The 139,790-nt window shown below is 45.6% G+C and overlaps 6 protein-coding genes and 1 long non-coding RNA gene across 13 annotated transcripts; 4 read left to right on the forward strand and 3 right to left on the reverse strand.

Moving 5' to 3' along the window:
- Positions 1-21,250: 21,250 nt before the first annotated feature.
- Positions 21,251-21,574, reverse strand: LOC115599561. The gene is made up of 3 exons (XR_003988495.1): positions 21,510-21,574; positions 21,366-21,421; positions 21,251-21,294 (listed from the first exon to the last, which is right to left on the reverse strand). It is a non-coding gene; the product is annotated as an uncharacterized LOC115599561 (long non-coding RNA).
- A 4,618-nt stretch (positions 21,575-26,192) lies between these two features.
- Positions 26,193-34,028, forward strand: POLB (DNA polymerase beta). Of its 2 annotated transcripts, XM_030463991.1 has the most exons (15): positions 26,193-26,316; positions 26,396-26,453; positions 26,544-26,610; positions 26,957-27,031; positions 27,504-27,562; positions 28,602-28,651; positions 29,071-29,122; positions 29,408-29,462; positions 29,551-29,623; positions 30,101-30,171; positions 30,471-30,557; positions 31,685-31,749; positions 32,279-32,418; positions 33,012-33,118; positions 33,917-34,028. In XM_030463991.1, exons 1-14 carry the CDS (start codon positions 26,256-26,258, stop codon positions 33,104-33,106), a joined length of 1,008 nt encoding a protein of 335 aa, XP_030319851.1. In that variant the 5' UTR covers positions 26,193-26,255; the 3' UTR covers positions 33,107-33,118; positions 33,917-34,028. The 2 variants fall into 2 exon arrangements, with proteins under 2 accessions (XP_030319851.1, XP_030319852.1); XM_030463992.1 differs by lacking the exon at positions 33,917-34,028 and having other exon boundaries at positions 32,962-33,047.
- Positions 34,029-34,805: 777 nt separating this feature from the next.
- On the forward strand, positions 34,806-46,297 carry VDAC3 (voltage dependent anion channel 3). Of its 4 annotated transcripts, none has more exons than XM_030463993.1 (10): positions 34,806-34,909; positions 36,419-36,490; positions 37,545-37,594; positions 38,711-38,713; positions 40,612-40,764; positions 41,900-41,952; positions 43,259-43,486; positions 44,378-44,528; positions 45,503-45,560; positions 45,801-46,297. In XM_030463993.1, exons 1-10 carry the CDS (start codon positions 34,864-34,866, stop codon positions 45,890-45,892), a joined length of 906 nt encoding a protein of 301 aa, XP_030319853.1. In that variant the 5' UTR covers positions 34,806-34,863; the 3' UTR covers positions 45,893-46,297. The 4 variants fall into 4 exon arrangements, with proteins under 4 accessions (XP_030319853.1, XP_030319855.1, XP_030319856.1 ...); XM_030463996.1 differs by lacking the exon at positions 34,806-34,909 and adding an exon at positions 35,425-35,448; XM_030463995.1 differs by lacking the exon at positions 38,711-38,713.
- IKBKB (inhibitor of nuclear factor kappa B kinase subunit beta) lies at positions 46,145-57,886 on the reverse strand. Its single transcript, XM_030463988.1, has 21 exons — positions 57,735-57,886; positions 57,563-57,657; positions 56,750-56,867; positions 55,912-55,981; positions 55,048-55,136; positions 54,488-54,577; positions 54,002-54,126; positions 53,589-53,696; positions 53,182-53,311; positions 52,510-52,704; positions 52,199-52,313; positions 51,737-51,860; positions 51,320-51,471; positions 51,146-51,207; positions 49,985-50,094; positions 49,734-49,783; positions 49,123-49,222; positions 48,770-48,917; positions 48,477-48,604; positions 47,683-47,773; positions 46,145-47,119 (listed from the first exon to the last, which is right to left on the reverse strand). The coding sequence occupies exons 1-21, from the start codon at positions 57,837-57,839 to the stop codon at positions 47,057-47,059; spliced, it is 2,268 nt and encodes a 755-aa protein (XP_030319848.1). The 5' UTR covers positions 57,840-57,886; the 3' UTR covers positions 46,145-47,056.
- Positions 57,887-59,503: 1,617 nt separating this feature from the next.
- PLAT (plasminogen activator, tissue type) lies at positions 59,504-77,497 on the forward strand. Of its 2 annotated transcripts, XM_030463989.1 has the most exons (14): positions 59,504-59,877; positions 64,543-64,643; positions 65,587-65,626; positions 66,038-66,169; positions 66,597-66,710; positions 67,063-67,237; positions 67,755-67,846; positions 68,101-68,275; positions 68,719-68,804; positions 69,212-69,407; positions 69,895-70,031; positions 70,121-70,261; positions 72,003-72,151; positions 72,848-77,497. In XM_030463989.1, exons 2-14 carry the CDS (start codon positions 64,581-64,583, stop codon positions 73,004-73,006), a joined length of 1,659 nt encoding a protein of 552 aa, XP_030319849.1. In that variant the 5' UTR covers positions 59,504-59,877; positions 64,543-64,580; the 3' UTR covers positions 73,007-77,497. The 2 variants fall into 2 exon arrangements, with proteins under 2 accessions (XP_030319849.1, XP_030319850.1); XM_030463990.1 differs by lacking the exon at positions 65,587-65,626 and having other exon boundaries at positions 72,848-74,672.
- On the reverse strand, positions 74,670-82,243 carry AP3M2 (adaptor related protein complex 3 subunit mu 2). Its single transcript, XM_008501419.2, has 8 exons — positions 81,883-82,243; positions 79,995-80,166; positions 79,350-79,487; positions 78,762-78,847; positions 78,161-78,294; positions 77,271-77,478; positions 76,731-76,875; positions 74,670-76,316 (listed from the first exon to the last, which is right to left on the reverse strand). Exons 1-8 carry the CDS (start codon positions 82,153-82,155, stop codon positions 76,216-76,218), a joined length of 1,257 nt encoding a protein of 418 aa, XP_008499641.2. The 5' UTR covers positions 82,156-82,243; the 3' UTR covers positions 74,670-76,215.
- Positions 82,244-86,552: 4,309 nt separating this feature from the next.
- On the forward strand, positions 86,553-119,361 carry KAT6A (lysine acetyltransferase 6A). 2 transcript variants are annotated; one of them, XM_030463918.1, is made up of 18 exons: positions 86,553-86,638; positions 88,364-88,413; positions 88,524-89,294; positions 101,336-101,444; positions 101,918-102,033; positions 102,287-102,368; positions 103,101-103,236; positions 104,912-105,222; positions 106,371-106,489; positions 106,851-106,966; positions 107,502-107,643; positions 108,089-108,250; positions 109,133-109,226; positions 109,995-110,226; positions 110,772-110,982; positions 111,501-112,190; positions 112,667-112,982; positions 114,240-119,361. In XM_030463918.1, the coding sequence occupies exons 3-18, from the start codon at positions 88,692-88,694 to the stop codon at positions 116,822-116,824; spliced, it is 6,024 nt and encodes a 2,007-aa protein (XP_030319778.1). In that variant the 5' UTR covers positions 86,553-86,638; positions 88,364-88,413; positions 88,524-88,691; the 3' UTR covers positions 116,825-119,361. The 2 variants fall into 2 exon arrangements, with proteins under 2 accessions (XP_030319778.1, XP_030319779.1); XM_030463919.1 differs by lacking the exon at positions 86,553-86,638 and adding an exon at positions 87,318-87,475.
- The last annotated feature ends 20,429 nt before the right edge of the window (positions 119,362-139,790 follow it).

A 139,790-nucleotide genomic window follows, 5' to 3' on the forward strand; every position in this document is an offset into this window, starting at 1 on the left:
CCCACCAGCCTTACCTCAACGTAGAAAGTCATGGCTAAGGTGTTCTGCCAGTGCTCCCTAGAGCCAAAACTCCTCCTGACGTGCTGGAACAGGGAGCAGCGCTGCTCAGCTGAGCTCTTCCTCATCTCTCTGGGCAGGGAAAGAAAAGCAGCGCTGGCGGTGAGCAGGGCAGGCAAAGCCTTGCTGCCATTCAGCTCTCTGCCCCCGGGCATGGGGCTGCCGAGGCTGAAAAGGGCTCTCACCTGGCCAGCAAACTGACTCCTCTCTGGAGGGCCTGACTTCCAAGGAGCAGGTCCCAGCCGCCCTCCTGCTGCATCGTCTGGACGAGCTCTTCACATCCAGCAGCGCACAGCAGAGATTTCACGGCCCTCACTGCCACCTGCTTCTCGTCTCCCCGAATCTGTGGATCCTTGACAAGCTGGCTGGTCAGGGCCATGAGGAGCCTGGGGAAGAGTGCTCCCAGGCTTTCCTGACAGTGGGGCCACTGCCTGAGCCTGCACAGGACCTGGGATGCCTGCCGAAAAGACACAGGGACAGCTCTCAGTGCACGGACGCTGCCTCTGCTTGCCTGGGGAGCCAGGAACAGCCCTGAACCTAAGCAAGACCTGCTCTGCTCACTCACAGCTGAGATATTGACGCCTGCTATGGTGCCCTCCATCACACCCAGCAGCCCCTCGAAGATCCTCTGGGTCTCTCTGTCTGGGGACAGCATCACCTCCCAGATGGCCAGGGCAGCACTGCAAGCCAGAGCGCTCCGTTAGCAGGGCTGCCTCGGCCACCCTGCTGTGCCCGGGCTCTGGAGCAGGTCCCCAGGGCTGGAGGGGCTCCTACCTGTCACACTCTGGACTCATCCTCAGCAGAGTCCTGACCGTATCCTCGGGGCTCCTCTCAGCCAGCAGCCAGAGCAGTGACTCCAGGCTGTGCCGGGCTCTCACCCTGGGCACACACTGCAGGGTGCTGTGGATGCACCTCAAGATCGCTTCTGCCTGGAGGGGACACGGGTGAGGATGGTAAGACAAGAGGCCAGGGTCTTAAGCTCTGCCAGGACAGGTTCAATATTCGGAAGAGAAGAAATTCTTCCCAGAGAGGGTGCTCAGGCATTAGAATGGGCTGCCCAGGGAGGGGGTGCATTCTCCGTCCCTGGAGGTTTTGAAGAAGAGGCTGAATGTGGCCCTGAGTGCAATGACCTGGGAACCACGGGGGGAGTGGATCAAGGGCTGGAATTGATGATCTCTTTCCAGCCCAGGTGATTCTGTGATTCTCTGATTCTATGGTGCTGCCCCTGCAGTGCAACCATCTCCTCAGCCACCACTACAACTGCTGCCCTGCCCATCCCATCCCTCTCTGCTGCCTTGCCCTGGCTTCAGGTGCCCAAGAGACTGGGATCTGGGAGGGAGGGAGCAGGGAAAAGCACCAGGAAGGTGTGATGGGCAGGACAGTGCAGCCCCAGGACACTTACATCCACCAGCCAGAAGCCAGGGTCGCCCATGGCCATGTCCAGCAGCCTGCAGGCCACCTGGCTGCTCTGGGTGCTGGAATCTCTCAGGGCTGCTATAGCTGTGAGGACCAGGCCTGTCCTCTCTTCAGCCCAGGAGTAAATTCCAAACTCCTATGGGGAGAAGGGAAAGGAGGGAGGGAAGAGATGTCAGTGCCCTGCTTGTGCTGCTCAGCTGGGCCGTGCCAGCAGCCCCGGCAAGAGGTGCCCGGCGGTGCTGGCAGCAGTGCCCGCAGGAAAGCTGCAGCAGGGGCATTTTGGGAAGGGTCCCAGCAAGGAGGGAGCTCCTTACCCTGGCAAGGCCACTGGTGTCCATCTCATCTGCTGCTGACACCCAGTCTGGGGAGGAGTGGAGGAAAGATGGAACTCTTGGTCCTGGCCCACAGCCTCCCCAGCGCTGTCGATGCAGCATGTCGAAGAGGTGCTGAAGAGCCTCTGCTGCCGTGGAGCTGGAGGCGCAGCAGAGGATGAGACGTCCCACCATCTCGCCTAGGCACTGGAAAAGCAGGGATCAGAGGGCTGTGGAGGTGTCTGCCCCAGCCCCTCACGCTGCCAGCTCCTCTGCCCCGTGCAGGGTTCCCTCTCAGCAGCCCCCGGCCCAGGGGAGCAGAGCAGCAGGACGGGGGAGGCCCAGCTGTCCCCAGCAGGAACAAACAGCCTCCCCTGCAGCCCCGCTCTCCCCTCTGCCTCTCCCTGCTCTCCAGCCCTCAGCTGGCATGAGGACTGGGACTCGGGAGAGCCACAGAGTGAGTCTCCAGGAGAGCGGGAAGGGCTGAGTGAGGGGGGCACCGGAGCTTGTCTGGCCCTGGGGGCTCCTTACCCTGGCAGAGGAAGGGCTGACGCCTGACTCCACTGCCCTGGCAATCAGCACCAGAGCCTCCTGACCTTCCTCTGCTCTGGGGGAGGCTGTGAAGAACATCTGGCCCTGCAAGAAGAAAAGCCAATGCTCTGCCCTGGGCTCTGCTGGCTCTGCCAGGGCTGACAGCTCTGCTCAGCACCTGGCAGGGCTCGGATCCTTTGCCAAGGCTTCCTGGGAAGGGATCCTTGAGCGTGGGGGCAGCTGGAGCAGGCACAGGGCAGGTGCCAGTCTCTGTGGGTACCTCTGCTGAGTCCTCCAGAGCATTCACAAGGATCTGTCCCTCCCCCTCCTCAGCTGGACGCAGATCCTCACAGCTCCTGGAACCAGAGTCGGAATCTAACAAAGCAAGGGAGGAGGGTGAGCTGAAGGTGCTGGCAGGACAGGCTGAAGGGTCCCCTACCTGGCACCCAGCCTTGTGCCAGCTCCCGAGGACAGAGCCAGCCCTGGGCGGGGGGACCCAAAGAGGGGACTGGCAGGGATCAGGCCGGGGATGTGCCCAGCAACCACTGCCATGCAGGAGGAGAGCAAAGCAGCCAAAGGCCCCTCACTCACTCACTCACTCACCTGTCTCCGGCAGCTGGACCTCGCACACCTCTGATGGGGCAGGGGGGTGGCCTTCCTCCTCTTCCTCTCCCCTCCAGGCCAGCTGGGGCCGGCTCGGGGGTCTCTGCTGAGTGGGGGAAAAGGAGAGGCCATGGGGGGTGGGCATGGGGGGGGCAGTGCTGCCAGCCCCAAGGCTGCACTGCATGGGGGGAGAGCCCGTGGGGCCAAGGGGACTGAGTGGGGAGAGGGAGGGGGCTGGGATGGGCCCTGCACGGGGCAGGGAATCTCCCGGGCATGGAGGCTGCTGGGCAGCCTGGGGAGATTCACAGCCCTCAGGGGCTGGGCAGAGGCTCCCTCTGGACAAACTATCAAGGACTGTTGAGTCCTCTCCTGTTTGCCCCGAGGGCATCCACCCAGCCCCAGTCCCCGGCTCATCTCTCTCCCGGGGACCAGGCACCGTCTCCAACTCTCCTTGGTCCTCTTGGGATCCACGGAGGCTTCTCCCGAACGCTGAGAACGCAGACATCGCTCAGGGCTCCTGTCAGCTCTGTGCTCTCCTCTACGCTCTCCGCTGTCCTTCTGGACACTGAGCCGGGGCCTCCTCGGCGCTCAGAAGGGACCCCGGGAACCGCGGTGTCACAGGTGAGGTCACAAAGGGTCCCTTTGTCACCTGGCAGGCAGGCCGGGTGTGTCCAGGCAGGCGTTGGCACCTGGAATCATGGAATCACAGTGGCTGGGAAGGACCTTCAAGATGATGGAGTCCAAGTGTCAGCCCTGCAGCCCCTGAACCTCCGCAGCATCTCCCCCAGCACCACAGCTGCCCCTCTGTTGAACACCTCCAGGGATGGAGGCTCCACCACCTCCCTGGCCAGACTCTTCCAATGCTTCACCACTCTTTCTGGGAAGAAATTTTTCTGCTCTAGTTTCTAGAAACCTGGTGTCGTGGAAGGTGTCCCTCCCTGTCCATGCAGGGCTGTTGGAACTGGATGATCTTCAAGGTCCCTTCCACCCCAACCCATTCTATGATTTTATACCATGGTTTTCAAACCCATGCATCAGGAAACATCTCCAAGTGCCTCATGCTTACGAGGCAACAGAGCTGGATACTTGTTTTTCTCAAAAACTGTTTCTAGAGAAAAACTTCAGCTTTGTATTTGGAGAGGAAAACATCAACCCCAGATTCAAAGCAGGAGCTGACTTCACTCTCACTCCTCTCCAGCTGCCACCCCCTTTGGCAAAGTTACTGTCTACTGAGTTGGAGGATGGGGGGAGACCTGCTCTGCCACAAATGTTCCACTGCTTTTGCTGACCCAAGGGACAGGTCCTTCTGAAACCAGCTCCTGCGCGACAAGAGAAAGGATTCTCCTCACTGACAGTCTCTGTACATCACTGGAGACTTCCAAGAGAAGCCCTTGCCAGGTTTCAAGGCTTCTACAAATGCATTGCAGTGATTTGAACATATTTGACAGTCTGATCATTTGATGAGGAATAACTCCTTATTCCTGAAAGTATGATGCTTTCTAAAGAACATGCAGCTCTGGCTCTTGTTTAGTAGGTGTATAAATGTGTTTGGAGAGATGCCCCCAGATACAAGAGTTAAACGGAGAGTTGATGTAGAAACCCAATTACAAAGCAATGTTCATATCCATTTAATTTCTTGCTGACTGATAAGAAATAGGTGGAAGTTTTCATTTTTGCTTTTCACACCACAGCTCCACCAGGTTGCACTTGAAGTGATGGAGCTTTTCTCTACAATCAGGGGGGCACTGTGCTGGCTCTGCTGCACATGCTTAAGTCTGATTAATCCTTCAGCATCACTTGAACTTGGGAAAATAAAAAAGGAGTCTTCTGGTAAAAGAGAAGACGAGAATAACTTCCACATCAGTTGCTGTTACATTTGAAGGTGGCATAGCCTGACATCCCTCTGCCATCCTTTCTTTCAGGAAACATGCTTTTGGAAGCATTTAGGGTGAAGCTGAAAAGGAAACAACTATAAAATATCATAGTGCTTCCAGAAACACTCCAGGAAAAAGGAATACGGGAATATCAGGCTTGTCAGATCCTTTCTGACAGGGGAGATGTTTCAGCCATCGGTTTAGATCTGCTGATTTGCAAAACTTGCCTTAGGTCTATAGAGAAGCGATACGAAAACCAATATATCAAAGTCACTGCTTAGCTCTTGTAACATCATCCCACGTCAAAGAAAAATCTTGAAATTTGTCATAGAATCATAGAATCCTAGAATGGGCTGAGCTGGAAGGGACCTCAGAGATCACCAAGTCCAACCCTTGATCCACTCCCCCCGTGGTTCCCAGCCCATGGCACTCAGTGCCACATCCAGGCTCTTTGGAAAGATCTCCAGACACGGAGAATCCACTCCTTCCCTGGGCAGCCCATTCCAATGCCTGATCACCCTCTCCAGAAAGAAATTCTTTCTCAGCTCCAACCTAAACCTCCCCTGGCACAACTTGAGACCCTGCCCTCTTGTCTTGCTGAGAGTTGCCTGGGAAAAGAGCCCAACCCCCCCCTGGCTCCAACCTCCTTTCAGGGAGTTGCAGAGAGTGATGAGGTCTCCCCTGAGCCTCCTCTTCTCCAGCCTCAACACCCCCAGCTCCCTCAGCCCTTCCTCACAGCAATTCTGCTGGATCCCTTCACAGCCTCCTTGCTCTTCTCTGGACCTGCTCCAGCACCTCAAGCTCCTTCCTGAACTTCCTGAGGGGCCCAGAACTGGACACAGGACTCAAGCTGTGGCCTCCCCAGAGCTGAGCACAGGGGCAGAATCCCTTCCCTGGACCTGCTGGCCACGCTGTTCCTGAGCCAGCCCAGGATGCCATTGGCCTTCTTGGCCACCTGGGCACACTGCTGGCTCCTCTTCAGCTTCTTGTCAATCCAGACTCCCAGGTCCCTCTCTGTTTGGCTGCTCTCCAGCCACTCTGTGCTCAGCCTGGAGCTCCCCATGGGGTTGTTGTGGCCAAAGTGCAGGGCCTGTCCCTTGGCCTTGTTGAACCTCATCCCATTGGAATCATCCCAACTCTCCAGTCTGTCCAGGTCCCTCTGCAGAGCCCTCCTGCCTTCCAGCTGATCCATAACCATAGACTTGTGGGGATCCAAGCAGTTCAGGAGATCACTGACTCTTTCCTTTTGGATTACAGGGGGGCTCTTCAGATTCTTGTCTCTTTCTACAAGCTCCAGAAGCCAGCTGTCCTCAGGACAACCTGTCTTGCTGTTGAAACCCGAGGCAAAGAAGGTGTTAAATACCTCGGCCTTTTCTTCCTCTTTGATAACTCTATTCCCGACCATGTCCAGTAGAGAATGGGGGTTTTCCCTGCCCCTCCTTTGATGTATCTGTATTGATGTATCTGTAGAAGGACTTCTTGTTATCCTTCACAGAGCTTCAGTTCAAGTTGTGCCTTTGTCTCTCTAGTTTTCTTTCTACACAACCTAACTCTATTCCTAAATTCTTCCTGAGTAGTTAGCCCTTTTTTCCATAATCAGTAGGCTCTCTCCTTTACCCTCATTTCTTTCAAAATCTCCCTGTTCAGCCAGACCAGTCGTCTTCCCCGCCGGCTCACCTTTCGGCACACCGGGACAGCTGCTCGTGCTGTTGCCCATGCTGCGTGCACTGGTGTAGATGCACTTCAGCTGGGCTGCTGATTTGGCTCTTACCTTGGCCTGTCCACCCTTGGGCTCCTTTCTGTAGTGAGACAGGACCAGGTGCCCTGAGTTATTGATGAGTGGGTGTGGGTTCACCTGTGTCTGGCCTCCCTCCTGAGCATGTGCAGGAGCAGGGGGCCAATAAGAGAGCAGCTGACACCCATGGAGAGAGCTCTCACTCTTCAGTGAGGATGGAGAAGTCCACAGCTTGAGGAGCTCCAGGAGCAGGCAAGAAGGGGTAGATCCCGGAGCCCCAGGAACAGCCCTAGGACATCGTCCAGGAATGGGCTAAACCCCAAGGCCTCAGGATCAGCCCTAGGAGCAAGAAGGGCTCCTCCCGCTACACCTTTCTGCAGAGCCCGGTTTCAACCCCATCCCCCTGCAAACCTAGTTTAAAGCCCTCCTTATCAGCCTCGCCAACTTATGGGCTAGAGTCCTTTTGCCCTTGCTGGATAGATGAAGCCCATCTGGTCTGAAGAGATTGGGTATGATGGAATTTGGCCCGTGGTCAAAAAACCCAAAGTTCCGCCGGTGGCACCAATCCCTTAGCCACCTGTTGGTTAAGATTAGTTTTCCTACTCCTCTCCTCGTTCATCTCTGCTACTGCAGGAATGGAGGTGAACACCACCTGTGCTCCTGTCCCATCAACTCATCGACCCAGCGTCTTGAAGTCCTTTTTAATTGTCTTGCTCCTTCTTCCATTAATGTCATCACTGCCAGCCTGGACTACCAGCAGTGGATAATAATCAGAGCGCTGAATTAGCTGGGGAAGTCTCCTGCTGAAATCCCTCACCCGGGCCCCAGGAAGGCAGCAGAGCTCCCTGTGGGATGGGTCCGGTCGACATACAGGGCCCTCAGTTCCCCTCAGAAGGGAGTCACCAGCTCCAACTCCCCTTCTTTTTTCCTTTGTAGCTGTAGTTGTAACCCATCTGGTAGATGGGGGGCAAACAGGAGACCTTCCAGACAGTGTCCTCTGCCTGATTCTCTGAGTCCAGGGCCTCATGTCTGTTCTTGAAGGGCACCCGGGGGGTGGTGGGGTTGGGAGGGGATTCTTTTGCCTCTCCGGTGAGGGACCTGTTTCCATTCCCTCCCATCCACCTGGTTTGCTCCAACTGCCTGATGGCAGGAGGGGCAGAGCTTCACCGTCTGGGCTTCTTTTAGGTTAGAAAGGGTGTGACTCCAGGAGTTAATAGGGGGGCAGAAACACAGGAAGAATAGGTTTTTAAACAAATGAATCACATCAAGGAAAAGGACTCTTAAGGAAAGAAAGAGAAGGTTTAATGCTTTTTTCAGCCCCTGCAGAAAGTCCCAGCTGGCTGCTGCCGTCACTGTTGGCTTGGAGGAGCTTGCAGCACTGGGTCAGGATGCCCGTGAAACTGAGCCGTGCTGCTGCCACCAGCAAGGGTTCCACATGGCAGGACTGTCCCAGTGTCCCACGCTGAGTGAGGACGCTGACAAGTTCCAGGGAAACATTCCCCATCTTCCTCTCCTCCTGGCAGCTGCCAAACAAAGCCCTGAAAGCAAGAAAGCAGCGCTGGGGTGAACTGGAGCTTTTGAAACCCTGAGCCCTTCTCCCCTCTGCCTCCTTGCACCCCCCAGCACCAGCGTGGGCACTGGCAGCAGCCGTGGGAAGGAAAACTTCTCCCCGGGCTCCTGCTGCAAGCCAGCAGCACGCCGGAGGTGGCTGCTTGGGGACAGCGGGACGCAGAGAGGAGTGGCAGAGGGGGTGACCCAACGTGGGTGCTGCTCTGGGGGGACAGCCCAAAGAAGGGGACACCTGGTTGTCACCTGGGGCCAGGCTGTACAGAGGGATGGGATGAGCTGACCTGCAGGGGTGATGGTGTCTGCTCAGCAGGCTCGGGGGGCTGCCTGTGGGAAGGAGGCCATGGCACCGGGCTGCTGCTTCCACCTTGGTTCACACGCTGCCATCTGCCCCAGGAGACCTTCCGCCCCCCTCAGGCTCTTTGGGTCAGGGGGGGTCTCAATGACATCTTCCATCTTCAGCACTGGCACCTTCAGTCCCACGCTGCTGCTGTCCCCTGCCCTGGTGACACTGGGGAGGTTTAACCTGAGGAGTCACCCGAGGGGAGTCCTGGGTGTGGAGAGGAGGGCTTGGAGGGCACTGGTTTGGGTTGGAAGGCACTGCTTTGGACCGGGACAGTCCAGTAGGGCCTGGGGAGGCACATGGGGGTCTGGGGGACAGCAGCTGCATTGGTAAAGGTGCCGCTGGGAAGATGGCAGGAGGAGATTGTCCCCGAGACATCAGAGGCAGCAGCACAGAGCCCGGAGACTCTGTCCTGATCTTTGCCGCTGCTGCAGAGTTTCCAGTGTCTTTAAGGTCTGAAATGCCAGGGACTGAACTGAGGGCTCAAGGTCGTTTTGCAGGCACTGGAGGGCTGGGAGAGAAAGAAAGAGAGCAGTGGTAAAGCCTCCCTGTCAGCACAGCCCCTCCCGTGCCAGCCCCATCCATTTCTTTCCCTGGCCAGGAGGAGCAGGTGGGAGCAAGGGAGCAGCTGGAAGCTGCTGCTCAGGAATGCCAGCAGCCTGGCTTGGGCTGGAAGGGACCTTAAGGATCCTCCAGTCCTAACCCCCAGCCTGTCCCAGAGTGTCCCCCCAAGAGCTTCCCCCTCCCCTGAGGCTTTTCCCTCGAATGGGCCAGGCATGGCAGCCCCCTGCCCAGGCTCTGTCCCCTGCCCCATCCAGCCCCATCCAGCCCAGCTCTGACCCCACTCACCATACAAGATTCCCAGCACACTGTTCTGATGCCTCCTCAGGCGCCGTGCAGCAGCCCCTGTGCACAGAGCTCCCGTCAGACCTCCCCCTGCCCAGCACTGCACAGCCCCCTGCCCGGGGCAGCCAGAAGAGGGTCCCCGGGGGCTGTTGCTCACCAAGGAACCTGATGGCTGCCAATCTCACAGCAGTCGGAGCATCCCGGAGCCGGATCTTGCTGAAACTCACGTACTCACAGACCCAGCTCCTCTCCTGCTCCAGCTGGGGAGAGCCCAAGGTCAGGGGGATGGCACAGACCATTCCCTGTGTGCCAGAGCAGTCCCTCTGCCCATCCCCAACCCCTTCCCCTCCAGACCATTCCTTTCTGCCAGCCAGGAGCCCTGGGGGCTGAGGTGCAGCCAGAGCGTGGGCCGGGGGCTCCTGCAGCACCCAGGGACTGCGGGGAACTCGAGGGGTCTGCAGAAGAACCCCTGGGGAGGCTGCGTGCCTGAGGGAGGGGAATGGGGGAATTGGAAAGGGCAAAGGGAAGAAGGGAAAGGGCAAAGGGAAGAAGGGAAAGGAGAAAGGGAAACATGGAAATGGGAAAGGGAAAAATGAAAAGGGGAAAGGGAAGAATGGAAAGGGCAAAGGGAAACATTGAGAGGGGAAGGGGAAAATTGCTGAGGAGGAAGGGAAGTATGGAAAGGGCAAAGGGAAAAATGGAAAGGAAAAAGGGAAGGGCAAGGGGCACTGAGCTCCAGGATGTGTGTTCTGCTCTGGAGTAGGGCCAACCAGGAACAGCTGCACACCCACACCCTGGGCACAAGGGGCATCCCAAGGCCCTGGCTCCTGGGGCTTGTCCTCACCAGGGTCTCTCCAATCCTCCACGTCTCCTGGTTCTTGACCACTCGCTTCAGCTTCCTCCAGCCCAGGAACTTCGCAGAGGCGAGGAGGGCTTTGCCAGAGGCCTGCAAAGCAGCAGAGGGTGGGAGCTGGCACCACAGCTGGGAGAAGGAGACCTCTCACCCCCCTCCTGTGGGAAGGCTGCAAAGGGTCCCCAGCTTCTCTGGGAAGAGGCAGCTGGGGACAGAGCCTGAAGGGGGGGTGTTCAGTGCCCGAGGCAGGGACACGGGGCAGCCACCAGCTCAGGTATCACGCTCTGCCAGCCAGCAGCAGAGAGATGGGCAAGAGCTGCTGAGCTGCTGCCAGGGCTGGGGCAGAGGGAAGGGCAAAGCTCTGAAGGCTCAGCTCTGGAGTCTGTACCTCAGCCACGCTCTCGTCACTCATTCGAAGGAAGGGAGAGATCAGGGTCCTCCGCACCATCTCCTCCACCTTTTTCTTGTATCTCCTCACTATCACCCCCAACAGCTCTCCAAAGAGGATCATGGAGAGCTCTCTCACCTGGCTGGACTCCTGGCAGGGAGGGAGGCAGAAAGGAAGGAAGAGACCCAAGTCAGGGTGACGGCAGCAGCAGCCTCTCCCTACCCATGGTTCCTGTTGTTCTGAGTGGGGAGATGCTGCGGGGTGGTGGGGCTGTGGGCAGCGGAGGCCTCATCCTGCCAAGGAGAGGCTGTGCTGGGCTGCAGAGCCCAGCAGCCCTCCCAGCAGAGCCCAGGGCCGTGAGGAGGGCAGCAGCCCTGCCCAAGTGCTGCCTGCGGGGCTGGGCTGGAGGGCAGCTGTCCTTGCCCCGGGCCCCTCTGCGGGGTCAGGTCCCACAGCAGACTTACATCATCAAAGAGGGGTGGGAGACTTTCTGCTGCCATCACAGCTATGTGGCTGGCTTCCTTCTGCTCCAGCTGCCTGCCCAGCAGGGCTCTGAATAAGAGCAGGGCCTCCACCTTGACCTCACTGTCAGCCTGTGGCATCCTCAGCAGGGTGATAAGCTCCATCAGGGCCTCGCTCTGCATTTCTGCTGCCTGTGTGAAGAGAGAATTGATTTCTGAGCCGGGGAGGGCAGGGAGGGCTCTGTGGCCCCTGCTCAGCCACCTCCTTCCTCTCAGCCAGGCCCCAGCCACCGCGTTACCCCCATGCCCCAGCCCCAGGCTGCCAAGGCGGCTCCACCTCGCTCCTCACCATCTGCGGATCTCTTGACAGGGCTGCCAAGCCCCTGAGTGCCAGCAACTGCATCGTGTGGTTGTAAGAGTACACGTGCTGGAGGAGGAAGTGCAGGTCACTCAAAGACTTTTCAAGGTCCTGGCAGCCCAGCAGCTGAAAGAATGACAGTGGTGAGAGACGGGCAGAGCTGCAGGACCCTGCAGGACCGCCTCGGCCCATCTGTCCCCAGCAGGAACAAACAGCCTCCCCTGCAGCCCCGCTCTCCCCTCTGCCTCTCCCTGCTCTCCAGCCCTCAGCTGGCATGAGGACTGCGACTCGGGAGAGCCACAGAGTGAGTCTCCAGGAGAGCGGGAAGGGCTGAGTGAGGGGGGCACTGGAGCTTGTCTGGCCCTGGGGGCTCCTTACCCTGGTAGAGGAAGGGCTGACGCCTGACTCCACTGCCCTGGCAATCAGCACCAGAGCCTCCTGACCTTCCTCTGCTCTGGGGGAGGCTGTGAAGAACATCCGGCCCTGCAAGAAGAAAAGCCAATGCTCTGCCCTGGGCTCTGCTGGCTCTGCCAGGGCTGACAGCTCTGCTCAGCACCTGGCAGGGCTCGGATCCTTTGCCAAGGCTCCCTTCCTGGGAAGGGATCCTTGAGCGTGGGGGCAGCTGGAGCAGGCACAGGGCAGGTGCCAGTCTCTGTGGGTACCTCTGCTGAGCCCTCCAGAGCATTCACAAGGATCTGTCCCTCCCCCTCCTCAGCTGGACGCAGATCCTCACAGCTCCTGGAACCAGAGTCGGAATCTAACAAAGCAAGGGAGGAGGGTGAGCTGAAGGTGCTGGCAGGACAGGCTGAAGGGTCCCCTACCTGGCACCCAGCCTCGTGCCAGCTCCTGAGGATAGAGCCAGCCCTGGGTGGGGGGACCCAAAGAGGGGACTGGCAGGAATTGGGCCGGGGATGTGCCCAGCAACCACTGCCATGCAGGAGGAGAGCAAAGCAGCCAAAGGCCACTCACTCACTCACTCACTCACCTGTCTCCGGCAGCTGGACCTCGCACACCTCTGATGGGGCAGGGGGATGGCCTTCCTCCTCTTCCTCTCCCCTCCAGGCCAGCTGGGGCCGGCTCGGGGGTCTCTGCAGAGTGGGGGAAGAGGAGAGGCCATGGGGGGTGGGCATGGGGGGGGCAGTGCTGCCAGCCCCAAGGCTGCACTGCATGGGGGGAGAGCCCGTGGGGCCAAGGGGACTGCGTGGGGAGAGGGAGGGGGCTGGGATGGGCCCTGCACGGGGCAGGGAATCTCCCGGGCATGGAGACTGATGGGCAGCCTGGGGAGATTCACAGCCCTCAGGGGCTGGGCAGAGGCTCCCTCTGGACAAACTAGCAAGGACTGTTGAGTCCTCTCCTGTTTGCCCCGAGGGCATCCACCCAGCCCCAGTCCCCGGCTCATCTCTCTCCCGGGGACCAGGCACCGTCTCCAACTCTCCTTGGTCCTCTTGGGATCCACGGAGGCTTCTCCCGAACGCTGAGAACGCAGACATCGCTCAGGGCTCCTGTCAGCTCTGTGCTCTCCTCTACGCTCTCCGCTGTCCTTCTGGACACTGAGCCGGGGCCTCCTCGGCGCTCAGAAGGGACCCCGGGACCCGCGGTGTCACAGCTGAGGTCACAAAGGGTCCCTTTGTCACCTGGCAGGCAGGCTGGGTGTGTCCAGGCAGGCGTTGGCACCTGGAATCATGGAATCACAGTGGCTGGGAAGGACCTTCAAGATGATGGAGTCCAAGTGTCAGCCCTGCACCCCCTGAACCACCGCAGCATCTCCCCCAGCACCACAGCTGCCCCTCTGTTGAACACCTCCAGGGATGGAGGCTCCACCACCTCCCTGGGCAGACTCCTCCAGTGCTTCACCACTCTTTCTGGGAAGAAATTTTTCTGCTCTAGTTTCTAGAAACCTGGTGTCGTGGAAGGTGTCCCTCCCTGTCCATGCAGGGCTGTTGGAACTGGATGATCTTCAAGGTCCCTTCCACCCCAACCCATTCTATGATTTTACACCATGGTTTTCAAATCCATGCATCAGGAAACATCTCCAAGTGCCTCATGCTTACGAGGCAACAGAGCTGGATACTTGTTTTTCTCAAAAACTGTTTCTAGAGAAAAACTTCAGCTTTGTATTTGGAGAGGAAAACATCAACCCCAGATTCAAACCAGGAGCTGACTTCACTGTCAACCTGGCAAACAAGTTCGAAAAGTGCCCACTGAAAACTTTTGCTGACTCTAACCCTCACATGGAACCCTACCCAGCATAGAGCCCTGTTGAGGAACAGTGGGAGTGTGGCTGCTGAGGGGTCGTGTACTTGAGGTTTTTTGTAAAATGCAAAGTTGTAGCCCAATTGTTGGTGGTGCTTTGGGTATGGTTCCATGTGAGGATTAGGGTCAGGAAACGTTTTTAGTGGTCACTCTTTGCCTGTTTTTTTGGCAGGGTTGCTTGTTCAGAGTTTTGGTAACCCTATGTGGCAACAGTGGAGAGTGGCCACCGAGGGGTCGTATTCTGGAGGTCTGTGGTAAAACGCAAACCGTAGCCTGATTTTTAGTGGTGCTGTAGGTAGAGGTAAATATCAGGGTTAGGGCCAGCAAAAGTTTTCAGTGGTCACTCTTTGCATTTGTTTGCCAGTCCTGATTGTTCGGACTTTCAGGACCCCATTCAGCAATAGGGGAAAATGGCCGCTTCGGGCTGGGAGATTCAAGGCTGGTGGTCAAACGGAAACCCGTAGGCGGATTGTTGGTGGTGCTGTGGGTAGGGTTCCATGTGAGGGTTAAGGCCAGCCCAAGTTTTCAGTGGTCACTCTTTGCATTTGTTTGCCAGTCCCGTTCGTTCGGAGTTTTGGAAGCCCTGCTGAGCAACAGTGGAGCGTGGCCTCCAAGGGGTGATATATTTGAGGTTTTTGGTGAAATAGAAACTCATAGCTCAGTAGTTGGTGGTGCTGTGGGTAGGGTTAAATGGGACAGTTAAGGCCAGCAAAAATTTTCATTTGTCGCTCTTTACATCTTTTTTGCCAATCCCGTTTGTGTAGGGTTCTGGGAGCCCCATTGAGCAACAGTGGGAGAGTTGCTGCTGAGGGTGGTGTATTCGAGGTGACTACTCAATGTTAGAGCCAGCAAAACTTTTCAGTGGTCACTCCTGGCAATTGATGTTCATGTCTGGTCTTGTGGAATTTTGTATGTGGATTCTGTAACAATGGTAAAGCAGAAGAGGTGTTGACTTTTGAGGTTTTAGGTTCTCTGTATCTTCATCTATCAATAGTTTCCTCTTCCCATTTCAGTGTGTTTGGTTTTCACGAAAGTGAAAATGAAAAGGTCAGATCTCTATTTTTTAAATGCAGTTTGTGCTATGGCTTGTCCATCATTTATCAGAACCAAGGCCTGGCTTAATTAAAACAAAAGCAATAATCCTGAGGTTTCCAGTGTCTGTGATCTCTCTATAGCACTTTTTATTCTTCCTCCTTTTGGATATGGGATTATAAATGTAGAGAACTTAGTGTCACGGTTTAACACTGACCCGGCAATTAAACCGAATAACAGACGCTCTCTATTAATCTCTCTCTCCCCTCAATGAAGAAAGGAGAGAGAATAAGGGAGAGAGACTTATGAGTTGGAAACTAAACTACACAACTTTAATGAAACAGTAATGGTAAATAGGGAAAAAATTACTAAATCTATACAAATATACAGGAAAATGGAAACCACATTCCTCCCCCCTTTCCCCCAATAACTCTCACATCACCACAGAGGCTGCAGGGCAGCCCTGGGAAAGTCCAGGCTGGACTCCTGGAGTCGGCAGCAGTCGGGAACCTGAGGCAGGGACACACAGATATGGGCTGGCACGGATTAGGACCACAGGCAGACGAACGGACAGGATCCTTCCAGGATGCCGAGTGAAGGAAGGGAAGCAGGAAAAGATCCGGAAAAGATCTGGCTCGGCCCTCGTGATGCCTCAAATTTATACTGAGTGTGACGTATATGGGATGGAATACTCTGTTTGGTCAGTTCTGGCATCTATCTTGTCTGATCCTCCCTAAAGGAGGGCTCTGGTGGGACCTCTGTATCCTCCTGGACGGTAAAATGTTTTCATGCAGAGCTGAGCAGTGTCCTTGGCTCTGCACACCAGTCTCTAGCAGTAACTATAAACATCAAGTGTTATCAATCCTAGAAACAGACACACTGTCTGAGAAACTTACTGTTAATTTTAGCAAGTGCAACTACTTACAAGAGATTTAGCTAAAAGCAAAAGTACAGAAACAGAAAACCACCTTTATCCTGGCCCAAACCAGGACACTTAGTTATTAGACTGAAGTGTTATTTTGAATAATGTTTTAAGACCATCACTTTGAAGTCATGTATTCCACTTGAAGATAGAAGAAAATTTTTTAGTGATACTGCTCTGACAGAGGTCTGAGCTGTGCTTTCCTGTGAACTTGTCCAGGAATTGAGAAATGAGAATGGATTGGATCATATCAGAATGTTACAAGAGCAATAAAAGAGAGGTTAAGAGAAGGAGCAGGAAGTTGAGAGCTTGCTTGAAATTTGTCCTGCAAAAACCTGCAAGAGGTTTGCAGTTCTTTTTCTGGAGAGAACACTAGCAGCTAAACAACTAAATTTTGTATGCATATTCTGCTTAATCATCTTAACCTCCATCAGAGTAGTTGCTTCTTTTTATGTGTATTTTAATGATTGGATCAATGATTGGATCTGATTGAATGATTGGATCCATGATTGGTATGGTTGTGTTTGTGAGGAAACACTCAGTACAATCAGGGCCTTAATGATGACTGATATTAGCTCTGCTCCATACAACTGCTCCATACCAACGACTTCTTCCTGTAATTTTTAATTGTGAAGAGAAATGTATCTAATAAATTAGCCTTTTTTGTACAAAATAGATGAAGCATCCTCACCAGACTCAAGTCCTACTGTTGGACAGCAAGTTTTGTTGTTTGATGTTTGGGGTTTTCTTTAAGTCCCCTCTAAATGACATAACAGCAGCCATGGACACCTGAATGGGGAATCATAGAATTGGCTGGGTTGGAAGGGACCTCAGAGCTCATCAAGTCCAACCCTTGATCCACTCCCCCCGTGGTTCCCAGCCCATGGCACTGAGTGCCACATCCAGGCTCTTTGGAAAGATCTCCAGACACGGAGAATCCACTCCTTCCCTGGGCAGCCCATTCCAATGCCTGATCACCCTCTCCAGAAAGAAATTCTTTCTCATCTCCAACCTAAACCTCCCCTGGCACAACTTGAGACCCTGCCCTCTTGTCTTGCTGAGAGTTGCCTGGGAAAAGAGCCCAACCCCCCCCTGGCTCCAACCTCCTTTCAGGGAGTTGCAGAGAGTGATGAGGTCTCCCCTGAGCCTTCTCTTCTCCAGGCTGAACACCCCCAGCTCCCTCAGCCTCTCCTCATAGGGTCTGTGCTCGAGTCCCTTCACCAGCCCAGTTGCCTCCTTTGGACCTGCTCCAGGACCTCGATGTCCTTCCTGAACTGGGGGGCCCAGAACTGGACACAGGACTCGAGGTGTGGAGTGGAATAAAACGTTGGAGTTGGCATTATGGAGAATTTTCTTGTGTCTTATATTTTTGGGTTTGATGTGTGCTATGCTACAGCCCCAGATTTTCTCCACAATCATGATTTTGTGCTTGAAAAATCCCCCTTGGAGGAGCTTCAATGAGTAGTTGTAACTTTTGTATTGGATTCTCTAGCAAGGATAACATTCTGCAGACAATGTGCTAAGATACTGAGGCAATCTTGGTGTGGTTAATTAGTGAGAGAATGCTTTGGCTGAGAGTTGTGGTGATTATTTTCTGTTCTCTCAGTGATGGTCATGATGAGTTCCACTGAGAAATGCGAGTGAGGATCTGAAAATGCAAAGAGCAACAGATGAGGGAATTGTGAGAGTTGGAGGCTCTGGGGTGGGTGAAGAAGGAACATGGAATGTTACAGTGCGATTGGTAATGTCATACGTGGGCTCTGGGGGTAATGCCCTGGGAATGAACAGCTCATGACATGAGTGGTCCACATCAATGTAAGAGCTCATCTGGAAGGAGATTAGGATGGGTCAAAGAGCAGCCACATCCCCCAAAACATGAGTTGGAACAAGTGTAACACAAGAGGGTCTGCACGAGATGAGATGTGGCAATGGCTGGTTAATAATCTTAGATGGTTAAATCCTAAACAGTGGTTGAGAAGATGGAATTTGAGGATTCGGGAAGTGGGAGGTTTAATGTGAAGCCGAAAAAGGCCAAGCCAAACTGTTTAGAGACAGAGTTTGAGTCTTTAAACAGCAAAGGTTTTTATTTTCGGATCCGGGGAACCCCCAGCTAGCGCTGGACAAAGAGTTCCGAGGGTTAAGGGAAAGGGTTAGGATATTTATACAGTAAAAGGGTAGGTTACATCATCCTTACATACATATTCATAACAGGTGGAGTCTGGGCGGAGTTGTCTTTTTGGGGATGTGTTCGGGGGTCTTTGGGGGTCTTCAGATGAAGTAATGAAGTCTTCCTCAGGGTTGAACTTTTTACCTTTCTTGCTCTTGATGACTTCATCCCCTTGTTATAGAGGATAATTGGACCCTTGCAATAAAACTTCCCCTTATCTGCTAGTTCTGGCAGCCTCATCCTGCCTTTCGTGCCGGTGTTTGCACTCCCCCAGTGCCCAGCTGTCTCAGTGGTGCCAGAATTTACACTTCTAATTATATCCAAGACAGAAGTTAATCCCGTTAGGGTCTTCACATGTCTCATCTGCTTTTGGTCACTTCTTTCTTAGTTTATCCCTGAATTCTACTGGTTATGAACACAAATTCATTAACATATATTACAAGTTCTAATTCTACATAAAGTAAATTCACACAAACAGTTTGGCCTGATCCACTCTCTTCTTCAAATGATTATGGAAGGGATATTAATGTTGGTAATAAAAATGGTGTTATGTCCTGGTACCAGGTGCCTCTGGTGGGGAATCTTGGAATATTGTGTACGTGCAGGTTTAGAAACAAAATGTAAAATGTTGACAATACTGTAAAAAAAAAAAAACCAACATGTAGAATGTAAGCAATTGTGTGTGAGCCCATGCTTCCACAAAAAATGGACAATTATGACAATACTGTGAAAAGAAAATCTAGAGAAGGTAAGGAACTGTGTGTGTTTGTCCATGCTTCCACGAAAAATGGACAACTTTTAATCTATTGTAAAAATGTAACTTGCAGAATGTGATTGTGTGTTTGTCCATGTTCTGACATAATGGGTTCCATTTTGTATCTATTGTAAAAACAAACCATGGAAGCAGTTGTATGTTTGTCCATGCTTCCACAAAAAATGGGTAATCTTAAATCTATTGTCAAATAGAAACCTGAGGAGTGTAAGCAATTGTGTGTTTGTAGTGTTTATAAAAATGGACAATTTTGAGTCTATTGTAAAAAATAGACCATGTAGAATGTAAGCAATTCAATGATATTTTAAAGCAATAAAGGCTTCATGAGCCAAGTAACTTATAAAAAATGGACTCTGATTCTTATTTGCACGGAAATAGAGGGAAGAGGGAAAAAGGGAGAGGGGTGGGAAGAGGGGGAGCAGAAGGCAGAGATGAAGGGGGGAGGAAATTCCCCCCTTCCCAAATTCTGTGTACTGACCATGGGAATTCAAGGAAACACCTCAGGCTTTCTCCAGGACATTTAGGGGAGCACTTAGACCCCCTCCTAAGATCTGAATTCCTTGTGATTCACTGAACAGGGGCCCCAGGACCTCCAGGAGCTCAGGGCATCCAGGGCATCCGTGGCATCGCTGGCACCCCTGGGTCACAGGGGGACAGAGGGTTTCCAGGTCTCCCTGGGATGCCAGGACAAAAGGTAAGTGGTGTGCATTGAGGGGACATCATCTGGGAGTTGCCTTCAAGGTGAGGTGAGGACCACTGTGGTCCTTCTGGGATTGCCTACACCAGGTTGTCCATGGTGGTCCAGACCCTGGGTCAGTGAAGAGAAGCAGGAAAAAAGCTTGGTTGCCAAAGGAGGAGTGACAACATTTCTTAGAGCAGTTGCTAGAAGTGGGGGGACACTGGGACAAAAGATTTGGTAGAGGGAGATGTCCTTCAGCCTAAGAAATAATAAATAAAAAAAATTATATAAATATATAAAAATATAATTAATATATATAATTATATAGTATATATATGTAATATATATAATATATAATATATAAATAATATATATTATATAATTAATATATGTAATATAAATAAATATATATATGTATTTATATATGAATATATAAACAAAGAAGTTAGTTTATATTTACTGATGTATTAAATGGTATGAGAACAAGTGCAGAAACAAACAACAAAACTGAAGTACAATAGCAAAGTCAAAGCAAAACACAGCAACTCACCTCATTGTTACTACACACACACACCAACAGTGAGTAAAAAGCTGTGTCACCCATTGCCCTAATGATTCGACTTTGTCTGGATCTGTGGTGTCTGGGGAGCCCTGGTTGGTCTGAGAACCTGGAGAACCCTTCCCAGCAGCTGGGAAATCCTACATGCTGCATCCTCCTGTAGGTGAGGACCCCAGAAAGGGTTCAGCTTTTCGTGTATCCTGTTGCTGCTAATCCGAAGGACTTGTGCTTTTTTTAACATGGAAATGTCTGGGTTTATGCCCCCTAATGACTGAAACCAGGGCCTGGCTGGGGCCCAAGTCACAGATCATGGGGCTGCCTCAACTATTTGCCCTAGACATCTTACTGGTGGTTACCTAAAATATCTGCCTGGACAATTCAGCATTTTGGCTGCTTTTGCATTCTCTCATGGTTTCAAAAAGATGTCTCAGGATGGGGAGGGTAAGCTGCTGCTTTCACAAGCCTTTTTCCTCCTATCTCCCAGTAGATCTCCCAGTAAACCAAATGTGCTGTCTCAGGATGAGTTAATAGACTCAAGTTTTTTCCAAACCTCATTCAAGATTTATTTTTGGCTGCAAAATCAGGGTTTACTTCTTGATTACTCATGGGGGGCAGTGGCTAGCTGCTAGTGGAAGGGAGCCACACCATAGACTCCTACTTTGGCTCTATCTTGAATATATTTGACCCATTGCATGATAGGAATTATGGCAGGCAGAGCTGCTTTATGTCCTATTGTGAGTTCTTCTAGCTCTAGCACAGTCCCAAAACATGCAAATAACTCTCAAAGTGGAGTTGTTTTCTGCTTCTGGTAACTTTCTCCCCTGGGGTCCAAGTTCTGTGTAACCCGTTTACAGATATGTTTGAGACCTCTTCTCCTTATTTGTGAGGATTGTAATCCAAAACCTTTTGTAAAGCCTCTTCTGTTAATTCCAAATCAGCCTGCTGTTCACTTCTGCAAACTCAGACTTCTCCCTTGTTACCTTACATAACCGGGACTAGATTGGTCCCACGGGTCAGATGAGATTCTCCAAAAACCAAACAGTGCGATAGGTGCCAAGAACTGAACACCCCAATACACACTGAAAACAAGCTGATAAAAAAACCACTCACTGGCAGTCGGGCATATTTTTAGCAAAAAACTACAAATGAGTCCCAGAAGTGTGCCATTTTGTTACCTGAAGTTTGCCATCTTTTTAACCTTTCTGAGGGATGGTGTTTTTGGATCTATGTCCAGCAAAACACCACTCAGTCTGACAGGCATGTTCCTCTTCATCACCTGCAATCAGAAAAAAAGGAAAATCAGAAACAGTGTCAGCAATAAGGTGCACTTCAGCCATCAACAACCACTTATACTATACCCACCACCTCAAAAGAGCCCCACACTGTTCCACTCACCTCCATGATACCAGAGCTGAATGCTGTGGCCACCCCTGCTTTGGGCATCTAAAAGACCAAGAGAAAGAGTTACTGTTCTGCTGATCAGTAGGCACCAGCTCCATGAACCCACTCTCTACCACCCCAGCTCACCTTCAGTGCTCATCCGGTTCCAAAGGTGGCACACACAACACCTGAAAAATAAGGGAAACATTTAACAGAGTTGATGTTAATATGTGGCTGACCCAGCCCACAGACATCTCACCTTCTCCAACTGTTCCTCAAGACATGGCTTTGTCACTCCAGCACTGTGTGTGACACCTGCAAAAGTCAAAGCAAAAGGCACACGCTGAGTTATTGCCCCCAACAACAACCAGGCCACTGTGATGTCCATCTCCTGCTCCTTTACCTCAGCCTCTCACCCATCTGCCTGCCATCTTTTTGGGGTGCCAAAATGAGGTTAGGAGGGCACCTGAAAAAAAAACCAAACAACAAGGGATGCTCATGACCAACCAATAATACAACACCTGAGAAGTAACTGCCCCTCCAGCCCACCAGCCTTCGCTCACCTTGTCACAGCCACCTCCAGCACCCGTATCCCGCTTTGCTCACTGCTTCCACCTTCAAAATGACAAGAAACCATAATGTGGTCAGGGAGGCACCTTCCTACCAACACCTCACCCTGACCAACCTTCAGATTGCAGCCTCCTCCTCCTCTGTTTCTTCCTAGTCATTGACACGTGGGATCTGAAAAACAGGATTACCCAAGTCACCAGAATGCTGCTCGGGCCCAAGTCGGTCACTTTACGGCGCTTCCCATGGCCCCCGAACCTACACAGCAGGCAGGGCAGCTCCAAGCCAAACACACCCACAGACTGACCCAAGACACAGCCACGTGAGTCACAAGACTTGGCCTCAAGATAAAACTCGCAGCAAGAAGAGGGACTCTGGAATCCAAGACTTTTGGGCAATAAGACCAACAACGATGCCTCTGCAAAGTGAGGGAATGAAGCGACGGATGCCCGAGAAGCCGCCTTCAAGACCTGAGGATGCAAGGATGTGGGGAATGAGTCCCCCTCAGGGAAACTGGATGGACAGAGATCAGATGACAATGCAATTGAAAATGACATTGCAGAAGACAACCATCAAGAAACTTCCAAGTCAAGAGACCGATCTGCAATTCAGACTCGTCATGCGGAACAAGACGCTGCTGATCAGGAGAGACTTTCCAGGGATGATGCCCAAGATGCAGGACTTGCTCTGTGAGGACACACAGAGGACCATCAAGGCCTGAGGAAGCTCTAAGACAACAAAGACAGACAACACAAAACACACAACTCCACACAGCAAGGCTGGAGCTGCCCTGCCCAGGCTGGAATCAGACTGGAAAGTAACCTGTTCCCTTCACCCACTCAAGGGGGGCTGCTCCCAGACAGCCCTCTCTCCTACACTAACCACCCCCTGCAATTCCCAACCTTGACTCCTCTGCTCAGACCTTCCCCACCCACCCCTGGGCTCTCAACTTATCTTGCAGAGGACTGGCACTCCAAAGTCATGGTTAGCTAGGAAAAAAAACAAGAGCAGCTCGGGATAATCCTCAGCTTGCTAGGTTCCCCTTCACCACCTGCATTTAGAAAAATAAAAATAAAATTAAAAAAAAAAAATCACACCACATAACCAAAACAAGCCAAAAAACCACACACACACAAACAACACCTACCAGAATATCCAGCAACAAGTCCAACATCAGCCAGCCCCATTCTCTTCCCAGTGACCCAGCTTTGCAGAGAAGCCCTGCGAGGTCCCACTCACCCACACTTCCCAGAGTTGGATGCAGTCGGTGTTGTCATTCAGGGCAACAAAAAGGCATAAAACTATCGTTGTGCTTGAGAGAAGACACCAGGTCCATGAGCCCTGCACTACCACCTCACCTCCAGTGCTCATTCAATTCCTGAAACTCGCTAGCATCGTGCCAGGGAGGGACAGGCTCCCATCAACCACCCAAGGGGGAAGGCTTCTGGACAGCCCGCTTCCTTACAGTGACTTTAAAACCCAACCCTGCAATTCCAAACCTTGACCCCTCTACACAGACCCTCCCCAACCATTGTCCCTTTCACTTACCTTTCAAACAGCTGGGGCTCTGAAACACTGGACAGAAAAGTAACCCGCATCAGCTGATGGGAATCTTCCCAAAACCACCAAGTTCCTCCTCGTCATCTGCAATAACAAACGGCAGTGCCCCCAGAAATAGGACGTCAGCTAAATACCAACCTCTTCCACAAGCTCCTCATAATCCCTGTCTTGCCCTGCTTACCTTCTCCTGCCACACACATTATGGCCACCATCACTTCTGGCACCTGAAATACCAGGAGACACAAAACTCCTGTTCTGCTTGTGAGATCGAGCCTCCTCGTTACCATCCTGTCTCACCTTCAGCGCTCTTCTGGCTCCAAAGGTGGCACACGCAGTGCCTGCAAAAACAAAGGGAAAAACACTTAACCAAGTCGAAGTAAAATCTCTGGATGAGCCAGCCCGCAGCCATCCCACCTTCTCCGACCGCTCCTCAACGCATGGCTTTGTGTGGCACCTGCAAAAGTCAAAGAAAAAGCACATGCCAAGATACTGCCTCAAACAACAGGCAGCTCACTGTGATGTCCACCTCCCACTCCGTCCTTTACCTTGGCCCCTCGCCCATCTGCCTGCCAGCCTCGCGGGGTGCCAAAAGGAGGCTTGGAGGGCACCCAGAAAACAAAAAGCAGGGGATGCCAATGCCTTCCACAGCAATACAACACCTGAGAAATAACTGCTCCTGCAGCCCACCAACCTTCACTCTATGGAATGCTGCTCAACACATGCACAATTCCACTGAGACTCTGCCAAGGGCCCTTGACCCTACAGTGTGAGCAGGGCAGCTCCAAACCAAACTCTCAATGCTGAGGCCAACCCAATAGACAACACTGCAAACCACAAGACTTGACCTCAAGAGGAAACACTCAGGAAGATGAATGATTCCAGGATCCAAGACAGCTGGGCTTGAAGACATACATGGATACAAGAGTGACACATGGAGGCTCCATTGTGGCCCCAAGAGTGTCAAAGGATACTGCTTTTTACAAGAAGCTGTTTTCTAAGCTTAGTTGACAGGTAAATGAGAAGCCTGGATTCAAGACCTAAGGATAGAGGGAACAAGTCCCAGTCTAGGAAAATCCACAATTAGAGACACTGACGTAGTTAGGAAGAACATGTCAGAAGACAACCTTTGAGAAAACTACCATACACAAGACTGTTCCACGTTGTGAATCTGTTATGCAAGACAACACATCACTGAACGCGCTGATAAGGTGTTTCAGAGCCTAGGGATGGTGCCCAAGGTGCAAGACTCACCCTGTGAGCACAACGAGGACACCAAGGCCATAGAAAGCTCTAAGACAACAAAGACAAACAGCAGAAACTACACACAACCACACACAGAGGCTGGAGCTGCCCTGCCCATCTTTGCATGGTGTTGGAATCTAACCTGGTCCCTTCACCTGACCAAAGGGGGCTGCTCTTGTACAGCCCTCTCACCTACACTGCCTCCCAACCCCCTCCCTGCCATTCTCAACTTTCCCCCTCCCTGCCCAGCCCTTCCCCACACCTGGTTCCAGAGGGATGGGCAACTGAAGCCATGGTCAACAAGGAAAGCCACATCAGTGGGCTGGGATGTTCCTGTAGCTACAGGGTTCCTCTTCATCATGTGCCATGAAAAAATTCCAACCAACCAGTTGGTACCACCAGCAAGTCTCCTATCAGCAAACACTGACCTCTTTCAGAATGCTGAACTCCCCCAAAGAGCCCCTTGGTGTTCCACTTACCCTCATTCCAGAGTTGAACACTGCAGACAACCCCTGAACTGCCAACCCTCCCCCTCCCATGCGGGGCACTCTGAAAGCAGGAAAATGTTCATTAGGCTCCTCAGAAATCCCAGCAGAGCTGGAGACAAGGCTCAGAGCCTGAACAGATCCAGAAAAGTAAAGAAAAGGAAAGAGAAAAGGAGAATGAGAAAGTGAAAAACCAGAAGGGGTGGGAAAGAAGGGCAAGGCCATACCCCCAGGGAGAGGAATAGAAGGACAGGGCCACAGTGACAAGAAGGGGGCAGGGAACCAAGCCACAACCAGTGCTGCCAATGAGCATCTCACCAGCCACTGCCAACCTCTTCAGCACCCAGCTCCTCAGATCCCCCATGGTGTTCTGCTCATCTGCTCATTCCAGAATCAGATGCAGTGGCCCTGATTTCTTGAGCCACATAAGATACCAGCAAGACACAAAATTCCTGTTGTGTTTGTCAGAAGTCACCTGTCCCCTGACCTTCTTGGCTACCATCCCAGCTCACCCCAAAAGCCCATCCAATCCCAACAGGGCCTGCGCAGCCCCTACAAACACAACTGGAAAGTGCTGCACTGAGTTGCCACCAGTTACTTTCCCTTGGCAGCAACTTGGCCCCATCTGCACAGCCCACTCGTGGGCACGGAGCTTCCCTGCCTTAGAGCAGAGCCCTGCTCGGGGGGGTGGAACCACACATGGGAGGGGGGCACCCACCAAGGGTAAAGCTAAAAACAGGGGGTAGGGGCCAGAGGAGGCAGAGCTGCGCAGAAGGGTGCACAGCCCAGAGAAAGAGCGTGGGTCCGAGACAGGTTGGGGTGCAGCCACCAGCCCTGCACCATCACCCCGAGGAGGCGGGGACCTCCCAGTCCAGCACCGCTGCGGACCTGTCTGACTCTCGAGGGGTGAAGGGCTTAGCGCCCTGCTTTTTCACTCCATTAATCTGTCCTTAGCGCTTCTCATGGCAACAGCTTCACTGGAGTTCCACAGTTCAGGGTGGCCCGAGGTCTACACAGCTCAGCTATTTAATATGACGTTCTGCCAAACGTGCGGGGCCAGCACAGCGTACACAGGCCCCCAGGTAAAGAAGTCAGTTTATCTTCACTAATCTATTAAACGATACGATAAGAACTGACGAAACGACCAACAACACCGGGAAGCGGTACCGCAGCCCCGGTGCGGTCCTGCGCACGCACACTGACTGCTGCGGGACACGCTCTGTGACGTCACGGCCGGAAGCACCTCCTCGCGCACGGCGTCCCCCGGTTCGGCGGCGGCCGGTCCGGTACCGGCCATGAGCAAGCGGAAAGCGCCCCAGGAGAGCCCCAACCAGGGCATCACCGACTTCCTCACCGGTACGGGCGGGCGGGCGGCGGGGCGGCCGCGCTCCCTCCCTGCCCCCGCCGCTCGATCTCACCGCCGTTCTCCCCGCAGAGCTGGCCAACTACGAACGCAACGTTAACCGGGCCATCCACAAGTACAACGCCTACAGGTACCGCCTCTCCCCCACCCCTGCCGCTGACCCGACCCGACCCGGGGCCGTGCCGGACGGGCTGGCGTTCTGACAGGCGCTGTTCCGCAGGAAAGCGGCCTCGGTCATCGCTCGCTACCCGAGCAAGATCCAGAGCGGGGCTGAAGCCAAGAAGCTGGTAGGTGGCTGGTGCTGGCCCGGCGGCTGCAGCGGTCTCTGTTGTGTTGCGGGGGTTTCCCCTTTGCTCCCTTACTGCCGAGCTGCATGCGGTGAATTTCAGCAAGAAGAATTCGAGCCAGTTCCAAAGCTGGTGCTTTTGGGGGCACCTTTAATGTAGCCCTTGAATTGCTGTTTCTGCTGCTTGTATTGTGCTCTCTGATGTTGCCTTATGGTTAGGTATTTTATCACGGGCTCTGTGGCTTAGTCCTGCTTTCTTCACTCAGTTCTGGGGAGCTTTCGTTTCTCTGTAGGTACAAGGGCTTTAAGTGATCTTGAATTTAACTTGTCTTCCCCACAACATTTAGGATGGAGTAGGTGCTAAAATAGCTGAGAAGATAGATGAGTTTTTGTCTACTGGAAAACTACGCAAATTGGAAAAGGTAGGTTTCTTTCCTTTGTGCTATATTTCTCAATAAATGCTTTTCTTTACATCTTGTGAAGTAGCTTGCTTGCTTTGTGCAATTTGTTGCCCCTGGAGAGAGCAATGTCAAGCTTAAGAATGGTGGACGTGGAGTCTATGGTGAGTAGAAAGCACAGAATGAGAAGCTAAACCAGGGCCATGAAACTGGAAATATTTTATGTTCTGTAATCAGAGTGTGAGTGTCTTTTGTGAGAAGTGGAATTCTGACTGGGGAGGCTCCAGAGTTCTGTGGTTTAACTGTGTTCTTTGTGGGTAGTTAAGGCAGTTTTCAGGCTTGGTACATTATTGTGATGCACAGGACAACCCTTGGTGCTGTTTGGCACTGATGGATTGTGAGTCTCCAAAGCAGAGTCTCACTAAGCTATTATCTTCTCAAGATTTGATTATTGCAAAATGGAGTAAAGAAGGGTTTGGTTTTTGGTGTTTTTCAGATTCGACAAGATGATACAAGTGCATCTATCAATTTCCTCACACGAGTTACTGGCATTGGGTAAAGATTTTTTGTTTCCTTTGCTTGTTTTTTCCTACTTCTGTTTATTTGATGGAGTTATGAACAGATTTTGTGTGGTTGCAAATAATGAACAGAATGAGTTTGAGCTGATGTTGTAGTGCCCACTCAGACATTATAGTTGTGATGACACAGTTGGATGAGAAGAAAGAATACACAGTTGTCAATTAAAAAAAAAAAAAGTAAATATAGTGGGATTTAAGAATGTTCTTGAGAAACTGGAATGAGATGCAGAAGGAGAAGCTTGGATGCTGTCCTGTCTCAGGACAGTGAGAGTTGCCTGTCCTGATCTGGAATCCAGCAAGAGGTACAGGGAAGAACAAGAAAGGAAGTAAAATCAAGATCTGGCAGTTCTGTTGTAACATAAGAGTTTTATTGTGGACATGGATTCATGATTTTTCAGGGTGGTAGAGCTGTAGTCACGGGATTCCAGAGTAGTTGGAGAGCAGTTCCCCAGGGAAGAACTGTGCTTCCAGGCTGCTGGTTCTCAGTGGTTTTGGATATTGGGCTGGTATCTGGGTACAGCAATATTCGAATGCCTTTCCTACAGCTGAAGTATTCTTTCTCCACAGAGTCACACAGATTAATCTAATGACAAACTGTTAAAGGGGAAAAAGGTTCAGTCACTAGTTTGAGTGTTGTGCTTAAGGCAAACTCCAGGCACCCTGGAGCTAGGACTGTTTTGCAAACTAATGCATCAAGGTGGTTCAGAGACTCATTGTGGTTAAAGTTGTTCTTAACATGCATCCATCGTTGTCTAAAGAAATGTTGCCTGTTGGATGAGATTTGTTTATTTTTTACAATTATACATTACTGCATCAGTGCTAAAAAATTCACAGACTAAGCCTGGGGTAGCCACCTACTGACTGAAATGCCTGTGCTGGTAAGAGGAAAGCTGTAAGAAGCTACTTAAGTCTTGGCCTCGAAGAACCTAGGCAGTTACATATTGAGTTCTAATGTCCTGTTCAGTGTTGTAAGATCCCTGCTGTTCCTGATGGTAAATTGCCTTCTCTCTTTGCAGTCCTGCTGCTGCTCGGAAATTTGTCGAGGAAGGAATTAAGACCTTGGAAGGTAAGTGTAACTTTCTGTCCTCAGTTCACCCTCCAATAATGTCTTTTTTTCTGTCAACCTGCCTGTTCCCAAGTAGTTCTGTGCCAGCAGGCATGCTCTAGGTTCTGGGGAAGGTGTGTAAGTTACTGGATAGGCTGGAGGCATTACAGACATATCCAAAGGAAAGTATTTGGAGATTACTTTGTAAATAATGAGTCTTTTGGCTTAGAGGTGAATGCTCTTTTGCAGTCTTTGTCAGGAACACTCTATGTACTCGTTCTGGTGGTTGAGGAGCCAATTTAAATCTCTTACTTTGTGTCTGAGGTCGCCGTTTTCTTGTTGCTTGTTCTTTGTGTGCATCATCTTTTGCATTGATGGAAAATTCCTTTAAGATTTTTAGTCCTCAAGTAACTTTTTAAAATTTTTCTTTATTCTTACAGATCTAAGAAAAAATGAGCACAAGCTGACCCATCACCAACGGATTGGGCTGAAGTAAGTTTTCTTGGGTGCAAGTGCTTGGCTTTTCTAATGACTTCTTCAGGTTCCAGCATGTTTTGTAAGGTTACCCAGACCAACTAAGGTTCTGTTCTCTTTCTCCCCAGTCAAGCAATTGTGAGTTTTTACTACTGCTTGGCAATTTGTTTGGTGAGAATGGGGAGTTTTTTGTGCTGTGACAGTAGTATAAGTTGTATTCTTTGTTCTAATACACATTTAACTAACAAAATTAAGATGCTACCCTTGCTACTCTTTTAGTTTCTTCTATTTTTATACATGCAGATACTTTGAAGATTTTGAGAAAAGAATCCCAAGGGAAGAAATGCTGCAAATGCAGGTAAGAATGACTTTAATGAGGATTTGAGGCACGGATGGCCAGTGAATGACTGACACCTCTAAACAACACTTTTATTTTTTTTACGTAGGAAATTGTGCTGAAAGAGATAAAGAAGCTGGACCCAAACTATATTGCTACAGTCTGTGGCAGTTTTAGACGAGGTTGGTACTCTGATCTTATGTCTATTTCAGCCTAGTAAGAAAAACTCATTACTATATATGTTTTCCTTTCATTACTATATATGTTCTTCTAGAGAAGCAGTCTAAGCTGGAACCTTGCTTATTCCTGTTAGTGTTTTCTTGGCTGCTTAGTTCAGTGATGAAACATCCACATAAATTCTTGATTCTTCACCCTGCCCCCATCAAAGAGTAGCATATTGTAACATGTGAATTGCTTGCTTTAGTTTTATGTTAAAGATATTTGCACTTCATCATAGAACACAGCAAGAAATTCATGGGTGTTTTCTGAAGTTTTTGAAGAACAAGGTTCTCTTAGTTAGTTTTTTCACAAATATCTTGAATAGTGACTGGCTATTTTCTACCACTAAAAACATTTCTAGGAAGAGGTTAGATGAATGTTCATCAACATTAGCATATTTTGCCATGTGTAGAGACATGTTTTCTTTGGTTCTTTCCCAGGTGCAGAGTCAAGTGGTGATATGGATGTTCTCCTAACCCACCCAAGTTTCACATCTGAATCACCCAAGCAGGTGTGTTTCTGTGCTGCTGTGGGTCAGTACTGTGCATTACTTCTACGAGAGTTTAAATTGAGAAAATATGTAGTCTCAGACTTGTGATGCAACTTACTGCATATTTCATTTACTATAGTAGTAAACTCTTATCTTGGACCACCCTGTTTATTTTGAGGAGTGATAACAGTTTCTCAGGTCTGTGTATTAAGTCATGTTTTTCTTGCAGAACTACTCAGTATGTTTACTCCTATCCTTTTTTTCTGTTATTTTGTTATTTTTTGAAATAATCTTTTCTTCTGTGTTGTCTCTATTGCTAGCCAAAACTTCTGCGTCAAGTTGTTGAACAACTGGAAAAAGTCCACTTTGTCACAGATATGCTGTCCAAAGGTGACACCAAATTCATGGTAAGGTTTTAATTCCTCCCTTTTCCACCCGTAAACACCTTATGCAGTTAACTGCTAGTGGATCTCTCAGGGCAAGGTTTCTGTATTTGAATATATACAGGTATTTATGTCATTCTGAGCTCCACTGACATAATCTTCATCATAAAGTGCCAAAATGTGTCTCTGTTTTGTTTGATGTTTCCCCAGACTGTCAGCACAACCTCACTTCAGGTGCACTAGTGACCACTTCTGTAACTGTCCTCAAGGTTTTGGAAATACTGTATTTGATCTTGGGCCTTATGTCTGCCTTGTTCTGTCTGATATGTAAAGTACTTCTGTCTCATTTGTTGTTTTTTAGTTTTCTTGCAGACCAGATTTAATGGATAAGCTGCTAGACTCAAGATACAGTAGAGATTATGTGTGATGAACAAGTACTGTAATGAATTACAGGAATAGTCATTTTTTTAGGTCCCTTGCTTAGGGCAAAACATTTTTTCCCTTAAAGGTGTGGATTGGGAGTTACTTTGTTTCACTGAGTTTTCTTTATAGGCCTCTGATCTCACAGCCTGGTTATAAGTTAATTGTAACAGACAGGTGTAGAACAATACAGAGTGCAAATGAGGGCTAATTAGTTTCTGTTGATCACTCCTACTGGTTTTATGGAATTCCTTATGGAATTCCTTTGGAAGCTCAGAGGAGTGGTCCTGCAGGGCGTTCACCCAAAGGTCCATGACTTACAAATCTCTATACAAGAACCAAGGTACTGTTATACTCAGCTAGGCATAAGTACTTAAATATTTAATACTAGGGTTAAAGATACTTGCTTTCTCAAGATGGAAGTTGTCCTGAAAAGCCTGATAAGAATTAACGCAAAGGAATAGGAAATGAGAAGTCCTGTGATCCTTCCTACTGTAGCAGAAACTCAAGAAGCAGTTATATGCTACTTTGAATGTGGTTCTCTTAGCAGTAAAAAATAGTGGTTCACAGTACTGTGGCATGCAGCTGTTGTAGTTAAATACTTAATCAGGCCAATGAGAATTTAACTTTGTAATGACTGAGGTTTGTTTTGAGGTTGCTCAGGGGTGGGTAGGTGAAGACTGATCTCAAATCTGTTTATTTTCATTTTTGATTTCTTGCATTTCTTACAGGGTGTGTGTCAGCTACCAAACAAAGAAGATGGGACAGCCTATCCACACAGGAGGATCGATATCCGGTACACAACCCCAAACCCCTGCATGAACTGTCTGCTACATAGGAGGCATTTGCATCAAATTCTGCATTCAGATCTCTACTTCCATGCTCAGAACATGCATTAACTAGGTTTCTAATTCTTCTGCAGTATAGAAGCCACTGTACAGGGCCAGTACGTGCAGCAGGTTATAAGCAAGAATGTTGTATTTTGAATCATGGCTTTGTGTATGATTTCAGAATTACAGCCTACTTTATCACAGTGCTTTGGCATTAGTTCTTGACATGAGTGTAAGCACTGTAACAGCATGGACACTGAACATCAGTAACTCCTGGGTTGGAGTAGAGGAGCTTAACCTTTTTTTTATATTCAGTTAATTTCATTTTGCATCTGACTTGTGGGAAAATCAAATACACAGAGTTCCAGGTTGTGTGCACGTAGATACGAAGTAAACTGGGAACAGTGTCTGAATGGCTGAATTCCAAATGGTTTGGAACTTTTTTGTTACATATTTATTCTAATTATGTACTTTTTCTTCCACTTTTTTTTCTAGGCTTATCCCCAAAGATCAGTATTACTGTGGTGTACTCTATTTCACAGGAAGTGATATATTCAATAAGAACATGAGAGCTCATGCCCTGGAAATGGGCTTCACAATCAATGAGTATACAATCCGTCCCTTGGGTGTCACTGGTCAGTGGCCTTTGCACACAGAATTCTTTCTAGTTACATGCTTTGTGTGACTGATGTCTCTTACAGCCCCAACCAGGACAGTGTCTTACATTGCTTTTTCAGTGTACTTCTGATAAATACTGTAGTTCATGAAATTTGTCAGTGTCCTTTCTGGTTCTGGACACCTCTGTAACAGAAGAGGCACAGTAGGAGCACCACTGGGGCACAAAGTTACCTCTTTGGAACACCCAATCTGCTTACATGAAGATTATTTATTTTCAGTGTCGTGCAGATAGGTGGTTTCTCAGTATTTTAACAAGAAATGCTCTTCAGTTTCATTTTGGAGTGGGGCTGACTGCATAAAGATATGCATGAGTATATTTAACTGCATAACCATGTGGACCTAAAGTTAATCCATTACCTTATTTTCTCTGACACTAATGAGAACCAGTATCTAAACACTGTAGAAAAAGTTGGGAGGGTGGGGGAGAGGTGGTGTTTGAGGTTTTTTGAGTCTGTTTATGGCAGTTTTGTCTTAAACTTGCAATGCATTTGGCATTTCAGGATTGCACAGGCCTTCCACCTTTCAAACAGCATCTGTAATTTACTTGTAGGAGTTGCTGGCGAGCCACTGCCAGTGGAATGTGAAGAAGATATCTTTGATTATATCCAGTGGAAATACCGAGAGCCAAAGGATCGGAGCGAGTAACTGCTTGTCTAGGTTTGTACCCTAGAGAGATGTTTCCATCTGAACATACAGAGTCCATACTCTTTGGATGTTGTGACAAAAACTGCACACTGCTGATGTTTAAAGCAAGTCCGTGGCACTGACACAGAATGTGCAGTGAAGATTAAATCTCTCTCTCTGATAAAAACTGTTTAACTCTATGGGCTGTGATACTTTGGTGTAGGAGTCAAGACCCCTTAAAGAATGCATATTTCATAAAGGCAAAATGTTCCATCTTACTTCTGACTCGTGTTCTTTCTGCCTTTATTGGGCAGAGTTTGCATCTGTTTTGCCAGGCTGCTTAACCTGACTTGAATCCTACAGCAAAGATGGATGTAACACTGTTTCTTCTTTAGATCTGGCTTAAGCCTACAGAACAACTACATTTTTACTTGCTCTTATATAATTAGTGCTGGTCAGTCTTTGTAATGATGATTAAAGATTGATAATCTTGCTTATCCCCTTATTTTCCTCTATTTTTCCTATTGTGGATTTAATTATTTTCAGGGAATGTTCACCAACCCAATGCATGCAGTGCTATGTAACACGAGTAGAAATTAACTTGTGATACTTCATAGTAAAAATATACAGAGCTGGTGTATTCTGTGTTTTCTTCAAAAATTGGTGTGAATAAACAAAGTGAGAATTCTGCCATGAATGTGTAACCCTGTGCATTTTTTTTAGCTGTAATTTTAAGAGCATCAAAAAAACAGGAACATGAGCTTACAGTGCTTTCAGATGGTTCCTACATAGCACACAGCATGACATTGATGCATTCTCCATCCTCAACAGGTACACTGCTCAGAAGACTACTTCTTCTTGGGACTTGAAGCACAGTTTGCTGGCCTTGCATTCTCTCTTGGTAATTCTCAATAAATTCTTCTAGATGGAAGAAAAATAGCTTGTTCAGAGTGTGTGCTTGTCTTTCTTGAACTACATTAGTATATGATGTGTTCTTATTTTTCCTCCTGTCCTCCAGCCCTGGTTAGCTGGCTGGCCCCTCTTCTGGGCTGCTCTGAGTTACTTCATTCTCTTTTCCTCCTCCTGCAGAGCTGGACTGCAAGAGGCCTGGTAGTGTGGAAAGCAGCAGCTACAAACCTTGTGCTCACCATAGGGAATCTGTGTAACTGGGCACGCACAATAGTAATATTTGCACATACATTACTTTATGTGTAATGTACGCAGGCTGGCAGTTGGGGTTTGTCACCGATGGTGGCTTCACTGTTCTGTCAGTGTTTGCTTTGGTCCCGGCTGTCACTTCTCGGTGTGCCTGTCTCATTCCCCTGCCTCAGGGCTACAGGTCTGAGCAGTTCGGGGCAGTCCTGGGAGCGAGCTGCTGCCTGCGGTAGATGAGGGGCTCGGGAGGAGCGGCAGCAGCCGCTGGAGGCTGTGCCAGGCCGGGTGCTGGGGAGCTGCCCTGCCTGGGCCCGGGGCGGTCCGGATCAGGTCCGGCCATTGGCATCTTTCTGCCCGCGGAAGGGTCACAGCTGTCCGCTCCGAGGCTCTCTCCGGGGTTGCCTCCGGACGCTTCGCCGCCCTTTCTCGCCGAAGCGGCGCTGGCTGATGGCGCTGAGGGTCCCTCCTGCAGGCGGGAGCCTCATCCCCCCCGCAGCCTCCACCCAAGGCCGATGAGGTGGGGGCCGGACCCGGCACCGCCCCAGGCCGCGCGGAGCCCGCCCGCCCCTGCGGGAGGTGTCAGCAACGGCAGCCGGGACGCGGCGCATGCGTGGGGTCGGCGCATGCGGGCTCGGGGACACCGAGACCTCTCCCCAGGCAGCGCGGCCGGTAGGTAGCGGCGGGGCCCGGAGCGCGCGGCTGGGGCCACGGGCGGGGCCTGCCGGCGTCCTCCGTCCCTCGGCGCAGCTGAGGCGGGCGTCTCTCGAGTCACCTTGCCGCAGGGGACCGGGCCAGAGAGGCCCCGCGGGCTGCCGGGGCGATGGCCCCGTGGCGCGGGCCGGCTCCCGCTCTTCCTCAGGCGGCCGGGGTCCTGCCAGCGCTCCGGTTTCTCGGCCTGGAGGCACGAACTTGCGGGGTCGGCAGCGACCGAGGGTTCCCACGGTGTCGCCGTTCCGCAGGGGCGGTGCCGGTGGCGGTGCTGGTGCCGGTGCGGGTCAGCGATCCGCGATCCGTTACCCGTTGCGTAATTGACATCAGAGAGGAGGCGGCGCTGCTCGTGAGGGCGCCCGCGTGCCCTTGGCCAGGCCCCGCCGCTGCCCCGCTCCCTGCCCGAGGGGCTCCCTGAGGGGCTCCCTGAGGGGCTGCCACGGCCGCGCTGTCCGCACCCACGGCCCCTCGGGGCATTTCGTAGCGGTTTTCTTTCTTGTGTAGGTTTTGGGGGTCTTTTTTTGCTGATGTTTTTCCTTCCCTGTAGTCAGTCCGTAGGCCGGGGTGGGTGTTGCCGTGTCTGCTCTCGTCACGAGCGGTCCCAGCTCAGTGTTTGCCTCTTCGCAGTCTCTGTAGAGACCTTGGCTCACTGTCAGCTGTACCTGAAAACGGCGCCGTTACCATCGGTTGTCCCCGGCCTTTCGTTCCTTGATACGTTTTGTCCTGTGTTGTCCTAATTTCTCTATTCTGTGAGAGAAAATCAAAGCACAAAAATCAAGGAGGGTGTGTTTAATGCAAGGTGCTTAAGATGGGTACTCTGGCTTAGTTCCAGATGTTTCTTTTCCCACCCTACATTGTTTTGTTAGCCATTATCATTGCATCTGGTTGATGGAGACCAAATTTAGTATTAATAGCTGTGGAACTGACTCCTCTGAAGAGTTTTGTCTTGCGAGTAGAGCTGCTTATTATTGGCAAAGAATTCTGTATTTCAGGATGAGCTAAGCTTAGTTTTATTTTTTTTTTCTGAGAAGTCAAAAGTACACCTGGAAGCCAGACATCATCTTCCCTTTAGGATTGGTGCACGTTGCTGTTCCATTGGGTTCTCAGGGTTGCTCTCAGAAAGGGTCCTGTCATGAGAGCAGTGTTTGCTTGTTATGGAACAGTGGTGAGGCTCCCATGAGCTCTTTCTGCAATGTAAGAATGTGAGGCATACATAGGGAGTTGAATGTAATCCTGTTCCTGGGGTTTAGTGATTCCAGGCAATGGATTTGCTTTTATAACTTACTCGAATTGAAGTTTGTTTCTGACAAAGCAAGGGTGATGCCAGGGTGACTTTCTTGGTTGTTCTTCAAAGGTCTTGCAGTTCTATATTGGTGAAGTATGCAGAGGGTACTAGTCACAGACATTTAAAAATGCTTTGGACACGGTTGAGATTTTGTGCTGCTGAATACAACTTCCAATATGTTTCAGATCCAATGGCTGTCCCACCATCGTACAGTGACTTGGGAAAGTCTGCCAGGGATGTATTCAACAAGGGATATGGTAAGTAGCATGACTGTGGTTTGATAACCTGTCATGTTTATAATTAGGCATCTTGGAAATGGCACTAAAAGCATCAGGGCCCCAGAGATCCCCTAATTGCTTGTGGCAGAAATTCAGTAGAGGCCCAGGGCATCTGAATCTGAATCTTAGGAATGTGTCATGAAAATGCTGCAGTAGTCAAAGAGTTAGCAGGGAAAGTTTGACCTCAAGAAGCACTCCAGAATAACCTCTGCAAAATGCTGCATTTTTTACCTTTCAGTATTTAGAGATGTGAAATAAAACTCAGGTAGATTGTCATAGGAGACCATACATGGCAACAAAGAGGTTCTCTAGACAGAATGATGGTAATCAGAATAGCCTTTTGTCATAGCTATAGTGGAAATTATTTCAGTCTTTACATTCCTCATTAAATAATTTAAATGTAGGAATTCTGTTACTAGTCCCTTTTCTGTGAGCAACACTAAAAGCAATGACATTTTTTAAATCTGGTTTTGTCAGTGTGTAGCAAAGATTGCATTTCTATCCCAAATACATATGCTACATTAAATTAAAAAGCACTCTGCTCTGGTCTTTGCCACCTGGAGTTGAGGCTTTGCTAAAATTCAGCTTGAGTTCCTTGCTTTAGGGTCAGTTGTTCCAGTAAGGACCAAGTATTTTCCAAAACTGATTAGGAAGAAAAGGAGGAAAACAATAGTGTCTCTTTATATGGCACTGGCTGAGGGAAGTTGAAGCATATCTTCCTTGGACAAGGGGAAGAAAAAAATTCCTGCAGAAAAGAAGAAATGGTAACTATCTGGATTGGTCCCAGAGTGCAGGTAGCTACAGAAGGAGGAGATCATTTACTGTGATTGTTATGTCTATAAATTATCAGGCCACCCACTTTGAATTGTCAAAATTCCTTCAGTTATTCCTCAGTAAGATTAACAATTGCTGAAAGATGAAAATAGGCTGCTACAGGTCAGTGTATCCTACCTGCTGTAACTTGGGTGTGTTGGTAACAAGCCCTGCTTGCATATAGCAGTGAAATAGACACTGTGTGCTCTTCCATTTTCAGGGTTTGGAATGGTCAAGTTAGAGTTGAAGACCAAGTCTTCCACTGGGGTGGTGAGTATGGGGACCTTTCAGCATCACCAGCATTGCAGTGGAAAGGCAAATTCCTGAACTGGTTGGTGGTAATAACCTGATAGGGGGTGCTGCTTCTCCCTTTCAGTTCTAATTTTAAAACCTGGTGCTGACTGAGGTGTTTCTGTAATGAGGTGTGGAACTGACAGAGCTGTACTTCTTTTCTGCAGTGTACAAGAATTTTTACACACTTTGTCATGGACATACAGCTTTTCTCTATGTTCCTGTTGCCTAAACATACGAGTTTCTTCACCCTAAATAGCTCTTTTTTCTCCTTGGAAATGCAGCTGAGTTTATCTGCTGTTGTTTTTTACAGGATTTTAAGTCCAGACAAACTTAAACTTTATACAAAAGGCTAAGGGGCAAATAGGAGCCACAGTTTAACTGACTTAATTTTCACTTGTCTCCACCATGCTTACCATGCAAGACTTAATTAAAATACTCCTCCTGCAGTACTTTTTATGCAGAATTTGTGAGCATCTTATACACACGAATTAAGCATTAGTACTTCAGGTAGCAGGAAAATACTATGATCTGCACTTTAGTGATTGAGAAGTAGAGCATCCTCATGCTTTCACAAGAAGGCTGGTGAAAGAAGGATTGGAATTCATAATTTTGCTCTTTAACCTTAAATTGTTTACCAAATAAAGTTATTCTCATACTGAGTGTCAGTACTGTGTGTGCTGCCACTCCATACAGCTCTGGTTGATAAGCCGTGCTGCTTTTTCAGCCTACTGCATCATGAATTTTGCTTTAGCTCCCTCCTTTTCTTGAATTCTTATCATGCAAAAGGTGTAAGTCATTCTTTTTGTATTGCTGTGTTCTGTCCCAGCTGATTTTTTGATGGATTATTTGTATTGTACACCAGGAACATGCAGTGGTACATGAGGAACTGTGTGGTCTCTGTACTGTGACTGCCATCAGCTCCTGACATGTCATGATATGCATAGTTTTCCTGGCCAGAAGTTTTGATTCTCAGATAATACCCTCGTGTTTATTATGCTGCCTTCTGAATGTGACAGAACATGAACAACCCTATTAAGTTCTAAAATGGCATTTTCCTTTTCCATGCAACTTTGGTGTTGGATGTTTATCCAGCTGGTAAGAATAGCAACTGTGTTGGCATGTTGGCTCTTTATTGCTTTGTCTAGTGATGTTGTTGTGCATAATATCATTCATAAACTGTTCCGCTGTTTTCAGTCATGTTATCATCCACCTCCTGAAGTTTGACTGTGTCCATAGCTCTCACTCTGCTTTATGATTCACGTATGTAAAGCCATTTGAAATCTTTGTTGAAGAATCCACAATAAGAACACTAGAAACATCAGGAGGGAAAAAAGATAGATACGGTGTTGATGCAGTTTTCTGTTGCATCAGGTTTTGTGCTTATTAGTGTTTCTAATGAGAATCCTAATGCAACAAAATGGAGCCTGGGGGATGGAGATGAGGGTTAGGAACATAGTGTGAGATCTGATTTGTACTTGGGTATTAATAATATCTCTGATTGTTGTGATACAGAAATGTTTTGGGTGTTTTTCCTGTGGACTTAGAACACAGTAGAGTGTTGGTTGTAATTGTCTTATAGATTGCAAGTGGTTTAGCCTACTAAGTGCATGGCATTCCTGAAGATGCCTCAAACTGTAACCTAGAGGGTTAATGAGAAACTGAACTTGACTGCTGGTTCAGACTGAAGTGTGTGTGACATGAAGCCAGAATGAGTTTGATTTTCAGCTACAAAAAAATGCAAGAAATGCTTCGAGGTGAGGTGGTACGATGAGACATCTCTTTTTGAGATAGTTGAAGATTGATTGCAGCAGCTGCTGACTGCATGCCTTCTGCTTCCAGAAGCAGGTCTGGTTCTGACACCTGGCAAAACCCTTTGGCTTTTGATCCTGTGACAGCGCAGGAATTTTTCCTTTGGCTTTGAGAAAAGAATTTTACAATCTTGAGAAAAAAATGAAGCATTTTTAATAAGTTACCTGCCCTAAGATCAGAAGAAATTTCTTCTGAATCTGGATGCATGTTTGAGATGTCTTTGCACTGAATTTGTGGAGGTGACATTAGAGCAGTGTGTAGCAATTATCTCTTAAAGGGTGGTCTAACACATCCTGACTTCTTGTGTCACATAGTTTTGTTAACTGGCTGTATGTGTTGTTAAACTGCTGTGCTGTTGTAGTAGAGCATTAGCTGAAGTAAGTGGAATGTTACCTGTCTGTACTTCCCTGGCACAAAAAAAACCAAAAGATATTTTTTGGACACCCTTCAAAGTTCAAAATTGTGAAAATAATGTACAGAGCATCCTGGAATCTAGAGAGATCTGAGGTGGATCTAGAACATTGGGGTTCCAAAGCAAATTGGATGTTTTGAGAAATCAGTCTGGACATAATTAATCTGAAATGGGAGAAAATCAAGTTGGATGTAGGATTGCTTTTCTTAAGATAGAATGGATTTCTAGGACTATAACATGTGCTGGTTTATGCACAGTTGGGACAGTACTGGTAAGGAGATTGTGAGGAAAAATCCAATGATATAAGCAGCTTTGTATCCCAAGTGAGTATCTTTTTGTACCTGGGTATGAATCCATGTGAAGGTACAGAGCAAGCTGTGGAATGATGGCATGGTAATTGCCACTTCAGAGTGGAAAAAAAGACAGTGGAAAAGGTAGGAGGTTGGTGGCTAAGTTAGAAAAAAAATGCAGTAAAAATTAAGGATAATCAAATCGTGATGCAGAAAAAAAGTAAGTGAAGGTGTCAGGTCTTTATGCACCAGTGCTTCTTCCAGTCTAGGCAAGTTGCAGAACACCTCTGTATCCAGTACAGAGATGCCATTTTGTGATGGAAAACTAATTATTTTTGTTGGAGATAAGAAGAGGAGGATGATTTTGAGGGTTCTGTCAAAAGGTCTGAGGGTAGGAAATGGGAGTGCTGGCATTTGACAAGTGGAAAAACTGAATGTAATTGAATAGCTGATTGCTGAAACTCATACTATGCTCTTGGCAGGAATTCACTGCAACTGGTTCTTCTAACACAGACACAGGCAAGGCTTCAGGCAGTCTAGAGACCAAATATAAGGTCAAAGACTATGGACTTACATTCACCCAGAAGTGGAACACAGACAACACCTTGGGAACTGAAGTTTCCGTGGAGGATCAGGTAAGGGGCAGCAGCAACTCTGAAAATGTTTCTGTGAGTTGTATCTCAGAGTACTGATCTGAGGAGAAAACACTGAAGAGTGAAAGTTGCACAAAACCACATGGAGTACTAAAATGAAAAAAGTTATGTACATTTGCAAAAGGCACAGGCTGAGAGCAGTATGGATTTTGGGGGTGGCTGCTGCAAGCATTCCTACAGCTGTGTGCTGCTCCAGAGGTGGTTACTGCACTTCCAGGCACATATAATTAGCCAGCTGTTTGAGTATCACTGTTTGCCTACTCCAAATAAGAGTTCTTGTTTAAAGATGCACTCTAGCTATGTAGAACTGTCACTGCTGCAGATGTGGGGGAAAAAAAAGGGGTCTTGTATTTATAAATGTTCCAATACAGAAAGGTTTAAGTTTGGCTACCTCGAGATTGAGTATATTTTGTAAGGTACTTTAAGTATGTTTTGTAAGGAAGAGAAAGATTCGTGCTTGCAGCTTGGCACTGCTTACACAAAGGGTTACTAGCATGCTGCACACCAAAAAAAGAGAATTATTTTTCAAAGTAGTAACATCATGCTTTTTACTTGATGGCAGAAGGGTAAGGTAGTGGTGTCAAAGGTAGTGACACTTACGTGGTGCCCTCTGCCATGTATGGCCAGCAATTTTTCTAATTACAGTTTTGCACTTTTCCCCTTGCTTTAAAATGGAAAATGCTGCCCAGCTCAACACAAGGCTGGGAAAGCTGAGGCAGGTGCATGGTTTGGCCTGTGAAATAGCACTGAGTCTTAAAGAATACCTGTAGATTCTGAGAGAGATTCTTGAGCCACTCCCCTATCAGTTGTTGGAACTATACCAGATTTGAAAACAAGAAGTGTTGTATTTCTCCAAGTTCCTCAATTTTCATATCAAGCTTTGAAATCTACCTGTAATAACATATGCAAAGTGTGTGCTGTTAGAGGGCCTCGTGTGGAGAAAAGGTCCAAATTTTAATCCCTCATCATAGAGGATCTTCAGATTTTGTTGTAAAATGTGGGAGATGTTACAGTTGTATCTTGCCTTCTCTTTAGACAGGAAATAGAACTACAGTAGTGGAATATGACAAATCACATGGCAGCAGTGTTCTGAGCAGATGTTTGTTTCTCTTTGCAGCTGGCTGAAGGATTGAAGGTGGCTCTTGATACTATATTTGTACCAAACACAGGGTAAATATTTCCTGTTACCTTTGTCTGAGGAGTGGTAAGATTTTGTGTGACTTTTAATTAAAGTACTTATTCTGGTCATTGTGAAAATGCTCACAACTTACTGTAGAACATTCTGCAGGCAGTGTAGAATATTTTGAAGGCAATAGATGATAGTGATCTTAAAAGGACAAGGTTTGCTAACAGTGATTCTTCAGCTTTTTAGGCATTGTCTGATTTGTTTTTGCAGTAGGTTATTATTTTGTAGCTCTCCTACAACAGCTGGGTCTTAAGTTGTACCATTTTTGTCATGGTTTTGACTGTGCTAGTGTTGACAACCCAATAGCTTAAGGACAAAAAGCAAAATGATTTTTTTTTTCCTGAGGCTTTTGGGCAGGTGTCTATGCACAACTGAGTGAGGAGGTAAAGCTGCACAGGTATTATGCTAGCACATCTTTCTCAATTATCATGCTTTTGATTTTTCATGACAACAAAGGTGGGGTGTTGATATCTAAATAATACACAAAGTTTGAGACAGCTTTATAAATAATTACTGGTATTTCCTTCTTGTTGGGGATAGCCTGTCAGAAAAATCAGAGTTTCAAATACTGCTTGAAAGTTAGGAACTAGAACCTAAGTTAAAAATGAGACCCCAGGCCTGGGTATGACTGACAAGCAGCACAGTGTTGTGCTGTGTCTTCAGTGGTAGAGAATTAAGGAAGTGATAGATTCATGCCTCAGTTAAGTTTGAATTGAGAGCACAAAGAGCACAAAGATGCATTGGAGAGCTGAAGAGGGCTCTCCAGAGGGACAGAAAAAGGCTACGTGGGTAATGTCTGGTGGATAAGTATATTAGGGGAGACTGGTATCCAGCAGTGAGGAAGGAAAGGAAAGGGAAAGCAGCAGTGGACAAAACCAACCAGGAGAGGGAGGCCAGTTGTTGGTGTGGGGGTTCAGGGATGCTCCTGGGAGAAACTGATGGTGCCATAATGCAGTTTTGCAGAACAAAACTTAAAACCTCGTGGTTTTTAGAGTGTTAAGTAGAATGCTTTTGGCTTTTTTGCTTCTTGAGCATTTTAAGGAGTTTGTGATGTATAAATATTGAGGTACAATTTATACAAGTATAAATATTGTACCTTTTAAATGTTGTGATGGTGGAGGAAAGAAATGGTACCACATAAATACACCTAATACCAAATGCACCTTATTCCATGCCCTCTTCAACAGGTATTAAGTTTTGAGTAGGCATTACAGACATTTAATTATTTAGCTTTAAGGGACATAGATCCATGAATAAAACCAGGATAAAATGGCATGTTTCTCTCTGCAGGAAAAAGAGTGGAAAGTTGAAGACCTCCTACAAAAGAGACTATGTAAATCTAGGCTGCAACATAGACATTGATCTCTCTGGACCAACCATCTATGGCTGGGCAGTGTTGGGCTATGAGGGATGGCTTGCTGGCTACCAGATGGCTTTTGATACAGCCAAGTCTAAGCTTTCACAAAATAACTTTGCCTTGGGGTATAAGGCAGGAGACTTTCAGCTGCACACAAATGTGTAAGTATTATCTGAGTCTAGAAAAACATTATCTGAGGAGCTAAACTAGATGAATAGTGACTGAGTTAGGTGAAAGGTGGGTTTATGGAAGAGGACTCAGATTTGTTTTGAAATTGTTTGTATATTTGGCATTTTCAACTTCAGTACCACTAGGGCAGGGGTGATTTTCCAACCTTTGTCTGTCTTTTGAGACATTTCAGCATAATTTGGGGTTTTGTCTGTACGAGGTTGTTGTGTAAAGGCACTTTTATAATGTTAATTTGGAATTAAAATCTGTAAACTTCTATTTTAGCACTAGATAGAACCTTCAATTAAGCTGCTGTACCTTACCTCCCTCCTCACTAGATAGAAAGCTTCTGGATCAGAAATGCCAGAGGTGGAGGAGAGGGATGTGTGTTGTGTTGTGCTCACCTGTTTCCAGCTGTCATCACAGTGTAGCTCTATTCCTGGCATTCAGATGATGTGAGAGTCTCAGCAGAGGGTGTATTTAAACAACTGCCATGCAGTGATGTTATTTTCAGTCTCATCATTCCCATAACTGACTCAAGCCTCCTTCTGGATTTGCCCCTCTATGTGTTAGCACAGGATTGCTTTCTTAAGATGAGCAGTCAGTTTATCTGGGGCTTTCTGTCAGAACCTGAAACCAAAGGTTTCACCTGTTGGAAAGTCTTGTTGCATTCTGCAAGAAAAACTTATCTTTTGGATAAAAAAAGTGAGCAGGAGTCTGCTAACTCAGCTAGGGAGTAGATGAGCATGGGGCCAGGGAAGTATTAAAGATTTTGATTCATTTTCAGAGATAATGATTTAATGATTGTGGGGAAGGGTTAATCTAGCAAGTTAATGTCTACTAAGCAAGACAAGGCTTGACACACTTGTGTCTGTTACCAACAGGAACGATGGCACCGAGTTTGGTGGGTCTATTTATCAGAAGGTTAATAATAAGGTTGAGACATCAGTCAATCTGGCATGGACTGCTGGCAGCAACAACACACGTTTTGGTATTGCTGCTAAATATCAAATGGATGAGAAGACTTCTGTTGTGGTAAGAATTCTGTTACAGGAACAAGTATTTCAATCTCCCTTAAATACTGAAGATTTGTGGTAGGAAGTAGCTGGTTTAAATAGTTACTGCCATATGGTACAGATGGCAAGCTGTGTCTTCTTTTGGAGTTTAACTTGAAATTTGACTTCACAGGTCATACTTGTGAAACAAAAAAAAATCTAAAGCACTGTTTATTCCATGGTGAAACAGTCACAGATTAGTGCTTGGAGCCCATGCAAAATGTATTTTCCAAAGGTAATGAGAGGATGCTGTTAATTCTTGTCTAACTACAGTAAAATGATGGGAGCTCAGCTGCACTTACAGCCTTCTCCCAACAGTTAACCCTGGAAAAGTCAGCTGAGGCCCTGAGATAAGAGTTTTTACCAACACTGGTGAGGTTGTGAGGAACTGAGAGATTCAGGAGACAAAACATGTCCTCCAGGATGTGACAGTGAATAAAAGTAACTGTGTTTGTGTTCTACCACTAAGAACTGAAGTTGCAAGCATTTGTTATGCTTCAAAACAAGAATTAGTTCCACCACAATTAAGACAAAATTAAATGCTATTGTAAACAGCTCAAAACCTAGTAATGCAAAAATGGCTTTGCATATTCATGTATTTATTGCTCATTTTTAAAAAAAATTAATTCTAAGCCATATGCACCCAGGGGTCTTTGAACAAGGCAGATTGGCTACTAAGGGACTGTAGTAACTAGCCCTTTCAGGGATATGAAGAGATGATGCTGGGGGCAGTGAAGGACAAGGCAGCATTTTATGCAGGTATAATGGTTCACAATGAGGGAACACTTGGAAGCTGTTAGAGCTTGAGATGGAGACTCCTGAGGAGGAAAGGAAAATATTAATGCCTCTGCTAGGAATTAGCCCACAAGCAGTTGAGTTACATGTAGAGGTCACCTTCTCAGGGCACTGGGACAATACAGAGTGTATAAATAGTGTACCTTTTTTCTCCTTTAGGCTAAAGTGAATAATGCCAGCCTGATTGGAATTGGTTACACTCATGCCCTCCGACCTGGTACGTAAGTTCAACTGGTAGCAACAACCAGCACTAGTACTACACCACAGGTTGTTTCCCTGTCATCTCTAGAACAGGATAAACTAACTAGACACCTTACATAGGCTCATAGAAGTAAAGGATCTGTCTGTACAGAAGTTCCTGTACAACCAAGACACATTTGTGAGGCTCAGGTACTTGAGGGGAGGGCACTGCACAGGGGTACCAGTGTATGAAGGGTTTTATTACTTGCTTTTCTAGGTGTAAAGCTGACCCTCTCAGGCTTGATCGATGGCAAGAATTTCAGTGCTGGAGGTCACAAAGTTGGGCTGGGATTTGAGTTGGAAGCTTAAAGCAGCTTTGAGTGAAACAGCAAGGTGGTGCTCTGGAAGATGAAGGAAACTTACCCAGTGTGTTTCGGCCTTAATATTATTCTGAAATTTCAAGAAGTGTGAACTTTATACTCTTCCAAAGAATCATTTTAACCCAACACTGAAGTCCAGAGAGTGCCAGCACATCAAAGAAAGATACTTGAAGGCATGCATGGAAGTTGTGATGTTTGTGCCACATTTCACTTCAGTTTCCTGTATTTTAAATCTGTTCCTAAAACCAGAAGGAAGTCCCACCTCTCATTATTGTATTTCATCCTGCATGTCCTGTAATTCACAGTCTTTTATAAACGATGGTCTCTGTGTGTGCTGTAGTGGAAATTTGGGTTTACATGAGAATGAAATAAATCGGTTACAGTTGGAACATGATGTGTCTTGACTCTCAGTAAGGTTCAGAAAAGCCATGTGCCAAACAGCTGTGCCTTTTTTTTTTTTTTTTTTTTTGTAACTTGAGGCATGGTTAATAGAAAATCTGGAAATGTTTTGTTAAACTATAAACTATGTGTACACTGAAGTTTTCCTCCTCTGTGGTCTCCAGGATAACATCCTTACACCTCTCGTGCTTTAGAGACGTGAACAGTGGAAGCAGCATTTTCATTAAAATGTTATTGGGGGTATCAGAAAGCAAACCAAAAGTTTACATGTTTTAAGTAATTTCGTTCCCATACAGGAAACAAGTATTAGGTAAGTACAGTTGTTACCCTTAAGAAAAAAAGTGCAAATCAGCAAAGTTAAGAAATTAAGTTCACAGTTCAAGTATATTAGGGAGGTGACATCTCCCAGTGACTGTGCAAGCTGACTGCACACGTTGTTCATTACAGAGCCTAAAAGTCAGCAAACCAACCACATCTGATGCCCAAGGGAAGATACATCAGGACAGAGAAAAAGAGCATCTGCTGTCTTAAGGCACAATTAAGAACTTTTTCCAAGCAGTATAAGAGGCATTTCCTACTGTATGTTTGTAAAAGAAACTGTCCAAGAGGTGGCTACTAAAAGCTAAGGCCATGTGTGTCAACATGAGCTGTTGGTGACAGTAGAAGGAGGCACTTGAACTTCCCTTCTCAGACACAGCAGCGTTTTACAGTTGGCTTCCTGAAGCAGCAGTCGTCAGAGGCAGACAAGGTGAGTTTACATCTGGGTTTGTTCTGGACTGTTTGTTTCTTCTGCCTGAAGCCAGCTCCAATCTAGAGCCTGAAGAAATAAACACTTAGGACTACAAAGTTCAGCACTAGCTTGTAGTTGCTGTTTCTCCAGAATAAAGGGGAAGTGATTTAAAACAGCCAAAATTTTACTGTGAACAAGTTGGTCAATGTAGTTCTGTGATGAACCATGGGACTAATGCAAAGGAAATCCCTAAGCTACTTATTTCTTCAAACATTTCACTTTTCAGTATTCTGCTTCATTAAATAAGCACCTTTGCCCACCCACGGATTGCCACCACCAGACCATCCCAGTTTTGAGTGCAATTTTGCAGTGTTTTTGTCCAAAGCCAAATGCCTTCCCCTGTTCTTTACTCTTTGGCACAACTTAAGCCCCAGCACACAGCTCCTGTTCTCAGCAAGCTGGCAGGATGTCTACCAGCAGTTCAAGTTAGGGAAGGTGTGCTTTCTATCTTGCACAACTCTTACTCTCTTCTTGTCCAAAAGAGTAATACACAGACTTCCACTGGCCATACTACTTACTGGTGCAAAGTTACACAAGCAGAAACCATAAGCTTCCCCAGGCCATTTACAGAATAATATCAAATACATTACCATGAAGCTCTGCTCCTGCTCCTTCATTGTGTCATGTATCACATTTTCCAGTTGGCTACAGAGTTGCTGTGATTCCAGCACTAGCTCCTCACTGAAAGGGACAATTGTTAATACAATTATTTTCCAAGGCAGTTCTGTGAAAGAGAATGCTGCCTCTACCTTTAAGAAGTATTCCTGGCAAGTATGCTGCAGAGCAGTGAAGAATTTTAACCTCTACCAGTCAGCTCATAAACCAGTAATTCATATTGTAACTGGACAAGTGGCATCCCCAAATTTACTGGGACAAGGGAAAGGAAGCGTTTTCCAAGGTGAGGTTGGGTTCTCGTTGTGTGGAGTCACTGTTGCTAGACAAAAAGTGTCAGAACAGCCTATAAGCTAGAAAGGAATAAGGCAACACAGACATAAACAAAGGTCTGTTATTGCAACTGATGACCGAGTTCATTTAAGCAAGCCTGAACCACCCGTGCTGGGTTAGAGCAGCATCTCCTTTATGACACAGCTCAGCTACTATCCCCTGACTCAACAGTGCTCCAAGAATTCCTGCTGGCAGTGTACTTCAAGTAAGCCCAGCCATTCCAGATAAAACAAATCCTTTACTATTCAGGCAGGGAAGTGAAGCCATACATTATTCACAAGCCCCAGGAATTTCAGCTACTACCTACAGAAGATTGCTGACAGTGGAAGCTGAACACTGTGAACTGTGAGAAAGCCTGTGTATCATTATTTCACAAAGCAGGAGCCCCAGCTCTGTAGTGCTGGCATTTGCAGCTACAGAACTCCAGACTTTGCCTCACCTTTTCATGAGAGATTCTGAAAAACTGTAGGTTCCAGAAGGGACTTGCAGCAGCAGCTGACCAGGGCTACCAAGACGTGATGTGTTCACACTCTCTGGACTACCAGTAACAGGACCACGTACTTTACTCTGAAGAAAACATAAGATTCAGACAGCCTGGAACCTGGCTTTAATACCAATTTAGAACAACAAATAAAGTAAATATAGGACATCCTAAGTTTACTATTAACTATTTCAGTAACATGTGCTACAAACTATGTTTTCAGATTAAACCAGAGATTTTATTTTACTTACACAAGCAATTTTCAGCAAGTTCCACAGTTCTTTCTGTCGTTTCTCCTGAAGCCTGACAACTGTTTCCTCATCTTCATTCATCAGAGTCATCACTTTTTCCACCCTGGGGAACAATTCCAGTGCCTTCTGCTTGCAAACTACAGTTTTACTATTTAAAAAAAAGAAAAAAAAAAAGTCAGATCACACGTAGGAAACTGCAGTAGAGGAACATTTCTGAAGTTTCTTATCTGCTGTACCACTGAGATCTCATTATCTGTACCCACTGCTTTTTAAACATTTAGAACAAAATCTCTTGCTGAAGGAGAAAATGCTTTCTCTCAACACTCAATAGAAGCTGATTCTACAAAGCTCACCTGAGTTGAGCATAAATGACTCGCACTTTTTTCTCAAAGGTCTGGATTGCCTGTAGGAGCAGTCGGACTATTTCCTGGCTATCACCACTTGTCCTCTGGTCTGGAACGAGAGTCAGTATCACACAGAAAGGTAGACTTACAGGACAGTGGTAAAACTCTTACTCACTGCCTTGTTTCCATGGGCTGCTTAATCAATCCTGAAACATTCCAAGCTCAGGGCATGCAGGTTTCAGTGGGATGAACTGAAATGGATTTCAGCCACCATCTTCAAAATTATAATTAGAAAGCACAGAGGGTAGGGTGGGTCTAATGCCCTGGGGCTGTGCAGCTGCTCAAAGGAAGAGCTATGTCTTTCATCCTTCTTATACAGAAACAACAGCTTGCTCTAAGTAGAGCTCCAGAGGAGTCTGAAGAGCTCAGAAGGTGCCAAGAAAGCAAAGCTGGTTTAAAACAGATTCCCTTGTCCAAAAACAAAAGGGTTCAGTAGAGTCCGTGTGCAAGTAAGCATATGGGCAAGGCTTAGAATGCAGAGTTTTCTCAGTGCTCATTATTGCATCTCCAAAGCAAAATCACACAAAGCAAAGCAGACCCTTAGCTAAAACATATTTTACCTCTTGGCTTCTCTCTCAGTCGCCGGTACAGCTCTCTGGCTTGTTCTTCTCTAGAAGAAAAAGAACCAGACTAACTTCTCTAGAACCTAAATTACAAACAAGTAGCTGAAGAACTCAAATCTTTTATATACCAGTCTGTCAATTCAGACCAATGACAAAGGCAAGGAGTAAAAAATTGTCTTTTAGTGTCAAAGTCCCCATAATCCAGGCTGATGAGATAGCACTTTTAAGTTCAGGGGAGTTCAACTCACAAATCCTCCAGGGTTCCTCCTTGTTTACGACCTAGTGGGCTTCTCTGCAAGTCCACAATGTCTGTCTGCAGGGCCATCATCTTCTTCACCAATTCATCCACATCATCCTCCTAAAAGCAGGGTAGAACATAAGCAATGGGACAGCCTCATACTAAAAGACACTACCACTCACACTGCCTCTTCCTTTCTCATTCACAATTCTAAACACATCAGCAAGATGCAAACAGCAGCCTTGAACAAAGACAAATGAGGATCTGAGTTCTTAAATTCAATGAAATTAGCTTGGTGCTCTGGGATAAAACATCTCCCAAGAATTTTTCAATAAAAAATTTGGTCTGAGACAAAGAGCCATCGAAGAATCAGGCTGCAGTAACTGTACTGCCAGTTCCCAGGCAATCATGCTTCTTTTTTCTTGCCTATTCCAGATCCCTTCTCCCATGCTGTGCACATCACCGTTTTCCTCCTTTTCCCTTGGAACACAAACACATCCATTCCTGGCCCCTAAATTCCTCTTTTCTCTTAAACTCATTCATGTGCAGAAGCTGCCACTTGTTGGAAAGTCTTTCAGCCTTCTGCCCCCTCCCAACAGAGGAGAAGAAAGTGCTGGAAAATAATAAGGCAGTAAGTTGTCACCTTTTGCTCCTCATCTGGGAGCAACAGCCCTGGCACTATTTACAGGGGTTATGATGTCTCGTGTCAAAAGGATGAAAAGGGCCTTACTGGGAGCAGGTGCAGAACGTGCACCACGAATGGAAAACTATTGCTTTTTCAAGATTCAAGACTGATGCTTAAGAGTCTTATGTTCACTCATCTAGCTGTCCACTTTGCAGTTCAGTTTAACCTATGCTCCATATCCTCTTCAGCTATCCTGGTTCCAGAACTGTGTTAGCAGGGCATCTGAGTGAAGCCACTGCAAAATCTCCTGTTGCATTCCCCAAGATTTCCCTTTTTCCTGTAAGCTTTACAAACACAGTGAGCTTCATGAAGTACTGGCAATGAATTAAAATGGTGCTGCCCAAGCCAAGGCAATGAGACATCTGGAATCAGCCCTGATACAAATAGTTTCTATTTATGGAAGGACAATGAATTAAAAAAAAAAAAACAAGCCAGGAGAACAAGCCTCTTTTTCTTGAGGATAAGCAGTTAGATTTAGGAACATACCCGGCCACAAAGTTCCACAGCTTGCTCCATCTCTTTCCAGGCAAACAGCAGCTTCTCAGAAGCTACAGGAATGAAGAAAGAGTGATTGTTTTTCTCAGGTTCATACAGGAAAAGGTAGATACTTTATGGGGACAAGGGACACAGAAAGATCCGTTTGCCTGATGCTATACTCACTAATTCCAAATTCAATCTGTTCTTTATACTTCTCCAGATCGATTTGGATGCTTGTTTTGAAGAAGTCCAGCTTTGCTTTCAGCTGCTGGGAAAGGGAGGCCATAGAATTCTTCATTTTTGAGAGAGTGCTATTGTAACGCAACAGATTCATCCTGCATGGACAAGAAGAAGGTCTTGTTATCCTCCCAAACTAAAAATGTAGACTACCACTTTTATCAAAAGTAGATACTTCAGAGTGTAGCAGTGAGCACACAAACAGTTACGTCAGAGGACAGAACTCTCCTCTCAGCTTTTCATTAACCACTTAATGGCTCCACTCATGGGCTTCCCCATTCTAACAGGGTCCCACTCCTGTCCTTTCCCTGTCACCAGGGAGCAAAGGCAGAGACAAGGATTCCAGAGAAACCACCACGGTACATGGCTGCTCGCTGCCCCTGCTGCAGCCGGTTGCAGTCCTCCTTCAGCATCCGGATCGTGTGCCAGATCTGACCCCACACCTTCCGCAGCTGGAAAAAGTGGAGATTCCTCTTGGGATCCTGAACTGGAAACAGAGGAGGGGGCAGAGGGGAAGGGAAATGTACACATCAGCACAAGCAGTGTTACTGTGTCACAAAACAGACCCCAAACATCACTCCTTTGACGGGCACATTACCTCTTGCAAAGCCTGTAACTGGCTAACCCCTATGCAGCTTCCCCAGTGTATCAAAATCAAACACTTCCTTTCTGCAGTTATTTTGACTATTCCAGCCCATTGTACTGCTCCTTCAGTCCCAGTATGCAAAAACTGTTTTACTCCTTGCACATGATACCGACCACAGAACTCAGGCAGCCCTCTCAGCGGGGACAGCCTCTCACATACATGCTAGAGAAAGTCCTTACGAATGCAGTCGACACTTTCCGGATGAGGACGCAAGGCAACCTGGGCCTCATAAGCAACCTTCTGGTTATCGAAGAGGAAGAGAAGGTCCGTGTCTGCAGCTGCAGTATCATTCACCTGAAGGAGACAAAAGACCCAACTAGGTTCTCTCAGAAAAAGGAAGCCTCAGTAATACCATGAACAGGGTGCCCATTCTGCAAGGGCTGTTAGGTCTGTGTGGTTATGCCAAAACACCAGGGAGTGCTGTGGTCCTCAAGTGAAAGCAATGCTGACTTCATCAGTCAACAGCAACTGAGGGAGGATCCAGACTCACCCTGCTATCAGCTAGATGTGTAGTGGCCAGCTTCTGAGAAAGCAATTCCAGTCCAGCTTCCTGCAGTAACTCCTGGTCTTGCTCTGGAATGCCTGTATCTGACTGGATCCTGGCCTTCACTGTCTGCAGAGTGTCCTCCTCTGTCACAGGGTAGGTGTGTACAGTTCCCGTCACCATGTTCAAAACATGAAGCAACTACAAGAAGAGTGGTGTGACATGAGAAGGTCTGAAGATACATTGGTCATGCTTGAGTAGGGATCCCAGGACTAAGACACTGGACACTGATGAACTGTTCAAAGCACTGGCAGAAGCCTCTTCACAGCCACTTCATAACACTGTGCCAAGGTCCTCGTCCTCCATCAAGTGGAAGAGAGGCAACATGGCAACTGAACAGCTTCAGCTACACAATTCTCTACCAGAATATGGAACCAAGCACACACAGAAGCCATTTGCTACTCCCAATAACCTCAGGGAGTATTGGTCCTCAGACAAGAGGAAAGACCTGTCACTAAGTGTCACAAGACCAATAAATGAGATTTTGTGCTGCTGCTCCTCCTCCTCCTTCTTCTCCTCCTCCTCCTTCTAAGTCTATGACTCAAGTCTCTTCTCTCACAGGCTATAGGCCACTGCTCTCTGAAAAGCTTTTCAGAACAGTAAATACACATTGCCCACCTTCAAGTTCAAAATGTCATCCAAAGCTTTGAAACACCCATTGGGTCCATACGTAGGATCTGTACCTCTCCGCCATGGGTGCCACATTAACATGAGCTGCAGCCATTTCTCCAGCCTCGCAGCCAAAATGCTGAAGGACCAAAACAAGAAGCAGATTAGAAGGGGTAGAAGTGTGTTTGCAGCCAACATAAAGGCTGGTCTCAGCAGGAGGACTGACAAACAACTTCCCCACTCCCATGATCACAAATGCAGTGATGAGAAAACTCTGACAAGGGCCACAAACATTGTTTGTGTCATGCACTCAGATTTTTCACAGGTTAACACAGTAAGGCACATAACAGAAACCCAGTTCTTCTGCAGAAGAAAAGGTTCATCCCAGTGTGGCACAACAGATTTCTAGTCCTCACCTGTTTAGATTATTTGGGTAGGGTAAACTGCTAGAAAATTTGACTTCTCCAGATAAGTCTTCTGAAACAACAATATCCAGCTCACTCTTCTGTCGCACTTTTGTATGCCTAATGAGTTCAAACAAGTACAATGATGAAATAATCATCTGCCTTTTCCAGCCTGCCTGTTATAATAGGCTCTTAAAGCTACTCCTGAAAAATATAATACAGATGCTGCTTTGCTTTCTGCTACCTGCTCTGCAGGAGGCAGTCCTTATCCCAGAGAGCGAGTACCAGGAATGCTGAGCTTGCTCCATAAGGCAAGGAACATGGGGGTATTACCCCAAGAATTAAGGGACCACACTTCTACTTCCTATAAACAGGTCAGTCATGTTGCATGCACCCTTCTTACCACCCAGCCCCAGCCCACTCACCACTGCACTGGCTGCCAGTTGGGTAGGAATGGTCGGAAGCCTGTGATGCATTCAAAGGCCAAGGTGCCAAAGCTCCAGTAATCCACTGTCACTGTGTACTTCTGCTGCTCCAGCAGCTCTGGAGCCTGAGAGAGTTTACACACATGTGAGACAAAGACATCCATCTCTTAGCTCTCTCTATCCCTTAAGAGCTCATTAACATTTGTACAACAGATTATAGACAGTACTGAATACTGCCTCTCACAAGCCTTTGAGATCCTCTCAGCATAAACAGCAGAGGTTTTTGCACTCCTGCTCCTTATTTATAACAATCATAGCTGGCAGACACTGTGAAAACCCAGTGCCAGCAAAAAACCTGTCCATTTTGCTAGCTGCAGCCCCCCCAAATGCACCCCCACATCCTTACCCCAGCCCAAAGCCTAGCAACAGTTAACTCCATCCCACTGCAAAGTGGTAACTGCTCTGCCAGACAAATTCCTTCCTTACCAAGTACTGCAGAGTCCCAACAAAGGATGTGCATAGGCTACCCTGATCCAGCTCCTTAGCATAACCAAGGTCAATGATTTTGTGTATTAACTGAAACACACAACACAGAATAAGAACACTAGAGAGAAGTCCTGTAAAAAGCACACCATACAGGAGAGAAATAAAAGGTTTGTCTCTTCTCAGGTATGAAGAAAAGGTGCCAGCCGGGATGGAAACAGAAATGGAAGGCTCCTGCAGATTCCTAAAACCACAAAGCATGCAAGGTTGTCACTGGCTCAGTACATAGGCTTGATTCTAAGATGAGTGCCAACCCTGATTTTTTCAGTTCAGTCTGATTCTTTCCTTAATAGCTGAAAGTCAAAATGTCAGGTGTTACCATGTCCAATACAATATTTCACCTTAGCTGCATGCAGAGTACTTTTCACCTGACAGACAGAACTGATCTAACCATTAATCCAGGGTTAAGCACTCTTGCAAATGACCACTGTAACTGCATGAAGCATGGATGTGCTCCTCTTACACTTACTTGTCTATGAAGGCAGAAACACCATCCTGCTTACCCTTTGCTCTCCTTGCTGCAGCACAATGTTCTCTGGTTTCAAGTCTCTGTGGATGATCCTGTTCTCATGAAGGTACCTGAGAGCAGAAGCTAGGACATAGAAAAAAATCACTTGTAGGAGTGAAAGTAACAGTACCTACAATGAGCTGAGTAAGGATTCATTTCTACCCAGTGTAGGCATGGCTTCTGGGTCAAAACTTGTACAATCAAACATACAATCAAACACCAAGTGCAAGAGGAAAAAGCAGTGTCAAACACTTCTGGACACAGAATTTACTCTCTGGATCTTCCCTCATGCCTTTCTTGTCAACTAGAATAACATGGCCAAGCTTCCAGTCAGCAAGGACCTCCCCAGATTCCAAGATCTTTGGCAGATGATCAAGAGGGGTCCTGTCATAACGTCTGCCAGCTCCATCCCCAAAGTCTCTTGACAGTGCTTGGCAATCTCTACACTGGAACTGTCTGGAATTCCAAGCAGTGAATGCCCAGATGGTAATAGAAACCCCCTGATCACACACTCTGACATCCTAATGATCAGCAGTCAAACAAAGGCTGGAGACTGATGTGCAACATAAACCACAGTCACTTGCCAAGTGTTCAAGCTATCCAGAAACTTCCAGGAAAACCTGACTGGCATTTTTACTGGGCAAGAAAACCTATTTCTACATTTTCTAAATCTTCTGTGATTTTTAAGAACAAAAGCCAAAGACCAGCTCTCCCACAGGGACAGTTGGCAGACCAACACAGGAAATACTCTTCAAAGGTCAGTGTAAGATGCATCATTAAGGTCCCTTCTGGATATCATTAGAGTGGATTCAGCACTGAAAGGGCTTCCATAGTTCAGACAACTGAAGGTACCACTTACCAATATCAGATAACAAGATGAGAATAGATTCTTCCCGCAAGCCACAGCAGTTCTCCAGCTGATTCAGGTACTGCAAGGAAAAAAAAAAAAGAATATAGTCTTTCCATCCTGTATCTTGAATAAGGCTCACAGTCCCACAGATTCTCACAGATGCAAGAGGTTCCAGTACCAACAATTAAATTCTCTAGAGGCACAAAACTCTATGGGATTGTGACCTTCAGTAGCAGCAGTTACCACTTCAGATTTTGGTGTAACTGCATGGGAGGAGAAAGAAGTGGGTGTAAGACGTCAGTGTCATCCCCATTCACTTCCTTCTACTTGCTCCATCCTTCACTGCCATTTCCTCTATGTCTGGCAATATCAGCTGAAACCTTGGCTCTAAGCTCTGATTTTTATCTGTGGGCAGATTTAGCAAAGGTTAGAAAAATAGTAAAATTAGAACTACCTAGATTGATTACAATTATTATTTTTTCCTATGACATAGGAGCTAATCACTTTCAGGAAGGGTACAGCCCAAAGATGTACTCTGCCCTATGATGTTCTTGCCATACTCACATCCTGTTGCACATCCCTCACACATGTCCTCATCCTCTATGTGCCAACTCCTCACAGTGTCACTTGCAGCCAAACAAATACAGAAAGCTTCAGAAAGGACTTAGTTCTTCAAAAGCTGAACATGTTATCAAGGACCAACCCACCCAAATCTGTTGGTGCCATGACAAGAGCTAAGGCTGCATCAGGATGTGAAAACAGAGTTTTACAGGGGAACATCAACTGAAAAGAGAGGATCACTTGAGAACTTGATCCAGTCCTTGGTTACCATTCCCATGGACCTCACCTTGCGGAGGTCTCCGCCCTGGCAATACTCCATGGCCAGCAACGGCAAGTCATTTGGTGCCAGCTTCTGCATCCCTTCAGGAACATCCCGGGCAGCCACCACATTGGGATGGTTCAGCCTGAGAAGTAAAAATGAGGCAAGGACACACAATGAGCAGAACCAGGGTTAACACCTGACAGGTGATGGTTCTGCACCAGCTGTAATTTCACATACTCATGGTCATTATGCAGAGTCCTACAAGGTCATTAATCCTTTTAGAATCTGAACTAATGAATCCTAAAGGTCTGCAATTCATCTGTCCTTCATGGACCTGGACTCATTCCCACTCCTTGCATTTCATGAGCAGTCAACACACACCCTCAGCACACATGAGCAGATCAGCAGAGGACCTACAGAACCCTGCCTTATGTATGGCGCAGTCGGCTGCCACCCTCCAGAGAAGACCCAGACCACAATCACCCTGTTTTATCCCACAAAATCAACCCAGCGTCCCGTAGGACAGCCCAGCACGGGCATTAACGCAGGCAGAAGAGCGGCTACAGAGAAGAACTGCTGCAGGGGAAGAAGCGCCAAAGTCCAAGACCTGAAACCCTGAGGAAACACAACGCCAGCTTCCCTCTGCAGTTTCCTACCACGCACGGACCGCAGCTCGGGGACCCTCCGGTCCCTCTCCTCCCGCCGTTTACCTCAGAGCTGCCCTCAGGCGTGCAGCCACCCCCGCACCCCGGGGGGCGCTGGCGTCACCGCAGCCGGTACCGAGGGCGTGCGGGCCCCGGGCCGCGCCTGGCCCGGCCGGCAGTGCGTCCGCCTCACCTCTTCATGATCTGTATCTCCAGCGCCCAGCGGTCGCGGTTGCGGGGGCTCAGCTCCTGCCGGCACTGCTTGATGGCCACCTGCTCGCCGGTCTCCTGCGGACACAGCACGGGCCGGGATGAGCAGGAGCGCCGGCCGGGCCAGGCCGGGCCGAGGGGCGACTGCCGCCTACCTTGTTGTGCCAGCGAATGACGTTGCCGAAGCCACCGGTGCCCAGGCGCTCCTTCATCTCCCAGGGGCCGCAGGTCTGCGCCTGCAGGGCCGGCGGCCGGCTCATGGCGGGGCCGCAGCGCTCCGGCTCCGCAGGCCCGGGGCCGCCTCCGCCTCCGCCACGTTTCCGGCTCCGGCGCCCGCCGCCGCCCGCCCTTAAAGGAGCCGCACGGAAGGGAATCACGGCCCGGCCTCTGCCGGCGCTCGGGTGAGGAGCAGGGTGCGGTCACCAGGGCTGCTGCCATCGTCCCGGGATCTCGGGGCAGAAGGAGAGGGCTGGTGGGCTACAACCTCGCAACTCCTGTCTCCTTCCCACAGCTTCTTTAAGCTGAACGCTTTAAGCTGAAATATGCAATTTACTGCAGCTCCCCAAGTCACTATCCAAGCCAAAACTGTTCTATGCACTATATCGGATTTGGATACTGCTTCCTGCTGAGCTGGCTAACGTTAAGCGCTTTAATGCCACTGCAACGATGGACAACAGCACGGGCACCCTGCACAGGACACCGGGCACAGAGCTGGCCCGTTCGGTGGCCGTGGGGCTGCTGTGGGATGTCACGAAGACACAATAACGTCAAACTGTCCTGACAAAACTCTACCCTGAGACAGGATGAGTTTAGAGGTATGCCAGCATATGGTGCTTGAGAGAGGAGACACTGCTGACTTACCTGAAGTATTTTAAGCACTACAAATAGCACCCACACCACACTCCAGGCAGCTATGGTTATCCCTATGCTGTGAAAAGTCAGGAAATAGGAACTTCTGAAATCTTTCCCCTTTGTTTTAATCTTTAATCTACAAGTCCAGTAGCAAATAGCTTATCATCTTTTAAAAAATACATCTATATTTAAAAAAATTCACTCAGAAGTGTCCGACCATCTTTTTCTGAACAACTGGGAGACCTGTATGGAAACAGTCAAACACAGCTGCCATTAAATCAGATTTATGGCATTAATGTTATCACCAGCTTTGTGACTCAGAAAAATACATGTGATAATCCTGACGTAGTTTTTCTTACAACGAAGAGCTAAACATCCACAGTAACCAATGCTGCATCTTTGCCAATATGCCAATAACACTTGCCATGATTCCCAACTGAGGACTCTGCAGCTACTCCCAGAAGGTGGAGGTCCCTCACACACCATTTCTTGTGTTTGTGCTTACAAGCCATGAACCTGATTTCTAGTGAATCGGTTCCTAAAAGACAGGACACATCCATTCCTGTAACACTTGCATCACTTTATAAATTGCATCATTTATAAGCTACCCCTGAGGTCTCCTCTAAAACTGCTCATCTAGATTTGTCTGCCACATTTTGATAGCTTAATATCTCACAACCACACCCTGGTGAGTAGATCTTGATTTTCTTGGATGGAAAATATCAGCGAACATTTACGTCTCTGGTCCTCAACATGTTATTCTTTGTTTCTATCTGTGGATCCTTTCAGGTTTTGCTTGTTGTTCCCACTTAACCTGAGAGCTCCTCTGGCCACATCTACATGTTCATAACATGCTTTGCTCCACATACAAGTCACAGTCTCTCTGCCAGAGATTCTCAGTAGATGCCATTCAGAGCACAGAACACTCTGCTCTTGCTTGAAACAGGAGTTTCTCAGGACTAGGACTACATCTACACATCGCAGCCCTCTGGCCATGTCAGAAATAATAAATATGTCAGGAAAATGTCAGAAATAATACCTCTGTCCATTCACTCACATTCCTGGAAGCATGATGTGACAGCTCATCACGAGGCAGTGACTATTTTCACTGTCGCTGAAGCTTAAGGTGTTCAGTGGGGAAAAGTCCTTGTGAAGACTGAACCTGCTGTCTGACTGGAGGAAGGAAAGACAAAACATTCTGTAAAGCTCCAGCATTCCCCACTCGCTTCTCAAGCGTTCCCCTGACCCGCAGCAGCCCCGGCTCTCCCCGCTCCTGGCCGGGGGAACGCACGCCCCGTGCCCTCCGGAGTCCCCACCCCTCGGGTGCAGTTTTAAGCAGGACAGGAGCTGGTCAGGGAGAGAGCAGCGGCAGAGCCGCAGAGAGCACAACACCAGAGTGGTCTGGAAAAGAGATCATCACCAAATAACAGAAGAGAAAAGGAAAAGGTAGGGACTGCTCTGCACCTGTTTCAAAAAGTGCATTTCCTGTTTTCATCATCAATGGCATTGTCATTAAATACTATTAATTATTGTTGTTATTTAATAAATCCCACTGAATCACCATGGTAGTTAACTTAACTGAGCTATTGCCTTTCAGCTTTGGAAGAGATTCATAACGCTGGGTAAAGCTGCTGCCTTTCAGCTGTTTCAAGAAAGCTTCAGCTTTTCCAAAGAGGGCTGAGAGCCTCGGGCTCTGAGCAGCTGGCGGGGAGGAGTCTCCTGCACAAAGAGCATTAATTAGCAAAAGAACTTAAAGAGGAAGGTTACAGACGAGTATCTTAATGGTGAGAAGAGACTCAAGAGAGTCTGTGACAGGGTTACTTGCCGTTTTCCCGGGGGTAGATGGGACTCCCAGCCTGGATAATGGAGGGACAAAGGGGAGGAGGGCGGGTCTGCAGTTCTCCCTAAACACGCTTCTTCTCAAATGCGGGCAAAACCGCAGGAAATAATGAGAATGATTGCCAAAACAAAGACAGAGCTTGAAATGTCCATTTCCTCTCTTTGCCTTCGAAGACTACAGAATCTTCCTTCTCTGTTTTGCTTTATTTTTTTCCCCAAAAGCAGATGTCTGTCCCCAGTTACATTTTAAACATAAACAGTCTGATACTCAGCTGTTCGGTTTAGAAAAGGGATACAGAAGCACTTTCTCCAGAAAGCAGGAAAAGGCAGCAGTCTCAGTCTTTTGTTTAAACTTGATCAAGGTAACTTCATCAGCAAGAAAGCTGTTAGTGCTAACTGATTCAGAATTACAGTATTCTGGACTGGACATACTAGGTCATTGGGAGGTATATGAGGGAGAGGGGGAACTACTTTTTATTTAAATTAATGACTTTTTTTTTTTTTTTTCAACCTTGGTAAGATAAATCCCCCTTTTTAATGTCATATTGCATATCAGTAAGATAATAGTCACACCCTTACTGCTTTGAAGGGCTGATATTAATAATAAATTACTGTGGGATTTAAAGTGCTCCTGCTGATGATGCTTCAGCAAGGAGGGATACATTTAGGGTAGATCTTTATGTCCTTTGTACCTGGAAATGCAGAATCAGAATGTCACAACAGCACATCTGGGCCTCCAGCTTATTGGTAGAGTGTTTTTAACTAGATGGGAGCAGAAGGCAGAAATCATTTGGAAGAACCCTCCTGGAAAGCACATTGGTTGCAGGCTTCTCCTCAGAATCTTGTAAACATGGTACTTTTCAAATAGCTGTGTGGTTTCAGTTTGATAGGGTTTACAGGGCTTATCATTTGGAACATTCCGATTGACTGGCCTAAATTGCAGCTTTCCTGAAATTGAAAATAAACAGCTGGAACATCTGTTACCAGTTTTCCACCCATAGTAGGACAGCGGCCACCAATGGATGGACACAAATCCCCCCATGGAGGGGGGAAAGGAGGCAGGAAGAGCTGCAGCATTTTAAGGTAAGGCAGCCTGAAGAGGGGCAACAGAAATAAGGGGAAGAAAAGACAATGCAATACTGGCAGGACAAGCATGTGCTGTGCAAGACTGGATCTGCTTGCATGGCTGACTGTATGGGATGAACTGGGTTCAACCATGCAGTGCCTCTTGTACAGGGACTCCTCCTTTCAGGTTGGTCTCCAAAGCAGTTATGCATATTTTTTTTTCTTTCTCAATTTGAAAGATATTTCCCCATCTCCCCTGAAAACTACCTATAGTTTTCTGCTGGTTTCTGGCAGCTAGAGCTTCATTTGAGATATTAATTTGTCCAACTTTGTGACACAATCATTCTACATAAGAAAAAAAATAAAAATTTACCACTCTTGCCCTTTGGGGGCATCTGAGCAGATACTTGAGAAATGAGGTCTCAGCAATTCTTTATGGTGCTTCCTAGGGAGAAATTCTAACAAAGCAGTTCAGCTCAGCTAAGTAGTTTTACTGAATGAATCTTTCCTTTACAAGGTCAGCTCATAGAATGTAGTTTCTTAAAGCTGTCAGTAGGAACTTCAAGCCTTGACAAATATGAACGATAACAAAAAAACCCAAAACCCCAAAACACCCAAACAACAACACCCAAACACAAATAATCTAACTTCTTTAGTCTTGAATCCTAATATATGACTCATTCATCTGTCATACTTGAATTTCACTAGCTATTCCCCAGCTGTTTTCTCTGGATTTATATAAACAGAGCCTGAGCTCCTAATTTCTGGAAGTAGTAGTTTTCTCAAATAATTGAGTTAGCTTTCTCCTTGCTCAGGGATCATATAATATAGATTATAAAAAGCTAATTGTGTGAGAGACAACACCTGAGAATTATTTCAAAGATTTGGAACTGCAGAACAATCCTAAAGATTGGAAATGAAATCATATCTTCTTGCCTGCTACTCTACCTCAATCCTAGCTCTTGGTTTGTATAGGAGGCCTTACATTTTTAAGGGAAGACAGAAAATGGTCCTCTGGTGCTGTACTTGTTCCAAGCAGGGGGTCCCATCTACGTGAGACACTGATGTGATTCATCATCTCAGCCAAGACTGACTGCTATAGCAGCTTTCATTAGCATAGAGGATCAAGCTAAATCCATTCACACTGATTACTTATGTCTCCAGTTGCAAAAAAGAGCTTTTATTACTGTACGTGGGTGTAGCTGTTATGTTCAGAGAGAGAATCATGGGTTCAAGTCAGGATATATGTGATAAAGTTATTTGTCTAATTGTAAGGGTTCAGATGAACATAATAATGACAACTCCAGTCCTTAAAAGCTATTACCCACTTGTGAAAATCAATAGTACCTTCCCAGTTAGCATTGGACCTTGCTATTTAATGCCATGTTCCCCAAAATTCACATAGGCACTAAGTTTCTAAACTTCTGACACTATAAACATTTCTATTCATCTTATTTGCCATGAAAAACAGCCTCCCCCCCCCCAGCAGTGTCCTGTTGGGGTACCAATAAATCCTTATTTTAAGTTCTCAAGTTCAGCAGTGTTTCTAAATAGAAAACTTTGCTGGGTACCAAACTCATGCTGCTAAAATTTACTCAAGTTTTTCTACATAGAAACATTTGCCTGGTCTTTTAGAGTTACTACAAGGTCACCAAGAGAAACAAACGGGGAAAATACATCTTGGGGATTTTTTCCTGCAGGGATGGGAGCCCACACAAAAGCACACTGCTTTTATAGGCAACAGATCATCTCAGAGAGCCCTTCACTGCCTTTGTCTGCCACATCCAGTGTCTTTTTCTGCTATGAGGGTGACATTAGAAATGGCATTTAAATACAGTAAGGGAAAAACAAAAGAAAACAAAACATGTTGCTTAATTTCAGAAGTAGAATTCTGTACATGTGAAAGAATATACCATGTCATGAGTGAGCCCTGTGCTCACTCTCTGAAGCACTCTCCCTGTGCTTTTCTCTCTGAAAAAATTCTCTGCACAGCTTCCCTAAACTCCTCAGTGCTTACACAAGGCTCTTGGCTTAGGTGAAAGAAATTGTTTTTCCTCTTTTGTCAGGAGACAAACTGGGGGAGGGGAAGCCAGGGCACAAGATGGTGCATATCTCATTGCAGTCAATAGCTAAGAAATCTAAATTCATGCTTTTGCCAAGAAATCTGCCTGCTCAAGGCCAGACAGGAATAAATTTTGCTACAGTAGGAAGAAATACAGATGGATCACAGCACTCAAATGTCCTTCCCATAGCTATCTGTGGCCAGGTCAAAGCAGCAATTTCAGTAGGTAGGAAATTAACCTGTGATGAGTAAAGACAGAAGAAGATTTTCAAAGCAAGTTAGATGAATGGCAGCAGAAATCCAGACTGATCCTTAACCCCAGCCACACCATGCCAGTTGGCAGTCTCCCAGAGGAGATTGTTAGAGGTTCTCTCACACGACTACAGCTATGGGAGAAAGACCAGCAAATCAGTCTGGAGGAAGCAGAAACTCTTCACGTGGGATGGAAGAGGGCTATGGGCTTTTTCTGAAGCATGAAGAGATTAGAGGGAATAAAATGAAGCTGAGACTGCATAGCAGTGACACGTGAAAAGAAATGCTGCAACAAATCAATGAGAACACAAGACCAAAAGCCTGGCAGCCAGCTCTCCTATAATCTCCCTTCCTAGCAAAAGCACATGACAATATTAGAAACTAAAAGCTCAGCCTGGGAGGAGCTATAGAAATATTGAAAATAAAAGACATAGCAGTGCTGTCCCCACCTATCATCAACTAAAGTCTCCTTGCCAACACATCCTCTACACATGAGAGAAACCTGAAGCAGCAGCCTGTGCAGAAAACACAAATCTTAATCCACTGTTATCACAGACTGACTCTTCAGCAGACTTTTGTTCCTCTGCATGAGATCTCTTTGATAGGCCTCAATGACCTGAATCTCATTTAGCATTTTCCAAGCAGCATTACACTCTTCACATCTCATTAATAATGCACATGGTACCACTGACTCCCAGCAACCTTGGGAAAAAGCTCTTGGAATTTACTTATGTCAGTGTTATATCTCAGGAAATACTCTCTGAGTTTCCCTCTGACCTGAAGGGTGTGCTTTAGGATGTTTGGTTTCTGGGTTTATCAGGTAAAAGCACCTCTGGGTTGAGTCTGGCAGACTGTCTTTGTTCAACATCTTATTTTTTCTTTTGTCATTATAGATAACTTGAGATTTGGAGGTGACGGAAAAGCAGTGGGAATGGAAGGCAAATTTGCATGTTTCCTCCTGGTGCTGGGAGGAATCGTGACTGCTCAGTGCCAGGTGAGAAGCTAATGCATCAAATCACTCTCTTGCCACCACCCTGCATTTTCAGCAGCACTTCCTTACCACCAACTCCAGCTACATGCATCAGATGGTAGGACAATCAGGTTATATTACTAGAATCTGAGGAAGAAAAACTATACAAAGTAGTCTACCTCTAAGCTGGGATTTCCAGTAATGTGTTATCCTGGCTGATTTTATTTCAGTAAGGAAGTCTTCTCCAATTCTTCTTAGTGTAGCTGTTCACTGTCACCTCTCACTATTGAAAGTTCCACTGCGATCACCCTTTCATTTTCTGTTATCATCACCTTCATCTCACTTAAACTGGAGGTTGATGGTTCCCATGTTCCCTCACTTTAAGCCTCAGTTTGCCCAGTTTTAAGTAAATCCTACACAATTCTAATATGTTTAGCCTTTCTCAAAGAACTGCCACCTCAGCCTTCCTCTTCCTTTTTATGTGGTTCTTTCTCTTGTGGCCTAGTCCAAGAAGCTTTCTGAATTGGTTTCTTCCTTCATACTTTAACCAAAACCTGAAAGAGACAAATCTATCAGAGATAATCAAGCTACAAAGGCTTACAGGAAAACTACACATCAGTGTCTTTAACTTCCTTCAAATAGCAGAAAACTTGCAAGCTTTAATTAGTGTTTCCTGTTCCCCAAAAGCACATGAGCACTTCACACACGATATGAATACAGCACATCCCAAATCCACATCTCTCAGGTAACAAATAATCCCCTGGTAATCTATGGTGAATAAATGATTTACAATTCTCAGTTCCCTTGCTGAGGTACTAGAGGCACTTTCACTGTACTGTCTGACAAGGAGGGCAGACAGATGCCCAGAGCTCCCCTGGTTTACAAGACCTCATGACCTTTGGAGTCGCTTGTTCTCAGTTTTCTGAAGACATCAGTTTCTCACAGAATTAACCTTCTTTGCTTGCAGGGCTTACACCTGCGTTTCAAACGGGGAGCCAGATCTAGAGGTAAGCCAGGCAAACTGCAACCAAATTACCCAAGGCTTTATGAACACAGGAGGGGAAAGCAGGTGACACTGAGGGAACGGAGCCTGAAACCTGTTTGTCGTGGTTATTCAATTGAGAGATTCAGAAGGCAAAATACCAGACCATTAATACCATCCATAACTGAGAAAATGGTTTTCCCCTCCCTCTGCTCTCCTTCAAAGAAAAAGAGGCCAGATACATCCAGCAACAATACATCCAGTGAGAGAGGTGGGGTAGTTGTGTTCTGAGAAGGGAAAAGGGCAGCCCATTAGACAGATGCTCCCATCACGGATGCTTCTTCTTTCTTCCTGGAAGAAGAAAGAAAGGAGTTCTGCTCAGCCAGGTCTTTCCCACCTGAATCTCTAAAAGAGGATTTCCTTTCTCCAATTACAGCCATTTGCACAGACAATTCATCTGGAGAAATTTACCAGCACAGGGGGACCTGGCTGAGGCTCTCAGGGAGCAGAATAGAATACTGTAGGTGCGACAGTGGTCGGAGCCGCTGCCACGCTGTGCCTATCAGAGGTGAGTATGAAGAGGAAAAAGAGAAAGAAAATGATGGGGAATGAGAGACTTTCCATCTAATAATCCTCAAGAACTCCACTGCAAAGGAAGGAGTTATGACACAGAAAATTTGTCTTGAATTAAGTTGGATAGAAATGAAGATACTAAAATACACCAACTCACTCAGGACTAAGTGGAAGTGGACAAGGTTCTGAAGAAGGTTACTAATGGTGTAATGTGGACAGAATGGAGCAAAAGAGGGTGTAAGAACTACACTCAAAGACTGTAAGCACATAACAATAACAGGTAGACAGGGAAAAAACAGAATGGACTAAGGAAGACTGTCCTTAGTCTAAGGAGACTTAGGAGAGAAAAGATGGGTATACACTGCCAGCTTCTTACTTCTGCAACATCTAACAGTATTTTCTGGTTTTTGCTTCTTCCACAGCCTGCACGAGAAATAAATGCTACAACGGGGGCCAGTGTTCACAGGCATATTATTCCCCACAGCTCTTCATCTGCCAGTGCCACCCACGGTTCTCTGGGAAGCAATGTGAAATAGGCATGTATACCACATCTACTGCTCTGAACAATGTCACTGGGTTCACTCTGCAGTGCACTGTGAGGTACCCAGAAGATGCTGAGGCATACTTCACTTGGTTAGGCTGCCTCTTTTTATTCTAAAGCTAACTCAAAACTTTTAAGAAGGACACATGGGCTGTTCTCAGTGTTTCTTAATAAATAACTCTAAATTTTGGAGCTGAAGACCTCCATGTATACTTGCAGTCTGCCTGGCAAGGTATTTTCACTGACTTACTAGACTAGCCTGGGAGCAAGTTTAAAGAGAACATAGACTATGGAAGCAGAGTTTAGGATGGTGTCCTTACAGTAACAGTTTGTTCCCTTTTTTTCAGATACTGAAGTCAAGTGCTACAAAGGTTCTGGAGTAACATACAGGGGTATGTGGAGCATGACAGAGAGTGGAACTGAGTGTTTAAATTGGAATAGCAATGGCTTGATGGACCGGATGTACAGTGGCCGAAGAGAAGATGCTGCTGAGCTGGGACTGGGCAATCACAACTACTGCAGGTGAGGGGCTGATGGTGCAGGGGGCAGAGCCATGAAAATCAGCCCATTCTAAGAGCCTTTAACAAAGGTACAGCTCTTTGCAACAGAGAACACTGCACAGGTGCAAATATCAGCTGTCCATGTCAACTTCTGTACACTGAAACTCAGCACTACCTATACTGGATGCTTGTGACAGACTAAAACATGCATACATCTCTAAACACATATGCTTTCCCTTGGCCTAAAACTCCCTCTGTAAGCCAGTTTCCTGCATCTCCAGATCCTTCTTAAGACTCTAAAAATATAGGGCTTTCTTGCACATGAGCAGAGCTGCACAGGCTGTCCACTGCTGCCAGCAACTGGCTGCCTCTTCCTCACCTCCATGTACTCCACAAGTTTAAAATTAAAGTAGGAATCCAAACAACTTCTGATGGTTCAGTCCATGTCTTCACTGCAGAACAGGCTAAAGTTACCAAACTAGATGGCAGACGTGGCATTAATGACTTTGTAATGATGCACAATATCATAACTCTTTCAGAAACCCAGATGAGGATTCCAGACCTTGGTGCTATATCTATAAAGGGGGAAAGTACACCTGGGAACACTGCAGTGTGCCCTCCTGTTCAAAAGGTACGTGCAGGGAACAGGGAATGGACTTCAGAGCTTCCATGATTCACTCCATATGTAAGGACTGCTTGTGGACTTGAGCTATTTTTGTAGCCTGAAGAGAATCTCATATTAAATCATGTTTAAATTTTTAATATTTATGACTTGGAGAGACTGAGATAAGCATAGCTAATGTATAGATGCCATGACAGAAATCATACCTAGAAACAGCTGATGGGTTCACATCCATTGGCTAACATGCATCTTTCTTATTAAAGTTGGGAACATCAACTGCAAATCTGGAAGAGGCACAGATTACCGAGGCAGCCACAGTGTTACCAGTTCTGGAGCTACCTGCTTGAGGTGGAATTCTCAAATCCTTGTCAACAAGTTTTATACTGCTTGGAGAAGAGATGCTTACCAGCTGGGCCTTGGCAGTCACAATTTCTGCAGGTATGTAGTCAATTACAGAATTTTAAAAATCACACCAGACATCCTTGTGGTGCACTCCTGTCATTCATGAGGGCTATGAAAGCACAGGAAATACATCACTGCTGGTAATGAAGCTCACTGAGAATAGCAATTTTATTCCACCTGACCTATCTATGCTTCTCTGACATAAGACACCAGAAATGAAAATTCAGTGTGCCCCTAAGAATCATAGAATCATAGAATTGGCTGGGTTGGAAGGGACCTCAGAGATCATCGAGTCCAACCCTTGATCCACCGTTGTGGTTGCTAGACCATGGCACTGAGTGCCACATCCAGTCTGTATCTCTGTATCTCTAGAAAAACCAAAAAAAGTATATTCAGATCACAGTCAGCCACATTTATGTGTCTCCAAACTCCCTATAGATCTGATAATACAAACAACTCCTCTCCTTCCTGTACTGCAGGAACCCAGACAATGACAGCAAGCCCTGGTGCCATGTACTGAAAGAAAATCGGCTGACATGGGAGTACTGCAATGTGCCCACTTGCTGTAAGGATCCTAGCACTCCTGATCCTTCTCTTTCTTTAAGGCATTACTGTTTTGCATGCCATTTCTATTAAACTCAAGCCTCTTATGTAAAATAAGATCTGGAAAAGAAAGGAAACAAAAATAGATAAAGCTTTTTGGTTTAGAAAGAGGTTCTGTGGCTCCACTCTCACAGAAGTGCCTGTTTCTCTGCCAGATGAGAAGACTGCAGAAATGGAGGACAGAAAAGGCAGGGTTGCCTTACTGCATTTTTCAAATCAGAATGAAAGTTTCCTGGGAAACAGGAATGAGTCAGATACCAAACAGCTCATGCCAAAGCTGCCTCAGCATTCACTGGCAGCTAACAGGCTCTTGCCCCAGGCTCAGAGCAGGAGCACCTGAACAGATATTTCTGGGTTTGTCATCCACAGCTACCTGTGGCTTACGGCACCGCAGTGCCCGTCAGTACAGGGTTAAAGGTGGCTCCTATGCAGACATTTCAGCTCACCCCTGGCAAGCTGCCATCTTCGTGAAGTACAGGAGAACACCTGGAGAGCACTTCCTCTGTGGAGGGATTCTGATCAGTTCTTGCTGGGTTTTGTCAGCTGCTCACTGTTTTGAGGAACGGTAAGTTGAGGATTTGGTACTGGCTAGGGTGGGGGGAAAAATCTGGCAAATGTAAGCACCCAGTACAGCCCTACTGGGAGAGTAAAGGACTTGAAAAAAAGCTCTTTATCTCAGTAAGTAATTGTAAGCAAAAAAGCACAGAGTTAATTGTGCTGAGCATTACAGACAGGCATTTATTGGGCAAACTGGCAGCATGGCATTAAAGTACCACAGGGGAATATCAAGTAGCTGAGGAACAAAGTTGTCAATACAGATACAGAGCCATCTGAAACTGGAGAACAGCAAGGGGCTGGCAGAGGAGCTTTGACATAATGGCTGTAAGCAGTTAGTGAAAAAAGAAAGGTAAATGGGATCCTTGAGGTCAAACTGCCTGGGTAATGAAGTAGCAATGGTGGTAAAATAAGAAAAGCAGAAGCTCCAACAACACATCTTCAAGGGCAGGGTCTGTTCCAGTGAAGATGCTAAGAATGTAAGACTTGTTCTTCAGCTTTAGTACAGATCAGCTGAAGATTGTGCTGGGCAGGACTTCCCGGGCAACTGCTGAGGAAAATGAACAGAAGTTTCAAGTGAAGAAATACACAGTGCATCAGCAATTTGACTCAGAAAATTTCAACAACGATATTGGTAAGAACTTTTTCTGACTTTGTGACTGGAAAGGTCACAGTTGGCTCGAGTTTGTGATCATGGCACTGGGGATTTTTTTCTCTCTTCAGCTCTGTTGCAGTTGAACTCAGAAGCAGAAGATTGTGCTATTGAAACAGACACTGTCCGTGCTGCCTGCCTCCCAACACCAGAACTGCAGCTGCCTGACTGGACTGAATGTGAGATCTCTGGTTATGGCAAAAATGAAGAATGTAAGTAAAAGATGCATGTCTACACAAGAGCAGAAAATACAATGTCCAAAGTTTCAGTCCTGTGCCTCCAAAGAATTCAAGCCTTGTGCATTGCTCAGAGTGTGACCCCTGCACTATGATATAGAGCAGCACTACAAAACGTGTTAGTCAGGAGATACACAAAACAAGCTATGTTGTAAGCTGCTTTCTATTCAGTGGTGACCAGTGATAGGACAAGGGGTAATGGGTGTAAATTGGAGCACAGGAGGTTCAAGTTGAATATCCAGAAAAAATTTTTTCCTGTAAGGGTGACAGAGCCCTGGAACAGGCTGCCCAGGGGGGTCGTGGAGTCTCCTTCACTGGAGACATTCAAAACCCGCCTGGACACGTTCCTATGTGAAGTGCTCTAGGTGGCCCTGCTCTGGCAGGGGGGGTTGGACTAGATGATCTTTCGAGGTCCCTTCTAACCCCTAGGATTCTATGATTCTATGATTCTATGATTCTACTCACCTGAATTCTGTCAGCTGCATGGCCTGGTAGTCTTCCTTGAAGCTCTCCAGCAGTAGAAACACCAGAAAATAGCACAATGTATAAAGCAGGAAAGTCAGAAAATTTGTAATCAGGGCTGCCATACTCTTGTTGTACCAAATAAATTATATAGAGATTGTAATTCTGACAGAAATGCATTTCTATCAAGATTTAATACACTAATACACAATTACAGGTAGTTACACTATTCTAAATGATACATGGGCTGTGCAGTGATTAGCAAAAACAAAAATCTGAAGAAGTAGCAATCCTAGATATATATTAGAAGGCTGGCTAAATGGTTTTTCAAGTGTGCTGCAACAGGAATAAAGCCTGTCTGAAAGTATACACAGGCTGACCTATATTTAAAACAACAAAAAACCTCTGCTCTGTTTTAGTAGTACTTGAGTATCAAGTCTTTTTACTCTCTATCTTGTATATTCTTTGAGACAGAAACTGTGAAGCATCCATTATAGCAAGACCTAATAATCAACTGAACCCACAGGGGTTTTGCAGCAGACTTGGATATTTAATTGTGGCATAAAATGTTTTAAAACTGCTTTTAAAGATAATCCCAAGTATTGTTTTTGGGGTGCACAGGATAAATTTTTTGAGAGCAAAGGATGATGCAATGGTAATTCAAAACTAGACTGAAAAACAACAATCCTGCCAACTTTCAGCTTTGTGCATTTGCAATTGTGCAGAAGAACAAAACCAACACCCAAAAAAAAACAAACAAAAAAATTCCCTTCCATTCCAATGTAACACAAGTGTACTTTCTTATCCTGTTATTCAATATCATGTGCAAGAAGGCATCTGATTTTTGTAACCTCAAGTCTAATACTAAGTTTCAGGATTCTGTTTCTTTCATTCAGTCAGTGATTTTCATAGACTCTTTCTGTGACTTCGGTTTTACTGATATAAATGTGCAAAGATGACTTATCCATCCAAGAAACCCAGTAGTCCTTAATTTGGCACCTACAGAAACCTCTCTAGCACTTAAGCTCGCTAAAGAAACAATATTCTCTCTCAAAAACTGTTCCCACTGGCAAAGCAGAGCCCTGAAGAATTAAAAAAAAACCTTTGGCAAGGAAATGGTTTCGCCACCCTCTTCACCCCCAGCTACGTCTGTTTGCTCCCTAGAGAAACTTAACTACAATTCAAAACATAAAAAATTTAAAAAAATCTGTGTTCACACTTAAATAAATGTGGATATTATGACTTTTTCTTGCAGTTTCTCCATTCTATTCAGATTACCTGAAGGAAGGCCATGTCAGACTCTTTCCAGCCAGCCGGTGCACATCACAGCATCTGGACAACCGGACAGTTACAGACAACATGTTATGTGCAGGAGACACAAGACACCTTGATGATGCCTGCAAGGTAAACCCAGTTTACCTTGTTCCTCTTCTTTGACAGTCTGAGCAGACCAAAAATACTTTTTAAAGACTTCTGCATTTAGCTACATAGGACATAGGAATTCTAGTAGACTTTTGTTGAACAGAACTGATGGCTCCTCTTTCTTTTTTCTTCCCTTGCCCCTCCTAGCTGTGAAAGCAGACCACACTTAACCAAGGGAAGCAAAAACATACAGACTGAAAATCTCAAGCATAGGAAATATCACAAAACTGAGCAGGAAGCTCCACCTCAGCAGCATTTCCTAATATTTTCTCTTATGTGAGCATATAAAACACTCAGCAGGAGGTTCTGTAAGAGGAAGGGGTTGCTGCTCTACTGGAAAGTGGAGAAAAGAAATATAAAGGCTAAAAAATGATGGCAAATAAACAGCTAGAATAAGGAGGAACAGGAATGCATGCATTCAATACATATCCTTTCTGTTTAAATAGCTATTTAGTGATTTTGCTTCACAAAGCAGTTATAGACAGCAGCACTGTGAAACTTCATAGTCTGAGTAAGAGTGTGCCCCTTTTCATTCTTATCAGTGTCTCTTGATTTGTGAGCATACTGCACAGGGTATTTCTGTAGAGGGCAGCACAACACTAAAACCAGTGAAGAATAAAAAAAAAACCACAAACAAACAAAAAAGAGGATTGCTACTAACCTGCTGCTTCTCTGCAGGGGGACTCTGGAGGGCCTCTGGTCTGTATGAAGGATCAGCGAATGTATCTGATTGGAATCATCAGCTGGGGAATAGGCTGTGGCCGCAAAGACATTCCTGGTGTTTATACAAATGTGAATCGTTACCTTGACTGGATTCAGGACAACATGAAACCCTGAGAAAGAAAAATGAACTCTCCAGTGTTGTGTGCCCACAGCCCCGCAGCTTCCTGCCAGGTGCTGTAAGGATGCTGACAGGGCTTCCCCTTTGTCCAGATGCCTCTGACTTTCAGTACCAGAGGAAAACAAAGTGCAACGTGTGGGAAGAGCACACTGTTAAATTGCTCTCTTTTCCTTACTACAGGTTATCAGGAGCTAACCCTCCTTTCCCCCCACATCCCCAAGCTTTCTCCTTGCATCACATCACACGACATAACTACAAATTAAGTTCTGGCTCGGGAGAACAAAACAAGAAAGAACACCATGCATCCCATTAACAGCTATGTTTTCTAGGGTATGGTCGTGAACTGAAGGCAAAGGGGACAGATTTAATAACCTGAAGACTTCACCTCCTCTTTAATCAGCTCTGTATTTTGAACACGTTCCAGTCAGGCTTAAATTCTCTCCTAATACCACTTTACTTTGGTTATTTCAGCTGGTTTCAGCTTGACTTCAATAGAAAGAGCAAAGCTGTAGGTATGGGCTGCTTATCTGCTGCTTATTTCCATATTAATATATTACTTGTTTTTTTCAGTTTGGGACTGATTCATTAGCTGAGTCTGAGCAAATCCAGGATGACATGCTTATAAGGACATTCTGTTCTTCCACTTACTCTTTTTCTCCTGGTGACCACTTAAGTATTTTAAGTATGGAATAGGTAAAAATCTTAACAGCAGCCTTATCTGCTGCAGAATCAACACATTACATTTTATTATTATTATTATTATTATTATTATGCATTTCTATGCATTTTCTGAAATAAAAGATAAACTTTTAGCACAGCAGGGCAAAACAAAGGACAAGTGTAATGGTAGCAGTTACAGGCTCCTACTAGATTTACATCCATGAGTAAAGATCAACTAAAACATCACATGGCTGCATTTGTCCTTCACAGAAGTCAGGACAGGTATAATCAAGTCACCATCAATTAGAATCTCAGTCATCAAGCACTACTTACTTGTATTGTGACACTAAGTGGTGCCAAACATGTCCTAAGAGTTAAGCCTCTTTGAGAGATTCTCTCTTGTCCAGTTGTTTTATGAAGTAAGAGAAAGCAGCTGTGACTACTGTTTACTAAAGGAAATAATTATACTGAAGTTTTCAAGAGTTTAGCATCAAATGGGTATTGTCACATTGCATATGGCATATCTGAAGCCTTTCAAGATCTCCAGTAACATGAGTAACTTCTGCAGGGAAGGAAAAATCCTTTCAAAAACAAAGGTACAAAGCCAAAGGACTGTATCAGTACTTGAGGAAGAGGAAGGTGAAGAGGTATCTCATTGTCTTAATAATTAAAGCACAGTCCTTAGACTGCTACCCAAAACCCTACCTAGTACACAAAAATGGTTCCACTGCATTCCTGAAAACAGTTTCACTGAAGTCCCAAGAGGCATTCAGCACTCCTTTTGGGAAACACCAAGAAAAAGATACTAAGAAATTAATTGATTCTAACTTCTCAACAAAGTGACTGAGTCCTGAACTTACAGTCCCAATTGTGCATAAACATCTCCCTAAGGCACCTACTACACAGAATCCAGTTGGCATAATTTACCATCCTCCTCAAATACCAACTGTATTTCTTGCAAAACCCACACAAACCACTGAAAGGACACAGAATACATGTAAAAATTAATTTTATTGATGCCCTTGCTGAAGGTTACATTTGCACTGAACATGCTCAGCAGTAAGGCTGCCTGCTATCACATTCATCCACTGCACTGGAACTTGCAATGCCACGAGCAAGATGCCACTCAAACACTGCAGGTATCCACTGTATCAAAGCAGAATGTATGTTATCCTTCATTCAGGGTCAGCTTTTTCTGTTCACAAGATGTATGTGCAGGATTGCACAGCCACATGACAGATGCTGTAGTCACATGTACAGCAATTAGTGACAAGTTCTGCTACCACAGAGCAAACACACAGGCATCTAGTGGCCAAAGAACACATTACAGACAATATGGAACAATGCAGATGCCTCTCATTTCATATTTAGGCTGTACAGAGAGATGCAGCACAGACAGGAATGGGCAGATGCAGAAAGAGCTCCTGCAGAAGAGATGGTCCCAGTGAAAAATCCAACATAGGCTTGAATCCACCTGCACAGCAGTTGGTTGGTACAGGAACTGGAATGAGGTAGGATAGACAGAAACACTAGAAAGGTATCAAGATACAATTATCTCTAAGACCAGACATGAGTGAGCAGGAGAGCAGCAGTATCACCTTCATTTCCAATAGGCAGGCAGAGACAAAAGGAGTTTCCAACAAGTGCTGGTCTTCATTTAGCCACAGCTTCAGCTTCCACATGTTGTTTCCACAAAAATTCTCCTGCCTCTCTCTCCCCTGACTGTACAAAGAAACTAAAAGAACCCCTACCTTCAAACACTGATGAAAGATACAGGAGCAGCAGAATTATTCAGATGTCACCACCCAAGAGCTGCAAGATGACAAGTGCTACAGTCAGCCCTTCAAAGGATGCCATACCAAAGATCTGGGTGGGCCATACCAAGGATCTTCAGAGATTCAAGATATCTGATGACCAAGATGCCTTATGAAATATCTAGCAAAAGCATCCACTTCTCTTCCTCCCTCTGTGGCACCATCCCCCATCTTAGGCTTCTTAGCTGCCTGCCCATCCAAGGTAAGACAAGGTATCTTTTCACCCTTTGAGGCAGAATGGATAGATGATCCCTGTGCTACAAGGAACTATACAGCTCTCCACCCTAACACCCAGTGATGGTGCAAGGCACCTGCTGGATCACCACTCTGGAATTGAAGTTTGTGGAAATTCCAGTTTGTGTTATCTGCAAAGGGGCAGAAGCCAATGAAAACGTAAAGGAGTTAAAAAAGGCAATAAATCCCTAGAATTTCCTGTAGGGCAGCAAAACAAAGGTGATACAAGCTTCCATAGCTGACTCACCAATCCCAAGGGACCTGAACACCTTTCCCATCTGCCACGGTTCCAAATACTTCAGAATCTGCTAGGTATCAGATGGCTTCAGGTCAACCTTGCTTTTTGCTGCTCCCCAGTACTCTTAAGCACTGGCTCTTCTGCTCATGCTACTACAGGCAAGGGAGCTACCCTAAACAGATAGATGGGGTAAGAGGCTGCATCCAACAGCCAGGGACAGGAGAAACAGGGAAGTGCTCTTCCTCACTATCAGGATCCTCTAGGTTCGGACTTGGAACTTGCCAGCCTTAGTCATGTATTTTATCCCCTTGAAGGGCTTGTACTTCTCCCCATACATGTCCAAACGGTTCACCTTCAGTCCTAAAGTGAAAAAACACAGCATCAGACTGACTGCTGCCACAGAACAGCAAGGCCTTCAGGATAAATGAGCAGAAGAGCAAAGAAGAGATGCAGAAGGCATAGGGAAAGTTTTAACAAGCAATAAACACAACAGAGGAAAACTGCCAGTTGCTCAGAATAATTCTTTACAAACACATCCATACCCTAAAATTCTTAAGAGGTTTGTAAGCATGAAATGCATGGAAATGTAAACAGGCTGCTTCACAGAGCATCCAAGAGAATCCATGTAGCTGCAGAGGAAGCACGTATTTTACTTGAAGAACATGTTTGAGATAGAATGTACTTCAAAAGACCAGCAGAGCTACTTCAGCTACATGCAGAACGAGCTCTGACAGAACACAGAACATTCAGCTTCTTTAGCTGACAGTCACTTACCAGATATAGCTAGCTGCTGAATTTTAAACTGCAAGTTAATGGTGGGGTTTTCATCTGGTTTTGATGTCCCAGCTTGCAGGCTCATGGTCCCCTTCAGGCTTGGCAGCTTCTGAGGGTTTATTTTCCCCACATCCCACGACAGCAACTTCAAGAAAAGAAAAATGTGGCAGTGAAACACAAATACTACTAACACCCTCTAAAGAAGAATACTCTCCCAATGACAGATTGTAATGTTTCTTTATGTAAAAGTTCTTTGCCTTAGTATGTTGCCCTTCATACTGGACAGACACATTACAGTATTACAGAGCAGTGCACATGTAGAAACTAGAACTACAATCTGCCTGGACACTGAGCTTTTTGTTGTAGGGATTAAGACAATTTCAAGTAAGCAAGAACAGCCCAATCTCAGCCCTAGAATAGTTATGGCCTTCAGTAAAGCAATGTTCAAGGCAATGTTAATGTAAGCATGAACAGCTCAAATTCATGTGCTGAAAACGAAAGTTTTTTTTAAATGTATATAATTTCCTTTTTTCTTCTCACCTTTGTAACTGGATCGAAGATATGTGTTCCCTGAGAGGGTGTGAGGGTCATATTTAAGACGCCTTTTGGCATCTGGCTAGTGACCATCACCCCCTCTACAGTCTTCCCCATGGTCTGTTTTGGCCCCACTGTAATCTCGAAACGTCCTTGGGAGCTGCTGTCACGGAAGCTGATGTTGTGTTTAACATAGACAGGAATTGCCACAAGACTAGAATAAAGACATGAACAGAAAGTTGCTGTCAATCTTTCATCTTTGTTTTTCCTTCTGCAGTCTTTGCCTTCTACACTGAAAACACTGGAAACCAATCTCTTTAAAAGAGAAGGAAATTCTGTGCTCATTTGTTTGACCTAAGAGCAAAGTCAGAATCCTGTTTTCCAGTCTTAACAGGCTTCCTGTATCTTAGTTTTCTACCTCTCAACAGGACAGTTACATCCAGTGTAAGAGGAGACTTGAACAACCAAGCAGACAAACAGTTCCAGGCAGTGCAGCAGCTTGAACTTCATGTGTGTGTTTTGTTTGGATTTCCCACTCCTTTTCATCTACTTGAGAGAAGTCTGACAAAGGCTAACAAAACGCTTTTGCATCTGTAACCTCAATGACTACTTGAGATAAGCTGCTTCTAGAAGAGAGCCATGGACAAGAACTTGTAGTTCTAATACAAGAGACATCAGAAAACCAACAAGATTACTGAACTATCTTGTTCTAGTCTAGAAATCTTTTATAAACATAGGAAATCAACAGCATGATTACTTCACACTGCCTAATTCTTTCCTTTCTTCATTTGGGACAACATGCCACCTGATCTTTAAAAGCAATTCCTTTTTCTTTTTCCCCTCCTACCAAGGAGGATCCAAAGTTCATAATTCACAGCACTACATTCATCACCTACTTCTGAGCACTGACATGGTAGGAGAGCAAGCGAAAGTTTCCATCAGGTGGAATGAAGGAGAGGATTCTCTCTGACTCCCAGCGCTTAAAACGCACACAGGGATGAAAGCTGACATCATCCAGCAGCCGTGGGTTCTGAAATAAAGGCACAGGGCTAATGAAGGTGGCACTGCTTAAAGTAACCTCTGCTTCATGCATGCAGGACCTACCATTCAACATGAGGTGTCTACGTTAAGCTGTTTGATGCTGTTACCTCTGTGCAGTAGCAGTCCTCAATTACCTCTATCCTATTTTATAAAATCTAGTCATGCCAGATAACTACCCTGATGCATACTTATAAAAAAGACTGTTTGTTAGAATATCTGCCACTATATCTCAGATACTTAATCACAGCACACCAAGAGCACTTTTAACAAAAAATCTGAAAATAAAACCTCTAGGCTCAAAGTTGCTGAAGTTCACTATGAGTTTCCATCATCAGTTCTCTCTCTTTTTGTCTGGCATGCCCAGGTTATGATCTACTGGAATCCATCACTGTGAGACTGAAATCCCAGCAGCAGGGCTGGGAAACCCTTTTTGAAATACACATCCCTAAGCTTTACCATAAAGGAGAGTGTAAGGTCTGGCATCCCAGTCAGCTTGACACAAGCATCAATCACCCCTTGGATTTCAGCAGTAATCGTGGAACCTGCAGCAATAAAGAAAACACAGGAGGTAATATGAACCTGATTAAAAAATCCCAAAGTGGAAAAACTATCAATGGGAAGGAAGGAAATTTATTATCTTTATGCAATGCCATGGCTCATTATGTTTCAACTCAACATCTTTCTTGGTCCCAATGACTTGTAGACAAGATGCACACAAATAAGAAAAACTGGCACCAGCAGTGTCCATTCGAATGGCTCTCAACTCTAAAAAGACTGAGATGCACAAAAACTGAGGCAACAGCAGTGTGCACAATTCTCATTCACCTTCTATTTTCCCAATATAGAATTACTTGCAAGACTCCAGGAACACAGGCAAATTAAAACCTTGATAACTCTCTAAAATTTTTGACTGATAGCACTTACAAGTTGGTAATATTCAGAGTAATAACAGGAATAGAACTTCCCCCACTCAGATGAGGGAGAAATCTCTTCAGATACTATCAGGACAAGCTAGGATGTCTTAGCCAGAAGCAACTTCCATACCTGATTTGTCAATAATTGCATCTATCTCCTCAATCACATCAAAATATGCCTCATTGTTGGTATACTTGACACCAGTACGTCTCCAAGGCACCACTGAGAGCTGTCCAGTAGGGAGCTGGTCACCCACATTAGTGCTTCCTGGAAAAAACAAAGGCAATCACAACAACCAAAGTTATGACAAGACTCCAGAATAAATCCCTGGCCTCATGTGATGTAATTGTAATTAATCCCTGAGAACCTCTTTATCTCTGTGAAGGAGAGGAATTACTCTGCCAGTGCCACTGTTTGTATTCTGCTATTTGTGTCTCTCTCACACACAACTCTGTAAAATCCCACAGTGAGACTGGAGGAATTGTAACCAAAACCATAAAATCACCCCAACAAAAATCCACACCAAACCAACTCATTGCAGAGTCATGACTGCAAATGCAACCTGTTTGGGTAAAAAAAAAAAAAAAAAAAAAAGAAAAAAGTACAGATGATGATGGAACTGAGAGGAAGCCAGGACTTTCTCAGTGCTCCTGTGCTGGGGTTCAGGACAGGGTGGAGCAATGTAAGTTTTCTTCCCTCATGGTCCTAATTGATTTACAAAGGAATTATTGCCACATGACCTTCTCAGTTTATCTACTTTTTGTTTCCCTGTACCTGTGATGGTGTTGACAACTGTTCGCAGGATGGTAGGAGGTTTTATCAGTTCCTTAAGAATATTAGACTCTGTTGCCAATGGGAAGCCATTGTCCAGCATCTCCTCCAGTACCTCATAAACCACCACAACATTGTCCTTGATCATCACCTCAGAGCAGACACCAAAATAATCCTGTGAAAAGAAATAACAACTCAACAACCTCAGAAAGACAGACGTAGTGATCACTTGGTTCAGTGTCCTCCCACACAGAAATAAATCAAGGCTCTTCCTGGGGGGGAGATGAAAACAACACCAAAACTCCTTATATTAGTACAAACACCTCAAACAGACACAAACAATTCTGCTTCTGCCCTGCCAGCTGACAATCACCACATTATCATGTGCTCCTTTTCCCCTTCTACATAACAAGACTCCTTTTGATAGCCAAGAGATATTTAAATTTTGAAACTGGCTCAACCTCAACCACTCAGCAACAATATTAGTATGAAAAACTGGTTTCCCATGGCCACTCCTGACTTTCCTGCAGTGCTCCCTTTCATTACTGCAGTGTTCCACGTCCCTCTTCAGCTGCCCCACTCATTACCTACCAGGCTCCCAATGTTCTAACTGAGCAGTACCACTGTTTAAAAAATTCAGCCTCTTCTCATCAAAGCTTTTTATTTACTTCTGTTGTAACACTTGCATACATATGGGCAATAGCACAATTATTAATGTCAATTCTGCATAATTGTTTTACAGAATTTAGTTTGATGTGGAATACAGCAGAAGCACAACTTCAAGCTTCGAACTCTGCATATTCTGCCTAAGTCCAGGTTTTTTTTTTTTACAGGAAAACATTTCTGAAGTCTAACACACTGTGCTGACAGTCAAGACTGACAGTGCATTTTTGACCTGAACAGCCAACTCACTCCCTGAACTCTGCAAGGCAGCTACACTCACATTCTGACTGGTACCTGGGAGCAAAAGCTCACAACACTTGTTTGACCCAGCACCCACAGCTCCTGTATTCTGGCAGGACGCTGGTCACAAGACACTGAAAGTCCAGACTACACAGACCTGTTCTGGCAGGCAGCAGACAGACATCTTCGCTGTTTCCCTAAAGTGAAAGCACAGAGGAACGGGGCTGCTCTGAGGTAACCCCTGGGTCTCACTTCTTTAGGAAGCAAATAAATACTTCCAGTAAACACTTCCAATAAATATCACTGGATGCAGGCACATAGGAAGGTAGGTTGTCAGTACAGCCTGGAGAAGAGGAGGCTCAGGGGAGACCTCATCACTCTCTGCAACTCCCTGAAAGGAGGTTGGAGCCAGGGGGGGGTTGGGCTCTTTTCCCAGGCAACTCTCAGCAAGACAAGAGGGCAGGGTCTCAAGTTGTGCCAGGGGAGGTTTAGGTTGGAGATGAGAAAGAATTTCTTTCTGGAGAGGGTGATCAGGCATTGGAATGGGCTGCCCAGGGAAGGAGTGGATTCTCCGTGTCTGGAGATCTTTCCAAAGAGCCTGGATGTGGCACTGAGTGCCATGGGCTGGGAACCACGGGGGGAGTGGATCAAGGGTTGGACTTGATGAGCTCTGAGGTCCCTTCCAACCCAGCCACTTCTAGGATTCTATGATACTTAACTAAAGTACCTGGCTAGGAATCACACGACCTTTCAGTGAGAACAACGCCAGATTGGGCTGCAAACCAGAAACCCCAATCCTGACTGCTGAAAGGTCCTTCCTGCAAGCAGAGGCTGACGCTGAACCCACCGCCATCCTTACGCAGCACATTCCCGACCATCACTCCTCATCCCATCCAGACCCACTCCGAATCCTCTCAGGTGCAGGATGCACAAGGGACCGGGGCTCCTCCCCGCACACCGGCCGAGCTCTCAGCCGCCCCAGCCCTACCTGGAAGGTATCCACGACGCGGTGCAGGAACTCGATGACGAAGAGAGGCGGCACCTCGCTCTGGATGACGGCCACGAAGAAGATCTTGTGCCGGTAGACGCTGAGGAGGTAGTGGTGCGGCGTGGGGATCACGGGCGGCACGTTCTCCGCTTCTGAGGCCCTCTCCTGCGCCTCGAAGAAGTAGTCACAGACGGAGCGGCTGACCACGCTCTTCCAGTGCTTCTCCAGGAAGATGTCCCCCGAGGCGTTGATGAGGAACAGGCTGTGGATCATGACTGCGTCCGGCGGGGACACCGAGCAGCCCCTCCCGCAGCGCCGGCACCGCCTGACCCGGACCCGGTCCCGGTCCCGCCCCGGACTCAGCCCCGCCCCCAGCCCCGCCCCGCCCCCCGCCTGCCAAATGCTCCGCCCCCTGGCGCGCGGATTGGCAGCGGGAATTCCCACCCCCGGCTCTCCCCGGGAGACGTTCGGCAGCGAACGCGCTGATTGGTTGACCCGGTCACGGCCGTGCCCGATTGGCCGAGGAGCGGCGTGCAGGGGCTGACGCACAGGAAGGACACGCGGTGCTCAGCTCCCATTGGGGCAGCGGCGGGTTGCGGGGCGAGACCACCGGAAAGGGCGGGGCAAGCCCCGGAGCGCGCGCAGCGAGGCCCGATCCCTGCTGACCCACAGCACGCGGCCGCCCAGCAGGGGGCGCTCCCGCTCCGCGCGCGCTCCCGGTTGGTGAGGCGGCGCGTGCGTCCCCAGGACCCCCCAGAACCCCCCAGAGCCCCCATCCCGAGAGCATCCCCAGGACCCCCCATCCCGAGAGCATCCCCAGAACCCCCATCCCGAGGGCATCCCCAGGACCCCCCATCCCGAGGACATCCCCAGGACCCCCCATTCCGAGGACATCCCCAGGACCCCCCATCCCGAGAGCCTCCCCAGGACCCCCCCCATCCCGAGAGCCTCCCCATAACCCCCATCCCGAGAGCATCCCCAGGACCCCCCAGCCCGAGGGCATCCCCAGAACCCCCATCCCAAGGACCTCCCCAGGACCCTCCATCCTGAGAGCCTCCCCAGGACCCCCCAGCCCGAGATCCTCCCCAGGACCCCCCCCATCCCGAGAGCCTCCCCGGGACCCCCCCATCCCGAGATCCTCCCCAGGACCCCCCCCCATCCCGCGAGCCTCCCCAGGACCCCCCTTCCCGAGAGCATCCCCAGGACCCCCATCCCGAGAGCCTCCCCAGGACCCCCCATCCCGAGAGCCTCCCCAGGACCCTTCCCATCTCGAGAGCCTCCCCAAGACCCCCCACCCCAAGAGCCTCCCCAGGACCCCCCCAGCCCGAGAGCCTCCCTGGGACCCCCCACCCCAAGAGCCTCCCCAGGACCCCCCCCCAGCCCGAGAGCCTCCCCAAAGCTCCAGCCCCCCGATGGTCTCCCCAGGACCCCCCATCCCGAGAGCCTCCCTGGGACCCCCACCCCAAGAGCCTCCCCAGGACCCCCCCAGCCCGAGAGCATCCCCAAAGCTCCAACCCCCCAAGGGTCTCCCCAGGACCCCCCACCCCGAGGGTATCCCCTAACTTTCCAGCCTCCATCTCCGCCTCGTAGCCCCCGGACCCGCGGCTCTGCCAGCCACGCCTGGTTCTCCGTTCGTTCGAGGTTCGGGTGAGCAGCGTCCTGCGGGAATGGTGTGAGGTAACCCGGCTCCTGCGCTGAGGAGCAGCCAGTTAAATGTTTCCCACCGTATTATTTTTCTGGTTTTGCTCACTGCAGAGTGATAACACCAATGAAGACATCAGCCAGCTGCCAGGGAAATGACAACTGTCCAGCAAAACACACTTTAACTCTGAGCCAAGTGACTGCTCTGCATAATTAGAACCCGTGTCTCATCATCGAAGGCGAATCTCTGGAATCAGGAGTCAGGCAGGTGCCATTCCAAATAATTTCCCAATTTTACTTCTCTGCTGGGAACAAACATAAATACAGGAACAACAAAAAAAGCAATTTCTGACCCATTAAAAGCACACAACCTCTGTTACCTTGGAAGGCATCAGGCAGGGGTCAGTTTTATTTACTCTGACATTACCTTTAATGCTAACACACATCTTTATTTAAAGTACTGGATAATTCAGCATGCACTAGATGAGGTTTTTGTTATAACAACAAAGGAGAAATGCCATTAATTTCCCTGTTCATTATTTGTATCATACATTTTTTAAGCACTCTATAATGGTTTTACATGTCTAATTCAAATTACTGTAACGAATTACACATGTGAGAGCAAAAATGACTAATAATCTGTCATTTAATTACAGCACTAAATTTAAAATAATTGTGATTTTAATAAAAACACTTTTAACAAAGATACTGTTAAGATTATTGTATCAGCCTATGAGGCTGCTGGAAACTATTTATGGGGGACTGATATCACAGACAAAACGCAGCACATGGCTAAACTGACCCCCAACAAGGCTTTATACGTTTGGCTGAGAACTAAAACCTTTCTGATTTTAATCTGGACCCTAAAACCAAGTCATGGGATGTGTATCTTTTCAGTAAGGACATTTAATTTTTGTCTCATGAAATACAACTCAGTTTTGGCTGCATCATACATTGCTTAAAAACGACCATTTCCCTCTGACTGCTAGCACCCCTCACCAAAGTTCTTCGTGTTTTACTCAGTTCATGTCTGTGTTTTTACTAGAGTTACATCAGTTTCTTCAGGCATCAAAAACGTTGGCACCAAAACCAAAGGAACCATGGGGTAATTAATTATTTCTGCACACCAAAATAATGAGGGAAAAACACTTCTACTTTAAATTCAGTCTTTTTCAGGTCCTGCAGAGAACAATTTGCTGTTACACCACTCTTCACTAGTGCAGAAATGCTGCCTGGCTGCTCACACACTGTTTGCACAAAAATAATGTTTTGTTCTGACAGTCAGAGTGGCTCAGGACCTTATAGAAACCGGAACCTAAAAGGAGAATATGGCAGGAGATGCTGCCAACATAGAATTTAATTTTCCTGATTAATATCCTGATTAAAACTGCTGACTGAAGGGCATTACACTTCAGTTACAGCACATGTACCCCCAGAAAAACTTAATCACAGTCAAAGAGCAGTGCTACAAAATAGTGCTGCCAACCCATGCACTGTTTTTATTCTAAAATAATTTATTACTATCTGTACTTTGCCATATGCAGGAATTCTGATGATTTAACTGTTAAACCCGTGCAGTGAACATAAAAAAGAAAGTAGGAGAAAACAGGCCATTTTAAAATTTATAATAACCAACAAGAAATAAATTATTCAAGGGTGTTAATAACCTACTGCCACTTCTGAAACAGAATATTGTCTACAGACTGATGCTCAGTGTTGTAGGAACACAACTGAGTCTCACAGTTATGTACTAAACCCCCTTAGTCGTTCTTACTTCATTATCTGGAAACTTCATTTATATCTCCATTAGCTTTTATAAATATAACACTGCAGACTTTTTATTTGAGGCACTGGAAGCCACGCAGCGTGGAGCCACACGAATTCTGAAGATGCAGGAAGATGGAAGAGATTAATTTGTAGGGAGAAAGCAACTCTTTGGCAAGGCAGGGTCAGACTTCTAACAGCCTGCCTGGCAGAAATGGAACTGTACAACAGCACCTCAAACTCCACTGGCTTCAAGTAGTAATTCACTGAGAACATTTACCTTCCACACTGAAAACTGTTAAAACATCGAGTTCCTCTTGCTCAGAAGTTTTCTTTCCCCTCAAGGTAATAAAGCAATTCAGAAAAAAAATTAAAAGCTTGCTTTACCAGCTCCGTTCCCACAACAGATGTTTTTTAAGATTTATTTTAAGATTTATTTTTCTTTTCTAAAATGAGAAGCTTTACATAATAGCTGTCCTTCGAGGCAATGGTGAAAAAAGCCTTTCTTACACGTCCACACAACTGGAAAACTGAGCTAGAGCTTAGAAAAAGTAAGAGAACTGCACACAGCAACTCAGGATAGAAAACAAAAGGAGAGTCTTTCAAATACAACCCAGAAAGCAGGCTGCAGAAGTTGCTCTTTATTCCTGCCATCTTCCAGCACACGCCAGTCCCAGGTTCACAGCTCTGCAGAGCTCAGAAGTCACACAAACACCTCAGGAAGGTGCCAGGAGACAGAGCAGAGACACAGCCAGGGCACCCCCGCTCCCCAACTCCCGGGCGCAGTTACCTCAGGATCCCGCACCAACTCCTCGCCTCACTCGGAAACCCGAGCGCCAGCTCAGGCAAGCCCAGGAGCCGGGATTCCCCCTTCCTGGTTACAGCCATCTATCTATCACCGGTGCAGATCGCTGGCCCCGGCCCCCTCGCCGCTCCCGCCTGGCTCTCGGCACCCGTCCCTCAGGGGTGCGGAGCGAGGCGCCCCCGCGGCGCCCTCCTAAGCTCCGGTTTCAGTCAGGCTTCGGCGAGCGCCGACGCCCCCGGGCCCCGCACACTCCCCGCAGCACCGAAGGCCGCGCTGTCCCGGAGCCCCCGAGCCCCCGTCCCCTCCCGCCCCGCTCCTGCCCAGACCCCGCTCTGCCGCCCCCGACCCCGCGGCTCCTCCCGGCTGCGGCCGCTCCCGCCCCGCCGCGCTGTTCTCCGCGCGCGCCCCCGCCCGCCGCGGGCTGTTCCCCTCCCACGCCCCCTCCCCCCGCCGCAGAGCTCCGGACCCAAGATGGCCGCCGTGTCAGTTTCGGGCTTCGCCGCCGTCTGGCCTTTGCCTCCCGGTGCCCGCCTCTTGCAGGCCTCGGTAAGTAGCGCTGCCGGCACGAGCCCGGCTCGGGTGCCTGGCGCCGGGGAGCTCGGGGACAGGCGGCTGGGGAGCTCCGTGGCCTGGGGAAGGGGAAGGCCCGCTGGGCGCTCCAGGCTCGCGGCCTGTTCCGGCCCCGCCGCAGCTCTGCGCCAGGCCCGGACCTGGCCGCCCGCTCCCCTGGGGCCCGCCGGGCCTACACCCCGAGGAGGCGGCGGCCACGGCGCGGCGCGGATGAGGAGGGAGGTGCGGGCCGGGGGGCTGCGGGCTGAGCTCCTCTGGCTCTGGCGTGTGAGAGTGCGGCTGAGGCCGGCGCGGGCCCGGGCCCGGCCGAGCCGGTGCGAGGAGCCGGGCGGCACTGCCCGCCCCCATGGGGGTGAAGAGCGGCGTGGGGCCCGGCTGGCTCCGGGGCTGTGGCCTGCGCCCCGTTTCTCCCGATTCCGCTGGTGTGAGCGCCTCGACTGAGGCAGTGGCCCTTTCGGGCCACCGTGCGCGGGGCCTCTCTGGGACGAGGATGGGGACGAGCGGTAGCAGGTGCAGGGACCGCTTGTCACGCAGATAGCGAGCGAATGAGCGACCCGGCGGTGGGACCGTCCCGGTGCCGCCCCGGCCTGGCCTGTCGGTTACGTAACGTCCTGCGCACGGGACTCCGCTGTGGACGGAGCGCTGCGCCCTCGGCCCGGGGATCCCGCCGTGCTGGGCGCCCCAGGAGCAGGCTTTGCTGGGCAGGCGGCTCTCGGGGCAGCTTTTCCCTTTGCATCAGTTGTTCGTGGAGTAAAAGAACTCGGAGCAGTGCTGTGACCTTTGCGGGCTGAACAGCAGTTCTGAATCTTTCCAGTACGGGCTTGTATGGAGCTGTGCAATTGAGTCTGATGTCTCTATGCAAATGTGTTATCTGTGTTGATAAGTTCTTCAGTACTTACTAGAAAGCAAAGTGGAAGAGCTGTGTTGACGACAAGCTTGTGACTAAAACTTCCCTTGCAGAAAATTGCTATTTTTTAAATAAACCGTTTATAAACCCTTCTTGGTTAGTGTACTTCTGTAGTAGGACTTCAGCACAGCAGATTGTCATCACACTTAGCAAGAGTCTTTGTTAAGACAACTAAGGGCTGTGAAGTAGAGCCTCTACCCTTCCATCTGCATCTTTAATAAGCAGCGCCACAAGTATTCCTTCTTCATTGTGTGTGGTCACCTGTTACTTTGTCCTCAAGTGTTTGCAGTGTGCTTCATCTATACTGAAGATTATAACGTTGTGTTCTTCTTTTCTATGGTCTCTAAAAGTGGAACATTTAATTACAATCTCCAGCTGCGTTTCTTCACTTTTTTCCTTGATGAAACAACTGTCATAGCTTTTCTTAGCAGGAGGGAATCAGACCTATGATTACCCTCCTAGAAGAGCTCTGAAACTTTCTTGCTGTTTGCTCAAGACTCTTGGCTATTTGTACTTCTTTCTGTTGAAGTTTCAGGCAGTATCTTCCATTTCCAAAAATGAATAGAGCTGCTGCTTTTTAAAGATGTTTATTGTGGGTTTTCTTCCTCCTCTCTTCCCCCCCCAGTTTTAATTTAGGCTGTGCTCAGCAATGTTTCAGATCTGTATAGTGGATTAAAAGTCTCTTCAGTGTTTAATGAATTAATAGTGGCTGCTAGGTTTTTTTTTAATTCCTTTTTCTTTTTTCTTTTTCCCTAACTATTTTTTGAAATGTTTTTCTTCTTGTTTTCTTCCAGGCCTAATGTTACAGTTCTTCTGATTGGGAGTGTGCAGACCAGGAGCTGAGGTGAGATGTGCTTAAATCTTTAACCCTTCGTGGAAAAACTTTGTCTGAATCTGGTAGATTTACTGGAAAGAATGAGGAAATTTCATATCACTTTGCTTTCATCTTTTTAGTGTGAAAACAAATAATGCTTGAGAAAGGAGGAGTAATTCAGAACAGAAAACGTGTATGCTATGGTTAGCTGCTTCCCCTCACTCGAGAATCTGTTTTCTGGTTGTGTGGAACTTGTTCAGCATCGGGATAAAGGATAACGACTCTATGGATATACAGAATCCTTCACCATGGTAAAACTCGCCAACCCGTTGTATACAGAGTGGATTTTGGAGGCAATCAAAAAGGTAAAGAAGCAGAAACAGCGTCCTTCAGAGGAGAGGATATGCAATGCAGTCTCATCTTCTCACGGTTTGGACCGCAAAACTGTTCTGGAACAGTTAGAGTTGAGTGTTAAAGATGGAACTATCTTAAAAGTCTCCAACAAGGGTCTCAACTCCTACAAGGATCCTGATAATCCTGGGAGAATAGCACTTCCAAAGCCTCGGAACCATGGCAAGTTGGATGGTAAACCAAACGTGGACTGGAACAAACTTATCAAACGGGCAATTGAGGGCTTGGCTGAGTCCAGTGGCTCATCCCTGAAGAACATCGAGCGCTTTCTGAAAGGTCAGAAAGATGTTTCTGCATTGTTTGGGGGAAGTGCTGCCTCCATTTTTCACCAGCAATTACGATTAGCTGTTAAACGTGCTGTTGGCCATGGCAGGCTCCTTAAAGATGGACCTCTGTACCAGCTCAACACTAAAGCAACCACTAATGCTGATGGGAAGGAGAGTTTTGAGTCTCTTTCCTGTCTGCCTCCAGTGTGTCTCCTTCCTCATGAAAAGGATAAGGTAAGACTGACTTTGCATGGACATTTTCTTCTGATTGATGCAATGTAACAATATAGAATCACAGTTTAGGTCAATGATTAGTTTAACTTGCATCTTGTGAGTTAGAAATGCACTTTTAGGATTCTGCTGGGTCCAAACTTCTAAGCGTGATAAGAGGAAGTGTTAAGATTGTGACTTATACTGTGGACCTGAAAACTGCAAATGAACTGTTGTGGGGTATTTACATCTTAACACTTCTGTACAGCAGGACAGAATGTACAGTAACAGGCTTACTGTATGTATGTTAGCAAAGCATAGGAACTAAGCCTCCTCACTCTAAGGTGAGGTGGTTTTGCAGAGCATACTTGAGATTATTTCTTATTTTCACATTTTTATTCGACTGCCAGTTTGGCTTCTTATTTGAATACATATAACAGGGAAACACTGGCTGTCAACTGAAGCACTGATTGGCAGGTGCCACCTAATGCTGTCATAGAGGCTTCCTGTCCCAGAACAGCTTTGTTGTGAAATAGGAAGAAGAGGTATATAGGATATAGAGATGTAGAGTGAAATCAGAGGGTGTAGAAATCACAGAAGTGCTGTTATGAACAATCATGGACTTCTGTTCCCTTTGGTGTGCTTCCCTTCTTAAATGGAGTTCATTATACAAAGCAAATTATTCTTCTGTTGTTTTCTCATATTTTTATGGGTTTTTTTCCCCCACTTCCTTTCTTCCATCCTACATTCCTAAGGTTTTTGACCTTTTCTCTAGCCTCAGGACTTTGAGTGTGTGTTGCTCATGTTTTTTCAAGTCAGCTTTGTAATCTATTAAGGTGTGAAGACTTAAAACTACAGTAGGACTCTTCTTCCTGAAAAAAAAGTCCAGCTGCTGCATTATCACCAGTCACATTTATCTGAAGTTCTGATTTAACTATGACAGCTCCACTATGCACACTGTACTTAACTAGTTGGAGCATTGTGTTGTGGGCTGGTGGAATGGAGTTAAGTATTGCTTTGCTGAAAATGCCAGCAGCTTCCTCTGTCTTTCAAGTGTTCAGTCTACAAATGTTGTATTTCTCCAGCTATATGTGTAACGAAATCAGTACAGCTTTAAAATGGTATGAAAACTGGATGTAAACAAACCTTGCACACGAGGCAGCTGGATGGAGAGTGGTAGTAACAGTGGAAGATGTTAGCTGTGCATTTCATTATTAACACAGTGTGTTTTACAGCCTACTCAGTCTTACTGTAATGTGCCAAAACTCAGGGCCAGCTGGATATTCTTTCAGATCAAGTGTTCCCCAGGGTTTTCTTAAAATGGGATACATTAGGGTGGTTTGGGGTTTGTTTTTTTCTCCCCTGGAAAAATAAGTGTATCAGGTTCTTGTGTGTGCATAAACACAGTCAGAAGTATAGTGCATTTTCCTCTGTTAAATGTGTACCCTAGTTCTTCACCACGTGCTCAGGTCTGAGCAGCTCTAACACTGACAGTAGTTTCAGTAACATTAGAATACAGAAGAACTAGAGTAGAAATTTTGCAAGGGATTTTTTCAATAAGTTCTAATTTTATCGTTTGGTTTTTTGGTGTGCTTTAAAACAGCATCCTAGATTTCTGCTCTCCATGTACCATCTCTGTGCTCTGTAACCCATGCTGAATTTGGTACTGGTTTCTTAGGGAATTTTGAAGATGTGGTATGGAAACATCTATGTAGATTCTGCTGGCATTGACTGACTGGTAAACAAATGAAATCCAGTTCCTATTCTGCAGGGTTTTTATGACAATTTGTGGTTTGGGTTTTTTGTTTGTACTGTTTTTATGCATACCCCAGATGATAATCTTTCTGCACTTTACTGACTTATTGGGTACTTGAGAATGGGAAAGAAAAAGAAGCTGCTGGTGTGTAGAACTCAGTGCTGAAGTTTACTTGCCTCTTAGTGACAGTGATCTTCAAAAAATGAGTTGTCTTTAATTTCAGTTTCAAGTGTTGAGTGTATCTTCACTTGTGTGGGCTTTTAGGGCTTTCTTTTTGGTTTCCTGTAGTTCAGAAGCTAAAATGGGAATTGCAGATAACAGCTGTTTTTGCATTCCTTGTGACAAGATGGACTAAAAGCCAAACTTAACTTTCATCTTAGTTCTGTGATAGGTGACAGACTGCTAAGAATTGCAGTATTGACCCTTGTTGTGGAAAGGAAGAAGGGGGAGGTGGGGCAGATTTTTGCAATACCTAAAAGGGAGCTCAAAATGAGAATGTAATGAAAGAGAAGGCATTTGAGTTGCTGCCTCCTGAGTGAGCATCAGACAAGCACTGTGCCTTCAACATAGCTGGAAGTGAGGAAGTGTAGATGTCAGGCCTCCCACATTAGGTTGGCCAAAGTGGTGATAATTGTGGAGAAAAGAACGTCCAGGGCTGAGTCTGCCATCCATCAGTGCAGTCTGTAGGAATGAGTAATACTGTACAAGCCAGGTTCTAGAGTAACCCTACTGTGACAGTGCACTTCCTACATAACCTTGGTTAAATATGCATGAAATATTTCTTTAAGTATAAATGTCACTTCAGTTTCATGTGCTATTAGTATACTAGCAGACTAAAACAGGACTTGTACTTTTTAAACTATTCTTTTTTCTTCAGGAAAAATTGCTATATGTTAGTATTTGTCCAGAGGAACAGTTTTATTTCTTGAAAATTCCTGCTAGTTGTTATTCCTGGTTTTGAGGTTACACTGCATGTTCTGTTTATCCACTCACTGGATAAATGATAAATTATATATATAAAACAAATAGGAATCAGAGTTACCATTTCTGTGGTCTGTGCCTGATTTTGCAGTGTGGCTACAGTTAATAAGCACTGTTTAATAGTTAATATGTGCTATTGCTACGATGTGAGAATTACTGCACTACTAGAAGGCTACTTGCAATACAGTAATTTTTAGTCCACTTAAGAGCAAAGAACTGTCTCCTGGTACATTGTTGTGATGAACTAAGCTATAGTAAGATGAAGGTCTGATGGCTGGGAGCTCTAGGTAAGTCAGCTTGCCCTGCTTTTGTTTTCATAGAATCATAGAATTGGATGGGTTGGAAGGGACCTCAGAGATCATCGAGTCCAACCCTTGATCCACTCCCCCCGTGGTTCCCAGCCCATGGCACTCAGTGCCACATCCAGGCTCTTTGGAAAGATCTCCAGACACAGAGAATCCACTCCTTCCCTGGGCAGCCCATTCCAATGCTTGATCACTCTCTCCGTAAAGAAATTCTTTCTAATATCCAACCTAAACCTCCCCTGGCACAACTTGAGACCCTGCCCTCTTGTCTTGTTGAAAGTAGTCTGGCAAAAGAGCCCAACCCCCACCTGGCTCCAACCTCCTTTCAGGGAGTTGCAGAGAGTGATGAGGTCTCCCCTGAGCCTCCTCTTCTCCAGGCTGAACAACCCCAGCTCTCTCAGCCTCTCCTCATAGGGTCTGTGCTCGAGTCCCTTCACCAGCCCAGTTGCCTCCTTTGGACCTGCTCCAGGACCTCGATATCCTTCCTGAACTGGGGGGCCCAGAACTGGACACAGTACTGTTTTGTTGACACCTGTTACAGAACACAGGTTAGAAAGCTACAATATTGTTTATGAAATTGTTATTATTAAAAGAAAAAATAACAGGTCAACTGGAGGAGAACTTGAAATAATTGATGTTCACATTAGAATGTTTCCAGAGGGTTTGAAACTTGATCTCAGAACAGTAGTAGGACTGTTTCTTCCACAATTAAAAAAAAAAAACAACAGAGATGGCATGAATTGATCTCCATTTGCCTCTCCTTGAAACTTTTATGTCAGTTAGAACCGGATATGGCTGTAGCAACCTTTAAGTAAATATCTTAACATTGCTCTGCAGTGCAGCTGAGAGTATAAAAACAAAAATCTGAAAGTGCTTCCTGAAAAAAAGTTTAAAAAAAAATAAATGGGAAAACTGTTCTGGCTGGAAAATAAGAGGGATATTTAACACAGGTTCCCTGTACTGCTCTGTTATGTGTGTTCTTTCCTAGTTTGAAGTTGCTGTTTGTACCTGGTGGGACTTACCAGTCACTTTAACTTGTTGGGTTTTATACATGTGGCAGCATCCTTTAGGCCTTCCTTCAGGCAAGTAATAGTCCTAGATCCCAATGTGCATTCCTGCTTGTGACAGGAAGCCAAACTTCTTGTATCTTTTTAGGAAGTTCATATACATTGAAGTTTGGCTTCATGTCACATGATAGTTGTTTTGAAGGCCTTTAAGCATACAGTATCTGTTGCTGTATTGTGCCTGTTCTAGGTTAATAACTGTTAGCTCCATGTCTTAAAGCAAAGGACTATCCCATTACTGGTAGGGAAGGCATTTGTGGATTCATTTGTTTTGGGTGGAGTACATAAATGATCTGCAGCCAGAGCATTGTAATTACGTTTTCAGAGCTCACCCTGGATCTCTAAGGGCACTCTTCGAGATTTGGCTCCCAGCTGGGGGAGGATTAGGATTCACTCTCTTCCAGCTGGTTCAGTGGAATGAAAAGGCTGTAACTCAGTAAAAAAAAAAAAAAAAAAGGTCTATAAAAGGACTATAACAGATGGCCTCCAGCTTTACTCGGTGCAACTGTGGAAATTCAAGTGCTAAAAAATCATTTTCAACTTGATTCAGCTGGTTAGTGAGCAGGTGAAATAGCTCTTTGTAATAGAGCAAGTGTGAGCATGTGAGAAGTGGACTCACTGTCATGGACAGCTATGGTGGGTGCTGTGCATTTAAGGTGAAAAGGTGTGGAATGGTACCAAGAGGGACTCTCACAGTATTTGGAGTTAATGGTAACTTAAAGGCAAAATCTGTGACTGTAGGAAGACATCTGATGTAGTGATGAGTTCCTGTGTCAGTGAGGGGTTTGTAATGGCATTCCCTGGCACAGGTTCAGCAGAAGCTGAGTACAGATACAGCTGGTTGAAAAGGAGAACAGTTCAGTGTGTTGGCTAGATCCCTAGGCTTGGTCCTTTCTGTCCTGGAGTTTGTTGGAGGATATGGAATGATGCTTTTCTGAAGTTTGGTTAAATGAGCAACCTTATTTACTGCAGAGCTTTAAAGTATGGTCAGAGAGGGTGGAGGGTGGGTGATAAGAGTTCACTGCTAAATAAACAACAGCTCGATTCCAGTGTAGCTTTGCTGCACAGGAAGGGAAGAAGCAGCAGAGAGAATAAGGGCAGGTAATTCTGTCCCTGCCTTTCCCTTAGTTTCCCATCAGTTTTATCTTCAGTCATAGTGGTGGTGAGAAGAACAGTTTAATAAGTATAAATATTAAATGAAGTATTGTAATTTAGTTGAAAAATAAGCTCCATGTTCTTAAACTGAGTACAAATATGCAATCAACAGGAAATCTGGACACTACAAATTGTATCAGACAGATATTTCCAATGTGCACTAAATTCTCAATCACAGTTCCTTTTGTGTCTTCTCTTTTACCATGTTAATGTGTTGTGTTCTGTATTTAGAACAACCATGAGGTTTCTTTCTAATTGAAGTATTTCTGCTTCTTTTAGGGATGCAGCTGATGTTGAAGTCAAGTGATGTACAATATTTAAAGATTGAATATGCACATATATGCACAGAAATTACTTAGGAGCTTACAAAAACCAAAGTGTGGTGTAATTCCTACTGTTTCTAGTGAGAGGAGTTAAGATTTTAGTTTGCTTTTGATTTGAGTGGTGTGTTTTGCTTTTGCAGTTCTGGAAGTCCACGACTTCTTAAAAATACTCTAAGTATTCTTTAAAATTGAGGGATAGAATCATGTTTTGCTCCCAAGATAGCATCCTTTATTTTCTTGAAAATTATGAAGCTGGGACAAGTGTAGGAGAGAGCTTACAGAATACAGCTTTGGGTAAAGGAAACTTCAGCAACTTGAACTGCCAGGTTCCTGAATCAGTGTCAAATGAGGGGAGTTCCTTTATACTGCAAATAAAGAAATTTGAGCTTCAGTTCCCCCCTCCCCCAAAGTTTGCAGGCAGGGAGTCTTGGCATGTGATTCTGATTGTGACGTCCAAATCTTGAATTGTCTTAATCCTCTGATTAGAGGACTTGTTAGTTCTGGGAAGGTTATTTAATGATTGACTGTGTTTCCAGTTGTCATTCTGTGAAGTTCTTCTGTGCATGTCTCACAGTAAGGCAGTTTCTTCAGTGTGAAAGTCAGTCCCAAGTAGTATTTACACTGCTTTTTTCATAGGTTTGTAGGTGTCATAAACACAGCATAGAATTCAGCCTCTATTTACTGCACTAATACCTAAGCTATTAACCTTCACACTTCACCTTACTCTTGTAGCAGCTTCTCAGTGTTCTCTCCATTCTAATAGTCCTTAAACAGCAGCACTTATTTTTAATGTCTTTTGGTTTTTCTTTTTAAACAACCCTTTTATGTTTTTCTTAGGAAGTAGTATGTATTTCATGCTTGTAGTTCTTAGCTTTTCTCCCTTAACTTTGTTTTTAATGTAGCCTCATGTTTTAGGCTGTCATCCTGCCAGTAAATACGCTGCTTTCTTTCCAGTGAGGCTCAACTGAGTGAACTGGAGATAAAATACCCATTGCAACAGGCAAACAGGCATACATTACATGTGTTACTGTAGTAGTTTTTCATTTGTCCATTAAAATACGTTTAACATAGTTTTCTTGACCACAAGGTATTTTAAGGAATTTCTGTGGTTACTCACAGTTGCTTCATGTTTTAGTTCATCACACTGTTTGGAGAGGATGTTAAGAATTGTGATTGGGTAGAAAAAGATACAAAGAGAGAGATGAGTTGTTGACCAGCTTAAAAAAACCTAAGCCCACTGCTGTCACAACTTGCTATGACTGAATAGGTGTTCCCAAATTGTGTTGTTTTCCCTTTATACAGTAAAACCCACATTATTTGTAAAATTACTTTGGTAATATAAAATTAATCTTGATTTTTGAGGCATGAAACTGAAGTGATTTTCTTCCCTAGCCACTGATCCAACAAGCATGGAATCCAGGCTTTGTGGTGCCCTGCTCTCTGAAACATATTTCCTCATGTTGTAAATGATTTTCTTCACGTGGTGTAGGTCGTACTTCCCCTCTGTTTTTTCTGGTTCATCTCCTCTTCCCAGTAGCCTCAGCATCTGAGGCAGACCTTTGTAAGAGCATGGTCTGTTTGACATGAGGCTAACAGTTTGTCACTTGTTTAAAAACAGACATTCAGAAGACCGTGACACCTCATGAATTCTCAGAAGCCATCTCTCAGTGCTTCTGGATTGTAACTCCCTAGCTAAGAAACAAAGGTACTGCAGCAGGAATGGTTCTGTAAATACTGGTTGTGGTAGATTCTCCCTCTAAGGGGTTAAAATTAAGGATGACTTAAAGAAGGGAGCCAAAATAAAGTTGGTGTGAATGTGTTTTGTTTACACCTACTGGATTCCAACCACAATGCCTGCTACAAGCAGACGTGTGGTGATGGGACAAAGACAGTCCCAGCATCCTGTGAGCTTCTGATGGTATTAAAATGTCTGCAGGGAGTGCAGCATTCACTGACAGTGACCACTGGGAGAGTGTGGGCTGCAGAGCTGGCTTTGAGTTTTGGGGGAGTTTCCTACCTCACTTTTCCTACAATAAAACTACAAAGCAGGTGGATTGGCCAAAACTGAGGTTTTATATCCACCCCACCACACACGTTTTCCACAGGCATTTCTCTGTAGCTGTCTCTAGGAGGGGGTACGCTCTGTGAATCTGTAGAGCACGTTTTGTTTCCAGACATCCTTTGTAGTATAGTAACAACATGTGCTGAGAGGCTGGCAGGCTGTAAGACACTGTCAGTCCAGTTTGTTCTGGCTCCCTCCCTTGCTGAATATGGTGACATCACACAGATAGATATGCCTGCGAGAAAAACAGCAGAAGGAGTTGAATTCCTGCCAACAATTTGCAGTATGAAACTGAGCTGGCTGCTTCCAGTCTTGTTTTCACAAATCTTTCATTGTGTGCTTGTGTTTTTCACTTGCCAGGATGTTCTTTGCTGAACAAACACAGCAGCAGTGAACTCTCTCCCTACCTGACGTAACTCAGGCTTACACGGAAGCTTTGAGGCACAGTGTGATCTCCAGATTCAGAGTTATTCCAAATTAAAAAATGATGATTTGAAATCTAGTAGAGTCTTATTCTTTATTCCCCCAAACTGTAGCTGATTTGTTTTATAAATTGATAGCAGATTGCCAGAGGTGGTAAGTACAGGAAACACTGAAGCTGTGAAGGGTTGTCTTTGATCTGGTTCTTTCAAAGCTTAGGCAAGTGTTTACATATGGACACCCAAATTTGAAGGACTCTGGGGATGAACAGAGTGTGCATGATATAAGAGCTACAAGGGCCATCTTCAGCTGGTGGCTGTACAGAGGTTCTGTAAAATGATCTTTGACTAAATAAGTTGCTCATGAACTTCTTGCAGAGGATACATGAAAACAGTTTCCTTCTTCACTGAAAAGTTGCATGAATGTTCCACCTTTGCTTTCACAAACAGTAAGGCATAGCCACTCTTAGATGAGGCCATCTGTGTTCATGGAATGTATATGCTTTCTGCTCTACCTGCTCACAGAAAGTTATTTATTTTCAAGAAAAAAGTAAACCTTTGCTAGTTGAAATATAAAAATTTGAGAGGACCACAGCAAATATAATTGTTCATATCTTCTAATGTTTCACAAGGAATATGCAGCTGAAATTGAACTTTAATACCAGAATCTGAGAAAGGGAAATGATGGTTGTTTTTTACAGCCAGGTAAATCAAAGCAAAGAGAAGTGGAGATTACTGTTGTCACCATGTTGACAATGCAGAGATGCCCTTGCTGGCCAGGAAGAAAAGCTGGATTCTGAAAAGAATCACTTTGGGATAGCACTGCCCAGAGTAAGCTCTTGCTCCAAAGGAAAATAAAATTTCTTTCTTAGCAGATTATCATTTATGCTCTGGCAGGGTTTTGTCAGGCAGATTGCCATGTTGCTGACTCTGTTACAAAATACTAACTTTGTAGAGCACTTCAACAAAAAAGAGGGACTTTATTTCTTCTTAAAGTTCTGGCTTTTTTTTTTTTTCCTATTGTATCTCTGTGCTAGCCTTTGTCATGGAGAGTGAGGGTGCAAATTAAAGGATCAGGAAGTTCACACATTCTTTAGGATGTAGTGGTAAAACCTTCAGCTAAAAGGGTTGGAGAGTAGCTGGTGTTTTACTTATTTTTTAAAATACAGGACTGCAGCTCAGAAGTTTTCATGCTGACAGTGATGCATTGATTGAATAAATGCATGTTTATGAAAGATACTTCTGCGTTATTAGTATTCTAGACTTTACAGTGTGTCAAATTATAGGAGTGATTTAGCTCCTAGGATTTGAATTCCAAGAACTGTGGCTGTTTCTTACAGGAGATTTCATGCAGTTTTCCCCCCTCCAGTAAACCCCACACTGACCAGAAGCAACTAGCTGGTACCTGGAGTCCAGTCGTGAACAAAAAGGGACAATTTGTGTGTCATCAGTCCTCTCTCTGGGGTAGGAGGATGGGAGATCCCTACATAGCTGATTTTAGCCAACATAACTATGGTGACTATAGCTGGACAGACACATCCTCCCTTCCTGTAGAACTGAAGGTGTTGGTTACCCCTCCCACTTGGATATTTACCATTCTATTTGCTTGGCATATCTGTGGTTGTCTTGTTTTCTCCCTTTCTCAAAAGGAGCAGGAACTGGAATCCTTTAATTAACAAAACTTGTGAATGTGTTTCAGACTAAAACAATATGATAGGCAGGTGATTTCATACTCGTTTACACTTCAACATTGTCTAGGATTTAGGGGATGGTTAAGATAAATATTTGTTGAAATTCAACAAGGGGAAGTGTAGAGTTTTGCATTTGGGGAAGAACAACACGATGTCCCAGTATAGGTTGGGGGCTGACCTGCTGGGGAGCAGTGTAGGTGAAAGAGACCTGGGGGTCCTGGTAGACAAGAAGATGACCATGAGCCAGCAATGTGTCCTTGTGGCCAAGAAGGCCAATGGCATCCTGGGGTGCATTAGAAAGGGTGTGGTTAGTAGGTCAAGAGAGGTTCTCCTCCCCCTCTATTCTGCATTGGTGAGGCCGCACCTGGAGTATTGTGTCCAGTTCTGGGCCCCTCAGTTCAAGAAGGACAGGGAAGTGCTTGAAAGAGTCCAGCGCAGAGCTACTAAGATGATGAAGGGAGTGGAACATCTCCCTTGTGAGGAAAGGCTGAGGGAGCTGGGTCTCTTTAGTTTGGAGAAAAGGAGACTGAGGGGTGACCTCATCAATGTTTTCAAATATGTAAGGGGTGAGTGTCAGGGAGATGGAGTTAGGCTCTTCTCAGTGGTGACCAGTGATAGGACAAGGGGTAATGGGTGTAAATTGGAGCACAGGAGGTTCAAGTTGAATATCCGGAAACATTTTTTTCCTGTAAGGGTGACAGAGCCCTGGAACAGGCTGCCCAGGGGGGTCGTGGAGTCTCCTTCACTGGAGACATTCAAAACCCGCCTGGACACGTTCCTATGTGAAGTGCTCTAGGTGGCCCTGCTCTGGCAGGGGGGGTTGGACTAGATGATCTTTCGAGGTCCCTTCCAACCCCTAGGATTCTATGATTCTATGATTCTATGATTGTGTTCAGGTTGAGGAATGTTAGGCTTTCATTTCCAATTAGTCATTCCATGTTATGAGGCTTAATTTTAAAATAGCAAATTTCCTGATGTTTTTTGTTTGATTTCAACTCGTAGATGTTTTACAGAACATACCTCTGTCTGGAAATATACTGGGTCTGTACACTGAAGTAAAGATAACAGCTTGCTGCTTCCAGTTTCTGTCCCACTGTAATATAAACCAACCTGATTCCTGGGAGAAATTATTCTGCATACACCTTTAGCTTTGGTTTAGCAAGAATAAAAGTTCCTTGAAGTTATTCTGGCATATGCTTCCATAAATTAATAGTATGTCCATATATAGCTGCATAATATACTCTGAAAAAGGTATATGTGAAATCATTAACATGATACAGCTCTTTGAAGAATGTATCTTGAAACTTACCATAATGTAACATTTTTCATGTTTCCAGTGTTTTAATTGTTATTTTAGCATATTTTTAAATCAAATTTTGCTTACAACTTTGCTTTAAAAACTATAAATCACAGACTTCCTTTGGAAAATCCAGAACTGAATTACAAAAAATTTGTTAGATTATGAAATCCAGCACTTAATGTTACTGGAGGTAAAGCTGTCCTTTCCCCCTCCTTAGTTAATCAAGTGCCACTTGGAAACAGTCAGTTATTGCAGTTGTTACTTCTTTGAGGGAGCTGTTGTAGGATGTCAGTTCTTTGATGTAAAAACCTCCTGCTTGTTCCAGGCCAAGTTATCCTTGGCAAGCTGGTGTCTATTTTTTATTTCCCTGGTGTTGTGTCTCATTTTACACACCTCTTCTTCCCTACATAATCTTTAACCCCCCGAACTTTTTCAGAGAGAGCAAACCTTTTAGTCTGCACCTTTTCAGTGCATACTCATACATAACATTTCCTACAAGAGATTTTTCTATTCATTTTTCATAACCATGTTAATAGTTTATTCCGGGTAATGTATTGCAGATGATTTTGATGGTTGCACTACTGCTTTCTAGATACCTAGTGGGAATTTCTAGGACTACTGTACTCTGAGGTCATCTCTGTCCTTTTTCCAGTACTGTATCACCTTATAGCTCACTCACTGTTGACAAATTAAGGCACTAACTCTCTCTAACTTTGCATTTAATTATGTGTTCACTTATAGCCCTCTTTCCCAGCTTGTTTTTCCAAGTTTCCCCTAGCCCCAGAATTCCATTATCTTTTGTACCTGAGATTATGTCTCTTCTTTGGAGTACTAATTTCTTGTTCAGGTTACAGTTAATGCAGTATATTGTGATGAAAAAAAATAAAATCCATGAGACATGCTGTATATCACATGGTGTTTACATGGGATATAAAAGTCTGTGGTGTTTTGTGTGTTATGATTTGCTCCCTTGATACACTCAGTGCTTTTATTGTCTCTTTCCTCCAAGCCGGTTGCTGAACCAATCCCAATCTGCAGTTTCTGCCTTGGTACAAAAGAGCAAAATCGTGAGAAAAAACCTGAAGAGCTCATCTCTTGTGCTGACTGTGGCAACAGTGGTAAGTGACCATTTACAAAGCTGCTAATAATAACCCATCTACTTGAGACAGGAGAGCTTGGCACAGTGACTACTACTGACCCACACATGAGGAGTATCCATCTGTGATGTACAGTCCAGATGAATCCTGTGCTCCCAGCGTGAAGGCAGTTAAAAAGTAGTATTAATAGTTCATTTGGCTCCTGGAGATTGCTTTAAAAAGGTTGTAAAGATGACCAGTTTCATCATGCTGCTCAATTCAGTTATTAAATATCTTGGTGGTGTTTTGTATGTGAGCTTGTCACTTTCCATCTAGGGTATTGGGTTTGTGTTGTAAGTGGATAAGAATAGAATCACCTAAAAATAAGGGTATCTACATAACTGAAATTCTGCATGGGAACATGTAAATGATAAAGTAATGTCTCTGTGAGCTATCTGTGAGTACTAACAGCAGTAGAATTGTTTTACTGGTGTAATTTTCTCCTTTTTCTCTAGGTCATCCGTCCTGTTTGAAGTTCTCTCCAGAGCTGACAGTTCGGGTGAAAGCCTTGAGGTGGCAGTGTATTGAGTGCAAAACGTGCAGTTCCTGTCGAGATCAGGGCAAAAATGCTGTGAGTACAGTGGAACATGGACTGAATGAAGAGGAAATCAGTATGTGGGTGTTGTGTTAAACTGCAAAATAAAATCATTCTAGATTAAAATATTTGCAGCTTTTGTTTGAGTCTGGTAGTCTTTCTGAGAGCTGTGAAATACTGTGATACATCTGTAGATGAAAATTGTGTTCTCTGAGATGGTGACAGATTAATGCAGGTCTGGATGCTGATGCACATCTGGAGAGAGATTAACTTGATCTGTCTTCAACAGGACAATATGCTGTTTTGTGACTCCTGTGACCGTGGCTTTCACATGGAGTGCTGTGACCCCCCTCTTACCAGGATGCCAAAAGGTGAGGTATTTTGTGCTGAAAAGGATAATTTTAGATGGTGCTGGAAGAGATCAGTGGGTAGAAGATGCTTCCACATATTTTGTTCACTCTGAACTCCACTAAACTTGTTCATCACGGGATTGCTTTTTAGGTATTAGAAACTAAAGAAGGGATCCAAATTTTCCACTCTCTCCTGCTTCCTGTACCTTAATTTCTGATAGGTTTTGAAAAAAATGAGGGAATATAAGTGATCCTTGCAGACTGAAATGATCAGCTTCCATTTGAATGAATTTCTTTCTATAAAAGAGAGAGATGGGCTTTTAAGTTTTTGAAGTAATATCCATTTGGACAGTAGAGAATCCTGGAGTACAACAAAACTTCTCTTTTCCATCAGAAAGGAAGCTTTCTATGGAAGATTCATCCTTGATAGTTAGAAGAAAATTTTTGTATAGAAAATATTTGAAAGTGGTGTAGTCAAAACAGAATATGGGATAGTTAAATGTGTTGCTTTTATGTAATCCTGATAACATGCTACAGATTAAAACTTTCTGAATGATGTGGGAAATACATCTGGGGTTATGTGTGTGTGGGATTAACCAGCTTTGAGTTTAGATTGCTTGAACATACACATAATTTTTCCTATACAATATATATAATAACTGGGGCCTTTGGTACTGCTCCTGCTTTTTATGTTGGTAGCTTTGGGGTCTGTAATTCTTCCATGTGTCAGTCATGGGGACTTGTGCCTCACAGGTATGTGGATATGTCAGATATGTCGGCCACGGAAGAAAGGAAGGAAACTGCTACACAAGAAGGCTGCACAGATAAAGCGACGCTATGCTAACCCTATAGGACGCCCCAAAAACAGGTTAAAGAATCAAAATACAACGTAAGTGTCTCTAAAATGAGGAGTAAGGTGTGGGGTTCTATGGGGCAGCAGGTATTTCTGATGTGTCCAGTCTCCTCTGTGAGACAGTTTCTTCTTATTTAATAAAGAATTTCTGAAGAGTGCTGTGAAAGACTAGAAATAACCTCAGGGTTTTCTTCTTGCCTAGATTTTTGATTCTTTTTGTAATAATGTACAGTTTAGTTTTGAACTGTTCTTCATAGTCAGAGATGAATTTTGGTGTTAATGTCAAGTCTGTTTTGCTGGATGGTTGCTTCTTCCAGCATAACTGTTTTCCTTTGCCTTTCCCAAGAACCTCTTCTGGTGGTTAGAGAAACTAAATAACTGAACAACTAAATAATCTGCAATAAATCATCAGAGCTTGTTGTTTGACCTGTATTTCATCTGACTCTGCTGCCAGAAAATATCTGGTCCCTTTCTGCTTCCTTTCCACATGTTTCTGCATTTGTGGAGCACTCATTGTGTTGGGACAGATTGTGTGGCCTTGTCATTGTTGCTGTGGGGCAGCCAGTCACCAGGGAATTGGTTTTGGGTGGGCAAGAATTCTTTGGATAACCATTCAGACAGGGCAGTTTCCTTGACTTAAGATCTCTCTGCAGTGCTTGTTGTGATGCAGCATTATTGACTGTGCAGAGGACAAAACAATGAAGGAGTGTGTCACAGCAATTTACAGATCAGCCTAAAAAAGAAAAAAACCAAACAAAACACCAAAAAAACAACAACAAAAAAAATCCTATTGAACTGTTGGTTGTTTCTAACCAATAACACCAAAGGATGTTCTGGAAAAAAACCCAACCTTACAGATTTTAATACTTATAAAGACTTAATGGGAATGTCTCTCTTGTAACTCCTAATTCTTTTCAGTCTTTGTGGTACCTTTACTTAGAGGAAATTCTGATGTAATTCAGAGGAGCAAAGTGAAAGCTAGATGTTATTACTCTTTAACCTCTTTTTATTTCATTATTTATTTACAGGTTTTTTTTTTCTTTTTTCCATCATTTCACTTGCAAAATATATCCTCAGAATTATACATAAATGCCTTGTTTTCTGTGCCTTGTAGCTGCAAAGATTGGAGCTAAACCCAGTCAGCTTTCTGAAAGAGCACTCTAGGGCAATCACTCTGATAATTGTTGAATACTCAGTTATCTCAGTGGAGTTTGAAAATCTCTAGCCTGAAAGATGGCAGCTTATTGAAGACCAACCCTTGTTTTCTGCTGAGATGACTGTCAGTGGTGTATGTTCTTAGCTAACGTGCATGTCCACTAACTTAGGGCAATTTCCTATCAGTAGGAAAGCTCTGAGAAATGACAGGTGTAAATGTTTAATGACTGCATAAATTGAAACCTGTGCAGTGTATTCATTCTGGTTACTGATTTTAAAATTTAATGATGTATTAGTTCTATTGTTTGTACTCAAATTAATTGCACAAAATGTTCAGTGTGTAGAAAGTATATTATTTCTACCAAGATGTTTAGAATCCTGGCTCCTCTGGACTACAGAGGCTCTTGACTATTTCTTTATTATTAAATGCATCAGTTTACACTTAACTTCTGTGTGATTGAGAAATAAATATGGAAGGTGGTAATCCACTTTGCTACCCAAAAACCCCCACCTTACCAGATCTTCTGAACATGTATTTCCCTGTCTCAATCTTTAGATCAAAAGACTCTTTCAGCAAAGTTCGAACTGGCCCTGGTCGGGGTCGAAAGCGTAAGATTGCTCTGTCAAGCCAGTCACCATCATCAGAAGGGTACCTGGAGCAGACAGATGTCTTGGACTTATGCAGAGATGGCAGCACCACGTTGAAGTTTAACAAGAAAACCAAAGGGCTTATAGATGGCCTTACTAAGTTCTTCACTCCCTCCCCTGATGGACGGAAGGCTCGAGGAGAAGTGGTAGACTATTCTCAGCAGTACAGGATCAGGAAGAAGGGTACCAGGAAATCTAGCACTTCAGAATGGCCCACAGGTAAAGATTTTTCACCCTGCCTATGTAAGTATCCTCTGCACCTTGAAAATGATCAAAGGCTAGGATCTTCAAGTGACTGGAATTGCTAGAGGCTGGAAAATTGGAGCTGAAAGTTAATACTCAAGTGCAGTTGTCTTTGGTGCATTGAGGTGGAGTACCAGCTGGAAAAAGGAAGCAATCCTAGAGACCTTTGCCTCTTTCTATATGATGGCAAGATGTGATGAGGGATTAAATGATTACTGTACAGTAATATGTCATGTGGTAATTAAGGGCTTGCAGATAGGCCTAGGAAATGTGCTACATAATGTCACACTTGGAAGAAGTAACGTAGGGAGTGGTTAATGAAAATAAGAACAGTGAGGTAGAAGTATGAAATTGGAAACAGATCATTAAAACAGATCCATAAGTTCCTGATCTATGGCATAGGCTTGCATGCAAATGTTTTTCAATTTTCTCTGCTGTAGAGGAGCCTGCTTCATGCAGTTTGGCACCTTCCTGCTAGGGAGCATCTCTTCTTTTGAATGCAGTTCTGCTTGCTTTGTTTTGTTTTCTAGCTGAAGACATTAATCAATGAGTGGATCTTGATTTGACCTCTGTGTTCAGAGTTTTATAGTCTTGTTCAATAGTTCATAGCTTGAATTGTTCCTAAATGAGCAGTGGAAAATACTTAATAATAATATACAAGCTTTAGAATAGATACATGCATTAGCCTTGGCTACTGCTAGAAGAGCAGTAATGTATCTTAATGCTTTGGGCATGATGTGAAGTGTCTTGTGGGGTTTATGTGTGCAAGTGCCTGGTTTTGGTTGTGCCAGATATGGCCTTTAAACAGTTGTGATACTTCTTTGTGAGAAGCAGTCATAATGGTAAGCCATTTATCCAAATCTGTCTTGTTGTTACAAATGCCTTCATGATTATGTGACTGTCTTAAGTGGTGGGTTTTGTACCTGCTTAAATATGACAGTATTTCTTACATGGCCACAAATCCAGATCTGGGTCTTCGATTATGGTCCCAAATCTGAATAGAAATTCCCCTCAAAAACCTTGGCACTTTATCTGAATAGAGCCAGATGATGTTTGTTGTTGCCCTGAAAAGCAAGTACTCCTTTGTAAATGGAGGTGGAGACAATTTTCTCTCTCATTTACAGACAATCAGGATGGCTGGGATGGAAAACAGGAAAATGAGGAGCGTTTTTTTGGGAGCCAGGATGTCTTAACTGAAAAAGACATGGAGCTGTTTAGAGATATTCAGGAACAAGCACTGCAGGTAAAGTTAAGTTTCCAGTGTCTGGCAGTAAGTACCAAATCTTTAAAAGAAATTTAAACAAACCCCAAATCCCACCCCAACCCAACAGCAAACACCATCAAGAAATCAGGACTCTAGAGGAAGGAGGTGATGGGGGAATGTAGTATGACAGTGCTTACTGACTTCCTTTTTATGGGTCATATGCTTGTTTGAAGTGTTACTGGTACTGGGTTTTAGTGCCAGAAGGCAACATCTGTATCTTCCTAATTGTGAGTTTGAGTAGGGTGGTCTGTATAGATTAGAATGTTTTAATTTATTTCAGTTTAGCTTCCAAGTCTTTCACTTGGAAATTCACAAAAACTTTTTTTTCCCCCTTGCATAGAAAGTGGGGGTGATTGGGCCTCCTGATCCACAAGTCCGATGCCCTTCTGTCATTGAATTTGGCAAGTATGAAATCCAGACCTGGTACTCCTCCCCATATCCACAGGAATACTCCAGGTATGGCTGGACATTGTTCTCCTTCTGCTTCAGTGTTTGTGGGAAAGCTGTACTCCAGCAGGCATAGACATCTTAAGAAGATTCTGTCTAAATATAGGACAGAAGCAAAGTACACATAATCCAGATACTTTTCTTGGTACTTAATAGATGTCTTAAGGTCTTATTAGGCTGAGTCAAAAAGTTGATAAGCTTTCTGCCACAACCTGCATATGCTGTGAGCATTCAAACTGCCACAGTCAGGCAGAGCAACCACAGTTCTCAGCCCTTCCTCATAGGAGAAGTGTTTCAAGTATTTTAATCAATGCATGTATTCCTTCTGTGGTTATGCAGCACATAAAGTACATTTTCTTTCTTATGTATTTGTTACAGAATAAGTGACATAACTTGTAAGTATTGTAAGGTATTTTGGCCTGATTAGCACAAATGCAAGTATACTCCCATTTGTTCACATCAACTTCTCTATTTGCAGTAGTGAAGCATTTTATACAGAACTCTGGATCTTCTCTTTCTGATCTTTCTTTGTCTTTGCTTACAGGCTACCGAAGTTGTATCTTTGTGAATTCTGTCTAAAGTATATGAAAAGCAGAACTATTCTCCAACAGCATATGAAAAAATGTGGCTGGTTTCACCCTCCAGCCAATGAAATTTACAGGAAGAACAATATTTCAGTCTTTGAAGTAAGTTAGAAAATTAAGCCACTGACTTTTATCTATAAAACAGGGTCTTTAGCACCCAAGTGTGTGGCAAGTTTTTCAGAGTCATAAGGCTCTTTGTTCCTGAAGCACTCAGTTGCTAAGAGTGAAGAACAACAAGGAGGCAGAGGAGCTGACCTCGTGTATAGATTATTCTTCCATAAAACATTATGAGAATGCTCACTTTGTAAAAATGCTTCTTCATTTTAGTAAAATGAGTCTTAAGTTATCTCTGAAGCTAATGAATGTAACAGTTACTTGGCTGTGGCCTTTGTGCTGTGCAAGCTTAGGTCCTTTGGGACCTTTAGGTCCTCTGTGACAGAAAAGTGTTCTCATGTTAGACATTTAAAATGTCCAGGGATACCCAGAGGAAGCCTGTCCTTGTGTGAAAGCAAATGGAGTGACAAAACTTATCCTCTTTTTTTGTAAGGTTGATGGCAATGTCAGCACTATCTACTGCCAGAATTTGTGCTTGTTAGCCAAACTCTTCCTGGACCACAAGACTCTCTATTATGATGTGGAGCCATTTCTTTTCTATGTGCTGACACAGAATGATGTCAAGGGCTGTCACCTTGTTGGCTACTTTTCCAAGGCAAGTATTCAGACTTGAAACTGCATTTGTGGTGAGAAATGCTTCTTCAGTCTTTAAAATTGTTGTAATTTAGGCCCTTGCATTTTCTGTAATACATGATGTAATAACATTATGTAATAAGCAGATTTTGTTTATGTTACATTTAGAGACTACCAACTAATAAAACCAAGTTTTCTCAGTGTTGAATAGACTGCATCTGGTAGCTAAGAAATCCCAAAACCTCATTAAAGACTTCCTACTCCTGGTAGTGGTGGGTGGTACTGTTTGTGAGATAAGAATTGTTTCTCAGTACCTCAATCTCTTCTTTCCTTCTGTAAATACTTGCCTTTCCAAACAAGTTTGTCAATTTTGGCATCTCATTTCAAACCTTTTTTTTTTTTCTTTTTGACAGAACAGGGGGCCAAGATTTCAGATAGACATTTTCTTAGTATCTTTAACTGTAACTGTCTTACTTAATAGCTTTAATTGAAAATATTCCTGTCAGTCTTCAGAGCAGCAAGTTTGAAATTAGATTTTAGTTTAGAGGTTCACTGTAATAGTGCAGTTTTTTTCAATGAATTGAAGAGCCTTCAGAATTGAACTGCTTTGAACTTTATCAGCTATACAGCCCAGGTTCTCTACTGTATTTTATCTAAGCAGAAGGTGATAGTTATATCATTCTTTTTTATTTTCTTAACTGAAATTTTAGTATTAGAGTTTTAATATTCTCTCTTTTAAAGTCTTTCATTGGTTTATGTACGTTGCTGTTCCTAAGAAACTTTGTGACTTTCTGTCTCCATTTTTGCTGTATAAGTAACTAAGGACTTGTGCAGAACAACATCTACTACTTCCCTCTGGTCTTTTTTTCTTTTTCTTTGTAATTTGCTGCTCTTTTCCCAACAGGAAAAACACTGCCAGCAGAAGTACAATGTTTCCTGTATAATGATTCTTCCACAATACCAGCGTAAGGGCTATGGCAGGTTCCTAATTGACTTCAGTAAGGAATTTTTCTTCTTCATTTTTTTTACTCTTTGTCTTTTGATATCTTAGAGAAAGGCTTAATGGTAGAAGAGAGTACCTTTCAAACTAAAAACAAATGTCAGAAAAAAGGATTCTGAAGCTCACAAAATCATCTGAACTTAACAATTTACTGTTGGAAGGCTTTAAATTTAAAGAAAAAAATATCATTTGCCCCCTAATTCTCATGTTTCCTATGTAAGCCAACTGATGGTGGACACTAGAAGCATGTCAGTATAGTGTTTTTAGCAGAACCTTAGTTTGTGCATGTAGTATTTTCTACAGAAATCTAACCCTAAAACTGCATCTGTTGAAGCCTTCAGCTGCTTAATTAAGTGAATTAATATCTTAAGCAAAAGGTAGTCATAGTTACGTTTTAATTTAGCTTTCAGAGCAACAAAACCAGACATTTTTAGACTGAATACTCCCAACAATTCTCAGACATGGAACCCAGCACACTGTGTAGGTTTGGTAGTTTCTAGGCAGGCAACTGCTGCCATCTGGTGGCATTGCCAGTACCCGATGTCTGACGGCAATGTCATTTAGATAACCTCGTACACTGAGTCACAGGAATTTAAAAATAAAAAAGAAGCTGACCAGCTCACTCAGTGTATCCTTTGAAATTTTATAATCTATGTCTTTTTAGGCAGCATTCAGCTACTTTCTGGAAAAATGCTTTGTAGAAGTTGTGATGGAAACACAAGCTATATACACTGTATTAAAAACGGGGTTTTTTTGATGTTTTTAGGCTATTTGCTTTCAAAGCGTGAGGGTCAGGCAGGATCACCAGAGAAGCCCCTGTCAGACCTGGGGCGCCTCTCATATATGGCTTATTGGAAAAGTGTAATATTGGAGTGCCTTTATCATCAACGTGACAAGCAATTAAGCATCAAGAAATTGAGCAAGCTGACTGGAATCTGCCCTCAAGATATCACTTCCACTCTGCATCATCTACGAATGCTTGACTTCCGTAGTGATCAGTGAGTACAGGAGTCCTGTTGTATTTCCAAAGAGTTTCAGGTGTATTTGAATGAAACGTGATGGTGTTCTGAGACAAGTCACCTCTAACAAGCTTTATTTTTATTTGTGTCCAAACGCTGGCTGTTGAGGTAATCCTCGTTAGTGATGTCAGAATTGTTGAGTGACAAAGCTGGATTAGGTTTCCAGCTGTGTGTGCACCTCTGCAGCTTTGGAACTTGTGAGTAATTTGCACCTAGGAGACAAAGCAAGCTGATGCTACTCTGCAGCTGAATGCTACCCATGGAAGGATAATAGCTTGATCATTAGCAAGAAGTGGAAACCATTTAACAACATTTTCTCAAAATTTTAAGATTTTTCTCTGGTGGTCTGAAGCTACTGCAAATTGTACAATTTTAATGACCTTTCTGTCCTTTCTGAGGTTATTCATGGCAGCACTGATTGAGAGTACACAGACTATTCCTGTAATATCCTGTATCTGTTTTATATGCCAACCTTTACAGGATTCAGCCTGTTGTTGATGTGAGTATTTATTATTACTGTTTAGATTTGTGATCATTCGTCGGGAGAAACTTATCCAGGAACATATGGCAAAGCTTAGAACTAATGTCAGACCTATAGATGTTGATGCAGAATGTCTGCGTTGGACACCTGTTATAGTTTCCAACTCGGTTGTCTCTGAAGATGAAGAAGAGGAAACAGAGGATGGGGACAATGAAGAGCAACAACAGCAGAAAGAAAAGGATACAGAGCCAAGTGTAAGAGTGCATCTGTTACTTCTGTGTGGCACATAGTTTAAAATTGGTGCTTTTGCAGCAACGTAAGCAAGATTTCAAATCCCAAGCTGGGACATTTGGCATAATCGTAAAAAGCAGTGTGGTCATGATCAGTTTATGGATCATTATGGTTTCAGATTGTAAACTGAAAAATAGGAAAATCATTGAGGCACACTCTGCAGAAAGTTTAAAGACTGTCTTGGAAAAGATTAGAAGGGCAAAAGTTACTAGAATGTTTCAAGATGATGTTTGGATTGCAGCAGGCCACTGGATGGCTGCTGCTGACTGAAGTCACTTGTCAGGAAGCTAATTGAGGCTCAGTATCCCCTGGGAGGAAAGGAGTAGCAGTTAGTACTATCCGAATTTTGTAAAGGTCAATTCCTTTGTTATTCCCAGATCTCTATAAGTCATTCCTGTTTAATTTTTCTCACATCTTGCTCAGATTAAGTATGCATGCTTAAATGGGAAGTGTAAAAGCTGTTTGTTTTTATTTCAATCAGATGGTAAAATCTGTGTCATGGGAGAAGAAAGAGCAAGAGCCTTACTCACCTACAGAGAGTGAAAAAAAGCCAGACATTGTCACTCCAGCGAATTCTGCACGACCAAACAAGCACATTTTTCCCTTGGAGGGTCTTCCTGCAAACAGTCAGACATCACGAAGAGGTCGATGGAACCGCAAGGGCAAAAAACTTCGGGAGCCCTTCTGTGAGGAGCCAGTGTTGCCCATGGAGGACAAAACAGCAGTTCCTAGTGGACGATGCAGTGAATGTGAGGAGAAATCAGCAGCCTCACGAGGCCGTTGCAGTGACTGTGAGGAGAAGTCAGCGGCCTTGCAAGGAAGGTGTGATGAATGTGAGGAGAAATCTCCAGCCCCACGAGGCCGCTATGTGGAAGATGAGGAAAAATCTGCAGTTTCCCAGGGACAGTACGACAAGGGTGAAAAATCTCCAGTTCCCCGTCGGCGGTACAGTGAGGGGATGGAGAGGTGGAAAGGACAGCTGAAAAAGAACACGGAGCCACTGAAGTGTAGATTCCCAGAGGACTGTGAGAGGTTACCCCGCCGCTACAGTGACAGTGACCGGGCACTTCTGAGGTGCTTCAGTGAGAGCAGTGAAGAGGAAGAGGATGAGCCTGTCAGTCCTCGATCGAGCTCTCCACCTGTGCTCACTAAGCCAACCTTGAAACGAAAGGTGTGTGCCTTATTTCTTGTCTCTGGCTGTATCATGCAGCCAATTTTTGTCAGTCCATTGGTTCTTTCTGAAGGATTGTGCAATTCATGAGGTAGGTATTAAGCATAAAGGTAGCATCTGCTTGTCGAGAGGGTACAATCTGTTGCTATTTTGTAGTGTTTTTTGTCAATCAGACGTAAGGGGTTTTCAGTTTGCCTTTGGTTTTTTGTTCATTTTTTGGTTTTTGCTTTGACTTTCTGTTGTTTGCTATTGTTGTTTGGTTTGTTGTGGTTTTTGTGTGGGTTTTTTGAGTGTTTTTTGTGGGGGATTTTTTCGCTTTGCTGTTGGGCTTTTTTGTGTCGTGTTCTTGTTTTGGTTTGGGTTTTTTTTGTGTTTTGTTTTTGTTTGTTCTGTGTGTGTGGTTTTGTGTTTTCTCTTCCTCGGTGTTTTATTTCTATAGCACATGATAAAATACATTCTCCCACCTTCCATTTCAGAAACCAATTCTTCATCGGAAGAGGCGAGTCCGCAAGCGTAAGCACCACAACAGCAGTGTTGTCACTGAAACAATCTCAGAGACCACAGAAGTGCTGGATGAACCATTTGAGGACTCAGACTCTGAGCGACCAATGCCACGATTAGAACCTACATTTGAGATTGAAGAGGAGGAAGAGGAGGAGGAGGATGAAGAGGAGGAGAATGAACTTTTGCCAAGTGGATACTTTCGGCACTTAGCCCCACCAGACACACTCAGGCATAGATCCTCTTCTAAGAGGAAGTCCAAAGATGAGGAAGAGTCTGATGACACTAATGGTATGTTTGGTAGTATGCTGTTGGAAGTTTGATATAGATGTCAGTGAGTATCAGATTAAGTGCTTTATGAATTCCCAGAAATGCAACAATTCAGTCTCTTAAATTTGGTGTCTAATGAGGATTGGAATTGGTTCTGATTCCTGTCAGGGCTACAGTGAGAGCAGATAGTGTGGTGATTTGAGGCCAGTGTTTAATAAGGGTTAGGCATCCTGGAAGACAGATTGTGTTCTGTGGTGTAGAAAACAAATAAAGCTTGTTCCTCTGTATTCTATGAACTCTGTGAAACTTGATTAGTATTTTGTGGGGGAAGATGGAGCTCTGTAGTAGGGTGGGCTGTATTATTTTTTTTTCCCAATTCTGCTTGTACGTTTTACTGTGCATGTGACTGCTGTAGGGATCTTCCATTCAGTCTTGCTTGCACACTGATGTTTAACTAAGTGCAACTGAATGAGCACATTTATCTGTTTCTCAGTATCCTAAAAAAATTTGCACCTGAAATCTTGTCACCAAATCATATTCTTTTACGTCAAATGCACATGGTAAAAAATAAAATAAAATCATAGAATCAGTCCTTTAAGGTTAGAAAGACCTCTTGAGGTCATCCTGTCCATCCTCTCTGCTTGAGCAAGGCCACCAAGAGCCAGTTGCTCAGGACTGTATCCAGATGGCTTTTGAGTATTTCTGAGGAGGGAAACTTCACAACCTCTCTGGGCAGCCTGTTGCAGTGTCCAGTCACAGTAGAGAAGTGTTTCCTGGTATTCAGATGAAACTTCTGTGTTTCAGTTTGTACCCATTGCTTCTGGTACTGGCACTGAAAAGTTCCAACTTCTTTACATCCTCCTTAAGATATTTCTATGCATTGGTAACATCTACCACTGAGCTTTTCCATCTCTAGTCCCAGCTCTCTCAGCCTTTTCTCATCAGAGATGCTTCAGTCTCTTAGACACCTTAGTGGCCTTTTGCTGGTTTCTCTTCAGTAGCACCATGTCTGTCTTGTACTGGGAAGCCCATTATTATTACATCGTTAGGGGATTAAAACAGCTCTTCTTGGGAAGTTCATAGCATGGAATCTATAATATTTTTTGAGGTGGTATAATGGGCAGACCTTGATCCTTCTTGATACTCTTTGCAGTAAGTCTCTGAGCTAATGTTGATACATAAAGTTGATAAATAAAATAGGAATGCATGGGAAAGCTTCCGTGCATGCTCAGGTCAAACAAAAATGTTTGAACAGTATCTTTCAATTTGTGTTTTCAGGTAACCCAACTTTGAAACCATTATCTATGCTGAGAAAATGTGAAGCAAAAGATTCATCACTTGAGCCAGATACTTCTACACCCATGAAAAAGAAGAAGGGATGGCCAAAAGGGAAAAGCCGTAAACCAGTCCACTGGAAGAAAAGACCTGGTCGAAAACCAGGTTTTAAACTGAACCGGGAAAAGGTGCCACCATCATCTCAAGATGATGGAATTGACACAGAGGTAGCTGGTTCAAAACCAGGGCGTAAACCCAAAGTTTCAGACAAGGAAGAAAGTGTCGAGCAGAAAGAAGAGCAACCTCTTACTGAGGAAAGAAAAGAGGAAGATGTGAATATGGAAGCAGATGAGGTAGGAGAGGGAGAAGAGGAAGATGTCGCCAGCAGTGAAGTAAGAGCAGATTCTCCTGTGGACAGCAACAGCAGTCCAGCACCAGAGGTAAAAGAGCCTGAGATAGAAGAGGAGGTAGAGGAAAAGCCACGTGTTTTAGAAGAGCAAAGGCAGTCAGAAGAAGAACAGCAAGAACTAGACGAACCTGAGCATGACCATGAGGAAGAAGAGGTTACAGTCGTGAGAAATCAAAATGAAGATCATGATGCTGATGATGAAGATGATGGTCATCTGGATTCTGTGAAGAAAAAGGAATTGGAGGATCAGCCTGTTAGAGAAGGGGTGAAGGAGGAGCCTCAGGTGCAAGAATGTTTTTTAGAAACAAGCATACCAAGCAGTAGAGAAGATGCAAAAGAAAAAGATGAAGCAGAGGCAGACTCTGAGGAAGATCAGGCTTCCAATGAGACATCAGTGGCTTCAGAGCATGTCCCTGGGTCTGAAGATGATCATGAAGAAGAGCAAAGTAATAAAGAAGGGTTAATTGAATTAAAGGAAGAGGAGGAGATTCCTCATAGTGAACTAGATCTTGAAACTGTTCAAGCAGTCCAGTCCTTGACACAGGAGGAAAGCAATGAGCATGATGTAGCTTACCAGGACTGTGAAGAAACTCTTGCAGCATGTCAGACTTTGCAGAGTTACACCCAGACTGAGGAGGATCCTCAGATCTCAATGGTTGAAGATTGCCAGGCCTCAGAACACAACAGTCCAATATCCTCTGTTCAGTCCCATCCCAGCCAGTCTGTACGTTCTGTCAGCAGCCCAAATGTGCCTGCTCTCGAGAGCAGTTACACCCAGATAAGCCCTGAACAAGGATCCCTGTCCGCACCCTCTATGCAGAACATGGAGACCAGCCCCATGATGGATGTGCCTTCAGTATCGGACCACTCTCAGCAGGTGGTGGATAGTGGCTTCAGTGACCTTGGCAGCATTGAGAGCACTACAGAGAATTATGAAAATCCCAGCAGCTATGACTCCACTATGGGAGGCAGCATTTGTGGAAATAACTCTTCTCAGAGCAGCTGTTCGTATGGAGGACTGTCCTCTTCCAGCAGCCTCACTCAGAACAGTTGTGTTGTCACTCAGCAAATGGCAAACATTGGCAGCAGTTGCAGCATGATGCAGCAAAACAGTGTCCAGCCTGCAGCAAACTGCAGTATCAAGTCACCTCAGAGCTGTGTAGTAGAAAGGCCTCCGAGTAACCAGCAACCAACAACACAGCCACAGCAGCAGCAGCCTCAGTCGCAGCAGCCACAGCCCCCACCTCCACCCCAGCAGCAGCCTCCACTGTCGCAGTGTAGCATGAACAACAGCTTCACCCCAGCACCTATGATTATGGAGATACCTGAATCTGGAAGCACTGGTAACATAAGTATCTATGAGAGGATTCCCGGAGACTTCGGTGCCGGGAGCTATTCCCAACCATCAGCCACCTTCAGTTTAGCCAAGTTGCAGCAGCTGACAAACACCATTATGGACCCTCATGCCATGCCTTATAGCCATTCTCCTGCCGTGACCTCCTATGCAACCAGCGTCTCTCTATCCAATACAGGACTGGCTCAGCTCGCTCCCTCTCACCCTTTAGCAGGGACACCACAAGCACAAGCCACTATGACACCCCCACCAAACCTGGCATCCACCACCATGAACCTCACGTCTCCCCTGCTCCAGTGCAACATGTCAGCCACCAACATCGGGATCCCGCACACGCAGCGGCTGCAGGGCCAGATGCCGGTCAAGGGCCACATCTCCATCCGCTCCAAGTCGGCCCCGCTGCCCTCTGCCACTGCCCACCAGCAGCAGCTCTACGGCCGCAGCCCGCCCGCCGTGGCCATGCAGGCCGGGCCCCGGGCACTGGCTGTCCAGAGGGGCATGAACATGGGAGTCAACCTGATGCCAACCACCCCCTACAACGTGAACTCCATGAATATGAACACCCTGAACGCCATGAACAGCTACAGGATGACGCAGCCGATGATGAACAGCAGTTACCATAGCAACCCTGCCTACATGAACCAGACAGCACAGTATCCTATGCAGATGCAGATGGGAATGATGGGGAGCCAGGCCTATACCCAGCAGCCTATGCAGCCAAATCCTCATGGAAACATGATGTACACTGGCCCCTCCCATCACAGCTACATGAACGCTGCTGGGGTGCCCAAGCAGTCTCTCAATGGACCATACATGAGAAGATGAGCAAGATGAACTTGCATCCTAAAAACTGAAATATATATAAATAAAGGAATCTTTTATACTGACGAACCAGAGAAAATGGACCTTTTTCCAGTTAAATATTGCTGTAGAATTAGAGGGATTTTCTTTGGTTTATTTTATTTTTTAGGAAGCCTGGTCTTTATTTTTTTAATTTCTATTTTGTTTTGGTTTTGGTTTTGTTTTCTTCACAATCCTGAAACATTTTACAGCTAAAATCATTTACAGATGTTTTTTAGAGGGGAAAACATGCACAAAATCTTTTCATAATTTAAAAAGAGCCTTACTTTGCTGACAATGTGGACAGAATATGTGTACCAGTGAAACCATCTTTCTAAATTTTTTTTTTTTCAAATGTATGTCCTTCTCCCTCCCTTGTGCCCCTCTGTATGCAGTTTCTAGTGCTGCAGTCATGTAAAATGTTTGACATCTCAAAGAGTAACAACCCTTCCCTCTAAACCCCACCTGGTATTTCCTACTTCTAGCAGGAGGCACTTAATTGCGGGACTTGGAAGGGGACACAGAGGATAAATGAAGCTCTTTATTTCTGCAAGTCAGGAAAAATGTTTTTAATCTTTAATTTTCCCTGACACCGTTCACCCTTAGTAAAATTTGGAGTTACGTGTAAACAATAAACTGTTCACATTGGTGTTTTTGTAGATGAGTTAATTGAAATTGTATGTTTCATGCTGAAAATATATTGTAACTTTAAAGTGATCCCGTTCACCACCTGGACATGCATGTGCACACAGATGTGCATGCATGCACATGTTCTGTCACTCTGAACTACTGGAAGCATCTCAAGAGAACTATTTGCCTCCTTTATGCATTCACAAGGAGGACAGGGTGGTTCATGGCCCGTTAGGACAAGAGAATTGTTGTAGGCTCTTCTGTTGAACTGCTAGTCAGCTGCAGCTCTGAGATTGCAAGCTCTGCTCTAGCACGTACTTCGAAATGCTGACAGTCTTGGTTCTGAGCCCTGGGGTCAGGCTGAGCTCCAAAGCAGCTGTTTCCAGTGGTCTGCCTCTCCATTGCTGTCCTTGGGTGATCTTGGAAGATCAAGTGTACGTTCAAAGCGACTTGGTGAGAGCCCTGTGGTGTCCTTGTCACTCTTCCATTCCTGATGTGGGTCAGGAGGTTGCTGGGTGTGCCACTCTCTGGGGGAGTCGGTGGTGTTTTCCCTGATTCTCCCCCTGTGCTCGAGACCCATGTTATAGGAACAGCCACACTTTTGACCTAGTGTGGGAAAAGAAGGGAATCGGCCTGTTTTACAGGAGTGAAACAGACCAAAGACCACAGTAGGATTCAGGAGGCAGGATTTTGCTGTGTATTACTGCATAATCCAGTTCACATTATTTTTGGCTATGCTGCTGGCATGTCACCCAATACAAAAAGGGACACCCTTTAATGTAAAGTTCTTTTTTTATTGTATATGAAGTAGAAAAACAGACACATTAATAAGACTAATTTCTTTTGTGTTTAAACCAAAAGAGTCTAAAAGAAAGTTGGGGTTTCTTCAGATGCACTAAAATGGACTTTCCTCCAGTAACTGCTAACCATAAAAGGCAGAATTCAAAGGACTTCCACTTTTATTTCTGTTTAGTTTTGAGCATGTACAAGGCTGTGTAGGACCCCATTTCTCTGTATATACTATTCCAGTTCCAAATAACCCATGTAGAAAGCGCACTGTGCTGCCCTCTCCTTCCTAGATCTTCAGCTGTGTCACTGCTTCCTGGTTGCTGGGTGGGTGGGTCGGGGGGTGGGTGGGGGTCTGAGACAGGAGGAGAAGCTGTTGAGATGAGGGCCGTGAATTTAGTTTGTTTGCCGTTCTGTTTGGTTTGGTTTTGTATGTTTTTTTTTTATCAATTGGGCAGCTCCCTTTTCCACAAGCCTTTGTGACTGTAGAACTATTGTAGAGAAAAAAAAAAAAATGTTCTTTTCTATATATAAAAAGAAATTATCCAACGCAGTAATATTGGTACCTACCATTTTTTCACTTCTGTTTAAAAAAAAATGTATTTTTAGCAAGATAACTTGGGTAATCTTCTAAAAGAAATTAAAAAAAAAAAATCTCACTGTTAGTGACTTTGATGCCTTTTAAAAATAAGAGCTTTTTCATTTCATTCCATCTTTAAAATTTTTTATCTTTGTTGTAGAATATTAAAAACTATTTTAAGAAAGATAAAAATTCTCTTTAAAGAGATCTCTAGAGTGTGTGAATAGGAGCTCCAGATGCCTCTAAAAGCCGCATGTACAAATGAAGCTGAATCTATTCCTGTCTGTTTATATTTGCTTTTCCTGTTTTGTAACCTCTTTGTACTTTGTTCATGGTGACTTGTAAGCTAAGGGGAAGGGGTGCCTGGATGCCTTTGTAACTCTCCATGTCATACGCTCCTGGCTGGATGGTCTCCCTTCCTCTCCTTGTATGTAATATCACTTTTTTTTCCCCTTTCTAGCAAGTACTTTCAAAAGAACTCTGTACATTTTAACATAAAAAATAAATTATGTTGAGCCATTTTGGATGTCAGTTGTGCAGGTGGATTTTTTTTTCTTCTCTATGAGCAGTGAACCATGTCCCTGACCCTCAGTCCTGGGAGTAGGGTTCCCTGTTGGCCTTTTCGTCTGGAAGAGAAGAATTTACTTGCAAGATAAGATCTCTGTTTAATTTTCATGTGCAGTTTCTAATTAAAAAAAAATTTAAAAAATTACACAAATGCAAAGAAAAAAACAGAACTTTGAAAGCTCCAGAAATCATCACCTTTAAATTAACCTCTGCAAGGGCTGTCCAAAGCTTGGGCAAAGCCTTTTGGCTTTTTTGTTTGTTTGTTTGGGGTTTTGTTTGTTTGTTTGGGGTTTTTTGTTTGGTTTTTTGTTTGCTTTTTTTTGTTGTTTTTGTTTTTTTGGTTGTTTTCTCAGATTCTGGCTGTACAATCACTTGGGAGTTTTGACTTTTACACTTCAAAAACTGCAACGTGTCTTTGAAGCTCCACACCGCCACCCCCTCCCCCCCCTCCGGCTCCACTTGCCCTCTTATAATTAGCACTTTAATTAGAGAAAACTGGAAATCTTAACTAGCACGATTTACCCAGTGCAGAACCCGAGCGGTCCCCAGCTCCGCGCCGCTCTCCCGCACGCTCTGTCCCTCTGCGGTTCTTCGCGGGATCACAGCTCTCAAAACGCTAGATGGAAGCAAAGTTCTGGTGCTTCGCTGGGTGATTTTTGCCAGGGTTTTCTGGAGCAATAACCAGGAGCTCGGCCTCCTTTGGCAGCCCTGCCCGTCTTCCTGGCCCCTGACGCTGAGCATGCTGAGCCTGGCAGTGGAGAAGGGAGCGTGGGGAGGGGCCGAGTGGTAACAGGAACCTTGAAGGCTTTTTTCCTGCGGATCTGTCACAAATAGGTCTTCAAGTAAGAAAACTGGGTTTGTGTATTGTGGTAAATAAATGAAAAGCACCGTAAGAAGGAGGAAAATTAAATTTTATGTGTTTTTTGTAACTCCAGTCTTTGCCAAGCTGGAAGGTAAGTTTATGTAAGCTGAGGATGATGCTGCAGATTCCTTAAAGCTTGGACGTGCTTTGCTGAAGCATCTCGACTTTATGATCAAACATGTCAAGATACAGACAGAAATTAATTGTACAAGGGCGCCCTGGGTGATTTGTTCATTTATTCTCAACATTTTTTAGGTTATTGAGGCATGAAGGCAAGAGACAGGGTGACCTGTGATTAAAGTTTTCACTAATCACTGGTGACTTGCAGTGAGTCCCTCAGCAGTGTCATCTGGCTCCCTGTAGATAAGCATCCTGTGCATGTCTGTGTTACCACTGCCCTGTACTCAGTGCTGGAGTTAAGTCTGAATTAACCATTCTGTGGCAGAAAACTACTCAGTTTTCATTTTTTAAAGTAATTTGTTCAAGGAAACTCAAGGAAACTTCCACACTGTCCAGTTGCAAAGTTACAAGGCAGTGGATGCCACCTCCACGGTGCCCTATTTTTTCCATATTCAAAGGTGAGATCATCATCAGTGAGATAAGAAAATGCTAGAAAGAACAGAACCATCTTAATTAGGTTCCCAAGTCGGGGAGGGAGCTCCTTGCTGAGATCCCATCTCTGCAGTCAGAGAGGAATGCAGATAGACTCAGGCAAACCAAGTTTACAGCAGCCAAGGTGGGGCCTGCAGCATTTTTTATCTTCACAGCTTGTCAGACAGAATAATTTACCTAAAAATAGCTACCTGAAGTTCAGCTTTGAATGTAAATTCTTTTTTGCCCCTAACACAGAAGATCTCAGCAACTACACCAAATATTGATCAGCACCTAACCAGGGCAGGACTCCAGGTACATGTTTAATCTCTTGAATCACTGCAATACCCCAGGAGTTTGTTCCTGTGCTTCCTTCCTTATCAAGAGGCTCTGTTCTGAGGGACAGCTCTGTACGTAGAATTGGCACATAATGACCTTGTTCATTTTGTGTGATTATTTTCCTGAGGGTTCTCCTGTCACTATTTATTTGTTCTCTCTTGCCAAGTACTTTACCCTGTGAACTCTTTGCAATAGGGACTCTCTTTTCAACTGTTTGTCTTCGTGTCACATGGGAGAATCCCAGTCTGTGGCTGAGGTACCAGAGAGTTGTCATAGTGCAAATAATCTGTTTTCAAGGAAAAAAATGCTAAATATGGTGCTCTGTGCCAAAAAAAAAATATTTTTTTTAAAAAAAGGCTTTTGAAAGGTTACTTTTTTACTAGCATGTTGGCTTGTATACACACATGGTACCTCCTTTCAGCTAGGAGACTAAGTGTTTACTGAAATTCTGTCATCCTCTGTCATCATTTTTTGTCCAACAAGAACAAGCAGCAACGAGACAGGACAACATCCTCTGTTCCAGGTATTTCCCAAACAACATCTACAAAGAAGACAAAAATCACTCTTGGACAGAAAAATGATGTGGTGATTTAAGTAAAATTACTACCTAGTACATCCCCAGTACTGCCCTGAGTCCTTGCTGAAACAGCAGGAATGGTGAAGAAGCCTGGCTTTGTTTGGGTACAGCAGATCTCTTGGGTCCCTTTCTACCAAGGAGACATCTGCAGCACATAAAAGCTTGGTAGCAGTGATAGGACACGAGCTGCATGACTCAGAACACCAGGAGGGGAAACCTGTGCACAGGACAAGCTGTGTGCATGGCAGAGATCACTGATGTCAGGTAAGTCTTTTAAGTCAGGCTGTCAAAAATCAAGATGGACATTTCAAAACCAACCATCTCTGACTCCAAAGACCATTTAGTATGCATGCCACTGCCCCTCGTGCTGGAGAGCTAAATGTAACTGTAAATGCCAGCAGCAAGGGTTGTTCCAGGACAATAGCTCCGGACCTATAATTTGATAGGGGTGAAATAACCCCTGGTATGAGGGGAAAGGGAAAAGGGTGCCATGTAGGAAGAATTGAATTGTCACTGGACAGCAGATTTCCTGAACCGAGGCTTCCATCTGTTCTGCTTGGAGAAGCTATTCTCCAGAGCAGCAGGTTCAAGTTTCTTTGTTTTCTCTTCTGATAAAAATCTGAGGTCTGAAGTAGGCAAGATTGCAGTTGCTTTAGGAGTATCCTTGTCCTCCTTTGGTTTGTGTCAGTGAGCATGCTCTTGAGACCAAAGCAAAGCACAGAATTCGGTCTTCAGAAAGTGATCAGAACTGCCAGGACATACACAGCAAGTGCTCAGCAAGTGATGGTTGAATGACTGGGGACAAAAGAACACTGAAAACCCAGTGTCTTTGGGGGCCATTGGAGACACCCTTTGATCAGGGCTGGGATGGCTGGGTAGCTTTTCACCTTGAGGGCTCTATGTAGCCCATGTGTGTCAGATTTCCTCTGCAATCATTAAGGGTCTGAAGCCATTTTTTAAGAACTTATCTTCCAATTTCAGAAGCAAGGGCTTTTGAGAGCTGTAGGAAAAATACGTAGCTTCTGGTAAACCTAGGAAAGACAAGAAAGTCCCAGCATCTTCCCTGCCCTCTCTGACCCCATCTCCCTTTCCTGACTGCAGCTTTCTGCAGTCATTGATAAATTTGGGGCATCCACAAAGAAACAGAGAGCTGGTTTGGGGTGCAAAGTCAAACATAAAGAATCAAGGCGTTCTCAGCACATTATAGTTAATTGTGACAACTGTTTTGAATCCTGTGTTGACCTCAGGTCTTTTTTTGTGTGTGTTTGGCCTTGGCCTCACTTGGCCTGCAAAGTTCTCCTGTGGAAGGGATGCACTCAGGGTGAGTAGTACAGCTCTGCTCCTGGCAGCTCCTCTAATTTAATTTTGTAATTTTTTTTTCTTGCATGGATGTTCATAGGACGTTGCTGTACAAAGATGTGCAGCTGTATCCAGACTTCAGTGTAGTGTTTATCCATGTGGGTACAGCACACAGAACTAAAGCTGACTTTGGAAAAGCCTTGTAAAATTTTATCATTTCCTATTCTTCTTATTTTGTTAGGATTTCTCTATATTCTCAGTCATCATATTCTTCAAAAACTATGTAATATTCCAGTCTTTTTCCTGGTTTTAGCACTTGCCTTTGCCTGTGGGTGAAGCAACAAAATTGCAGGAACTTCAAAGGGAACAGAAATGAAGGAAAACTGACTCGAATGGAGACCTATAGCTTCTGTACAGTGAAGTCCACATCTCAGCTTCTTGCTAGCCTAAATAGCCTGTAAGTGATTGTCAAGCAGTTGCTGAGAAGTGGAATTAACCCCTGCTTCTCCATCTTCTGACACAAAAGGGACCTTCTCTGTCTAGAACTGGTGGGACTGTGCCAGAAAAGGCAGTGTTGGGCAGGGCTTCCAACCTGGGCAGATGATTTTCCCAGTGGTCTGCCCATGGGTTTGCACACAGGGCACAGTTTTTCTGAGGGGGAGGAATTGAGCTGATAAAGGCAATGCTGCTCAGAAGTGAACAGCAAAGCACCCCTTGCTGCAGGTCCAACATGGAGTTTGTGCCTTCAGGAAGCAGCTGCAGGTGAAATGTGTGGGGGAGTGTGGAGAAGGGGTGGCAGACTCTCCAGGAGCCTTGTCTGGGGATTCTCAGAGAGGACATGGGTGGGCAGGAGCTGCTGGCCCTGGTTTACTGCTCTGCTGCTGTGCAGACAACAAGCAGATCGAGCCTTTGGTTTCTGTCTCTCATTCACAGCCAGGATCCCTCCCCTTGCTGCTCACTCAGTGGAGAAATGCAAGGAGGAGAGGATGCTGTTAAGCTGCACTTTGCTCCAGTACCTGGCACATCCTTTGCAGTACCGTCTGTCTTCTGAGCAGAGATGCTGCCTGCCTCCTAGCCATGCAGTGGCTCCCTGCTGCTCCCCTTGAAAGGAGCTGGAATCATCACCTAGAGAGTGAGCGAGTGATGCGGCTGCTGCAAGGAGAGTGACTGAGAGGAAGAGAATCGGAGAGACTGGAATATGTGCCTGCCTCAGCAGCACTGCAGTGGTGAAGCCACTGACTGACTACCTGCAGGTTACGGTTCTTCATGCACTGCTGCAGAGAACCCAGAATTCGGGATGAAATGCATCAGCTTCCTTTTCCACTGCTTCTCCATTGTCATCATGCATTAATAGCTGAGAGCTATTTTGCTTCCTGTGGCTGACTGCTTGCATCTCTTCTTGTACTGCAGGAGAGGCAGTGAGAGAGAGAGCTCAGCACAAGCCTGGTGTCCTGTCCCACAAGTAGGGTTCTGCATGATGTGCCAGTGCAGTCAGGGGCTGCTGCAATGGTGCACAGAACCTCTGGAACAGTTGGATTTAGAATTATTAATGCTTTTTAAAGGTGTCCCAGACTACATCTAGTAACTAGCTGGAGATATCAGCTGCCCTTTGGGGCTTGCTGACTGCTTTCTATTTTCCTCTCATTACTGGTTTCACACTCATCTGGGTCGACAGCGTTGGAGCTAGAGGAGGGGACTTTCTTGGCCAGGAACTGAAGGGTGCTGTGTGGAACGTGCAGGTGAGACCTCTGGAGGGAACTGCAGTCTGACCAGCCATGGCTCAAGCAGCTAAGCAACTGAAGAAAATCAAAGATATTGAGGCTCAGGCTCTGCAGGAGCAGAAGGAGAAGGAGGAATCCAATCGCAAGCGCAGGAACCGATCTCGGGACCGAAAAAAAAAGGTCAGTGTCATTGGGGCAAGCAGCCCTATATCCAGATGCCTGTGCTGGTGGCAGTGAGTGCTGTTTGTGTTCTGGGGTGGGGGATGGGGGTAGGGGTTCAGTAGAGATGGCAGTCCCTGTACAAATCTATGTGCAATCCGTACAAGAAACAGCCTGGCAAACTGGACAACTTTTGGGGCCAGGAACGTGCTGTTTACCCTGACAGCTCAGGGAGAGGGTATAAAACAGCCTGGTGAAGGGAGAAGGGAGCCGAGGGGTTTCTCAAGGCAGCTGAAGAGACTCACTCAGCACAGTGACAGATTTTATTTCTAAGATAAAATTGTTAGCTTCCAGCTTCACGCCGTTTCCCTGAGTTGCTCTGTGTCTGCAGAGCAAAGGGGCAAGAGACACACACACTTCCCCCACACACACCTTGTTTTTATAGTGCAGGAGCTGTTTTGCTCCATGCCCTGCTTGATCTCTGCCAGGACACTGAACCAGGGTACAGCAGGATCACCAGCAGAGAACACAGTTCTGTGAAGGAGACAGTGAGCTCTGCTGCTGCTCAGGGCAGGTGGCATCTGTGAGTGGGACGCAGATCAGCTGCCCCCCAGCAAAGGCATCTTGCTGTCAGCAGGTGAATGAGGGGTCAGGAGCTTGCTGTCTGGTGTCCTTCCCCTCTCCTGACACTGACACTGATGGACACCTAGGTCCATCAGCTGTTTCAAACCACAGCTCCTCTCAGGAACGTCACTGACGGGATTTTTTTCTTGCGGTCAGCTTCCTGCAGGAGCAGGCACACTGCTAAGAGAGCTTTGCTGCCCCTTGAAGACCTCTTGAACTGAATGTTCTTCTCACAGCAGGGTATGAGGGTATATGTGCTATGCATCAACGTGGAGTGGCAGTGAAGAGAGAGGTGAAACCAAGGGTAATCAAGGATATATGTGAGAGGAGGCTGCAATACAGGGATGTCCTAGGTGGGTTTCTCCTCTGCCTTTAACTTGGGCTTGGATAGTCCCATGTGCCACCTATGAGCAAGAACCTCACAGAAGAGCTCTGCTGCATGGAGCATCTCAATAGCTGCTCTCTGAGAGTCCTGAGAATGGTCTTGCTGAGGTGCTGGGACCAGGCACTGCTAAGCAGCCCTCAGGCTTTGGTCCTGCCACACTGTGGGACCTCTGCTGGGTCAGGCTGTCTGGGCTAGGCCTGGATTCCTAGATTTCATTCATCCCTGGTTCTTGTGAAGGCTCACCCCATCAGCCTTTCAGAAAGCCATCCTCTTTCTTTTTGCCCCCTGCTTTCCAGAAGCACAGTGTACGTGTGTCTTGGTGAAGGCTGAGAGGTCTAAAGGTACCTGCAAAGTGTATGGACTTCCTCGAGTGGAAGGTACTCGAGTGGGTACCTTCTCTCCAGTTCCTTGTGGAAGCCCTGAGTTGTACGTGCTGCCAAAAGACCATGGTGGAAGTGATGGAGCTGAAGAAGCACCACTGCACACACCCTGCTGCCCTGGGATGGGACTGACCTTAAACAAGCCTTTTGTAGGGCACTCTTGGGATTGTTACAGCACGGGGAGCACTGCACAATGTCTCCTTCCAGAAATCAGCAGGGCTCTGGCATGCCAAGGGGGAGGTGATCTCCAGCCATCTCTCCCCGTGGTCAGGGCAGTGTCCTAGTTGACCCTTCCAGTCCCCAAGGGGTACCAAAGCAGGGTGTAAGAATGGGTTTTTTTCTCTTCTTACTGCCAGGCCATCTAACCAGGGAAGCCCAGGAGGGGTCTGTGCCTGCAGGGAAGCAGGAACCAGGTATGGGGCTCTGGACTGTTGCCTTCTCCAGGGATGGCTGCCTGCAGGCTTCTCCCTGCAGGGCTGCTTCTGCTCCAGGCTGATAGAGCAACTTGTCTCTCACATTGCCAGAGGGCTGTGAAGGGATTCTAGTGTGAGGAACCACTAAACTGGGAGATTTTGCTGTTGGTCAGCCCTCCGTCCTACGCCTGCTTGCAAACGTTGTGTTCCCCATGGTGTGTTGTACCAAGGTCCTTGGGGCCAAGCTGAGGGCTACAGGGATGTGTTGGAGTTTCTCATTCTGTTTTGCTGCAGCAGTTGTAGGGGTGTAGCCTATGTCAGCCTCGGTGTCTATAGAACCCTTTGAGCCTGCATGAGACTCGTGCTTTGTCTCTGCAAAAGGCCCCTCTTTTGAAGGCTCCTGACACTGGAATGGACTGGAACCACTGCTGTGTCACTGGAATCTTCTGCTCTGCCTGTGCCTGGTTGTTGTCTCTTGCTTCACGTACAGATGTTGTGTCTTTTGGGCAGAATCTGTTGATTTGCTCTGTACAGTGGAGCATATCAGTGTCTTATGACTGAGCCCACCATGTGCTGCTGCAGTGCAAGTGAGTAGAGGCATGACCTAGGAGCCAGTGCTAGCACTGGTGTGAAGCAGTGGCCATGGCCAGAAGGAAAGGACAGCCCGTGCAAGCTGACATTGTGTCTTGAGGCTCCAGAGCTTTGTATCCTTAAACATTCCCAGTCATTTCTTTGTGGTTGCATGTGTCCCATGAATTTAACTGTTGAATTCTGCAAGAACCTTGTGTCCTGTGATACCTGGAAGCAGTGAGTTCTGTTATTTCATTCTGTGCTGTCCCAAACCCTTCTCCTTGGACCATGATTGTATTTGTTTCTTTTTAGTTTTCATGGCAATTTCTTGACTTCTGTATTAAGTGCATGTCAGAGACCCTGACTGACCTTGGACCGGCCATTTCTGTGCTGCGTGCCTCTTGTTTGTCTCTCAGCACAGGGACAGTCCAGGTGTATAACCCCATCACTTCTCCAGTATCCCCTGCCCCCAAACTTTGTAAATCAGATGATGACAGATAATCTTTCATTTGACAGTCCACACCAAGGATTTAGGGAAAGGTAGCTTGTCACTTACCCCTGCTCTCTGTGCAGTCCAGCCATAGTTGTGTTTTGGGCTGTCCATTAAACAGGCAGACACATCCTGAAGAATTCTCCTCTCTGGAGGTTGCCTCAGACTGAGAAGGACCCCAGTGAGAAAGTTTTCAGAAGTCCTGTCCATTCCCACGTTTAATGCCAGTGCTGAACTGTGGGGAGCACTCTACCATGATTAGCTGCTGGCTTTTCAGGGTGCCCTGAGTGACAGAGCAGCCTGTGAGGAAAGGAGGGTGTGAAGTGAGTAACAGAAGTTCACTGCCATTAGAAAACTTGCCAAGTATCTTCTGGGTTGGCTTCTTGCTCTTCCTGTTGCAGTATCCCAGCTTCAAATCTCTGTGTGTTTTGCTCAAAGGGTGAGATCAGAGAGAAACAGAGCCCCAGTCACAGCTGCTGCTGGGCTGCATGTGGGGTCTGCTGCTTTGGCCAGCTGCGCTAACAGGCAGGAGGTGTCAGACAGCAGCAGTATCTGTGCTTTGGATGCAGCTATCGCACCTTTTTTTTTCAGTTCTGGGAGATAGTGATGGTCAAGAATGTTTCCTTTCACTGCAGGTGTGCTGTGGTCCGGCTGCCTTGAGAGGCAGAAAGCCCTCACTTGGAAGTCATGCAGAGCACTGAAAAGATACAAAAAATTCTTCTTCTACAGGATTAGTGGGAAGCAGCTCAATCATTTTGAGAATGTGGTGTCCTGACACAGCTTCTGAGGCAGGTCCATAACTTGTTATATGAACTGTTTCTGAGTCCTTTTTTATCTGTTTGTGGCTTGCTGTAGTGGTTGTTAAAGGTTATTGGAGGTAGAAAATGACCCAAATCCATTTCCATTTCTGGAAGCATTAGCAGACCACAGCAAACGGGCTGTCAGAAAGGGTTTAAAGTGTCCAACCCCCAAACAGGGGCCCAAAGTATTTGGCTCACCCTTTGTTTCAAATGTGCATCTGTAAGCAGCTTGCAGCTGTACCAAGAGCCCCCAGGATCACAGAATCACACAGAATCAGCCAGGTTGGAAGGGACCTCAGAGCTCATCAAGTCCAACCCTTGATCCACTTCCCCCGTGGTTCCCAGCCCATGGCACTCAGTGCCACATCCAGGCTCTTCTTAAAAACCTCCAGGTTTGGATGGAGAATCCACCCCCTCCCTGGGCAGTCCATTCCAATGCCTGATCACCCTCTCTGTAAGGAATTTTTTCCTAATATCCAACCTAAACCTCCCCTGGCAGAGCTTAAGACCATGCCCTCTTGTCTTACTGATAGCTACTTGGGAGAAGAGACCAACCCCTGGCTACAGCCTCCTTTCAGGGAGTTGTAGAGAAGACATGGTGCTAGTGCCTTGCAACCAAACCAGATTTGACTGAGGCTACTTAATAAAAAATAAATAATAAGAATAAGAAAGTAACAAACAACAAAAACTTTTAATGAAAATAATTTTTGCTGTTGTAGTATATATATTCTGGTACCAAATTCAGCCAAATACCTGAATGCAGGATAAACAAAATACCATTCAAGCAGGAAAAGGGACAGAAACCTTCAGCTAAGGAGTAAGAAGAAGCAGACACCTGCTGTGCTCCTCAGTAGGCAAGTTGGCTTGAGGGATTCATGGAACAGGAAGCTCAAACCTTTAAAACATATATGGCAAGAGTGCTATGCAGCAAATAAGACCAACAGCACTTCAGTAACAGCAACAATGCTAATAATGTCCAGAGACCTCCCCAGGTGCACATGTGAGAGCACGTGCAGACTGTATGCAGTGTGACTCTGGCTGCTGGATTAAACAACAATCTAACCAAAGGCTCAGAAGGAAATTCCTGTAAGTGCTATCAATGCTTAAATGATAAATTATTCGTATGAAAGACGTAATACAGTGCAGCCTTCTCAGTACACTCAGAGTAAGTTTTGCTTGGGCATCCAAAGAATATGAGGAAAAAGCTGCCTGAATTTCCTTCTTTATTTTTTTTCCTTCTTATTTTTTTCTTTGTCTTGCAAGAGTCCAAGGGTAAGACAATCTCTTGTTACGAATTTGTAGAGCATCTCTCTCAATGCAGTCTTGAATGGTAAAAGAAAATTATTCCTAATAAGAAACTGCATAAACCTCCATGTCTTTTCTGGTTGTCTGTTTCCTGGAATTACCACACAGAGCAGTTTGAGGGTTCATGGCTCTCCACAGTGCAGGCTGGCACCCTGTGCTTGGTGCAGTTTCTTCTGCATGCTGCAGCAGGAAATATTTTAGTGCTCACTGTTCCCCACTGAAACACATCCTGTCAGGAGAGACTGGGAAGGTGCTTGAGAGAAGGGAGGGACACAGCTTGTGACAGAGGTTTTCAAATAGGTGGGAGAGAGAAAAGTGTTCCTGTTTGGCAGGAGCTGTGGCAGAGAAAGCTCTTCCCCAGATACAACGAAATAATGGGGAAGTGCAAAGGGAGCACAGAAGCTGAATGACTCCCTTTGTATTCTCAAGCACAGATAAGGAGTATGGGAACATAATCAGATAATATCAGTGGTCAGAAAAAACTCCAAGCTGAGGCGTGTGAGGTAAGTTAAGAGAGGGTGTAGATCCTGGATGGGCAACTCACAAGACTCAGGCAACATGGAAGATGCTATGTATTGCATGTAAGAATTTTTTCATGCTTAGGAATCGAGACAAAGGTGGGAAGTAGAACAAATCAAGTAGAGTTTGGAACAACAGCCACAATCTCAATCAGACAGAGAAGCAATTACAGATAATTCCTTTGTAAGGCAAACACGGTCACGCAGGGTGACCACACTCGTGCTTGTTGTGTGACAAAGAAAAGATCTCACTCACCTGCTCTTCACTGATGAGCTGAATCAGGGTGGAACTTCAGTCCAAGCTCAGGATCCCTGAGATGGAAAATCCAGACACCTCTGTCAGAATTATGCAATAAGCACATGAGGAACTGGGGTGAGAAATCGCTGCTGGAGTGCTGCCAAGGAGAAGCCACTGGGGCTATTCTCTCTGCTTGCTTGCCATCCTTTCAAAGGGCTGTCACTAAGCAGCAGCCCTCAGCCTGTGCTGGATTTAGAGGGTCTGCAGAGGGGAGAGTGATGGACAGCAGAAGGGAAAAGGATTTCAGCAGACCTGGGCTGCAGATGTCTCAGAACATCCTCAGGGTAACTGGACTTCTGAGCCCTGGTGTGAACTGTTCACACCAGGATGTTTGACCTCGTACAGTAGCTGGACTGGGCTAGCTGGATTCTTGTATTCAGTGGCCTCAGTCCTCCAGGGCTTCACTGGCTTCTGGGAGCTGTGTTAGTACCTAACCTGCAACCTGGGGCTCACCAGCAAGAAAAAGGACCATGTCAGCTGCAGAGTCTCAGAACACGAAGCTGCTTTGTCTCCTTTCTCTGCCTGCTCCTAGAGCAACAGCTCCAACTGCAACTTTTGTTGTCTTCCACTGCTCTTTCCTCAGCCAAAACTCTTTGCATGGCAAAAACGAGCACCTTCCCTGAGAAGTTAACCAGTGCGTGGTGTGGTACAGCTCTGAAGAAGCCACCTTTAGCACTGTGAGTTCAGCACTGGGTGAAGCCATGCAGACACTGAAGCTCCTGCCAGGCTTCAGACATTGGCAACAGGACTGGGTGTCTGGACTCCAGTAATTGCTGTCTGAGGCAATTTTCCTGTGAAGGATTTGCCATCTTCTGCCTAGGATGTGATGCTACTGTGCAGTGGCAGGGAGAAGGGGCATGAGATATCAGGAGACCCAAAGCTTTTGGGACTCAAGGACAGTTTAGCTTTTAGCACTCTGAATGTAACCAAAGGGTCAGTGTAGACAAAGAATTAAACTGTCTGACCAGGAATGGCCTCAGTCTTTAGCTATCAAGACATTATGTAGCCTTTCAAAAGGATTTTGCACCTCACAATCTTCATTTTTTTCTCTGGACTGTGTCTCCTACGTTCAAAGCAGGAGTACAGCTGGGAAGGTATTTTCTATGCACAACTGCTAAAAAACTGGGTAAAAGCACAGGTAAAAGTACAGGTGATCCAGTGCACTGAGGGATCGAGCTGTTGGGGGGGGGTGTTTGCACCCCACCTCTGCCCATATGCCACAGCTGAACTGCTAACCTTAACCCTAACCCTAACCCTAACCCTAACCCTAACCCTAACCCTGTGTCCCTCCAAGCTCTGCCAAAGTTGTTGGGGAAGCAAGTTCCACTAACTCTGGGGGAGGGTTACATCAGCTGGCTGCACTGTCAGGAGATTGAGGCCTCTGATTCATCTAAAGCCTAATAAATATTTATCTCTTGCTTTAGGCTGGGTTGGGAAGCACAGGGGGGGTGTGGTGGTGACTTCCTCTGATGCTGTTTATCTGCCCTGCCACTGGGGTCCTGTGCAATTGGAAATGCTGTCACAAACTGAAACAGCAGCAGTGCTGTGCTGCGTTGTGCTGCTCTGCCCTCTGAGGCCTACAGGAGGGCATTTTGCTCACAATCCACGAACGTTTCCACTCCTTCTCTCTCTCTGTCTCTCTGGTATAGAGTCAGCAGGAAGAAGGGAGTGTTTCAAACTTACTTTTGACTAAACTCTGTCTAATTTCACTCGCTGCTGCTCCCAGTCACCCTCCAGCATTTTCTAATAGGTTGCAATGCAGGGTGCACTGGTTATAACGGGAGCATTTGTACTCCCCGCATTTGTATTTTCATTTCAGTGTTTGCATTAAGTATGGGAGAGGAATGGCAAAGGACAGTGCATGACATATTTGTGTGCAGGAAGGAAAATGGCAATGCAGGCATTATACTGATCTCCATGTTCCCTCACAGTAGGGACCTCCTGGCTTAGTTTATTTGTTGCATTGGGCATAGACCAAGAGATCTCTCAGACGGCCCAATTAGAAAAATCAGAACGTTTGTATGGTAGCAGTTCCTCTCTGGTGTTTACTTTTTTCTTCTTTCGTTATCTGCCTTTCCCTTTGCAGGATGTGGTGCCAAGAGAACCTGATCTCTCAGATAGTGTGAGATAATACATAATGAGCTGTGTTTGACTTGGGAAGGCCAGTAGATAGTTGTCCACAAATCCTGAAGTCAGTTGTGAGTGAAGAACAGCTCGTACAGCACTTGGCTAGCACAGTTCAGAGACTGCACCCATGTCCTTTCCTGACATTTCCAGTCAGGAGGGAAAGGCAGCACCGTGGAGGGAGGGGGAGAGCAGAACATCAGCATCTGGATGTGAGGGCAGCCAGGTCAGAGCAGACGGGAGGAGGCACCAAGGGGAAGCTGGGGCCACTCTGCACCGCTGCTCTGCAGGCTCGTTAATTATTCAGGTAATAATGGCATCGATGTGTGCTTGGTGAGCCCACCAGTTATGAGGGTGCTGGAATGAGAAACTCCAGGGTACTGGAATGAGCAACATTTGAAACCTCAGAGCATTTAGAGGTCTGTTTCAGGGGCAAGTTCTTTCAAGCTGTGCCCCGTCCTCCATGCGTGGTCCCTGGGCTGGGCAGTTGCTGCATGCAGGGAGCGAGTCCTGTCTAGAGCCAGAGCCTGGAGGGGCTCAGTGGGGAGGGACAGTGCCCTTTGTGACAGCCCTGGCTGTGGGGCTCACTTTGTTCACAGTAGGAATTGACTGCAGGGTGCTGAAGGCTGAGGCTGAAGGCTTCTCTACACCTGAGCTCAAAGGAAAGCAGCTTTACTGAGTGCTAAAATTAGAAGTTTAGTCTGAATTATGCTAATTTGTTTTAATTGTCTAAGTATGTCAAGGTTCTTCAGAAATATGTCCTATCTGTGCTGGTCTGGAAAGGTGCAGCATTACTGGGGGTGTGATGGAAGGATGGATCAAGGATTGCAGAGGTTTTTGGGTTCCCTGCCCTACTTGAATCTCTCTGGCAGTCCTCACCTCCAGGTCTGAAAAAGCCATGAGGGTAGATTCTGAAAATGTTAGCCCTGGATCCAGCCTTGTTAAAATGTCAGATGAGTAAAGAGCAGAATCCTGGGGAACTGCTCAATATGGCAGAAACATCTGAAAATTCAGATTTCCTTTCACAGCTGAACTATGTTATGTTTTGAGCCACAACACTGCAAACAGCAGCAAAAGCTCCTTTCCAATTTGCAAACCAGATTTTGCTGACTGGGTGAAACACTAAGCCAGAGCCATACAGTTCTGTGTAGGGGATGCAAATGTAGGGGACAATGTTAAATCTGCGGCTTCAGAATGTTGCAGCCTCAGTGAAAATCCACATCAGAAACAAAGCAGCAGGTATTCACAGGAGTGTCTGGGGAGGCAGAGGGAGAGAATGCAGCAGCAGGAGAGCGGTTAGAAAACAGGCAAGGTTTCTATATTTATACAAAGATGAGGAAAGGAGAGCATGTGCGTGCGCATGTGTCTGTGTGTGTGTGTGTCCAGGTCTCTGAGAAGACTTCTGTTAAAGCAGAAAGGTAAAAAGCTGCAGCACAACAGCAAACAGAGGTGAAGGCTGTGGTCCTTCACAGCACTGAGGGGACAGGACTTTTTCCAGGTTTTGCAGGGTGCATTCACCTGCAGATGTTGTACCTTGTAAATGTGAAACTCAGAGTGCTGAAATCCTTCACAGAGTACAAACTATGTTAGATTTTTAACTAATCTGATGAGCTCTGCAAAGGAATAATAAATATTTTCATCTTTTTACAGTATCATTTGTCCAGAAAACTAAGGCTTCCGGATACTTTGCAGGAAATGCAGTGTATTCAGAGTCCATTTAGTTCTGTCATCATGCCATGCCTGGAGTAGGGGAGCACTGTGTCTTTCCCAGGACTTGCTGATTGCAGCACAAAGCAAAAATAAGATAAATGCTATGAGAATGTGCTGTTTTGGTGGGTGAGAGAGACAGGTGTGGGGTGAGCTAAGGACAGTTTCATCTTTATCAGTGTACTTCCCAACCTGCAGAGAGCATCTCTGAACATGGGAATGATACTGCCCCGTTCTGTGGATGCCCCCACAAGGTCTGTGCAGATATCTGACAGCAAAGACACTGACCTATGAGTGTGACTGCTCCATCCAGACCTCTCCTATGTCATATGGTGCTTTCAAGGACCTTGAGGCAGTACAGATGCCTGGCATCCTAATGTACAGGATGGGATGTACTCTGAAGGTCTGTCATATGCTTTAAGGGATATACCAGGAAAGAGAAGAGGGCAGTGTCTGTGCTGTCACCTCACAGGGACTCAGCTGTCTGCCCAGCTCCCTGAGTGTCTGAACCAGCCTGTGGTCACTCAGGATCTCAGAACTTTGCCTCGGGTGAGTGTTGTGGGAAATGCTGAACTTGGTTTTACAAGCATTTGACCCTCCCATCTCCAGACAAGCTGCTATTAAACTCAGTGTGTTCTTGAGTACTTGAGCAGCTTGCTCTCCTTCCTCTGTCCCCAGCTGCAGCCTCTGCCTCTCAGACCTGAGCTGTGTCTTGGCATGCAAACGCTCCTGTGCTTGGGGAAACTGTTCTTCTGAGCAGTAGATGTTTGTTTCTTCCATATCTCAGCTCTATGTTGCCATTTACAGGTTGTGAACAGCACTGAGATACCTTAGAATCTCTTGTGGAACTACGGTGAGGGTCCTGGGAAATGTCATAAACCACATACCATCCATTTGCTAATTCCTCTGACCTATCTGCCTCTGGGTGAAGTGCTGGTGAGGTCCTTGTGGTGAGGTTGTCATGTTGTTTCCTGGAGGTTTGCTGCATGTCTGGTCTCTCTGACTTAGAAGTTTGAAAAGAGAGAGATTCTTGTGCTGGTGTTTTGGATGGACATTGGACATGACTGGCTTTCCTGTTGGAACTGGAATGGCCAAAACAAGCCAGTCCCATTCGCTCCATTGCTCTCCATAATCTTTTAATAGCAAAGTTAAGCTGGTTATTATCATCATGTGGAAAGATTCAGAAACTACCAGCCTTTTTAACACCTCAGATTAGTTGGCTGGGAGAAGCAAAATCTTAACATACAACATACCAAAGCTGTGAAAATATATTGCAATGCAAGGAAAACCCTTAGAAGTCAGTTGTCCCTGGATTTACAGTGTCCCTGTATTTCCATGCAAGCTGTAGTGGTGGAGCAGAGAAGTGGCTGCTTTGGGCTGTACCCTGCTTCCACTGGATGGCATTTGCCAGAGCTTTAGGCAGAGATGAGATACCAACCAAACCTTTCTGTTCATCTGAAAAGGGAAGGAAAAGGCTAAAGCCTGGGGATCAGCTGTCCCCTGTTGTGACTGAAGTGTGAGCTTTTACTGTGTGCTGTAATGATGCGACTCCTCTTCCTTTTCAAGGTTTGTACTGTGCTATTTGAATCAATAATGTTCTACTGTCAATTATTTTCCTGGCTTGGTTTGTAAGAGTAAATAGTCTGTTCTTAAAAAGTTGCTAAGCTTCAATAACCCAGTTAGTGACCAGTGTCCCTGCCTTGCAAATCTGCATGGAGTTTTTCTTGGGTTTTTTTGTCCTATCTTCCTCTCTTTATTTTCCCCTCCATTTGCCTCACGATGGATGAAAATATTCAACCTGGCAGTGGGCTTGGGGAGTGGAGAATGGAGTGATGGTGTGCTAGAGGGTTCTTAGAAAGGGAAAACTAACCTAACTGGCTTTTGGTGTTGGATTTGCTTTTAATGCAGTGGGAAATAGTTCTGTTTTCCATCTTTAATGACGAAACAGAAATTATATCTGTGAGCCACTGTCCTTGGCATAGAAGTATTTCAGCTCTGGAAGCTGCCTGCATGGGATCTGTATTTGGCCTGCAGGCTACAATTTTCTAAGCTTTTTAGTTCTTCAGCTCTTTTCCTGGCAGAATTTTCTCAGCTCACAGTGACAGTAGATCTGGTCCAAGCAAGAATTGCTCAGCAGAGCATGGCATGTCAGCTCTCTATACACGCAGCTTGGACGTGGCACTGCACTGATGCATAGCAATGTGCTCCTGTTAAAGAGCACCATGATGGTCAGCAGGCTGACCCCCTTTCTCTTAGTGCTGGGAAAAATGCTTCCTGTCAAGGCTGTTGTTAAATGGCTGCCGTGCTGAGATTGCAGTAAGTGTAGCTGCAGGATCACAGGACAGAAGTATAAAATCAGCACAATTCCTTCTCAAAACTTGTGAACCCATCCATGGGATGCCTCACACTTGGAGCACACTGCTCCAGAGGCTTTGCTCACAGCTGCAATGGTGAAGAAACTTCTTCATGAATCTGGGAGATATGGTCCATTCCCTGTGAAGGGGCATTGCAGGTTGGAAGTTTTTGTCTGAACAGACTTGGTCTCTGCAGAGGTTTTGTCCATTTTTCTGGCAGTAAGTGCAGTGTTGCATAAAGAGGAGAAGAATGGAGGATGTCCAGTAATAACATATGAACCTCTAGTTTGTTCTTGACAGAAAGAATCTGTTGTAACATATTGAGAGGGAAAAAAAAAAAGAAAAAAGCAAGCTCAGCAGAGAAGAAAGCATCAGACATTCCTTTACTGGTCTTAGGAGGTTTCTGGAAAAAAAACCTAAAACAAAACCACAACAAAACAACAAACACAGCAAGTAACACACTTTTTGTCCTCTTTCTGGAGCTGCAGCCACTGCAGTTAGTTCCCCACCCTCAAGCTGTCAGCTGTTTACTGCCGAGCTTTGCCAGCATATTACTGGGGTAATGTTAGGCTTGTTCAGTGATGAAAAGTGGCTGGAAAATAAGCATATAGCACTTTTATGTTTAAATTAAAAGAGGTACATGATATGCCAGTGATGTGATTGGGAGCTGCCAGGAAAAAACAGAGAATCAAGGAATCTGTGTGCCCGCTCATGGAATGGTTATGGTTTTGAAGACCAGCATGAACAAACATGCATACAGAGGTTTTTTGGAGGTTGTTGTGTCTCTGAAGAGGCCCTAAGGGTTGCAAAGTGGTGGGAGAAGAGACTACAATGCTGGAGGCTTCCAGCAGGCCCACATTCCAAACCATGGTCAGCAGGTGATGCAGCAAAGCAGCTTCAATGCAACGATGTGGGCATCCTGGCCAAAACATGTTTTTCAACCTCTACCTGCTGGCAGGTGAAAATGGGTCTTCTTTTCTCTTGAAAAGAACTTGAGGAAGCTGAAAGAGGAAATAACAGCATTTTATTTATAGTTTAATTCCATTCACAGTCACGCACAGCCAGGGTGTTCACTACAAAGCAGGCATTCAGACTACTCCTGTTTTCTAAGAGGTCAAAAGGAGGAAATCTAAAGATTTTAAGTTGAACTACCTTTGTGAGCTGGGTATCCAACATCCTCTATAGTTGCTGTCAAAGATCCTGTGATTCTTCTCCCAAGACAGTGTGTGTGTGTATGTCTGCAAATGTGAGTGGACTGACTCCTCTGTTCAGCCAAAATCTTTCTTAGGTAATTGCATTCTGCTTCCTTCAAGCACCTTGTTTCTCCAGGTTCTTGAGCTCTCTTCAGCATTTCTGTGGTCTGCTGAAGGCTGCCTCTTTTTACTCCGGGAGCACAAGTTTAGTGAGGGGGTGAATGAATATAAGGGACACTTTACAATCGTGGAGTCTTCAAATAGAAGCGGTGGAAATGGCAGAGGTCAGGACATAGATGTTCTCTCTCTATCTGAGACAACTTCTGGTTTCTGTGGTTCATATTGTAAAGCAAATTCTGTCAGAAGTCTGGCATGAAACACCCTCAAATGTTTCAAATCGTCCTCTGTGCTGTCACACTTCAGAGATTCTTGGATTATCCTGAACCAACCTCCTTGGTAGCTCAGTAAGGGCATGTGGTGTGTGTAGTCTGGCCTTTCCTGTCACTGACAGCATTGGCTTTTAGCAAAACCTCAGTGAATCGTAGTGCTAAATGCTAGTGCAGCCCTCCTGAGCTTGGAGGTGTCTTTGTTGTGCAGGGGATCTGTGGAGAGGGGATCAAAGAGCATCCTCTCCCTGTGGTTCCCGCAGCCTGTTTGCTGGGTTTTATTTCCCGATGCTGCAACGAGAGATGGGGACAGCTTTATGCTGGATGTTACTTGGCTCTGTTTCCTGTGGCTTGTAGCAGCTCTTCCTGAGTCCCCATTAGCTGCTCCGTGGTTGGCACTCTTGTGCTCAGCTCCCAGCACTTGCTGCTGGCACTGATAACCTGGAGCAAGAGCATCTTGCTTTTGAATCATTGAGGGAGAGAAGGGGGATTTTTTATTAGTAACCCAAATTACCCCCTGAAACAGCCACTTATCTGATGTTAAACTGCACTAAGTGGGTGAGCCAGAGCACAGAACCAGCATCATGGAAGTTAAACAATTGCTGTGGCAGGAGCTGGCCAGGGTGCATCCATCCTGGATCCTTGCAGAGCTTTCCATCTCCGGGGCAGCCAGGTGCTGGTCCACACAGCTCCCCAGCTCCTCAATGGTATTTTTCATGCTTTAAACAGATCAGCAGATCAAAGGCTGGCGGATCGTCTGCTGGCGTTGCCATGGCAGCAGCAGCTGAGAGGATTTGGGTGTTTCTGGGGTGGGATTGTGTTGCTGGGTGTTTTGGGGCAGTGCAGGGCTCTCCAGGCATCAGGGCCCAATGTCAGCGTGGACACGGGTGTGCCTGGTTCTGCCCGTAGTATCTGGATCTCTTGCTGCATACCGGGTCGGTCCGTCCCAGCCCAGCGGCGCTGAGCTGCCGACCGACCCCTGCATCCCAAAGCTCTCACCTCTGTTCCCGGCTGTGGGAAGGACGGAGACCTTCCCATGCTGCACCGCATGTGGAACTAGGTCAGCCGAATTGCACACTTAGAAATGCTTGTTTCTCCTTGCTGGATCTCGAGGGAGCCGAAACAGCAAGCCCTGCTTCGGATGTTGGCTCTGTAGGCGCCCAAGGCTGCTACCTTGAGCCTGCCCTCCAGACGGCTGCCTCTGGTGCCTCTTCTGCTCCTGGCAACTCTGCTCGAGTTGGGTGCAGTGGATTTCCAGGAGCAAGCATAAAGCTGAGCTTTAAATGCTGTGAA

Source organism: Calypte anna, chromosome 22 (genome assembly GCF_003957555.1).
Source record: "Calypte anna isolate BGI_N300 chromosome 22, bCalAnn1_v1.p, whole genome shotgun sequence".
Taxonomy (NCBI): domain Eukaryota; kingdom Metazoa; phylum Chordata; class Aves; order Apodiformes; family Trochilidae; genus Calypte; species Calypte anna.

Excerpts from the sequence above, each read along its gene's own strand:
- IKBKB (XM_030463988.1), bottom strand. The coding sequence starts at position 57,839 with ATGAGCCGGCCGCCGGCCCTGCAGGCGCAGACCTGCGGCCCCTGGGAG. Across the intron at positions 49,223-49,733 it reads ACTGAGAGAGAAGCCAAGAG|ACCAGAGGACAAGTGGTGAT; the intron begins GTAAAATATGTT and ends CTCTCGTTCCAG. Across the intron at positions 48,918-49,122 it reads GTCATTTATGCTCAACTCAG|TAAAACTGTAGTTTGCAAGC; the intron begins GTGAGCTTTGTA and ends TTTTTTAAATAG.
- POLB (XM_030463991.1), top strand. The coding sequence starts at position 26,256 with ATGAGCAAGCGGAAAGCGCCCCAGGAGAGCCCCAACCAGGGCATCACC. Across the intron at positions 29,624-30,100 it reads CTGTGGCAGTTTTAGACGAG|GTGCAGAGTCAAGTGGTGAT; the intron begins GTTGGTACTCTG and ends GTTCTTTCCCAG. Across the intron at positions 32,419-33,011 it reads CCGTCCCTTGGGTGTCACTG|GAGTTGCTGGCGAGCCACTG; the intron begins GTCAGTGGCCTT and ends ATTTACTTGTAG.
- PLAT (XM_030463989.1), top strand. The coding sequence starts at position 64,581 with ATGGAAGGCAAATTTGCATGTTTCCTCCTGGTGCTGGGAGGAATCGTG. Across the intron at positions 66,170-66,596 it reads CCACGCTGTGCCTATCAGAG|CCTGCACGAGAAATAAATGC; the intron begins GTGAGTATGAAG and ends CTTCTTCCACAG. Across the intron at positions 68,805-69,211 it reads CTGCAATGTGCCCACTTGCT|CTACCTGTGGCTTACGGCAC; the intron begins GTAAGGATCCTA and ends TGTCATCCACAG.
- KAT6A (XM_030463918.1), top strand. The coding sequence starts at position 88,692 with ATGGTAAAACTCGCCAACCCGTTGTATACAGAGTGGATTTTGGAGGCA. Across the intron at positions 108,251-109,132 it reads TTGTTGGCTACTTTTCCAAG|GAAAAACACTGCCAGCAGAA; the intron begins GCAAGTATTCAG and ends TTTTCCCAACAG. Across the intron at positions 109,227-109,994 it reads CAGGTTCCTAATTGACTTCA|GCTATTTGCTTTCAAAGCGT; the intron begins GTAAGGAATTTT and ends TGATGTTTTTAG.
- AP3M2 (XM_008501419.2), bottom strand. The coding sequence starts at position 82,155 with ATGATCCACAGCCTGTTCCTCATCAACGCCTCGGGGGACATCTTCCTG. Across the intron at positions 80,167-81,882 it reads GCGTCGTGGATACCTTCCAG|GATTATTTTGGTGTCTGCTC; the intron begins GTAGGGCTGGGG and ends TTCTTTTCACAG. Across the intron at positions 78,848-79,349 it reads TGCAATTATTGACAAATCAG|GTTCCACGATTACTGCTGAA; the intron begins GTATGGAAGTTG and ends TTATTGCTGCAG.
- VDAC3 (XM_030463993.1), top strand. The coding sequence starts at position 34,864 with ATGCGGGCTCGGGGACACCGAGACCTCTCCCCAGGCAGCGCGGCCG. Across the intron at positions 34,910-36,418 it reads CTCCCCAGGCAGCGCGGCCG|ATCCAATGGCTGTCCCACCA; the intron begins GTAGGTAGCGGC and ends AATATGTTTCAG. Across the intron at positions 40,765-41,899 it reads AAGTTTCCGTGGAGGATCAG|CTGGCTGAAGGATTGAAGGT; the intron begins GTAAGGGGCAGC and ends TTCTCTTTGCAG.